This window comes from Leptidea sinapis, chromosome 42 (genome assembly GCF_905404315.1).
Source record: "Leptidea sinapis chromosome 42, ilLepSina1.1, whole genome shotgun sequence".
NCBI classification, from domain to species: Eukaryota; Metazoa; Arthropoda; class Insecta; order Lepidoptera; family Pieridae; genus Leptidea; species Leptidea sinapis.
Genome location: NC_066306.1, coordinates 1,486,455 through 1,630,633, shown reverse-complemented (window position 1 = coordinate 1,630,633; position 144,179 = coordinate 1,486,455). Strand labels below are relative to the sequence as shown.

At 36.1% G+C, this 144,179-nt stretch overlaps 3 protein-coding genes and 3 long non-coding RNA genes across 6 annotated transcripts in view; all 6 read right to left on the bottom strand.

The window, feature by feature from the left end:
• LOC126976672 (insulin-like growth factor-binding protein complex acid labile subunit) overlaps positions 1-967 on the bottom strand; it is a 6,956-nt gene extending 5,989 nt beyond the window's left edge. Inside the window, exon 1 of the mRNA XM_050825150.1 lies at positions 1-967. This exon is cut by the window's left edge and continues 1,643 nt beyond it. Coding sequence (XP_050681107.1) covers positions 1-793 — 793 coding nt within the window. The 5' untranslated portion in view covers positions 794-967.
• A 57,146-nt stretch (positions 968-58,113) lies between these two features.
• LOC126976676 (uncharacterized) lies at positions 58,114-60,496 on the bottom strand. Its single transcript, XR_007731958.1, has 3 exons — positions 60,300-60,496; positions 59,343-59,473; positions 58,114-58,136 (listed from the first exon to the last, which is right to left on the bottom strand). It is a non-coding gene; the product is annotated as an uncharacterized LOC126976676 (long non-coding RNA).
• A 20-nt stretch (positions 60,497-60,516) lies between these two features.
• Positions 60,517-92,288, bottom strand: LOC126976673 (tenascin-like). The gene is made up of 5 exons (XM_050825151.1): positions 92,205-92,288; positions 89,395-89,518; positions 74,085-74,152; positions 72,334-73,303; positions 60,517-61,062 (listed from the first exon to the last, which is right to left on the bottom strand). Exons 1-5 carry the CDS (start codon positions 92,282-92,284, stop codon positions 60,661-60,663), a joined length of 1,644 nt encoding a protein of 547 aa, XP_050681108.1. The 5' UTR covers positions 92,285-92,288; the 3' UTR covers positions 60,517-60,660.
• LOC126976675 (uncharacterized) lies at positions 69,149-71,646 on the bottom strand. The gene is made up of 3 exons (XR_007731957.1): positions 71,450-71,646; positions 70,493-70,623; positions 69,149-69,284 (listed from the first exon to the last, which is right to left on the bottom strand). It is a non-coding gene; the product is annotated as an uncharacterized LOC126976675 (long non-coding RNA).
• Positions 92,289-97,792: 5,504 nt separating the features above from the next.
• On the bottom strand, positions 97,793-107,123 carry LOC126976704 (uncharacterized). The gene is made up of 4 exons (XR_007731960.1): positions 107,019-107,123; positions 104,933-104,997; positions 100,010-100,330; positions 97,793-97,949 (listed from the first exon to the last, which is right to left on the bottom strand). It is a non-coding gene; the product is annotated as an uncharacterized LOC126976704 (long non-coding RNA).
• A 17,597-nt stretch (positions 107,124-124,720) lies between these two features.
• LOC126976682 (multiple epidermal growth factor-like domains protein 10) lies at positions 124,721-138,803 on the bottom strand. Its single transcript, XM_050825161.1, has 6 exons — positions 138,643-138,803; positions 135,301-135,322; positions 132,057-133,795; positions 130,551-130,661; positions 128,417-128,547; positions 124,721-126,650 (listed from the first exon to the last, which is right to left on the bottom strand). Exons 1-6 carry the CDS (start codon positions 138,720-138,722, stop codon positions 126,484-126,486), a joined length of 2,250 nt encoding a protein of 749 aa, XP_050681118.1. The 5' UTR covers positions 138,723-138,803; the 3' UTR covers positions 124,721-126,483.
• Between the last annotated feature and the right edge of the window lie 5,376 nt (positions 138,804-144,179).

Below are 144,179 nucleotides of genomic sequence, written 5' to 3'. Positions count from 1 at the left end.
ATCCGGTCCTCGATGCATCGATCTGCTGTAGTCTGCGGCCCGTGCCTACTAGCAGCTGTGTATCCAGTTGTGTAATCCCCAAATGCGGGTTATCTGTCAGGAGTAAACGAGCGAGGTTCGGCAATAGCTGTAGCGCACCTGGCGCCAATTTCCTCAAATTATTGTGCGAAACATCCAAATGTTGCAAAAGCCAATTATCAAAATAATTTTCGAGGATAAACTCAATATTGTTTCTACTTAAGTTGAGATGTTGAAGGCTTTTCAGTGGTGTGAAAACATCCGTCAATGTTGTTAAATTGTTCTGTGATAAATCTAATGTTTCAAGTTTTGTAAGACCAACAAAACTGTTAACGGATATTCTACTGATGTTGTTCTTGCTCAAAATTAATACTCGAAGATTTATGTAATCTCCAAAAATATCTCTGTTTATACTCTGTAATTTATTCCTCGATAGATTAATTCCGCGAACGCTAACAGGCTTGATTTTAATTCTACAATTAACTATACTATTATTTGTTAGAACAATTGAGAAAGTATTCAATTTTGGAAAATCTATTGTCAAATTATTTACGTTACAATTGTCATTATATTTAATTTTCACTTCCCTGAATGTTTTATTTGGTGCCAACCAACTTTCACTACAGCAAATCCATTTCATTTCACTCACACTATCTTTTATAGTTACATTATACGAGCACTGACTGATAGTACAATTACACTCACAATGACACATTAACTCCAAATCGAAAATCAACAATATTAACAGTAAATATAAGCACTGGGTTCTTGCCATTGTTTATTCGCTTTTGGTCAGTAGTAAAATTGTCTTTTCATGTTCGTAAGTTAGGATCGCGGTTGATTTTATGAAAGTCATGCTCATTTGGCTTTCACCTGTCTCAACTGGCGTAAGATTTGCACGTGTGCAGGTTATAGCATATATTGGGCGCGCGGCCGCTTCCGAGCAAGGCGCCGACCGTTCTGACAGTACTTTCGGAGGAATTCAGAGCGCCGGCGCTCTAGCGTCCATACCCAACCTTCATTTTTATATAGTCTAGTGACTTTACCACTATTTATATATGTCATACTTGGCGCTCCTTAATACGTCGAGAGCGGCAGTATTTGTGAATGCGTATATTTCTTGAGCATAACTGAGATTGCTCCCCGTTGGGTCCTACTGGAGATGATTTAAACGATATTTATTGCCAGGGCGGTAGTTTGATGTGAAATTTATTGCACTTTGATTTTGTAGCGACATCAAAGAAGGAAATTTTCCTGAATTTTGATTATGATGATTGAAACTCGTTGAGTTTATTTTAATTATATTAGAAGTACGTTTATAAATTACTCAGTTCTTTATACGTCGATATATCTAAAATTTCATAGTTTCTGTTGTACGTAATCAAATTCATAATTTAAATGAGAATATTAATAATTCAAGGTCGAAGAATCTTCGGAAGACATGATTTCTTTCGATCAGTTAAATGTTAGTCTAAATTTGTTATAGGTATTATTTTTTGGTGGCACCTTGAGCATCTCTTAATGTACTGAACTGAGTCACCATCACGCCAAAGACATTTAATTTCACAGGTACGTAGCATAAGCGGACAACAAGAAATATTTTTTTTTAAAAGGACTATAGCTCGATATGTCATAAATATAACGATATTTCTATAATCTAAAATTATTTTAAAAAAGTGATTTAATATCATACAAAGGAGGTTGGTAAATGGTAAAGAGTCCTGCTTAAGACACAATTATGCATTTTATTAATAACTAGTAGTTGCCCGTTGCATTCGCAGCTCTCAATACTACCTACCAGCCATTAAGTTTGCATAGCGACATCCCATGACATCCCAAGAAAAGGGACTAATATTAGTAGGATTATTATATTTATTTGCTCAATTAGACCACTTATTTGGGTCAATTTTACTGTAAAGAATGAAGCCTTTATTGCAAGCAAACTAAAAAGGTCAATTTTTAACTTATACTACAACTTAATATACTAAATAATTTTAATTATATTTCACCTAATATATGTTATAACTTATGTTAATCATTGCTCGCTTGTCCGCTGACATGGGCCTGCTCCAGATCTTTCCACATTTTCCTGTCGTAAGTTGTTCTTCTCCATGTTGGTCCAGCAATCTTTTTGAAATCATCTTCCCATCGTATCGTTTGTCTCCCTCTATTTCTTTTTCCATATCTTGGATACCACTCCATAATATCTTTTGTCCATTTATCTTGTTTGCTACTTATCACATGTCTTGTCCAACGCCATTTTAGCTGCTTAATTGTTATTTTCACATTACTGTAAAGCTTTCTTTATAAATAGTTTTATTATATTTTGTTTTTCTGTTGCAGTACCGAACTCTGAGATGCAAAGAAGGCTCTACTTGACCGGTCGAGATCTCGGAGATTGTAGTTTCAACCTAGATGCCACAGTAAGGATAATTACTTTTTACACTTTTATTTCTTTGTGACTAAAAAAGCAGATTAAACAAGACTTCTAACTAATTTGTAAGTCTGAAAGGCCCTTGTTTGTTGTTTAATAATATACATAAAAAGCCATGAGTAGTGGATTGGTTAAAATGTTCAGAGACAAAATACAAAAAATATGATTGATATTATTAATCAAATTAAATAAAATTTATTCAAGTAATTCAAAAATTACACTTTTTAATGTCAACAGTTATATATTTTAACGTTGGTAAAGGTGAGCCTTAATGAGAAGAAGTAGCGAGAAACTCATTGCCACTCTTATAAATCAATATTTACAGTTTAAAATTATTATTTTTTAGATAATTTTAGTTACAATTTATGTGAAGGAATGCAGCAAATATACTAAAACGTAGTGATTTACACGAGTTAGTTTTAAAAGGAGAAAAATATATATACATTTAATTCAAAATAAATATTTTACTGAACGGACAGGGATATTTGATTACTGAGATGCATCAAATAAACATAAAAATTGTATTATGGGATCATTATATGTACTTATAATATAAAAATATAATTTATATTAGTACATTAATCTATATTATATTCATTTTAAAATTGTTTCATCATCATCCATGATCCAGCCACCACCACCAATGCCCGTTCGACCAGCCGTCACCTTCGAAAGAATCAATCCTGGAATTTTAGGTAAGGAAACAACTCGCAAAGATTCCATCTTATATCAGATTGTATATCTCGGAATCGGGTCTACCTCAATTTTTTTTAATCAAATAACTGGCAAAGGTTTCATCTTTGGGAAACACTTTTCTCTCAGTTTTCACATCGGTCAAATTTCTTTACTCTCTGTGGAATAAGATTCCTTGTACGGTGTTTCCAGGACGATACGATATGGGTATCATCAAAAATAGCGCGTACATCTTTCTAAACGGCCGGCTCCTGTGATTCCTCTGATATTGCAAGAATGTGTGGGCGGCGGTGATCACTTAACATCAGGTGATCCGGACGTTCGTTTCCCTCTTCTTCCATAAAAAAATATTTCCCGTTTGCGGCATTGTAACGCATGCCATTGCTATCCAATGGTTAGTGACCCTGCCTACTAAGCTAGAGGTCTCGGGTTTGAATTCCAGTAGTTGCAAACATGTGTGCTTGTTTCCGAGTTTATATGTATTTACGTATTTTTAATATTTATATTGATAATGTTGTTTTTTTTTTTAAATATGTTATAATAATAAATGTAGGAAATAAAATAATGTTGTAATAAAGATTAGTATAATAATAATATCTTAATATATATAAATTACGTGTCACGTTGTTTATCCGCGATGGACTCCTAAGCTAATGAACGGATATTAATGGGGATTACTTCATGAAGTGCAGTTTAGTCAGACTTGAGAAATAGGATAGTTATTATTTCGATTAGGGATCCATAATTACTTTTATTTTCAATATTTGTTTTGTATGGACATTTTCTATGAGTGAATTTAGTGACGCACGGTTTGACAGTTCCGCTGTGAAACAATTGCATTATAACAACAGGGAGCATTTTATACGAAATAATTCTTGATGTTTTGAAATATTATTAGCAAATACTTTAAAACTGTTTTTTTTTTATTATCTTCACAGCAACGTCTGTCGTGTCAGCTAGTAATTATATAAATTTCGTATTGTCATCGGTTATACAAGTGCTTTGTATGAGTAAATGAAATGTTTTGAAGAGGGTAAAGACACGTATAAACATCACGTTATATCCATAGCACATATAATCTTCATATATAAAAATGAATTGGTGGTCGTTAGTCTCGCTAAAACTCGAGAACGGCTGGACCGATTTGGCTAATTTTTGTCTTGAATTATTTGTTGAAGTCCAGAGAAGGTTTAAAAAGTGAATAAATATGAAAATACTCGGAACTAAATAAATACAACGATTTTGATTTTTCTTTGATGTGTCGCCGTCGTTCAGAAATCAAATTAAAATAATAGTTTAAAAAGAATATGAATGAACTTTCTCAGTTGAACAGTTATTAATAATTATAAATCAGATTATTTTTATGTAGATTGATAAATCTTAAGTTTTGTTCAAAAGTAAAATTTCGCAACCTAACCGCACTACCAATACAAAACAAAAAGTTAATCAGAAAGCTTTGAATTGATAAACAGACTGTATCATAACTGTGTGTGTCTATCAATATCAAATTGAAACCTTATAAATAGCTAGAATATCAAATTGAAACCTTGTAAATAGCTAGAATTTCAGGAAAACTCTGTTTTTTAAGTAAGGAATATCTTGTGTATTAATCGAAAATAATAATAAAATTTCATTCGTATCGAGCATTTTTCTTATTTGTATTTATAAAAAAAGGATTCCTTTTGTTTGTTTTAAGTTTATTTTATACAAAAGATTAGGTATTTTATTAAACGATTGAGGCAGTACGAAGTATATCAGGGTCAGATAGTATATACATAAAAGCGCGCATAGATACCACAAAAACAGGCAACATTCTTGAAATTCTTTTGTTGTAAAATATTTAAACTTACCATCAGATGACACTCGTACTCGTTCGTTCAAAGTCAAAGTCAAATAAACTTTATAAGCGCTTTTGAATCGTCACTATAAATATTTCTTTTAAATTAAGAATCTATCATATTGAGTAGAGCTCGTGAGAAGAAAATACAGGAAACTCAACGGCCACTCTTTTGTCTGTGATATATCTTCAAACAAATCAGTTTGTAATGTGCTGCATCTAAAATACGAATTGTGTTTAAATAATATCAAATATTTAATAAAGTGTTATAAATAGTAAACTAATTAATATAAATTATCATATAAGTATCATATACGAAATACCGTATTCTATAAAAAAGCAACAAGAAAAGATCTTGCAATCTTAAATAAAACTTAGGCATTCGGAGTCCATTTCTGTGAATAGGTCCCGAGACCCGGATAGCCAAGAGGTCCTTTATTACTCTCCTTAATTTGGCTTGTTTGGGAATTTCTCGTGACCCTTTCAGAATTCTTCCGCGTAAAACGAAGTTGCCTTATTTATTATTCAAGATATTGATGGGTCACTGCAAAACTCCGGAATTCTTAATAACGATAACTGCTAAACAGAAGAGAATCTTTTATCAGAATATACTTACATAAATAACTTTTTTAAGCATTAATGCTTAAACACAAATTGCAAAAATTTTCATGAAGTGCAGTTTAGTACAACTTGAGAGATAGGATACCTACTATTTATTTCGATTTGGACCCATAATTATATTTATAACCATATTTTGTATGGACATATTTATTGTGAGAGAATTTTTTGACGCAAGGTTTCACAGTTCTGCTGTGAAGTATTCATTAATCAATCAATAACAACAAGGAGCATACGTTACGAAATAATTCTTGATGTTATGAAAAATTATTGACAGATACATAAAAAGCAGTACTTTATTAGCTGTACCAGCAAACATATCTAATATATAACATTCTCATGTCGCGGTGTTTGTAGTTAAACTCCTTCGAAATGGCTTGACCGATTCTCACGAAATTTTGAATGCATATTGGGTTGTTCTGAGAATCTGACAACATCTATTATCAACATTTTTCATCCCCCTAAATGATAAGATGTTCACTTGCACTATTCAAGAAACCTTTGTGGAAAATTTCAAATGACTTAGGCTCTGCATTTCTGATTCAATCAGTCAAGCTATTATATACCGACGGACACATAAACTGCATCAAACTACAAGACGACTTTGAACTAAATATTTCTATCAAGTAACAATCTTTTCATACACATTTAGATTGTAAACCATATATTGGCTCGTTAACTTCAATACAGCGTGGTATCATTTTCTTGAGTTTAAGTTTTTTTACTGGAAACAGCTATTAATTTTTGTTGACAAAAGCTGTCATTGGGATATAAACTAGATTTACGTAATGGGAATGAATTAATGAGAATGTTATAGGTTTTTTTTGTGTCATTTCATTTATTGGTACGATCAATGATATAAACCTTGCTGAACAGTTTGTGGGGATTGCCTGGACTTGATTGGTCGAAGAAGTTGAAAGGACTATGTACCTAAAAATTAAATCGGTAACAATTGATTTTTTCATTTCATATTTTTTCAATTCGGTCACGGGAGACTTCGTAGAACATTCGTCGACCAAACTGGGGACGTCTTGAAAAATCTAAAGGTCCGAAGCACCCGAAATCGGCGAGCGTGTATGAAAAGAATAATGAATGTAGAGGAAGCGATAGTGAGGTTTGTAAGGATAGAAGCAAGTGGCATTCTGTAACCTACCGCGACGGAAAAAGGCGTGTGTGTGTGTACGTGAGTATGATTTTTCATTTGTGTATGATCAACAGCCATCCTTCACTTTTTCACTTATATAAGCGTAAAAAGTTTGCATGCTTATTAAAAATATTAATTTTAAAGTAGTCCTGAACTTTGATGCAGTTTTTGTGTCCGTTAGTATATATGTAAAAATTAATAGTTAAATAAAATAAAACTCGTCACACTTGAGTCTAGCAGAAGCTGCGTTTAATTAATGTGGAAGTAGCAATTACTCGCCCTGAACACTAAGATCTCGCTTCATTAGTTGTAAGACTATCTTTACATTCAATTAGGCTGTGTACACATTTCTATTTATACAAGAAATTCTGTTATTTCTTGTTCTTTCGCACGGAAAAGGCCATAGCGCTCTTTTAATGGTTGTATTTGCATTCACTAGAGCCAAAAGGCTACTCTTTATGTTGATACAACAGAGATTCACCCGACTTTTAAACAAATACTTCTTTTTGCGAGACGTCACATACAGGCTTTTTAGATGATAAGCGACCTGAACTTAAGTTTATCACTACAAAACCACTCAAATTACATCAGTCAAGTCGCGCAACGCCCATTACTAAAAATGATATATCTCACGTGCCCGCCATATAAATATTTAATATTGATAAAGTAGAGATCTGTGGTAGTATTTTAATATTATAAATGCACATAATATATATTTATTTTAAATTCAAGTTTATTTAAATATAATGTAAGATATAATGTTATTATTGATCTGAATCGAACCCCGAGTACAATTAGCGTTGCTGACTCGATTACCTACGTATAACAAAAAATCAACCGACTTCAAAAACACTATTCCAAAACAATACACATAATATGCACTAAAAAGTAAAAAAAATAATTGCGCATTTTTATACAATCAAGTTAATTAATCTTATTCTAGTTACGATTGTGGGTGTGGCTTCATCTACAAGACATACTTTACAGTTGATAACCTGCTCAACCCCAATATTTGCATATCAGAAAATTTACTTGAGATGTCGCTCTTTCAAATCTAAGCAATCGTCATTTCTTTTGATAAAAAAGTCTTTCTTTAATAAAGAAAATGACATATTGTTTAAAATTGTAAATATTATTCAAAATAAAAATACTGTTTACTGACATGCATTTAACTATTAGGTAAGGTATTCTATGACTAGTTCATAACTAGGGTACGTCAGCTTTTTCTACTATTTTCTGAAAATAATTGGCAATTTTATTTTGCAAAATTTCCTATTCCCCGTACGCACTTGTAAAGTCAACGTTATCAAAACAGTTTTGCTATCAATGCTCGGGTTTTGATATATTCTGTGAAATTCTTTCGAAATAGGTCATTGTACATCGTTAGGCCCATATACATTTTACAGATATCTGTCTTATTTACATACATATTTTATCCGTGGTTGAATTGCTTACATTATAAATATTCTAATCACCGTTATTACTTTATACCTACTAATTTATCATTATAAATGTGAATGTAAGTTTGTTTGTTACGCTTTGACGCCGGAGCTAACGAACTGATTTTGATGAAATTTGATACAGAGATAGACTAGAGCTTGAGAAAGGACAAAGGCTCCATTTTATCCCGGAAAAATCCATAGTTCCCGCGGGATTTGTAAAAAACAGAAATTCACATCGATGAGCTATAACTACGCCTAAGTAGGTTAAGTTTGCCATAGCAATCTTTCTATACTTAAGATTCATATAATATGTTGTATGTGTATGTGAAAACGGGAACCGCATCTGGAATGTCCTATTCCGATGAGATAATCTTCCAAACTAGCTTATTATTTTTATTGTGGGAGATGGATCTACAAGTTTTTTACATTTGTGTCATGTAATGGAAGTATTACCAGAGGAATCACAAGAGTGTTGCCGACCGCAACTTAATAAACATACAGAATTCGGAAACCGAACACACATTGGTACGTGTCGGGCCAGGATCGAAACAGGGGCTTTGTGGTTAAAGTCAACGGTTCTACCAAATGCTTCATGAACGACTATGGATGAAACCTTAAGATGAAAACTTAATGGACGAAATTTTTTGTAGTGTTAGGGATTTTTTAAATTTTAAGTATACTTTTTGCATGCTAATTTCAATTAGCCGAAGAGAAGACAGATATTGTAGTCTGTGTTCTAAACAATTTGCTATTTTTAAAGTGTTAACCCTCATTTCTGGGATTAATAAGACAAATTAAATTTGATAGCAAAATTTAAAGTTGTGGCTAGAGTTGAACAAGACATATCAAGATTTGAACAAAGTTATGAAGGTGACGTCACTCAAACGGTTGGTTTAGTGCAAGAGCGCTCCCTTTTTTTTTCCAAATTTAATTTGTGTATACTGTATTTGCACAATAAATAAATTTCATTTATTTTTGTGTTATATATACCTACGTCATTTTATTAAGTCGCTAGTGTGTGTCTAGCCTACGTTGTGGACACATCGCGCGTCAGCTACTCGTTCCCTAATGGTAGCGATTCGAGGAGTAATTTTAGTTCCACTGAATTTACTTTTACTCTTTAGGTACTAATGGCTATAAGGCTTGTGTGTTCCATAGTCAGCCATTTTGTACCTTTTCATAATACATAGATAGACGTTACGGTTTTATGAAAAACAATAATAATACAGATTTTATTTGAAAACAAAACTTATGAACGATGCGATACTCGAACCCTGCGACGTCTCACGTTCCGTGCGAGCGCTCTTCCACTGAGCCAAACGTTCGAGTAACGTGTTGTAGATAAATCTTGATAATATGTCTTGTTCAACTCTAGCCACAACCTCAACGCAATAAATTTCATTAAATTTTTTATTATATATATATATAAACGTCATTTTATTAAATTTCTAGTGTGTGTCCAGCCTACGTTGTGGACAGCAAGCCGCGTCAGCTACTCGTTACCCTAATGATAGCGATTCGAGGAGCAATTTTAGTTCCACTGAATTTACTTTTACTCTTTAGGTACTAATGGCTATAAGGCTTGTGTGTTCCATAGTCAGCCGTTTTGTAACTTTTCGTAATAGATAGATAGACGTTACGGTTTTATCAAGAACATTAATTTTTAGAACATATCATATCTCACTGTCTTAAAATAAATTATGCGATTCTGTTTTTTATCAATTTCTGAAATAAAAAAATATGGATTCCTAATTCACAATTGTTTAATTTGACGGTTTTTCTAGGCTCATAGGGTCCAAAATTATGCTCTTTACTTTCATTTTTGTTTCATATTCAATATTAAAAGTGGAAACCAGATAGGGTAGATTTGAGGAGAATCATCTCAAATGGGAGAAAAGTTGAAAAACTGTCCAGATGTAATGCTATAAATAACAGTTCAAAAACCGTCCGCAATGGCGCTGGTGTAGGAACAAGGTATGAATGTAGCAAATGTAGATGAATTGAAGTATGCCGAGTTAAAATTTTATTATCATTGTAGTAATAAAATTTAACCATATAGAATTATTATAGGGATAGTGCACCTAGTGATTTCATATTTGGCGCTTCTTTCATGATTTACCCTGATGGTAATGTGGTGCCACCTTAATTTAATGCATTTTGACAGACACTTTTGCATATACACAGATAATTCTCCTTACCCTCTACCCTGCTTAACCAAAATATATATACTGCATATTTATTTGTATAGTTTTGCAGATATTGTAAACCTTACAAAGATACTTTTCAAAGGTTGCATTCTGGCAAATTTCATTACTTGTTTAACGAATTGTCGGGCGCGGGAGACACTAACTTCATTCAAATGGGTAACCATTTTAATTTTCACAGGATTGTCCCTTGTTTTATTACACTTGGAAGGTTCACTACGGACAATATGATGAACACTAGTCCAATTATCAATGACCAGAATATTCATCCTTATTGGGGAAATAAATTTTAACTTATTCTAAATAATTTTTTATAGACCTGTATTAGTATATTAAGGTAAAAATTTCTGATGGTAAGTAATAATAAAGTTTTAAATTTACCTATAAATTACTATTTATCTAATGTGTTTATATTTTGGTCTAGGCTGATAACTTATTGGTGGTCTGATTGAGAATACACGACATCATTTAATTCTAACATAAAATTAATTTTGCAGGTTATAAAAATATTTTGAAACAAAAAAATCTGTGCATTTTTCTTAATCAAATGCCTAATAAAATAGCGAATTTCAGAAAATATACAAGAAAATATGAAAATGTACACACTAAATTACTTTAACTGGAGAAAAAGGTTTGATTGGAGTCTACTGTCCAACCTGACGTCTCAAACATAGCTCTTAAACAAAAAGATGATTTTAAAAATACGTTCGTGTCAGCGAGTCATCGAGTAGCATCAAGCTTAAAGATAAACAAAATAGGACTAAAATCAGTCAATAAAAGTGATACAATCAATAAAACACACAAAGAAGTGTAAATCATACTTGTAACACCAAAGGAATAGGATTGCAAGCCTTAAAAAGTATCGTGAACGTACATAGGAATTCTTTCTTTTGTTTTTGCAGAGGAGGAAAATACATTTCTGTATTAAAGACCCCACATGTCAAACGGGTGTGACCTATTGACTAAAAACCTCCTCTATGCTGTCCTGTGTGTAGCCCTGAAGGCTATTTATTACATAGGATGTGGGCCGTAGAGGCCGCAAATACTACGCAACAATAGTCACGGGGCGTCTCTTAAGGAGACTCGAACCTCGGACCGGATGTGTGCTAGTGAGAAGGAGAGATGATGAAAATGAAATGAAATGAAATTCAAAACTGAAATCACATTGGTACGTGACGGGTGAGAATCAAGTTGTAGTGTCAAATGCCATCACTCCACCAACACTACAAATAGTGAAAACATTAAACAGCACTATTACCTTCCTCAAGAATAATTATCCAATAAAATTCCTCAAAAATTGCCCCAATTATTGAACTATCCGAAAATCCTTACAAACTGAACTGTTTCAGTAAACTAAACTAAAAATGAATTCTATAAGTAAGATAAAACAATACATAACCATAAAAGGTAAAGTAACATTGTACCCGAAATCAGTTTAGCATATAACAGACATTATAGGGTTCAAAGAGCTACAATTCACGATTGTAATTCCTCAGCACAGCCAAGAACAATATAGTGAAAATCTGTGAGCAACTAAATCACTTTACGCTTTGTTAATCGTTCTGTCCAGCAGGTCGACTAAATTGCTGAGTATGTAAATGTTAAGGTGACTGTCGATTACATTTTAAGCGAAAAACAGCAATATAATTAACACATTCTTATCAATTTGTTACTTTTTATAGTGATAACCCTCACTTTTGGGATTAGTTACACAAATTAAATTTGAAAACAAAATTTATGAACAATTTTTATGAATGCGGAAATCGAACTCGCGACCTCTCTCGTTCCGGACGAGCGCTCTTCCACTGAGCCAGACGTTCGAGTGACGTCACTCGATGATAAATCTTGTATGTCTTGTTCAACTCTCAGGTTATGGCTTCATCTACAGGATACATACATCTTGTTATACGAGTAAAAATAATCAAAATTTATGAACGATGTGGGAATCGAACCCGCGACCTCTCGCGTTCCGGACGAGCTCTCTTCCACTGAGCCAACCGTTCGAGTGACGTATCGTTGATAAATCTTGTATGTCTTGTTCAACTCTCAGGTTATGGCTTCATCTACAGGATATATACATCTTTTTTTAAACCCACTTTCCACCCTTATATCACAATGTACTATTCAATAGTAACTTATTCCATCACACGATGCTCGAGATTTGAGAAGGGTTTAAATAAAGATTAATCGACTTTGACAAATAATTTTGATTTTTTATTGACTACTACTGACTTTTTAAAAGATTTTTTGTATTAAAATATGATCCGAGCGATACAAAAACAATACATGTATCAAAAGACAGTCTCATCAATCAATCTATTTAAACAACAAGAGCGTGGTGTACGTTCACCCTTAGAGTATCAACGCTAAACTTTATTAGTCGTCCCATCTCGATCCTCGCACAATATAGCGGTCATTCTCATTAACCACTACACTGTATCTACCTTGATTACGCTTTTTATCTCGACGGAAGGGCATGTTGTCTTCATAACCCTTGTTTACAAATGGCCTTTGTACCGTCATTATAAATGTATTTGAACGATAGTAGGGCTTGAGCGGTTCGTAATTTGCGACGTGTATTTCGGTATTACATGTATATACGTAAGTTAAGGTTCGCCACAATTTATTAGTAAATTTTATTCGACGTTGTAACATTTTAGTATTTTAATGAAAATAAGGGACAAGACGAGCAGGTAATTGATACGCCCTGCCCATTACAATGCAGTGCCACTCAGGATTCTTGAAAAACCCCAAAAATTCTGAATGACACTACAACTGTGCTCGTCATCTTGAGACGTAAGATGTTAAGTCTCATTTGCCAAGTAATTTCACTAGCTACGGCGCCCTTCAGACCGAAACACAGTAATGCTTACACATTACTGCTTCGCGGCAGAAATAGGCGTAGTGGTTTATGATGCGGAGAAGTATAAAAAAAAACAACGAAGCAAGAATTTTTATAGATTAATTCTTAACTTAGCTAGATAATATGTTTTAAACATTGCACCAGGATTTTAAAATGTTATAATTACACAAATTAAATTTGGCAACAAACAAACAAAACCATAATGTTGCGGGACTCAAACCCGCAACCTCTCGCGTTCCATGCGAGCGCTCTAACTCTGAGCCAACCATTCGAGTAACGTCACGTTCATAAATCTTGATATGTCTTGTTCAACTCTCAGGTTGTGGCTTCATCTACAGGATCTACTTTACAGTGATTGATAACCTGCTCAACCCCAATATTTGCATATTAGGAAATTGACTTGAGATGTCGCTCTTTCAAATCTAAACTATATGCTTTTTTTAAATCCCAGAAGTGAGGGTTATCTCTTTAATAAAAATGCGTGCGTACAAATTACACATGTTAGAAGTGAAACCTGCATTGTGTATCAACCTCTAAACTGCAAATGAACTCCTGGTACATGTTGCTAGGATGACACATGATTTCAACTGCTATGAAATACATTACAATCACCGCTTACATATTTATGTTCTCCTGGTGTCTATGTTGTAATACATCGTGCGCATGACATCAGAATATATAGAGGTATTCTCGCGTCATACATAAGACAATCTCTTCTTCATCTATGATCGCCTGGTACCAAAACACTGTATCTTATGCTGTCTCGCTTTATCGTTTCATCGACTTTCAAATCACAAAGAAAGAAAGAAGTTTTCACTTCAAAAAACAAAATATATATTTTGTTTGTAAATGTATGTATGTTTATATGTATAATTTCATGGTAAAAACATTACTCTTTTTTTTATGGAATAGGAGGACTAACGAGCATACGGGTCACCTGGTGTTAAGTGATCACCGCCGCCCACACTCTCCTGCAACACCAGAGGAATCACAAGAGCGTTGCCGGCCTTTAAGGAAGGTGTACGCGCTTTTCATGAAGGTACCCATGTCGTATCGTCTCGGAAACACCGCACAAGGAAGCTCATTCCACAGCTTCGTGGTACGAGGAAGAAAGCTCCTTGAAAACCGCACTGTGGAGGACCGCCACACATCCAGATGGTGGGGATGATATCGTAACTTGTGGCGTGTCGTGCGAAGGTGAAATTCGGCGGCAGGAATCAGGTTGAACAGCTCTTCGGAACACTCCCCGTGATAAATGCGGTAGAAGACACACAATGAAGCGACGTCTCTACGCAACGCCAAGTGATCCAGCCATTCACAGAGTACTGGGTCCTCAACGTGAATATGTAACTACCTGCATGAGAAATTAAAATAGAGCACTATCTCCATATTCGATTATTATTTTGGAACAAAATTTACTTCATGTATTCAATTTCTGGACATTGAAGCAGTTTTATTTGAAAACAGAATTCTAATAATGTTAAGGTAGCAAAGACTACAAAATTTATCGTATAACTGCTCGATGGCTCAGTGCCGCATGCTTATCTATATAAAACGAAATTGCATTTTTGTTTAGCCACATAAACCTCTTAAGAAACGTTTTAATTAGAAATTTTTTCAGTTAAAGTGATATTATTTTATAAAGCACTATTTCATGGGAAAAATAATGATTTTTATCTAAATACGGATATATACAAATTTATAAATACGTATCAATTTTATAAAAAAAAAATCAAATGGATTTGCAACATTACGTTCATCTATTTTGATCTATCCATCTCATATCTTACTACAATTTTCACACTATAATAATTATTATCATATTAAAAATACAGTTACTATAATATGCTTAAGGGACAGAGTAGGGATGGATACTTAAGCTTATGGTTACTAAAAAAAACCATAGTTTTTGTTCAATTTTCATATTTTGGCCAAATATCAATATCTATACGGGAAAGATAATATGGATATACATAGAACAGTCATTCAAAAGTTCTAATCATACAATTTGTATATTACATTAGCTGACCAAACTGGCAAACGTGTTTTGCCATATAAATCATTTTTAGAGTTAGACCGTTACTTGGACACTGAAAAATTACTTTATTTTTCTAAAATAAAAGAATTGTTCTAAAATAAACGTAGCCTAAGTTGCTCCTTATTACATCAGCTACCTGCCAGTCCCGTCAAAATCAGTAGAGCCATTTCAGAGATTACTTAGCCGGAACAAACAAACAGACAAAAAATGTAATTTTGGTGTATGTACCGTATATATATTCATATACATGTAGTAAAAAACGGTTATTTCAATATTGAAAACAGACACTCCAATTTAATTTATATGTATAGATGGTAGATATTAGATGGAGATTTTTCACAGACATTGCCCTTCGTACCTAAAAGTACTCCACAAGACAATTTAAATCGAGTTTAAGCTTCAGCGAAGCTAATATAAGATGTTTTAAACTAAACAGGAGCTTAAATAATATCAATGTTAGGAATATACGTCCTAATGTTTGCTCAGAACTTTCCTTTTTGTGAATCGCGCTGCTTCCTCGTTTGTTATCAATATAAGTTATTAAAATAATCTTTCTATTTTTGTATAGCATCACATATAATATCATATCCAATCAAATATATATGACCATAGTAATCTGTGTCGTCAGATAAATTGCTACGAATATAGACTTATGCATTTTGACATGACGCCTCTTGTACAGCGTAGGAAAGTTACACACCTTGCCTTTTTACACAAACTAATTTATGGTCACATAGACAGTCCTCTATTATTAAGTAAAATTAACTTTGCTGTCACAACACGCACAAATTATGGTCAACATTCTACTTTATATCGCATTTGTTCTCTGTATAATAAATAATGTCAGAAGGTAGACGATAAATATTCGATCCGTCAGTCCTTAGGTTCAGAAGACTTTTGCTAGAAAAAGCGGATTATTGGCTTGGGGACTGTGGGGTTGAATTTTGTTCATCTATAGCTTAAGTTATTGTTTTTAGTTTTTATATAAAATCTAGAACACATTTCAAAGCATGCTGTGTTCACTTCCAGAAGGAGGCACTCGCCCCTACATGATAACGTATTTTTCTGTTTTATACAGCTTCCTCACTGGGCGCAGCATATAGGTCGTAGTCGACGGTTATTGCTCGAGTCCCAAGCCCGTGAACGCTGGAGTGCCCCAAGGCTGTGTACTATCTCCCACGCTGTTTCTTCTGCATATCAATGATATGTTGGACACCTCCAACATACATTTCTATGCAGACGACAGCACTTTGTGAACGGCTGGATCACTTGGCGTTGCGTAGAGACGTCGCTTCATTGTGTCTTCTACCGCATTTATCACGGGAAGTGTTCCGAAGAGCTGTTTAATCTGATTCCTGCTGCCAAATTCCACCTTCGCACGACACGCCATAAGTTAGGATAGCATCCCCACCATCTGGATGTGTGCCGCTCTTCCACAGTGCGGTTTTCAAGGAGCTTTCTTCCTCGTACTACAAAGCGGTGGAATGAGCTTCCTTGTGCGGTGTTTCCGGGACGATACGACAAGACGAGAGTAGCACTGACTGGTTTTGAAACATTGTCCTAAAACAACACATTTTCTTAAAAGTAGCCATAACGTGTGTATAAAATTATATAACAGCCTGAGGACTGAAAATACTGCCAAATAAAATGTTTATCCCAAGACTCTTTAAATGGCTGCTTGAAAATATTTTTTTAGTGTTAATGAATATTTAAATAAGTGTAATAAATAAGTTATTGCATGCTTTTTATTTTAGTTGGATAGAGGACAAATTGTAATATTTTGGATCTGGACATACCCTATTCGAAAGCAAAATAAATAATTTCATTTCATTTCACCCTTGGCATCAAGCTCAAAGATCAACAGAAAAGGTCTAAAATCAGACATAAAGTAAACGTGATACAAGCAGTACAACACACAGTGCGTTTTAAGTGGAAATAACTCTTGTAACACCAAAGGAATCTAAAGAGGATTGCAAGCCTTACAAAGCATCAAATATACCTACATAGGAATCCTTTTTTTTTTTGCAGAGGAAATACATTTAATTCCCAGAAACTGGGCCCACATTTAGGACATGGATGTGACCTACCGACTAAAAACCTCCTCCATGCTGTCAGCCCTTAAGGCTTTAACATTGTGGTGGCCGCAAATACTACGCAACAACAGTCGTGGGGCGTCTCTTAAGGAGACACAAAACTCGGACCGGCTGTGTGTTGGGGAAAGGAGAGATGATGAAAAATGAAATTCAAAACTGAACACACATTGGTATGTGGCGGGTGAGAGTCAGTGTTTTTTTGAGACAGAGAGTTGTAGTGCAGTTTTCATGAAAATAAGGGACGCGACGAGCAGGACGTTCAGCTGATGATAATTGATACACCATGCTCTTTACAATGCAATGCCAGTCAGAATTATTGAAAAACCCAAATTATTCTGAGCGGCACTACAACTGTGCTCGTCACGTTGAGACATAAAATGTCAAGTCTCATTTTCCCAGTAATTTCACTAGCTACTTAAGACCGAAACACAGTAATGCTGACACATTACTGCTTCACGGCAGAAATAGGCGCCATTGTGGTACCCATAATCTAGCCGGCATCCGTCTGCTACTACTGCTGTCAAAGGCCATCCAACTCCACCAACGCTACAAATGGTGAAAGTATCAGACAGCACTTTTACCTTCCTCGAAAATAATTATTGAATTCTTCAAAAATTGTCATAATTAGTGATCCATCTGAAAAAAATCTTTATAAACTGACTGAACGTTTCAGTACACTAAACTAAAAATGAGTTCTATAAGTAAGATGAAACAATACATATAAAAGGTAACATTGTACCCGAAATCAGTTTAGCATATAACAGACATTAGAGGGTTCAAAGAGCTACAATTCACGATTGTAATTCCCCAGCACAGCCAAGAACAATATAGTGAAAATCTGTGAGCAACTAAATCACTTTACGCTTTGTTAATCGTTCTGTCCAGCAGGTCGACTAAATTGCTGAGTATGTAAATGTTAAGGTGACTGTCGATTACATTTTAAGCGAAAAACAGCAATATAATTAACACATTCTTATCAATTTGTTACTTTTTATAGTGATAACCCTCACTTTTGGGATTAGTTACACAAATTAAATTTGAAAACAAAATTTATGAACAATTTTTATGAATGCGGAAATCGAACTCGCGACCTCTCTCGTTCCGGACGAGCGCTCTTCCACTGAGCCAGACGTTCGAGTGACGTCACTCGATGATAAATCTTGTATGTCTTGTTCAACTCTCAGGTTATGGCTTCATCTACAGGATACATACATCTTGTTATACGAGTAAAAATAATCAAAATTTATGAATGATGTGGGAATCGAACCCGCGACCCCTCGCGTTCCGGACGAGCTCTCTTCCACTGAGCCAACCGTTCGGGTGACGTATCGTTGATAAACCTTGTATTCTTGTTCAACTCTTAGGTTATGGCTTCATCTACAGGATATATACATCTTTTTATACAAATAAAAATAAATGAGTCTGAATATTTTTTTAAACCCATTTTCCACATTTATATCACAATGTACTATTCAATAGTAACTTATTCCATCACACGATGCTCGAGATTTGAGAAGGGTTTAAATAAAGATTAATCGACTTTGACAAATAATTTTGATTTTTTATTGACTACTACTGACTTTTTAAAAGATTTTTTGTATTAAAATATGATCCGAGCTATACAAAAACAATACATGTATCAAAAGACAGTCTCATCAATCAATCTATTTAAACAACAAGAGCGTGGTGTACGTTCACCCTTAGAGTATCAACGCTAAACTTTATTAGTCGTCCCATCTCGATCCTCGCACAATATAGCGGTCATTCCCATTAACCACTACACTGTATCTACCATGATTACGCTTTTTATCTCGACGGAAGGGCATGTTGTCTTCATAACCCTTGTTTACAAATGGCCTTTGTACCGTCATTATAAATGTATTTGAACGATAGTAGGGCTTGAGCGGTTCGTAATTTGCGACGTGTATTTCGGTATTACATGTATATACGTAAGTTAAGGTTCGCCACAATTTATTAGTAAATTTTATTCGACGTTGTAACATTTTAGTATTTTTTATGAAAATAAGGGACAAGACGAGCAGGTAATTGATACGCCCTGCCCATTACAATGCAGTGCCACTCAGGATTCTTGAAAAACCCCAAAAATTCTGAATGACACTACAACTGTGCTCGTCATCTTGAGACGTAAGATGTTAAGTCTCATTTGCCAAGTAATTTCACTAGCTACGGCGCCCTTCAGACCGAAACACAGTAATGCTTACACATTACTGCTTCGCGGCAGAAATAGGCGTAGTGGTTTATGATGCGGAGAAGTATAAAAAAAACAACGAAGCAAGAATTTTTATAGATTAATTCTTAACTTAGCTAAATAATATGTTTGAAACATTGCACCAGGATTTTAAAATGTTATAGTATTACACAAATTAAATTTGGCAACAAACAAACAAAACCATAATGTTGCGGGACTCAAACCCGCAACCTCTCGCGTTCCATGCGAGCGCTCTAACTCTGAGCCAACCATTTGAGTAACGTCACGTTCATAAATCTTGATATGTCTTGTTCAACTCTCAGGTTGTGGCTTCATCTACAGGATCTACTTTACAGTGATTGATAACCTGCTCAACCCCAATATTTGCATATTAGGAAATTGACTTGAGATGTCGCTCTTTCAAATCTAAACTATATGCTTTTTTTAAATCCCAGAAGTGAGGGTTATCTCTTTAATAAAAATGCGTGCGTACAAATTACACATGTTAGAAGTGACAAGCTAAAACCTCACTAGAACCTCAACCTCTAAACTGCAAATGAACTCCTGGTACATGTTGCTAGGATGACACATGATTTCAACTGCTATGAAAGACATTACAATCACCGCTTACATATTTATGTTCTCCTGGTGTCTATGTAGTAATACATCGTGCGCATGACATCAGAATATATAGAGGTATTCTCGCGTCATACATAAGTCAATCTCTTCTTCATCTATGATCGCCTGGTACCAAAACACTGTATCTTATGCTGTCTCGCTTTATCGTTTCATCGAATTTCAAATCACAAAGAAAGAAAGAAGTTTTCACTTCAAAAAACAAAAGATATATTTTGTTTGTAAATGTATGTATGTTTATATGTATAATTTCATGGTAAAAACATTACTCTTTTTTTTTATGGAATAGGAGGACAAACGAGCGTACGGGTCACCTGGTGTTAAGTGATCACCGCCGCCCACACTCTCCTGCAACACCAGAGGAATCACAAGAGTGTTGCCGGCCTTTAAGGAAGGTGTACGCGCTTTTCTTGAAGGTACCCATGTCGTATCGTCCCGGAAACACCGCACAAGGAAGCTCATTCCACAGGTTCGTGGTACGAGGAAGAAAGCTCCTTGAAAACCGCACTGTGGAGGACCGCCACACATCCAGATGGTGGGGATGATATCGTAACTAGTGGCGTCTCTTCGGAACACTCCCCGTGATAAATGCGGTAGAAGACACACAATGAAGCGACGTCTCTACGCAACGCCAAGTGATCCAGCCGTTCACAGAGTACTGGGTCCTCAACGTGAATATGTAACTACCTGCATGAGAAATTAAAATAGAGCACTATCTCCATATTGGATTATTATTTTGGAACAAAATTTACTTCATGTATTCAATTTCTGGACATTGAAGCAGTTTTATTTGAAAACAGAATTCTAATAATTTTAAGGTAGCAAAGACTACAAAATTTATCGTATAACTGCTCGATGGCTCAGTGCCGCATGCTCATTTATATAAAACGAAATTGCATTTTTGTTTAGCCACATAAACCTCTTAAGAAACGTTTTAATTAGAAATTTTTTCAGTTAAAGTGATATTATTGTATAAAGCACTATTTCATGGGAAAAATAATGATTTTTATCTAAATACGGATATATACAAATTTATAAATACTTATCAATTTTATAAAAAAAAATTCAAATGGATTTGCAACATTACGTTCATCTATTTTGATCTATCCATCTCATATCTTACTACTATTTTCACACTATAATAATTATTATCATATTAAAAATACAGTTACTATAATATGCTTAAGGGACAGAGTAGGGATGGATACTTAAGCTTATGGTTACTAAAAAAAACGATAGTTTTTATTAAATTTTCAAATTTCGGCCAAATATCAATATCTATACGGGAAAGATAATATGGATATACATAGAACAGTCATTCAAAAGTTCTAATCATACAATTTGTATATTACACTAGCTGACCAAACTGGCAAACGTTGTTTTGCCATATAAATCATTTTTAGAGTTAGACCATTTCTTGGACACTGAAAAAATTACTTTATTTTTCTAAAATAAAAGAATTGTTCTAAAATAAACGTAGCCTAAGTTGCTCCTTATTACATCAGCTACCTGCCAGTCCCGTCAAAATCAGTCGAGCCATTTCAGAGATTACTTAGCCGGAACAAACAAACAGACAAAAAATGTAATTTTGGTGTATGTACCATATATATATTCATATACATGTAGTAAAAAACGGTTATTTCAATATTGAAAACAGACACTCCAATTTAATTTATATGTATAGATGGTAGATATTAGATGGAGATTTTTCACAGACATTGCCCGTCGTACCTAAAAGTACTCCACAAGACAATTTAAATCGAGTTTAAGCTTCAGCGAAGCTAATATAAGATGTTTTAAACTAAACAGGAGCTTAAATAATATCAATGTTAGGAATATACGTCTTAATGTTTGCTCAGAACTTTCCTTTTTGTGAATCGCGCTGCTTCCTCGTTTGTTATCAATATAAGTTATTAAAATAATCCTTCTATTTTTGTATAGCATCACATGTAATATCATATCCAATCAAATATATATGACCATAGTAATCTGTGTCGTCAGATAAATTGCTACGAATATAGACTTATGCATTTTGACATGACGCCTCTTGTACAGCGTAGGAAAGTTACACACCTTGCCTTTTTATACAAACTAATTTATGGTCACATAGACAGTCCTCTATTATTAAGTAAAATTAACTTTGCTGTCACAACACGCACAACTTGCTAGAAAAAGCGGATTATTGGCTTGGGGACTGTGGGGTTGAATTTTGTTCATCTATAGCTTAAGTTATTGTTTTTAGTTTTTATATAAAATCTAGAACACATTTCAAAGCATGCTGTGTTCACTTCCAGAAGGAGGCACTCGCCCCTACATGATAACGTATTTTTCTGTTTTATACAGCTTCCTCACTGGGCGCAGCATATAGGTCGTAGTCGACGGTTATTGCTCGAGTCCCAAGCCCGTGAACGCTGGAGTGCCCCAAGGCTGTGTACTATCTCCCACGCTGTTTCTTCTGCATATCAATGATATGTTGGACACCTCCAACATACATTTCTATGCAGACGACAGCACTTTGTGAACGGCTGGATCACTTGGCGTTGCGTAGAGACGTCGCTTCATTGTGTCTTCTACCGCATTTATCACGGGAAGTGTTCCGAAGAGCTGTTTAATCTGATTCCTGCTGCCAAATTCCACCTTCGCACGACACGCCATAAGTTAGGATAGCATCCCCACCATCTGGATGTGTGCCGCTCTTCCACAGTGCGGTTTTCAAGGAGCTTTCTTCCTCGTACTACAAAGCGGTGGAATGAGCTTCCTTGTGCGGTGTTTCCGGGACGATACGACAAGGTGGGTACCTTCAAAAAAAGCGCGTACACCTTCCTTAAAGGCAAAGTCAAAGTTTTTATTTGCATAAACATGTTAGATTGATGTTACATAAATATTATTAAGTACATGTTTGCCACATTTATGACGTGCAAATTTTATAAAAAACATTTCTAAATCATAAGTTACAATAATATAAATTAACAAAAGATTAGTATTATATAATATATAGTCAAGTTTTTAGTTGAAAATATTCGTCTAATGAATATATGCAGTTTTTACTAAGATATATTTTCAATTTAGATGAGAAATTCCTATTTGACGATACTTCTCCTATTATTTTTTGGATGTGATTATAGATTTTTATGCACATACACATACAGTAAAGGGCGGCAACGCTCTTGTGATTCCTCTGGGGTTGCAGTTGGTGTGCAAGAGAATGTGGGCGGCGGTGATCACTTAACACCAGGTGACCCGTACGCTCGTTTGTTCCATTCCATAAAAAAATAAAAAAAGTGTATCCCGTTTAGTGAACCTAATAAAAAAGTATCTCTTTTTTATTGTTTTTTACCATTTGTATTGTTATTTTTTCATTTATTCGTATAATGTTAATTGCTCATATCTATTCTATTTGTAATAATTTGGTGGCAGTTTTCGCAAATAAATATTATTATTAATATTAAATATTGATGCACAATTCATGTATTTGTAAGATTTCGTGATAAAAGTAAATTAAATCAATAAAAATTTACTTAATCATATCTATCGCAGAAGAGCAATCGAGATAACCAAAAAGCAATATATTGAACTTGTATCAACGCCGCATACATTAAGGCCAAGAGTGGCCTGCAAACAGAATTCATAGAGGCCGGGCCTTCGACACTTAATCAATCACAAACTGCTGAAAATTCACAAACAATCCGAACTACAGGGCCGTACTATCAGTGAAAAATATACCTCTCATATAGCCATTAATATTTAAAGAAAAATAGATGGACAGCGGTCGGTTTAGTAAAAGTCATCTCGTTGGTTAAGGCTTATATTCCATAGGGAATAAAAAAGAAACTAAATTTTGGTTGTTTCAAAATTTTTAATAACATATGCAAAATTCAACAGCATATTACAGCGGTTTGAAAACCAGCACTGGTCTTCCATTGGACCATTTGGTGACGTCGCGATAAATGTATTATTGAAAATAAAAACTTATTTATTATAGATTCTAAATTTAAAAATATAGTGAAATTATTAAATACTTAAATGACACAAACTTATATGTAATATTTGTTTTTTATTGCCGCAGTGTATCTCAGTTTGTAACTATGTGTTATAAAACTTAGTAACTACCTACACCTTGTGCACTCAGTGACCGCATGTGAAACTTGTGACCTTTTTTTTAATGTTATGTCAGTTGTCAATTATGATTCATGACAAAAAATTAAGGCTGAGATGAATCATATAAGCTATTACAGATAATTCAGTATTTAAGTAAAATTTTACGTTAACAGCAACGCTAACCAAATGTTTTGAGTATTCTTTAGTGCTAATTCTGCCAATATTTGTCTTGAAACAATTCGATATGTGTTTAGCCTCTACACTTGGCATCCTCAGGACATGTTGACTCGCTAAACTCTCGCTAAATCTGAGCGGCACTGCATTGTAATGGGCAGGGCGTATCAATTACTATCAGCTGAACGTCCTGCTCGTCTCGTCCCTTATTATTATTCAAAAAAAATTGTTTTAAGACAAATATTGGCGGAATTTACACTAAAGAAAAATCAAAACATTTGAATAATTATAGATTACCGCAAAGTAACGCCTAGTTCAATAAAAAGTAACGCTAACCTTAAGATAGACTGTGGAATGTGTTGCAACATCGTATTCCTTGACATAGTTAAAGTTATTTCAAAAGTGAAAATCAAGTTCATATCGTATATTTATTTGAATCTTTTGACTGGTCGCTATTTAGCTATTCAACATTAATAATAGCTTTAACCGGCGAAATATGGATGGGTTTTTTTTTTATTTAAAATAAGGGACGAGACGAGCAGGACATTCAGCTAGTGATAATTGATACGCCTTACCCATTACAATGCAGTGCCGCTCAGGATTCTTTATAAGCCCAAAATTACACTAGCTACGGCGCCCTTCAGACCGATACACAGTAATCTTTAATAATTCACGGTAGAAATAGGTGCCGCTGTGGTGCCCATAATCGAGGCGGCTTCCTGTGCAAAGGAGCCTCCCACTTGTGGTTACGGTTAAGAATTAAAACTATGACGTCAGCTAAAATTGTCAAATGGAGCAACTAATTTTTTTTCTTATCCGGTACTTTAACATGTTTGTAATTGCTAAAGTTAGTTGGTGCAACCCAGCCTAAATGTTTTTCTTCTAAGTACCAAAGTACTAACTGAAAACTGTGTTAATTATAGTTTATAATGTTCAGTTAATTATATATAGTTTAGAATACGTCCCTGTGTGCCGGGACTTGAAATATGAGTGGAGTGAGGCTCTACGTTTTGTATTCAGCCGTTGTATTGACAGAAGTTATTGCTCAATATGTGAAACGTAGACTAGATTCTAGTTTATTTACAATTTTATCAAATTCAATCAATTATTTGTACCGTATTGCTGATGCGCTGGGTTTTATTTCCTATTTTTATTTATTATTAAAAATATGGTAAGGCGAGAGATGGCTGGTCTGGTCTTGCTCATGAATTACACCACCGGATATTACGTCAAAAATAAAAATTCATAATCCCCTGCCCCGCGCTGTCACTTTGTGAAATCAATTACCAAGTACCACCACCATTTACCAGTGGGAGGCTCCTTCCTGTGGTAATATCGTCATCATCATCATAATCTAGTCGGCATCTCACAGGATGCCGACTAGATTATGGGTACCACAACGGCGCCTATTTCTGCCGTGAAGCAGTAATATGGAAGCATTACTGTGTTTCGGTTTGAAGGGCGCCGTAGCTAGTGAAATTACTGGGCAAATGAGACTTAGCATCTTATGTCTCAAGGTGACGTGCGAGTTGTAGTACCGGTCAGAATTTTTGGGGTTTTTCAAAGAATCCTGAGCGGCACTGCATTGTAATGGGCAGGGCGTATCAATTACCATCAGCTGAACGTCCTGCTCGTCTAGTTCCTTATTAAAAAAAAACTGCAATTTTTTTTCCCTAACCAATACGACTTAGGGGCCTTCAAGGTATATACATACTCCCATCTTTAAGGCCGGCAACGCATCTCTTGACCACCACTCACCATTGCGTGAGTCTCTTTTCCGTTTTGTTACTTGAAATGTTTATTGATGATTGCGTATTATTTTTATCTACATCTTTATTGTCACTACTAGCTTCTGCTTGTAACTTGGTCCACATTAAATTCATATCGTTCTTCCTCCGAAACTCTTAAAAATAAATGCACCCTCTAGCTTTTCCTATACCCACTAACATGTGTGCAAAATTTCATGCATGGATAAAGTGTAAAATCGGAACAAATATTCTCAGAAAGACCTCTTCAATATTATAGCAATACTAGCTGTCCCAGCAAACGTTGTATTGCCGATATTAAAATCGCGATACAAAAGTAACTGTTAATCGTAGATGGGTGAAAATTTGAAGTTTTATGTATTTTTTAATGCTGACTCATAATAAAACAAATTTAAAAAAGGTGTCAATAAATAAAAAAAAAAATTGTGTGGACCACCCTTAACATTTAGGGGGACGAAAAATAGATGTTGTCCGATTCTCAGACCTACCCAATATGCACTCAAAATTTCATGAGAATCGGTCAAGCCGTTTCGGAGGAGTTCAAAGTTTAACACCATGACACGAGAATTTTATATATTAGATAGTGTTTCCTTTGATTAATGCGAGTGTTACACATTTAAGTTAAAAAAAATTAAAGGACAAATACGCGTGTATTTGTAACATTGTTTATGCATTAGATTTTGCGTAAAAGTTATATTTTTTTTTATTATTTTAACTAACCCGACGTTGATTTACCTTTCTAGATCACGTTTTCAGGGGGACTGCGGTTGAAATGATTCAAGATAGTATTTGTCATAGTTGTCGTTATCAAGTTAAGCGCCATTTATTGCCCCGAAGGTGGAATTTGTGGGATAACATCTGTCTGCAGCATAGTTTCAAAAGTTTTTCATTTAAACATCAAGATTAAATTATTATTATTATTCTTTATAATATGTAATTATAAAGTTAATAAGGAACTAATTCCAATAACGGATTCATGCAATATGAGTTTAGAAGGACATCTAAAAATATCTATATATATAAAAATGAATTGCTGTTCGTTAGTCTCGCTAAAACTCGAGAACGGCTGGACCGATTTGGCTAATTTTGGTCTGGAATTATTTGTGGAAGTCCAGAGAAGGTTTAAAAGGTGAATAAATATGAAAGTGTTCGGAATTAAATAAAAACAACAATTTTGTTTTTCCTTTGATGTGTCCCCCGTCGTCCGATATTTGTTTTGTATGGACATATTTTCTATGAGAGAATTTATTGACGCACGGTTTGACAGATCTGCTGTAAAACAATTTCATTACAACAACAGGGAGCATATTTTACGAAATAATTCTTGATGTTATGATAATATATTATTGACAAATTCATAACAAACAGTATTTTATTTATTATATACAGAATAACGTCTGTCGGGTCAACTAGTCTACAGATATAAATCTGTACAATGAGTGTATTTTTTTTTGTAACATAATATAAGTTTTATGACAGCCGTACGAAAATTTCTCCATTACATTTATGTGTGACCAATCAGTGCATCAGTTTCGTTGTAATTGTATCACTTTTGAGATGTCCTATCCTTATTGAAGTTCAACATTTCGAAGTTGCGGTAAATCTCATAAAATATAGATAAGACAGACTTTTTGAAACATTAAAAACAAATTCCTCAGACGGTGCTAAAGACATAGAAATATCGTATCCGAATGGACCTATCACAATTCGATACGGATTTCTATTTAATGGATTCCACTGACCCTGTTATACTTTCATTTTCTTCGATAATTTATACGTCTATCTTTATCTTTATTGTTTATAATCCAGCTTAGTAAGTCTACCAAAATACATACTTCTCCAAGACACCCCAAGATATGAAGCTGTGGCCACTGCACTACAAAAATATCGGCTTTAATAAATAATGATAAAGTTCTTACCCTACAAATACTTTCAATAAACACTATTCTGCAATCTAGAATGTAAGAACATCTCATTAAAATACAACAAAACAAATGAATGCATGTCCCATGGCCATTGCAAATTATAACATCTGATCTAAATCTTAACATTGGTGGAGTGCTGAAAATGGATGTCATATATGGCTGATGTACATTTCTAACTCTGGGAATCTTACAGATATATAGACTCTTCATTCTGTTAGACAACCGATGAAAACAGGCAAGGCTTATTGCCTTAGTGTGCGTGACAAGCTACGACTTACATTCGCGAATTGCTTGTCACTTTGTGGTAGTCTCAGTCTAGATTACTAGATTCTAGACGCATACATGATAAGTTATAAGTTGTATAAGTATTTTTGGTTCCCTTTTTTTCCATCTTCCCCTTTTATTATAGAACTAAATCACAGCGGGTTTCAGCTAGTATGTTATAAAAATATCGTTATTCCCAGATTGTTCCCAACATCTGGAAATCAGTATTAATAAAATATAATGGAATGGGACTAGGCTATGGCTCTAACCAATCATGTTAAATCTTAGATGTCACGCACTGTAATTTATAAGTTTATGCAGTATTTTGAATGTGTAAAATACAATGTACGAGCACACGTCTTTTTAAGTATCGAGTTCTGGACTAGTAGAGTAACGTAACTTTTAAATGCAGTTGGGACACCAATGATATACGGAGTCGGTTAATGACAAAAGAAGTTAAGTAGCGTAACTCAGCGGTGTCCTTGATATTTATACCTACGTCTGGGCAGAGCGCTAGGTTTGGTACATACAAAAAGATTGAGACCAGTCTCAGTGGCGTACGGCGTCGCACTCAAAAGGTTTGTCTCCATAAGATTGCTTACCGGTCGTGTAAATCGTGTGTATGTGTGCGTGCGTCGATTGGTTCGCTCTAGTTTGAAGTTAAAGTACTGTTCTATTACTGTATTATGGCGTAGTTTCAACGCTGGACATTAAAATTCGTATCATATTTAGCTTAACTATAGTTAAATCATCATTTTTTAAACACAAGGTTAATAGATAAGATACCAAATAAAACATAAGTCAAAAAAGTAAACTAAAAAATGAAGCAAGAGTAACGAAAATAATGAAATGGAACTGGGCAGGACATTTAACAAGAAGATGTAGGAATAGCTGGAGTAGTCTGGTCACATCATGGTATACGAGGGACACAAAACGAAAAAGAGGCAGACCTACCACCAGGTGGGTCGACGAATTATTTTCCTTTGAAGGAGTACTCTGGACCCGATCAACAGCTGACAAAATATTGTGGAAGAAAAAGGGGAGGCCTTCGCCCAACAGTGGGATGAAGTATAAAGTAGAATTGATATTAGAATAACAGTTTTGTATAGTAAAAATCATTTTTAAGGCTTAAATAAATAAATATTTTCATCATCATCTTCATTAGCCGGAAGACGTCCATTGGTGGACAAATACCTCCCCCAAAGATCTCCACGACGATCGGTCCTACGCTGCCTTCTTCCAATGTACTCCGGCGATATTGACCAGATCGTCGCTCCATCTTGTGGATTACATAGAGAAACAAAACCAGCGACGCCCTTCCAGCCCCATCACTAAATCAGCTAGATTCGTTCGTAGTTCTAGAATCAGGTATTATAATAAAAAATTTTTTGAATATTTTCAGTAACTTGATGTCTACTATGTGCCAATTTTACGTGCTACTTACAGGAAGACGGCGGAACGCGGAGAGGGAGAACGGTCGCTTTTCGACTCAGATCCCGAGTTAGCTTGACAAGCTTATAATATCAATCCAGGTTCGTCAATTCTACTAACAACCAATTTCCAGGTACGTGACTCTATCTAAGTTCTGTCTCTGTTTTTTTACAACACGAATGCCTTTGGCGTAACCTGGAGTTATGTTAATTACAAAAAACGTTTTTTTTTTATGAAAATATGGGACGAGACGAGCAGGACGTTCAGCTGATGGTAATTGATACCCCCTGCCTATTACAATGCAGTGCCGCTTAAGATTCTTGAAAAACCAAAAAATTCTTGACACATATTAAGATGTAAAGTCCCACCATTTGCCCAGTAATTTAACTAGCTATGGTGCCCTTCAGACCAATACACAATAATGTTTACACATTATTATTTCATGGCAGAAATATACGCCGTTGCACCCATAATCTAGCCGGCATCCTGTGCAAAGGAGCCTCCCACTATTTACGTTAATCAAAAGTTTATCAACAACAGGTTGGAACAACATAAAGGCTATATATTATCAAGCCAGCTATTTCGGTTAATTTTTCTATTCAAGAACCTTTCTTATCGACGTCAGTGATCTAAGTGAGAAGAGGTGGGAAGACAACCTAGATATTTTCATATTATACGGTGAGGACACTGTTCGGTATCTCATAAATATGAATAACTACATCGTAGAGAGCGGACTTACACTCAACATGAGATTAAATTTTATAAAAACCTTGATAGAGAACGGCGTAAAGGAGATTAAAATGAAAATAAATTGAGCCTGAGTGTAGGAGTTTAATAAAATATCTCGTTTAGACTTTCTTTCGTGAATATAGCTTTAGAGTTACAAAATTCTAGTACATTCAACTTCTAAATCTAAGAATATTGTAAGCTTTTACATGTTTTGTCTAAAATTTCTAAAAACTTCGCAACCTTACAAATCTAATATTTGAATCAATGAGAAAATATTGAAGAGAAAAACTCTTCTTTATAAAAAAAACAAGTTTAGATTAAGTGCAATATGCCTTAATTTTTAATCATACTTTGATTCAATTAAACGCTATATTGTGTTATTTAAAATTTTTTGATGTTCTTTTAATCTTTTCATTACTATATTTATTTTAAGTAAGCTTACTTAATAAATAAATGCTTATTTAAATATAATTTTGTGTGTAACAAATAAGATTCAGATATTTAAAAACGGCAGTATTTTAATTTAAATATCATTGCTAAAACTTTTTGAGTATATTTTTTTAATTTGATAATAGACTTAGACTTAAATCCTGGTTATAATTTTGAAAAAACTCTTAAACAATTTGTTATTTTTTTTAAATGATAACCCCTTACTTCTGGGATTAATTACACAATTTCATTTATGAACGATGCGGGAATCGAACCCGCGACCAGTGCTCTTCCACTGAGCCAAGCGTTCGAGTTCATAAATTTTGTATATGTCTTGTTCAACTCTTAGGTTGTGGCTTCATTTCCACGTCACTTGAACGAGTCGCTCAGTGAAAGAACATTCGTACGGAACGCGAGAGGTCGCGGGTTCGAGTCCTAAATCGTTCACATATTTTGTTTATAAATTTAATTGTGTAACAAACATTTAAAAAAATTGTTATATAAATTAACAAAACAGCAAAGTTTTACATTATTGTCTACTTTCTCTTTGAAAGCTTTTGTTTTTCCAAAAAGCTTCAAGCTCTCCAACAAGCTGGTATTTTAGTGAAGCCTTTAACTCAGCTAGCCTGCCTTTTCATTAGCGTGAACTAGGTCAATTTTAATTTGTTAAACAAGTATTATTGTTGTTGCTTTGATAAAGAGAATTATAATGGACTTGTTTAAATAGTGATGGTTTTGCCAGTCGTATTATGAATTCATTAAATTGTTAAAAGTCGGGTACAATTTTTATAGGATTGTTAAATAATTTTAAACTATTTAATTTTCATCCATGTTTACAATACTTCAGTGTTTTTTTCACAGTGTATTTTATAATTAAACAATAGATTTGCAAAGTTTGCTGGTATTGTATAACCCTCGTTTAGACAAAGTTTTGTCAATGGTTCCGGTGACCAAAATTAAACGCTTTTTGCTGTTTATAATACAAGCAGTTCCATAAAAAGTACTATTCTGTTTTTAAGGGAAAATATGACCAGACACGCCAGACGAAACACAATAATGCATGAAGATTAGTGATGTGGTATCTTAATACCAAGCCCCAAAATTCTCCCTTTGGGGATTATAATAATTATTTTCTTCCCGTCTGTGTCTATGTACCTATGGATGCATTAAATGTTGGCCATCGGGGAGAGGGGATTCTCCCTTCAAAAGTCCGTTTGTAGAATCTCTGGGAGGAATCCTTAGACAAAATTGTTCAAAAACGATTACTTATCTCAATTGAAATATTTCGGCCCGAACACGTCTCATTCAATTAAAAAGCGTGGGTCTGGGTTATACTTATTCTGGCCATAAATACTGTTACAATTAAAAATAAACAAAATATTACATTTGAATTTGGAATCTGTCATTTTTATATGATTGTTCATTAAGTTTTCTCACTTTGGCGCCAATACATTGTACAATATTTTGCGATATCAAAATAGAGTGGGGTGATAAAGAGAACCGAATCGCTGTGATTGCATTACACAAAGTAGGTATGCCAAATGCAAATTTTAAAACTCACCATACGCTTGGTATTAGTGAAATGTTTGTGTACCACGCTATTCATATGCACAATTCAAGTCCAGACCTTCTCTGTTTGTCACAGAAAAAGATCTGGCCGTCCACGTAGTGTTCGTATGAAAAAGGTGGTCAAAGCAGTAAGGGAAAGAATTCGAAGAAATCCTGTCCGAAAGCAAAAGGTTTTAGCTCGGGAGATGGAGATAGCATCTAGAACCATGTCGCGTATTCTAAACTAGCTGACCCGACAGACGTTGTTCTGTTCATAATAAAAAAAACTCTTGCGGGTGGAATTTCGTAAAATTTGTTCTTAGCTGACCTCTACTTGGCGAATGGAATATTCCTACCAAATTTCAAGTCTCTACGGCTTATGGTTCCAGAATATCGTGATGAGTGATTATATACGTGGAAATCTCTTAACCCGTATTTTAAATGATGACTTAGGACTTATGACAGCCTATCTTTTAGGACGTACTGGTCATTTCTAAACAGATAATTTAAAAAAGAATGGGGTGGGCAAGTCGAAACTAAAGTGGTCACAAATAAAAAAAAAAATGTTTTAATAATTTCATTAATTATTAAACTCAGCAACATTTTAAGAAACAAAATAGCCGTATTAATCTTCAAAATCTATTTTTCCAGTGGAAAGAGTGCGTGTTTCTATTGTTAACTGGCCTCAACGTTTATAGGACTGTATTGCAGCCAATGGAGACCACTTCGAATAAGCTTTTCATATTTTAAATTGTTATATATTTATGTAATAAACTAACACACTGTAAAAGTAATAAATGTTATTTGTAATAGAAACATTTTTTTTCTTTGTTTTAGTATTAATGGCAACACTTGGTATGCTCAAGACAATTTTCCGAGGAACATGGATGCTTCTGGACAACTCGATATTTTCGATCGCTTGCACCTGGGCATTTGTAGAATAGTTCCCAATATGTGCCCATGTAACAGCAGATAGACTTGGTGATGTAGCCGCAGTACTTGGGACTTATGTATGAGTCAATGTACAACCTTTTCTAGAGCCTAACAATATATCACATAATAATGGCAAGAGACATGGCGTTGATTCCTTATATTCCTAGGACGCCACTTGTGTGATAATTATGCAGATACGCTAGCACATTCCCATTTTGAAAGGATTTCAAAAGAGTCATGTGAAGAAGATGCTGAAATCTTTGTCGGAATAGAAGAAGGAAAGAATGCATCCGTTGGTGATGGATACATATTTCTTTATCCAAACATAGTTTCCTTAAGTGTTAATTCCGCCAATATTTGTCTTGTATTATTCTTATAGATATAGACCCATTCTTTTTATGACAATTTCCTAGCTAGTTTTTTATTTAGTTCATAATGTAATATCCATATACTTTTCTATGTGTGCACTCGTAGCTGAAGTTAGTATGTCTGATAGTACCTTTATTAAATAAATAAATTATATAATATAGAAAATATACTTACATTGCCATCAAAATATATCTATCAAAATATTACGTTTACTAGGAAAAATATGCATAAATTTGTTAAAAAGTGTGAATAACATAATACATAAAATTGCTATACCCTTTTTTATAAACACTGAGGAAAATCAGTCATTTTTGAGAAATTCTGTTAGATTCTATAATAAGCTTCCCACGACCATAACAGAATTGCCATAAACATTCAAGACATATATAACAACTGTTTTAATGGGAAAAGGTTACTATAATATTAAGGTATATATTGAGGATAAAGAAGTTTGGAGTACGGTACCATGCATATCGCGAGTCTCTGCGACCCTGTAGCATCCACTGACGCATTTTTATTTACTTTTTGACGCTTTTGCGCACTTTTGAACATTTTATGACTGACAGATGCTTTTTGTAGGTTAACGTAAATTTTACGTTAACTTCATTTTAAATTTTCAAATAAAAAATTAAGCCTGATGAGATCTTTGCGCTCGTTATTCTCAGGTCTGAGGTATTAATTTGATGTCATATCCTATTTTGAATAAAAATATTTGAATTTGAATCAAACCCTACAACATAATGTTTCAAATAGTAGTCCCAGCTGCAAGACAACAAAATAATAACATGCTCTAGTAATTGAAGAGCTAGAACGTATTATAATGTCTCCAACTCGCAGCTGGTTGTAATTGGCAGCCACGTGTACTGACGAACCATATGACATAAACCATAGATATATGAACGATATAGACCGAGCAAGATATTGCTTGTTCTTGAATACAGTAAGAAACTATCAATACTTCTATGTTACAATAACATATTTTGACTCTTACAAACGATGATGATTTTTATATATAATACAATAGTAGAAACACTTTTACGAACCACTTGAATAGAATATATATATTCAATTATTTCACTATAATCACAACTATATACAAGTAACATTAAATGATTTAAACCAATTGGGCAGTCGGGTGACCAGCAGCCAGCACGTCTGATACTTTCGACTGTCCCAACAAGAAGTTCCCAAAAGCTGAGAGCAATTCCTAACAGTCACCCTACTATCAACCTCATTAATACGAAACTACCAACATCATAACAAAGTGACATCACTAAGATTTTGCATGTTATTATATAATATTACAATTACTAAAAATATACTAAATATTATAATCAAATGTAATTATTAAAACAATATAATATTAACAGGTTACAAATGATTCTATTAATATTATCATAACTGAATGTTGGTACTAATTGGAATGTCGAATAACCATTACAATACTTAGGTAATAAGTAAATGATGTTTCCCCATTATCCAGACACTTTTGATAGTTCCAACCCCTTGCCAGACGTGGCTCTGGCAAACGGTACTAAAGGTGTGTAAAATATCGATCTAAATGCATCAAAGAATATAGTGCGAGTTTTCGGTATTACCTTCAGAATATTATTTAAAATCACTTCATTTAATGACTCTTATATCTTGGCAACCCCTTGCCAGAAACCCTTAATAGTGTAGTATTTTTTATAATAATCATTACAGAATAAACTAAACATAAACAACTTATTGTTTATCGATTACAACTCCCTTTACAGAAAACTAATTATTGATAGAAGATGTCCTTACCCTACGCCGTACAAAGTTTGACCTAGCCTTTAAATACCGCTGCCCACGAACGTCAAAGAGACACCGCCGGCACGTGTACTACGAAAAAAGAAAAGCCGCCAGTTTCTTGACACGTATATTAACACATGGTCGGATTGGGTCCGGCCGCACCATCGGACTCGGTCTGGTACCAGTTCATAATTCAAATTCAAATATTTTTATGCAAAATAGGATGTGAAATCACTTATTGAAAGTCAAAAAAAAAACTACCACCCATTCCAAAGTGAATGCCTGAGAAGAATGGGCGCAACAAACTCAGCGGGCTTTTTTTTCATCAAAAATATGTTTTACAATTAAAGTAACATTTACAAAGTAACATTGTACAATTAAACTTATTATTTAATAGCCTGAGGGCGGTCGCTCCATTCCCAATCTGTGGTATCATTAAGAAAGTCATTTATGTTATAGTAACCTATACCACACAAACGTTTTTTAACAATTCTTTTGAATAACGTAACACCTTTGTTTTGAACATTTTCTGGGATCTTGTTGTAAAAGCTTATACATCGCAAAGCATATTAATCAATGGTATGTCGCATTGTCCATCTCACAAAATTATTATTATTACCGTCCGGACCGTACTGAGAACGACTGCGGACCAATTAGCGCGAGGCGTCCACCTGGACCGTCCTATGGTCCGGCAAAATTTTTGAGGAATATTTTTAGCTTGTTTGTCGCACGTTTCAAATGACGTTCCCAATTGCAGCAGTGCCCGTGGAACCCCTTTTGGTTCACGAAAGGGTTGACAGCACACGAGCATGAGGCAGTTAACCCATGAGACGGAATGACGAAATAAAAACAGCTTTGGACGAAACATTGCACGAATGTATATACTAGAAGCGCAGTGGCTGCAGCGCCTATTTCTGCCGTGAAGCAATAATGTTTAAGCATTACTGCGTTTCGGTCTAAAGGGCGCCTTAGATAGTGAAATAACTGGGCAAACGAGATTTGATCTCTCTCATCTTATATCTCAAGGCGACGAGCGCAGTTGTAGTAGTGTCGCTCAGAATTTTTGGGTTTATCAATAAACTTGAGCGTCACTGCATTGTCATGGGCAGGATGTATCAATTACCCTGATGGTACGAACGTCCTGCTCGTCTCATATTTGCATTAAAAAAATGACTAGTAGAGTATAATGCTAAATTGACAAGAGACCGTACGACTACGAAAAAGAATTATATTTCCACAAAGCATAGACGATGACTCATGTACATTTATGTCACAACTGTCTGGTCAAATTAGCCAGTCAAATGGAAGGGCTAGACCGATCATTATTTGCCAGCAGTTAATTAAATGACTGATAAACAAGTAGCAAATTAGAATGCATCACTTAACTAGATAGCGAAATCTTGCTTAGCCACTTATTTGAAGAGGATATCTACTAGTCATCAGAGGTGTCTCTCAAGTGGTATGCACACCCTTATTACTAAGGTGCAGTATGGTACACCGTGTGATTTTAGTCAATTCGATTCTAATTTACCGTACCAGCGGAAACGGTTGGGGGACAGCTCTGAGGGTTGCCACAAGTTAAAGAAAGCATTTTGGAATGGGTGCCTGGAGAGAAGAAAGAAAGCCTAGAGTGCTGAAATTTACTGTAATGTTGAAAACGTATGATATTAAAGGTCAATTTAAGAGTCAACAAAATGGTTTTGTGCTGAATTGAGAACTTTGGCACCAATTCTTGCGAGTTTGAAAAATTTTGTTGGGTCCTCTAATTTTAATGATACAACAGTCAAATGTGGTTTTCTATTTTCAGCCTCAGTCTTGTAATTTGCATTAAAGTAATGTGCATTAGAGGCGTAACCGTTACTAACTAACGTTCAAAAGAAACGGTTGTATTATTAGAATAGATTTGTGAGTTTTCAATCAGGCAGACATTTTGATTTTGGTATGAGACCTGTGCCGTTTTAAAATATGGTCTGAGTAATAAAATTTGTTGGTAACAATAAAATCAAGTGAATTTTGTTAAGTTATTTAAATATTTTCGAATAAAAAAACTAAGTGGCGTATTAATAATGCTCTCTCTTGTATATTACATAAGTCTACGCTTAACGTATGCAAATTATAACGTAGAATCCAATGTACTATGAAATTACAGCGAATAGGGTCGCAAATATGATAATTAAATAATACTCTGTGATCAGCTAATAATTCAATATGTGATGTAATTTGAAAATGTTTAATGAAAAAATTTAAAACAATGTACTCCAAATAACAAGGATTAATTATTCAAATGTCTGAACAATTTGTAAAGAATTAATACATAATAATAAAATAAATAAAAATTTCAAAATTATTTTTTAACATAACATTAATTAAGCCCTTATGCGTTTAACTCCGGGTAGACATTTAACGAATTTAGCGAAAAGGCTACAGAGCAAAAGAAAATGAGAATGTGTGAGCACTCCACAATCTAATTATCTGGTCTTCCTTTACAGTACGGTTTTGAAGAAACTTTCTTCCACGTACAAACAAACTATAGAATGAGCTTCCCTGCGCGGTGTTTTCAGGACACAGAAAAGAGCATACACTTTTCTGAAAGGCCTGCAACGCTTCTGTGATTGCACTGATGTTGCATGAGAATGTGGGTGGCGGTGATCACTTAAAACCAGGAGCGTCGTACGATGGATTGTCCACCTTTTCAATAAAAAAATATTTTGTTTGCCGTTGGTTATTTCACCTTCCGAAATCAGCAAGTGCCCCCACGCCGAGATATGCTTTAGATCGGCGTGATTTTGGCGCGCGCGCAGCGTATTATTTTACGTGTATTAATAGACTGCTTACAATTAGAATGATTTGAGTGAATGTATGAGAAAGCTATAAAAACAAGTTATTAGACCATGCAAAATAAACCACCTTGTAAACAAAATAAGGGTCAGAACTTGGTCCGAGCGTGGTATGCCGTACGGCACTTTCCATTTCGGTGTATGTGAAAAATCTAGTGCCCTGGGGCACTTACCGATTTCGGAAGGTTCATGTGGATAATCCGCAATGCCTAACACTCAACTCACACCTAAAGTATGAATATGCAAACATAACGTTGAATTTTTTTTGTCTTATCATAACGATTGGGTTGGCAGGTATTGTGGGAGAAAGTACGCCCCTCCCCCCTTGGGTAGCATTTCTAAAAGAGAGAAAGACACACCACGACGTAATTATTTAAAAGCTGACTAGTTGTACGCGTGATAATTACAACGGCAATTATTTTTAAATAGAACACGGGGCGGCTATTGCTAATTAACAATTCAACGAAAGTTTGTGCTTCTTCGTTGTTGAAGGTTTCTGGTTTGGTTCTGTATTCTGAGTAAGAGTATTAATTTATATTTCTATTATATTTATCTAATCGATATATTTACCCTTGGTGTCTTTATATTTTCCGCTGTTTCACGTAAAGGTCATTTGTGCCTTGGAAGTCTTTATTCAGCTCTTACCGTATTCGTAGAAATATATTGAATTGTAATAAACTCTGAAATAATAGAACAAAAAAAGCAGAAAGAGGTTAAAAAATAACTACTAAAAAGAGTAGAGTCAGTTAAAATGTATGAAGGAAACTGGTTACAAACTGGTATCTGAGAAACTCAATCAGAAGTAAAGACAGACAATATATGGGAAGATGAAATAAAGAAGACAGCGGGACTCTAATGGCGACGAGTAACAAGAGACAGCACTCATTGGAAGGAATTAGAAGAAGTCTTGCGAAAATGCAAACTGAGACAAGTTTATCTTAAGTTTATTTATTACTTCTCTAGTTCTCAGTTCCAAAATAAATGCTATTTTTATTTTTTTATATTAGGTTTACAAAGATATTTATTAATACGGCTTTACTCACGATTTATCGGTGTGGTACCAACTAATGGACACCAATAGTGACATAGTGTCAGTGATACCGTGCTCGTGATCACCACCGGCGTACCCCGCGCTCCCCGCCCTGTCCAGCCGCGCACTACGAGCACAAGTCCGCAGTATGAGACGGGACGTTATCGCGAACCCACTACACTCACCCTGATGAAGGACCTCCAAATGTTTCGAAACTAGTCGGTACCAAAATCGTGAGTAAAGTCGTATCAATAAATAACTTAACAATGTCTCACGAATGTTTTAATAATTTCAGGTTTACTTAGTGAATCTGTTAAGGAGACATCTATATGTCCTTATTAATGTCACACTATGTCTATTTTGTGTTTAAGGATGTATGTGTACGTGTTTCCAACTAAATAAATATATAGTGAATGCAATAATTTTCATTTTTTACAAAATCAAATTCCAAGCGCATTCTGAATTAATATTGATCTAATTAAAATTACTATGAATGGAAGATTTATGTTATATTTATGAAAGCAAAGAATCTAATATCGGTCACAGGACGAGCAGTGCACATTCCAAGTCCCGGGTCATAATAACTTCCTTCTCTCCTATATCTGCTTCTACCTCATTTTATACTCGGTGAGTTGTCTATTACAAAATCAATCAAGATGAAATCAGATTTATACAATTAAGTGAGGAATGACATAAGTGTCATTCGTTAAAATGTCCTTTTACGATTTACTACTTCTTCGAAAATGGGAAGTCGTAAGAAATTCATTGCCTTTTCTCTTAAATCATTGACAGCATCATCATTTTACAAAACACTTTAATTACAATATATGTAAAGCAATGCAACGAAAATACTCATTCAACATGACGTACACGATTAAGATAAAAATAATAATAAAAAGCATTTAATTAAAAGGTAAAAATGGTTCATTGAGTATAGTCGAAGTATCAATTATCACACACACTGTACATTAATAAAAGTATCGTGGGAGTATAATTATATCCACATAATGAAAATATTATACAGGACGAATTTTTCAATTGAACGTCTATGGCCAATTTCAAAACAATGAGGAATAGATAGATTGATTGAAACTACAAATACAAAAAAATACATATTTTTTATTTTCTTTATCAAGTATGTACGTAAATCAATGTGCATGACTGGAGCCTCCTTTTAAGCACTATAGCACCTGTGTTAGAAGACTCCATTCTTTCATAGCTTATTAATACTTGTAACATTATTTACAGACAATCAAACATTCTAATTACTAAGAAGTATGTATACTAAGAAATTAGATGTATGTGTGAATTGGGTGTGTTGTGAGTGATAAGTAAGGTGTGAGAGGTATAATGAAGTGTGTGTGAGTCAGTGTGTATTTGTGATCAAATGAATGAATCATTTATAAATGTGTCTATACTGAAATGTTTGTGTTAATGTTTAGGTCACATCATTTCGAATGACTTAAGAGATGACTATGACATAGAGCGGGAGCGTAGAGCACTGTCAGTAAGGAGTAATATGCTCGCCCGCAGGTTTGCACGAAGCACAAATAATGTTAAAGCGTTATTATTCAAAGCATTCTGCCAGTCTTTTTACTCGAGCAGCTTGTGGGTGTCATATTCGCGCGGGACTTATAGCGTTCTACGTGTCACATATAATAATGCGTTTAGGAGGCTGTTACGGCTGCCGTGGCGTTGTAGCGCTTCTGGAATGTTTGCTGAGGCATGTGTGGACGGTTTCCATGCCATAATGCGCAAAAAAGCGGTCTCCATGTTGCAGCGTCTACGTGGCAGCTGTAACAGCATCCTAAAGATGATTGCTGCCAGAGCTGACTGTTCGTTCCAGAAACACTGGATACAGTTAGCTCTAGGTTTATAAATATATTTCACTATTAATACTAACGTAGTTCATAATAAATATTGTTACTAATACATTTACTAATATATATGGAGATGTCTCTGAATTAAATAAATAAATAAATAAATGTTAAATTAATAATATGATTGTGTAAAAAGTTCTTCAGTTTCTGTCTAAGTGTGATGTAAAGAACGAAAGAGAACTAAAACTGCATCATTGGATTTTTGGAAAAATCAATTTATTCAAATTCAAATTCAAAAACACTTTATTCATGTAGGTCACGGAAATGACACTTATGAATGTCAAAAAAATATATAAAATATTTTTTCTTATTGAATTTACCGCTACTTCGTAAAGGGTTGAGCTGATGAGAAGAAATAGCAAGAAACTCATTGCCACTGTTCTAAGTCAAGATTTACATTTTAATTGTTTTACAAATCATTTCAATTACAATATATGCAAAGTGACGCAACAAAAATACTCAAATGTCAAAAACTGAAAGGCTTACGCAAGTAAGTCAAAAAAAGAAAAAAAGTAAATTAATACTTATAAACACAAGTGTTATTGAATATAGTAGATGCATCAATCCACACATACCGTGAATAAATAGAGGCATTATGTGAGCATTTCATAAAATAAAATATATGTATAATGACTTTAACTTTATAGGAAATAATAATAATAAAAAACACATCAAGTAGACCTCCCGGTAACAAGATCATCCAGCCACCACGAGTAGCATCCGTTCACGAGCATGTCGCATGGACCAGCCATCGGCTTCCTCGACCATATTTTAGGGAAGGGAACGACCCGCCCCACGTCGCCGCCACAAGCAGAGGCATTTAAGCGAACATTAATGCAAAACAATGTTCATCTACATATTATGCAATACTTACTAAATGCCTCTACTTACAATTTTGTTTAAATTTACATAACTCATAATTATTATTATTATTCTTATGATTTTATATGAAATTCGTTCAGCTGCATTTTGATAGGCGTACGTGTGATATACATACCTACCAAAAATATGTAAAACAAAGAAATAAAATACTCAACATTAATTAGGTGAAAAATGCTCGTTTTAACATACCTAGGACGATATCTTATTAAAATTGATTGAAAAAGAGAAACAATATTAATATTTAAATTTTATAACTATAATGACATTTATCAAACTGAGACAGACACGTTCGCCCAGCAGTTCAGTCCCAAGGGTTCTTTAGATCCAGATATTCAGATATTTTATAGTACCTTTTTGTATACAACATTTTCTTTAGCACTGATTTATATTCAATTAAAAGCAAGTTCTGAATGTCAAAAGGGAACTTTTTATAAAAACGTATTCATAGACCTCTGAATGAATTTGTGACTTTTTGAAGTCGACTTACATGAACAGCAAGCCTATCCCTATTTCTAGTATTGACATTATGAGTGTCCCTAATTTTTTTAAACGAATTTATATTTTTTTTTTTACATAAACAAGGTTTTCATATATGTATTGCGATGTCAAAGTCTAAACTTTGATTTCCTTATTTTTTTTCCTTAGTGACACTCTTGGTCCTAATTTATAAATGGCACGAATAGCTGGCTTCTGCAGTGTGAAAATGGTGTTAACATCGGCAGCATGTCCCCAAAGTAAAATACCGTATGTCATCAGACTATGAAAATAGCTGAAGTAGACCAGCCTCGCGGTATTTTCATCCGTAAGTAGCCGAATTTTTTTAACTGCGTATGCTGCAGAACTAAGCTTTTTCGCCTAATTTATAATATGAGGACCCGACTGAAGTTTGGAATCTAAGGTTTGCCTAAAAGGTTAAAACCTTAGATTCCATTTTGCCTAAAAATATGGTTGTATCTACAGGTTTCAACTCATCGTGTTTTACTACAATATTTGTGTCAACCTGTCTAACATTAGGCAGGGAAAATTTAATACATTTGGTTTTCTTTTCATTAAGAAGGAGATTCTTCGTAGTAAACCATTCCACTACTTTGGAGATAGCATTGTACACGTCTTCAAAAGCAGTATGCTGTCTATGTAGTTTAAAAAGTAACGAAGTATCATCTGCATCTCATGCTTATATTGTACAAAGTATGGTAAATCATTTATATATACAAGGAATAGGAATGGCCCATCGAACCCTGTGGAACGCCCATGGTAACGGGAGATCCAGCTGACCTCTTACTGTTCACCTCAACCATCTGAACTCTGTTGCCCAAATAAGACTTCAGAAGGCTAAGTGCTTCTCCCTTGATACCATAATGATGTAGTTTTCTGATTAAGATTTCATGATGAACACAGTCAAATGCCTTGGATAAATCACAGAAGATACCAACGGCATCCTGACAATTATCCCAGGCTTCAAAAATTTGCTGAATAAGCTCAACACCAGCATCTGTTGTTGAGCGACCCCTTGAAAAACCAAATTGTTTAGTGCTCATTAAATTGTTACCATAAAAATGGTTAAGGAATTGTTGTAAAATAAGCTTTTCAAATATTTTACTTAGCGTCGGTAGAATAGATATTGGTATAAATTTGTGGGGTCAGAAGAACTACCGGCTTTGAATAATGGAATGACTTTACTCTGTTTCATCAAATCTGGAAACACACCATCGTCAACACATAAGTTAAATATGACAAGCAAGTATGGAGCAATACAATCAGCTATGGAGTGAATTATTTTAACGGAAAAGTCATCAAGATCAGCAATTTTTATCAATTCTACTGATTTAAAGGCTTTCAGTACATCATTGTAAGTAACATGAGTGAATTTGAACTCTATTTTATATTCATTTACATTAGACATAATTATAGATTCAACAAGAGTGGCACATGACTTTAGAGGGCCTTGGTGGTGAAAACTGGAATATCAGCAAAAAATCTTTCAAAAGCATCCGCAAAATCTTGGTCTGTATTCAAGATTTTATCATTTATTTTTAACTAAAATTTAAGTTGCGAGGTTTGTTTCTTCCAGTCTCACTGCTTATTACTTGCCATGTTGATTTTATTTTATATGAGCTATTTTTAATTTTATTACTTATATACATTGATTTTGCTCAGGTACATGAGCGTTTAAATATCTTTGAATATTTTTTTACATAGTTAGCAAATCTTTCTGAGTGATTATACAATTTTTCCTCATAAAGTGAGTATAATTTCCTCCGGCTAATATGAATTCCCACCGTTGCCCAATCACTGAATGACAATGAATCATTTTTCTGTATATACTTTGGCTTAAATATAACATTATTTTCACCTTTGATAACATCAATAACAGAATCATATAGTTCATTGGGGTCCTCACAATAATTTAAACTAGGTAACTTCATTAAAGTATTTGATCTAAAATTATTTAGGTGACTAGTGTTTACAGATACATATTTAACACTGTACTTAGGTTTACTATAATTAAAATTAAAAGTGGTTAGTAGGCCACAGTGGTCTGATTCTAATTTGTTTATAACTGACTTTGACTGTGGAACAATATTGGTAAATATATTATCAAGACAGGTGGATGTAGTCACTGTAATTCTAGTTGGCTCTAAAAATAAATTTACTAGATTATAGCATCGAAATAGGGAGTGAAATCGATTAGCTTAGTGCTCAGGCAGGATTCAACTGACATTAAAATCTCCACAAACAAGAATATTTTAATTATTATCATTACTAATTTTAAATAATACTTGGTCCATAATTTTTTCAAAAATGTTATATGATGCAGCTGGTGGTCTGTATACACTTATTACAACAAGCTGCTCAAGCTCTATACACCTACCTCAATAGTTTGTTCAACTGACAGGCTCACAATATCTGAACGTTCTTTATATTTTAAACTGTTATGAATCAGTATTAGAGAGCTTCCGTGAATTGCATTTTGTCTATTAAACGAACTAGCAACCTGGTGCTTGCTAAAATTAAACATAAGCTGATGACATTTTAACCAATGTTCTGTTAAACAAAGTATATCAATATCATTACTATTTAAAAACAACTCAATTTCTAAGTGTTTCCCAGACAAGCCCTGGATATTTTGGAGCACCAGGTTAATAAAAATTTTATTATTAAATTTATCTAATAAGGGTGTGCTATGCTTTATATTCAAGTTATTATTTTTTGTTTTATTAGATTTCGAATTTCTGCCGGAGTTGTTCTTAGTTGTCTTATAAACTAGTTGAAATGGTATTGAAAATATTCCTCAGTTTTAATACCAAAGGTATCTGGATAAGTTAATAAGATAATAATTATCTTCAGTCAAATAAAAATACTTTCCAATAAACTTATTGGTGTCCATAAAATGGAAAAAAGACCATGACGACATGTCAAGGTATGCATATATAAATTTAACTTATATCTATGATTATTTTCTCGTTCTGGCAAGCTCTGACTGAATGAACCCAAACAAAATTATTTTATTTACATTATCTAAGTTGCTCAGCAATTTGAAATAACTAGCAATATCCTTATTAAAATTTATTGACTCAGGCGTTACTTTGCGGAAATCCATAATTATACAAATGATTTAAGTTTTCTTAAGTGCTAATTCCGCCAATATTTGTCTTTAAAACAATTCGACAAGTGTTTCACCTCTACACGACGCATCCGCAGGACGTGTTGTCTCGCCAAAATCTGGCACGAGACATTTGGACGGAATTAACACTAAAGAAAACTTAAATCATTTGTATAATATCCTTATTATTAGTTCTTCCTCTTCTGCCAATTAGAATTATTATTGTTGTATTTAAATTGAATTTAGAAGTAATAATTCTGTCTAAAATATTTGATTAAGTGGCCCCAGGCATACAGATATTTAAGATATATTGACCAAAAACGTTAGACGTTGTGCTAGCCAAGCTGACATTCTGTGCAAGGAGATTCCCACTCATTTTATTTGTTTTAAAAGTTCTTTATTTAAGTAAAATATACACTATGTCAATAAAACCCTGCACGATATTTGACACGGATATGAAGATGAATTCGGAGACACCACTAAAAATAAATCTAAACCTCTTAGATTAAATGCTACGATAAAAAGAACGTTTCATTTTAAATAAAATATCAGGTAGGTCCTTCTGAGCGGCACTACAATTGCGGTCGTCACCTTGAGACTTAAGATGTTAAGTCTCATTTGCCCAGTGATTTCACTAGCTACGACGCCCTTCAGACCGAAACACAATAATGCATACACATTGCTGCTTCATGACAGAAATAGGCGCCGTTGTGGTACTTATAATCTAGCCGGCATCCTGTGCAAAGGAGCCTCCCACTGGTACAGAAATAGGCACCGTTGTGGTACCCATAATCTAGCCGGCATCTTGTGCAAAGGAACCTCCCACTGGTACGTTGGATGAGGGCAGCGCAGGAGCGATCGTCGTGGAGATTTTTGGGGAAGGCCTTTGTCCAACAGTGGAGGTCTTCCGGCTGATGATGATGATATTAAATTCAAAAATTGTGGCTCCTGAATTATTTATTCCACCAGTAAACTTAGGTCATCCCTGACCTCGGTCTAATGGCGTATAGCTTGCATCAGCTGCGCGGCGCGGCGTCTCAAACGAAAAAGACGGGCGATGTTTATTTTTAGTACAAAACTTTCATGTTTATTTTTGCCTGTGACGGTAGTTAGATAGTGTACTACGTAGGTAACACTTGTTTATTAGAATATTCAAAAACAATATAATATTATGATCTATCGTAGAATAATTGCCAGAGTAAATATACATGCTCAGAATTTTAAATTGAATCAGAAACTTCGTTTTGAATCATTCAATATTTCTATTACCGGTGCTCCCCCACAAGAAGACATTTATCAGCTAATTTTCGTACACACGGGGGCAAAGCTTTCATTTCATTATCACATTTTGCAAATACGGATATTGCAAATAGAAGGACAAGAATAATATTTTGTGAAGCATTTATTTTGAGTTTTTTTGCACATTACAACTTTTGAAACATTTGTTTTGTACATTTTCTGGGATCCTGAGTAAAAGCATATACATCGCCCACCAAAAGACTTACTAAATCGACTTAGCCAAGTAGTAGGCATCACAGCTCCTAGCAAATTCGCTAATGTACCTATGTACATACATTATATTATCAATATTAGTTTGAGATGCAACTGTTAAAGTGTTTATCTACACCCATGCTTTAAATCCTCTATTAAAGATTCTAAAACAGTTAGTTTATTGTCAACATTAAAACACCCAATGTCCTAATAACCATTATGCAAAAGAGTGTTGTAATGAAATTTAGTACAACATTATATCATCCGTTTTCATAATAACACTCCTTTGGATGATATTATTGTTACTAGGACTGGCTTTTTTAATGTTAGCTGTTTCAGAATCTTTTATAGTGGATTCATGTAATGGTTGTAGATAAAGTCTTGTATGCAACTGTTGATAATTAGGTATTAAAATACTCTTGTGATACTTTTTTAATACACTTTTACCCTTACCCCTTATTACATAACAGTTGCATAAATAACTATTATTTCTTTAAATATATCTCTTGAAAATGTAGGTATGTAGAGAATCTTCTAAAGTCGCCATAAAGTTGATCACAACGGTGCAATACAGAATGTCTCCCGGTGCGGAGACATGCGGAATTAATCACATATAACAAGGGAGTCGCAATTGCATTGTCAATCGACATTTGCGAGTGACGGTTCGAACGGACGTTAATTAGTTACGTGTCGGCATTACCGGCGGGAATTATTTGAGCCCAATAGAACAAACTGAAACTGCCATTCTTCATTAAGTTTTATATCAGAAGAACGTGGAATCTATATGCACAGCCAGGAGTTGAGGGCTTTATGATAAGATATGTAATTACTGTTTAAACGCCCCTCATGATTCTTCTATACCACCAGGTGATACGTACCCACTTCTTTCGTAGCAATTCCATAGTTTCTAACTAAATAAGTTTGTAACAAACAACAACTTTAACAAGATAAAATATATATAGATAATACTAGCTGTTGTTTCACAACAGAACTGTCAAGCCGTGCATCAATAAATTCTCATAGAAAATATTTATCCGGACAAATATTCGAAATAAAAATAATTGTGGGTCCCAAATCGAAATAAAAACTATCTCTCAAGTTGGACTAAACTGCACTCCATGAAGTAATTCCCATTAAAATCCGTTCATAAGTTTAGGAGTTCACTGGAAACAAACAACAGAACTCTGGACTTATAAATAGATATATACTAGCTGACCAAACAGACGTTGCTCTGTAATTTTTATTACATAATAAATAAAATACTGTTTTTGATGAATTTGTCAATAATTTTTCATAACATCAAGAATTATTTCGTAACATATGCTCTTTGTTGTCATAATGAAATTGATTCACAGCAGAACTGTCAAACCGTGCGTCAATAAATTCTCTCACAGAAAATATGTCCATGCATAACAAATATTGGAAATGAAAATAATTATGGGTCCCAAATCGAAATAAAAACGATCCTATCTCCCAAGTTGGACTAAACTGCACTCCATGAAGTAATAATCCCCATTTAAATCCGTTCATTAGTTTAGGATTTCATCGCGGACAAACAACGTGACACGTAATTTATATATATTAAGATAACGAACGCAACAGGCAGGAAGAGAACCAAAGCAGTTTAGCGAGCAGAAAATACCGCAGAATAATAAAATCCCACTTTCGTAAATCAAAATGAAACGATAAGATAAAAGAAGAGTTAATGCCATCAAAAACATATCTTGTAAAAAAAACAAGTCTCGCAACTAGTTCTCCTACCGTAAAAAGTTTTGAGATCCAGTCAGTCATTTTATTCAGTCCCAACTTAAGGGTCCTTCTGTCTTAAGTTATTACATTATAAGCTAGCCTGACGCAACTGTCTCTTGTTATTTCACGACTTAGCGTGGGCACTAGTTGCTGTGCCCCCAGAAAATAGGATATTGTAGATATTCATACTTTAATAGTTTACTAAAATAATACCAACTTAAAACATATATTTACTAACACGCCTTAAAACGAGGTAACTTAAACAATAAACACGTTTTCTCCACAATATTTCGAAATGGTGATATACTAATATTAATTATTACGACAGTCACTGTAAATTAAAATTCCTCATTATGTCTTTTCGAAATATATTGACCCCAGACAAACTAATTATTTTAAGGAGTTATTATTTACTCACAGAGATCATCATCAAATTTCAATTTTTTTTACAATGAAAGCAAATTCGAATTCAAATTATACACATTTAAAGAAAATTGTTTTTTTTTTTTTTTTTTTTTAAATCGGTCCGATAAAAAACGTACGTGCCTATGATCTTATTACACAAAGAAACGTATAGTTTAACTGTGTGTTTCTTTTCTATATTTCTGGATGACAAAAACCTATACCTTTTAAATAATCTTGTTTTTGAAACTTCTTTAAAACCATTGTGATTTGAAGCTCAATGAAACGAAAAAGCGAGACTATAGAGACAAAAACTGGTAAATGTAGTGAATTCAGCCGGCGAGATAATGAGATAGAATACATTACACGTTCTCGGTCTCTAAAAATGATTTAAAGCGACAGTAAAAAGAGGCTTTTTTTAACTTGGGAAATGAGAAAGCATTATATTGTGTTATCATATACATTCGATGATTGTAATATGATACTAAGCACAAAAAATATATGTGTAATGGCGGAAAATAATCGAAGTCACATAGAAAACGCCTTAACAGTATATTATGGCTAGATTAGTTATAATTAAGATATTTCAAGATTTGTCTTAGAAATACATATCGGTCATACTTATATTAATTATTACAATTACTATGTTATGTTAATTATTTATATATTTTAAGGTATTGTTCGAGCAGAACTGAAGTGGCAATGGGAGGAGAACATAATTCGACGGACAGATATTCGGCGGGGCAAAAAACTCTTCGAATGGCGACCACGTACCGGTAGACAAGTTAGTAGACAGTGTTGATAGGCTCTCCGATGGACCGATAAGCTGGTCAGGGTCACCGAAACACTTCTCACTTCTCTAAACGTTGTAAATGTATGTATGTGTGCAGAATCTTGCAAAATACCTAAATGTATGCTTATCAGCAAATGGGTGATTCTCCCTTCCAATCCTACCCCAAGGAAACAAAATGAATAATGTGTGGGAAATTAATTATTATACAGCCAATGTTCCAATTGAACGCTCCCGACGCGACGCGGCGTCCCGGAAATTTATTCCAAATGTCATCCCAGAGCAAGTCTTCGAGGGCTTTCAGAAAAATGATGATTTCCTTTTAAACTGCTTCCGTTAAATACTCGATTATCGTTTCTGAGCTTTTTAAGTCATTTTTTTAATCCTAAAGAATAAAACAGAATTAATAATAATAATATTGTCACAATTTTACACAAATTATCTTGCCCCAAACTAGACATAGCCTGTAGGTTCTATGGGTACAACACTACGATATACTTACTTAAAGATACAAAAATACATATAAACATTCATCATAATATAAATGATTGCACCTACCGGGATTCAAATACGGGACCTATAGCTTAGTAGTCAGGGTCCCTAACCATTCGGCTATATGGGTCGTCAACGTCGTATTGGGACCATAGTATTTATGTAAAGAGTAATGAATGTAGAGGAATCGTGTGAGGGTTGTACGGATAGATACAAGTGGCATTTACATAATAATTTTTGGGTTGTTAGTGCCACTCAATTCTCAGGTATTCCAAAAAACCAGCGCAGTAATATGTTAGCATATAGCTAATAATGTGTTAGCATATAGCTAATAATTTGTAAGCATATAGCTAATAATGTGTTAGCAAATAGCTAATAATGTGTTAGCATATAGCTAATAATGTGTTAGCATATAGCTTATAATTTGTAAGCATATAGCTAATAATGTGTTAGCATATAGCTAATAATGTGTTAGCATATTATTAAATAATATGTTACGATGCTATAATATATAGTATATTATATATGTTAGCATTAAGCTAAGGATGAACCCTTTTTCAGTTTTTTTATTTTCTTCTTTAATCAAGTTTCATTTTGTAAAACATTATGTAAAACTGAAAATAAAATTCTACTCTATTCAATAAATATCCTAGGTAACAAGAGAACGATAAAAGACAAAATTAACTTGTTAATCCGAATTTGTAGGTATATTTATCTCAGTTTGCAAAACTTGACAACACTTCTGCTTAAATATAACAATATAAGCCCAAGTAACTCCGCAGGAATTTTGATATGAGATTGGGAAATCCTTGAGAAAAAGTGCGTTCACCTTTAAAATACGTAGCGGTGATCACTTAACATCGATGACCCATTCGTTTGACCTCCTCATGCATAAAAAAATTGGAAGGAATAGCCACAAATTAGCCCATATTGCGAGGAACAAGAGCAACATTGGGAAAATAATTGTGCTTTAAAAAATAAGATATAAATTCATTTTTTGTTTGTGTCTCGACGTGAACATAACAAGATTAATTAATTAATTACAACTACTATTATAATTAACCTGGATTTTTTAATCTCGACGCTAGCTATGAATATATTAAAACAGAGAGTAACAACATTATACATCACAATAATTATGATTACCACAGAGCATCTAAGTAAGTATAAGTGACTTTGACAGGCATTAACAGTTTGAATTGTCTAGTGTTAGGCATTCTACCGCCGTTTTCAATACGTATAGTTGACATTGCTGTCACCGTTTTATCAAGTCAAGATCTTATTTATTCATAGTTATGTCCAATATAGTTATAGTCCAATGATTTATGTCGATAGGTTATTGTTATCCGCCGTTTTATGAACCCAACTCATCAACACCACATATTCATACGCAAAACACTTACACCTTAAATTACATTACATTGTTGAGTTTAATCTGATTTTAATTAAATTACAGATTAATTTAAGATATGTCAGAATCACAATTAAAAAGAAAATAATTAGTAATAATTTACTTCAGAAAAAAATCCATAATAATTGTTAATGAAATGTCTTAAATTATGAAACTAGCTAGCTACGGCGACCTTAAGCCAAAACACAATAATGCTTAAACATTACTGCTTCACGGCAGAAAAGGGCGCCGTTCTGGTACCCATAATCTAGCCGGCATCCTGTGCAACAACTTCCACTGTTAAAAGAAGCCCTGGCTCATAATACTATATTTTTAAGCAAGTTTAGTTAGTTACGCTGAAAGCAGTTCGAATATTACTACTATATTGGGTGACACGACGAGACGCGATACGAATCGATGCAATGTGACGCGGTCGTGATAATAACTGCATTTATTTTCTCAAAATTTATCCCTTGCGATTAATTTTTGATGCTATTTCTATAACTACTACGGCTTCGGAAGCAAATGGCGCTCTGAGAGAGAAGTAGCGGTGCAAGAAAGTCATTATTTTATTTGCGGTCTTTTTAATAAAATATATAATAATTAAAGTCCTATGTGACATTGGTGGTTACTTCGATAATCAATGGGCTTGAAAGTTCATAGTTTAACTACTGCCTTTGTAACTAAAACTAGCAATAAACAAAGAATGAAAACAAATATAATATTTTTACAATGAAACATATTTCGTGAGTTCGATTATTTATAAAGAAACAATTCTTAAATGTTTTAGCAAAATTGTTACCGTCTAATTTTGATCACATTAGTTCTGCTATAAACGTATATTAATCTTCACTTAAATTTAGTCGTTTGAATTCAGTCGCTACTGCCTTTTGACAAATATAACCTAGCCCTCGGCAATCTAGCATCCTAAATTCAAAAATAAGTATGTTTTGTGACTGACTGAATCATTAGAAGCCTAATTAGAAACGCATTTAGGAAGGTGTATTCGCATTAAGTTTCTGACTTCTGTCGCTCGTGGCTCTTCATACGTGAAGGACGTATCTAATTTTGTTTTGTGTACCCGAATAATAGTAGCCCAATACGTTTCAGAGATAAACTTTGTGAGCAGGCGTTGGGATATCAAAGACTGAACTGTAAATGTTGATATGAATTTTCAGCGGCAATAAATCTTAGTGTTACGAAAAATCTTTATTTTGCATTCAAACTGTCTCGTAGGACTACTATCTTGATTTAAAATAAACAGTGTCACAAGATTTAGTAATATGTCAAACGATCTCGAATCCATTCGTAGATATTTTCTGAAGTCCGCTGGATCTAAAACACCCATTTATTGTCCATGTTTGCTAAATTTCCGCGCAGTAAAGGCTAGGCAAAGGAGGATTTTTTGGTATCGTGAGCCCTCCTCGTACGTCACCTCGACTTCGTCGCCCTTTGAAAGGTAACTAGATTCAGATAGCTAGATAGATATAACTAAATTTAGGATAGTGTGATCAGAAGATTCTAATTTTTAAGTTGCTTCTGAATTAAGACGACCAAATTTAGTGTTGTATTAAAATAAACTATACAGGGTGTCCCAAAGTTATGGGACATGAAGTGGAAGTACCTTAAATATCGTAGATGTATTTTACTGAAAGAGGACTTTATGTTATTTTTAAAAATTAGTAAGTCTGCATTCAAAGATTTCCTAAAAATGACTTGCCTCGTCTGGGACTCGAACCGACTTAAATGAACAAAAAAAAACATCCCTACTTTTATGATGTCAATCGAAAGAATGGCCAAAAACTAATAACTCTTCTTAAGTAACATAGTATTTTAAAAGAAAGGAGCAACGTAAAATGTTTGAGTTAAATTTCAAGAAAGTTATTTATTGCCGACGACGATGTTCGAAAAGTAGAGATATTATCATTCCATAGATAGCATTGATTATTAGTAAATAAGTATCCACTTCATACCTAATCAAAATACTTTATAGCATAGTTTTTTTTTTAGTTTAAAAGCGATACGAGTATGTGGGCAAGTTACACACAGAATTGTGCCATATCATATCGAGTATTCACCATAAAATTATAAGAAAATTTTGAAATGTCGTATCGTCCCGAACACCGCAAACAAAGCTCATTCCAAAACTTTATCATAATTATGGAGGTATGAGGTTATAAATGAAAACAAGACAAAATAAAATATAACTTACATTCCTGCAATTGGATTTTATTTTCAACTACAGAGACATCTAGTGTTTACCCTAGGTATTAGTTACTTTTGTAAACTTCAGAAATGAACAGCTGGCATATTTTGAAGCTTTTGTTAACTAGTTCAATGTAGTGACAGCAGATGTCTCTGTACACAAAACTCAGCAAGGATTAAGAGATGAAATACAATCACCAAATATTTTTGTATATAACTAGTTAATGAAACTGGAGATATCTTGTTAAGACTGTAAGAGATTGAATTCTTATTTAATGTTGTTTTATATTGTTATAATCATGTTTGATAGAGTACCCACTTGGATGGTGACGGTTGACATTAGTACTCTGTTAACACCGCTGCAATCGGGTTCAGGGATTTTTTTACATTTTGAATTAACAAAATTGAGTAATTAATTTGACGTTTTTGATAATTATGCAAAATAATTACATTTCAATTGCTAAAATAAAATGTACTTGCCTCGTGCTCGCGTCCGAGCTTCTAATGAGCGTATACAATAGACTGTGAACATTACTGCGAGGATATTAGGTGCTAATTTGAATGAATGTTTTAATGTTACAATTATAAGAAAGGATTGTGTGGTTTTATGAAACCACGATAAAAGTGAAACTTTATTTCACATAATAGACATTTCACTAAAAATTTTTGGAATAATATTCCATTAAGGGTATAAAAATCGCTTTATCAATCTTAGTTTTATACTTGGAAAATTGGAATGATAATGGGAAATAATAAAAACAAACAAAATAGCGTGGAGCACTGGCACAAATGAGTAATAGTCTATACACTACATGGTCAGCTGCTGCGAACTATAGGCGCCGCCCGACCGTCACGCGGCATGCAACACGCAGATGAAAAAGTTTGAGACCATGTAATAAAAGTTTCACTTTAATAATAAATAATAATAATTTCAAACTACAACGCCTATAATGTAAATACCTTAGAGTCTTACTAACACACATATTATCTATATATATAAAAGAATGTCGTGTTAGTTACACTATTTATAACTCAAGAACGTGTTTACCGCTTCCCACAAGCACACAGCCGGTCTGAGGTTCGAGTCTCCTTAGGAGACGCCCCGCGACTGTTGTTGCGTAGTCTTTGCGGCCTCCACGGCCCACGTCCTACTTCGCTGTGAAAGCCAGGGCTGCTAACAGCACAGAGGAGGTTTTAGTCGGTATGGGGCGTCCGCTTACGTGGACACTCGAGTCCGACATACTACGCCCCGTCCCGGGGCGTAAATACTACAGTATTTCCTCCTCTCAAAAAAAAAAAGGGTTTACCGATATGGCTGAAAATTGGTGAGGAGGTAGCTTAGAGCCAGGAGACGGACATAGGATATAATAAGTCATAAAATATCAAAAAAAAATACGAAAAAATATTATTATAAAAAAAATTATTTTCTAATAAGTATATTTTGTATGGATTGACATATTGATGACATCTCGAGAATAGAAAGAATTCAATAAAGTTTTTTGTTAGTTTCACGCTACATGAGTTATAAAATACAACTGACAGTGCACGTCATGTTATTCAAGTTGACCGGTTGGTGTGTTTGTTTCGAGTTTCTATTAGCTTATTGTGCCGATATTATCATTAACAATGTCACGACCAAGACGATCAAATTATTCCCGACAAAGACGTAATGCAACTAGGATTCGAAATATTGCGAATGAAAGGACTGAAGAAAAACAAGAAATTGCTGGTGAAAAGAACCGCGTTAGTATGGATCGTCTTCGTGCTATGTCACAAGAGCAAAGCGTAGCAGCCCGTAAAACGGATCGGCTGGCAATACGAAATCGTCCAGTAAAACCTCAGAGATCAACAACTTATAGATAATTTTCGACGCACAAGAAGAAGTTTATGAAGTACTGATTTGAATCGAGCAGCGTTTCGATACGATTGCAGTAATTATACTGTACTGTAGTACTGCTTGCATACTAGCTTTCGCATTGGGCCGTTGGACGTTGTTTGCGAGTATTCTGCGGAGAAACGCAAGAATTGTGCTGCCATGTTCTAGAAAACACTCAAAAATACAATGTTTGTTTCCAAATTACCTCATTTGGGGCAGACATCTAAGAACGAGGATTTAATCCGACATTCAAGGTATTTATTTATTTACATACTTACACACAATACAGTAAAAGAATAACATACGTCCTCTACTTATTCCTATGTATTATGTATGCTAATTCTAAAAAAAGTGTTTATAAATGAGTAATACGGGTTTTGCTTTTGATATTGTAGATATAAGGACAGATTCACCATCGTATTGGATCACTCCAACCTCTCGAAACAGCTTAAATTTTAACAATTAACTTCATGGGCAACATGGACAAATAACTTGATCAATCTGAAGAGATCAATGCAGCAATGATAATAGCAATTCTTCAGATCTGCAGCAACTACTTCATGAACATTTTGCATGACGAGTTAGCCCGCAAATCTTTAATTTCCGATCCGTCTCGCATTCGCCCTGACCATTCAAATCTTAAGGCCAATCCTTGAACGTTTGTGGTATGAATCAAGACAATCCATTTCCGAAGTTCAATCTAAATATATATATAACAGATTTCCACGTATATAGTCACTCATCACGATATCTCTGGAACCACTAGAGCTAACGACTTGAAATTTGGTAGGAATATTCTTTTCACCGAGTCGAGGTCAGCTATGAACGGATTTTCCAAAATTCCATCCGCAAGAGTTTTTTTTTTATTATGAACAGAACAACGTCTGTTGGGTCAGCTAGTTTATAATATAAATTAAATCTACGTCACATTTTGCGATGTGCGGCACGGATCCGGTAATATCGGCCCTTCGGCCACTAGATAATATATTGTGTTCTGTCGGGACGCGAACAACAAAATAGTTAAAACCTACTGCGTGACGCATCATCAACTATTCAACCCAACTGGAACCATGTTTTCTCCACCAAGTGCTGAAGAATGGGGGGCATTGGTGGTGTAGTGAAAGCGAGAGACGTAGGTGCTGAATCTGTCCTATCGGTGCTGTTCCACATTGATTATGACTAGGAAGCCTCGTCCTTATCGGCCTGACCCTCAGAAACAGTCCCACAAACGGGTTCGTTGCGGGTGTGCCCGCTTCTAAATTATAAAAAGTAAATATATAAAAATATAACAATTTCCATTCGTTAGTACTTTTGTTCCATGTTCAAGGTTAAGATTCTGGACTTTGAATAATAAGTAAGTAATTGATACGCCCTGCCCATTACAATGCAGGGCCGCTCAGGTATCTTGAAAAACCCAAAAATTCTGAGCGTTACTTCAATTGCGCTCAAAACCTTGAGACATAAGATGTTAAGTCTCATTTACCCAGTAATTTTACTTGCTACGGCGTCCTTCAGACTGAAACACAATAATGCTTACACATTACTGCTTCACGGCAGAAATAAGCGCCGTTGTGGTACCCATCTAGCCGGCATTCTGTGCAAAGGCGCCTGCCACTGGTTAAGGTAACTATGAAATGTACTGAACAAAAAGTAGGTAAATAAATTAACTAACATTTCATATTATTTTATTACAGTGTATTACTAACAGTTATAAATAAATATTATATATTGATGTTTTAACAGACGAGATCCAGGTCTTTTTGCTGTCTTTTCTTTTTTAAAACCGAATATTTCAATTCAGGGGTTGTCGTTTTATCACAATTATTAGCACGGTCTTCTGAAAATGAAACAAAAAATGTAAATTATTATTTTTTACACTGATTAAAAAATAATATACATTTAAACATTTAATAAAAATATAGTACTTATAACAAATCTATTTTAGGGTTTTCTTGACATCAAAAAGAATTCTAAAGGAATCAATTTTGAGAAAATAAATGCCTTTTATGCCTTTATGCCTTTTATATTTTTAAGTAAAACTTCTTTAGGCGCGACTTGGTTGTAAACACAGATTTTATTTCTGACGGAAGTAACGCTCAGTACAAAAGTCAATTGAAATAATTTATTAAGCCGTTATGATGGTTTAAAAAAATATTTCAAATTACTCAGTAATATTTTTTAAAAATCTCCAAGTGTTTTCATTGTTTATTTATTACTACTATTGCATTATATAATATATAAATTTTCAGAAATTTTCTGACATTCGTTAATTTGTTCTCGGTTTTTGTTATTCGTTTCCATTATAAGGGTAAGCAAAGGGTACTTATACATATTTGTTAATATTCAAAAACAACTTCGTACTGATATTATGTGCTAATAATAATATAACCTTCAATTTCTTATTATCAATATTTTATTAATGAGTGAAAATTTTAAAATGTGCAAATGGTATTATTGTATTATAAATAGAATATACAACAAAAAAACAACCGACTTAAAAACACTATTTCAAAACAAGAGATAGACTAATATGCACTTAAGAGTACAAAAATATTTGCATATTTGTATACAATCTAATTAATTAATCTAATTCAAGTTACGATTATTGTCATTTTTGGAATCGGTGTCCTTCTGCCGCTCTCGCCTCTCGCCTCCTCACAACTCAAGCACATCTGACCTATAACTATGTATGTAGTTACAAACCTATCTTGGATGACACCGATTCCAAAAATTACAATAATCGTAACTAGAATTAGATTAATTAATTAGATGAGAACAGACAGGAAAACGCGGAATAGTAATAAAAGGATGCGTGTAATCACAACGTTCAATATAAAAATTAAAGAGATATTTTATTTTTATTAGAATCAAAAGTTATTTTAATCACGAAGTATTTTTTTGTTATGATCGTAGTAAGCTACAAAACTTCATAGAAATCTGACAACTTAGCTCCAAACTTTTCACAACAATATAATCATGAATAAATACTAAAAATGTTACAATAAAACATTTGAAGGTAGCAAAATATGTATCTATAACTTACCATTGATTTCATAGCTGCCGTTACTGAAAAAACTGTTAAGGTCTTTCCTTTTCAAAATTAATAGTAGTAGTAGCATTGCAAATGTGCTCAATAGTAAAATAGCAACAGTAATATAGATCCAGTTGTTAAACCTGTAACCAATTATTATGGCAGTAAAACATATATCATACGTCCTACTGGCAGGTATGCAATTTTTTTTTATTGAAATAAATTTATAATACACGCACACATACTCACGCCTTGTTCCCGTCGGGGTAGGCAGAGACAATAGAATGCCATTTGCTTCTATCCTTACAAACCTCACGCGCTTCCTCTACATTCATTACTCTTTTCATACATGCTCGCCGGTTGCGGGTGCTTCGGACCTCTTCTTTTCTCAAAACGTCCCCAATTTGATCGACGAATGTTCTACGAGGTCTCCCGCGACCTACTTGCCCACACACACTTGCCTTATATATTTGATGCGTCATTCTTTCTTCACTCATTCGCTCCACGTGTCCAAACCATTTAAGCATTCCTTTTTCAGTCCTTGTCACAACATCCTCTTTCAAACCACAGCGCGCTCGTATTACCGCATTCGGAATTCTATCAGTCAGTCTTACCCCACACATAATACGCAGTGATCGCATCTCAACTGCGTTAATTCTGCTTTTATGCTTCTTTTACCATTACCGCTTCTATTGGCACAGTCTTGCCGTTTATAAAGGCAGGCAGCGCTCCATTCACACAATTTCCCGCAGTCACTCTCCTTTCAATATCACCTTCATATCTTCCGTGTCTTGTTCTACCCTTTCATCTTCAATCGTGATAGTACACTCAGTCAACCTTTCATCCTTCTCAAATATCATCATCAATTTATAATGCAATAACTGGTAAATAGTAAAATAGCCAAAAGTAATAAAAAATTAAATTATTTTTATGAACTACCTTTGAAATGATTGTTTTAAAACTACTCACCATCGTTCGCCTTTCTGTTCTCCAATCACTATATCTACTTCTATATCAGTTGATAAAGTTTCACTTGTACTACCATCGTCTGTATTTGATACCTCAGTAACTATTTCATGTATCTCATCATATGTCGTTTCAGATAGCTCTTGAGTAATTCTTGTTCCCTGGTTATCTGAGCTATAGGCCTCACTTGAAGATGTATAACTCTCACTACAGTCTCCATTACAATGTGCACAGTCGCGAACGCAAATCTGATTTTCTGCTTCAGCGCTGGCTTTAAAACCAGTATTACATTTACATATATCTGGAGCAATACATACACCATTTTCACATGGTCGATTGCAATGGGCAATACAAGTCCCGTTGTCTAACTTATAACCCAAAAAACACTCACATTTATAAGGTTCTGTACATGTTCCATTTTCACAAAAACTAGGACAGTATGGTTGGCATTCACCAAATTCATCCAATTTCCAACCTTCGTCACAACTACATGTATCTGGACTAACACATATACCGTGATGACATGATTGCGTGCAATGGGGAATACAAATCCCACTATACAATTTGTAGCCCGGAAAACATTGGCAGAGATCTGGTGCAATACAATTTCCATTTCTACAAGAATTGGGGCAATACGGCACGCATACATTATAGTCATCAAATATGTATCCTTCGTCACACTTACATATATCAGGTTGGATACATTTACCATGTTCACATGGTTGTATGCAATGAGGGATACAAGTTCCGCTTCCAAACTCATATCCTGAAAAACATTCACATTGGTCAGGTGCTATGCACGTTCCATTTCCACAATCATTATTACATTGCGGAGTACATTCATCATCTTGGTTAGCTTTATCATATCCATCTTCACATATACATACTTCTGGGCTTATACATGAGCCATGAGTACAGCCCGTAGAACAGTATGGTACACAATAGTTCATTTCAGATTTTGTGTATCCAGAATTACACTCACAAGTATCTGGGGCTATACAAGTTCCATTTTCACAATCATTACATTGCGGAGTACATTCTTGGTTGTGGGTAGATTTATTATATCCATCTTCACATATACATACTTCTGGGCTTACACATGAGCCATGAGTACAGCCCGTAGAACAGTATGGTACACAATAGTTCGTTTCAGATTTTCTGTATCCAGAATTACACTCACAAGTATCTGGGGCTATACAAGTTCCATTTTCACAATCATTACATTGCGGAGTACATTCTTGGTTGTGGGTAGATTTATTATATCCATCTTCACATATACATACTTCTGGGCTTACACATGAGCCATGAGTACAGCCCGTAGAACAGTATGGTACACAATAGTTCGTTTCAGATTTTCTGTATCCAGAATTACACTCACAAGTATCTGGGGCTATACAAGTTCCATTTTCACAATCATTACATTGCGGAGTACATTCTTGGTTGTGGGTAGATTTATTATATCCATCTTCACATATACATTCTTCTGGGCTTACACATGAGCCATGAGTACAGCCCGTAGAACAGTATGGTACACAATCGTTCGTTTCCGATTTTCTATATCCCACATCGCACTCACACGTATCTGGGGCAACACATGATGCATTTATGCAGGGATAGTTACATATGGGTAGGCAGGTATTATTTAAGAAGATATATCCTTGATCACAATCGCAAAAATTTGGAGCGGTACATCTTCCGTTAGTACAACCATTACTACACTCTGGTTCACAAATATAGTTGTCCTCCGACGGACTGTAATCATCCGTGAATTTATATCCGTTAAAGCACTCACAAACCCTTGGTTGTTTGCAGAAACCATTTACACAAGCTGGGATGCAGATTGGATCACAACGTAAACTGAAATTTCGAAATAAATTTTAATTATATTTTTTTAAATGATCAAACCCAATGCGATTACGATACTAATTGGGAAAAAAATAAAATTTTCTTATTTTACTACACAGTGAAAGATAATTATAATGAAGTATGGTATGGTATAGTAGTTTGTAAATCTCTTTGTTAGTTAATTATTCACATTTTTACTCTTTCATTTATCATACAAAACTTTACATACCATACCATGCTCATCGTATTTTTTGCCGGAAGACGTACGGACATAAGCCTCCCTTGATCCCAAGATCACCATGGCAATCGGTCCTGCGCTGGGTATAAAATAATTAAACTCGCCTTTATACTTTGGTCGCCAATTGCTGCCTCCCAGACCACCGTGACAAAGCGTTAAAATGTCTTTTTCAATGTGCTATACTTCTGATAATTTTTTTTTGCTTAGCAAAGATATTTGTGTTGTACAACCGCTCACAAATTTTGATCAGTGTCGCTATAAATTTAACTAGGCATTTCTCTGCAAGCCGCTATTTTCTTCAATGCTGCGAGGGAAGCTGAGGTACATAAGTCACTGGCGAGTTTGAAGTGCGCTGCTTTCGTGACCATGCACATGAAAACAAGATATCATTTTGTGGAAAATGGGTAAAAGTAAGTAAGCAAATCTCATAAAATTCCTCTGAATTTGCAACGTATGGTCTCCTGTGGGCAATGGTTACTGAGCATCAAATGAACCTAAACATTGATGGTTGAACATAAAATTAAGCATTAAAAAATAATTTGAAACATTACTTACGAGTCCCATAACAGTTCATTCTGTATATATCCGGAACAGCACCTTTCTTGCGTTTCTACAACATTTCTCTAAAACAAATAAAGGAAATTTGTTCAAGTTGATTTGATATGTGGTTTTGATTGAATTCTAATAGATGGCGCTGAATATAGAAGCAATTATTTTACCTCGCGCTATTAATGTTTATTTAGATAATCCTATTATTTGTCAATCATTTGTAGTAGTTAGTAGAGAGCTCGATTGCCTTCGTGTGCTGAGTCTGCTAGCGACTCGAACCGGTGCTCGGGCACTTATAGTGTTTCAGCATACTGTGCTACTTTGTACTGAAACCTTGTTTTTGCCACGGTTGGTGTTCTGGGTAAACACGACACCCCCTCCGGTCTGGGTCCGGTCTGCCTCCTGAGGCAAACCCCGGGAACCAGCCCGGTGGGGTGCTGGCGTGCCAGCACCTCCGCTTGGGCCGCGCCTAAAGGCAAGGAAAAAAAAACAACATGCCACCACCAATCCTGCCGCTGATGTCACAGCGACGCGCGACTCGACCGCGCCCACTTCGACGTAAGGTTTTAGTGCGGTCGGCAATCTCCGGCCTTGAGGCCGGGCTGGACGCAATGATAGCGTCCGGCCAAGCCACCCTCGCTACTGGCGCAACGAGGCGCCCCGAAGCCGCTCAAGCGGGTCCTTCAACGGGAGCCGGTGAAGCGACCTTCGCAGCGAGTCCGCTGACGCCGTCACCGGCTCCATCCATGGAATCGTTACCGTCCATCGTCCGACCAGCAACGCCCAGGCGACGACTGATGTCCACGACTGCCGCTACGCCTATTCCTGCCGTACGCACGGCGACGCCTGCAACGGCGAGCCATACCGCGCAAGCGCCTCACCCACGTCAGCCACGATATCCCGCCACGCAGCCAGGTATACCCGTGGGGCGTTTCCCCTCGCCTCCTCATAGAGGAGAACACAAAACCTCGGCACGAACACCACCGAGTATGCCGACCCTGTCGCCAGGCTCTCCGATGGAGACCGCGACAAGCCCAACATACGCGGCTACTACCGCGTCCAAAAAGACGCCGACGACGGGCGACGTCACCGCATCCGCCGCCTCCGCCACCGCTACCGCTGCGACCGCCGCCACCACCTCAGCCACTCCGACCACCAAAGCGACCAGTCGCTACCCACCGCTGATTGTGGAGGTGCTTCCCGACTGGCCGACGCATTTCCGGGAGCTCAAAAAGCTACTCGGCCACACACCTAACGGACGCCCGTTTGGCAAAGGCGTCCGCTTCATCCCCAAGTCGGACCAGGAATTCCGCCACATCCAGCGCTACCTCACGCAGCTGGAAAGTGTCGCTGGAATCTCCTGGTTCTGCTACTCGCTCCCCGCGGAGAGGAGCGCTAAGGTAGCAATACGGGGCCTGCCGGCAAACACAGAGCCGGCACAAGTGGACGCGGAGCTGCGTGAGCTCGGATACGTCCCGGAGCACGTGCGCACGATCCCCGCGCGCCCAGGCAGACCGGGATGTCTGATGTTCGTGCAACTCCAGCGTACGCCAAATCTCATCCCGGGTATATATGAGGTGCACGAGCTCCTCTGTATGCCCGGGATCACCATCGAGGCGTGGCGCGGCAGAAAGGGACCAGCGCAGTGCCATCGCTGCCAGCAGTTTCGGCACTCCTCGCACAACTGCCACCGGCCCATTGCCTGTGTGCGGTGTGGGGACAACCATCCTGCACGAGAGTGCCAGCGCCCCAGGGAGGACCCGCCGACTTGCGCCAACTGCGGTGGCGCGCACACGGCGAACAACGCAAACTGCCCGGTGTTCCGCAAAGAGACGCGCAACCGCCGGGCCGGCACCATCGCACGCACCGCCTCAACAGCGCGCGTATCCTCCCACTGCCCACGCATTAGAGGCCGACGCGCCCGGCTCGCTCATGGCTGCCGCCAACCAGCCACGGCAACCGGTTAAACGCCGACGCAAGCGCGGGAAACGCGCTCAAGCGTGCCAAGGCGCCCTACCTGCCGCACCACCTACTGCGACACGCGCTGCTGCCTCCGAGGCCTACCGAGCGCAGTACGAAATCGTCCAAGCCCACCGTGGTCGCCGCCCCCGCAGGGGGGACGAAGGCGAAGCGAGTGACGCCGCTGGACCCGCGACTCACCAAAGTTATCAGCACATTGAATCATGTGCTGATGGCCATCCAGGAGCAGCGAGACCCTATTCCGCTGATCCTGGGTTGCATCACGGAGCTCTGCACCTTTTATGGCTGAGCTCCGCATCGTGTTTTGGAACGCCGACGGGCTTTCATCACAAAAAGCCCGTCTCTTCAAGACTTTGCTTTCTCAGCGTCGAGTGGACATCGGCCTGATTAGCGAGACTCACCTCATCCACTTCATACCTAATCAAAATACTTTATAGCATAGTTTTTTTTTTAGTTTAAAAGCGATACGAGTATGTGGGCAAGTTACACACAGAATTGTGCCATATCATATCGAGTATTCACCATAAAATTATAAGAAAATTTTGAAATGTCGTATCGTCCCGAACACCGCAAACAAAGAAGCTCATTCCAAAACTTTATGATAATTATGGAGGTATGAGGTTATAAATGAAAACAAGACAAAATAAAATATAACTTACATTCCTGCAATTGGATTTTATTTTCAACTACAGAGACATCTAGTGTTTACCCTAGGTATTAGTTACTTTTGTAAACTTCAGAAATGAACAGCTGGCATATTTTGAAGCTTTTGTTAACTAGTTCAATGTAGTGACAGCAGATGTCTCTGTACACAAAACTCAGCAAGGATTAAGAGATGAAATACAATCACCAAATATTTTTGTATATAACTAGTTAATGAAACTGGAGATATCTTGTTAAGACTGTAAGAGATTGAATTCTTTTTTAATGTTGTTTTATATTGTTATAATCATGTTTGATAGAGTACCCACTTGGATGGTGACGGTTGACATTAGTACTCTGTTAACACCGCTGCAATCGGGTTCAGGGATTTTTTTACATTTTGAATTAACAAAATTGTGTAATTAATTTGACGTTTTTGATAATTATGCAAAATAATTACATTTCAATTGCTAAAATAAAATGTACTTGCCTCGTGCTCGCGTCCGAGCTTCTAATGAGCGTATACAATAGACTGTGAACATTACTGCGAGGATATTAGGTGCTAATTTGAATCAATGTTTTAATGTTACAATTATAAGAAAGGATTGTGTGGTTTTATGAAACCACGATAAAAGTGAAACTTTATTTCACATAATAGACATTTCACTAAAAATTTTTGGAATAATATTCCATTAAGGGTATAAAAATCGCTTTATCAATCTTAGTTTTATACTTGGAAAATTGGAATGATAATGGGAAATAATAAAAACAAACAAAATAGCGTGGAGCACTGGCACAAATGAGTAATAGTCTATACACTACATGGTCAGCTGCTGCGAACTATAGGCGCCGCCCGACCGTCACGCGGCATGCAACACGCAGATGAAAAAGTTTGAGACCATGTAATAAAAGTTTCACTTTAATAAAAAATAATAATAATTTCAAACTGCAACGCCTATAATGTAAATACCTTAGAGTCTTACTAACACACATATTATCTATATATATAAAAGAATGTCGTGTTAGTTACACTATTTATAACTCAAGAACGGGTTTACCGCTTCCCACAAGCACACAGCCGGTCTGAGGTTCGAGTCTCCTTAGGAGACGCCCCGCGACTGTTGTTGCGTAGTCTTTGCGGCCTCCACGGCCCACGTCCTACTTCGCTGTGAAAGCCAGGGCTGCTAACAGCACAGAGGAGGTTTTAGTCGGTATGGGGCGTCCGCTTACGTGGACACTCGAGTCCGACATACTACGCCCCGTCCCGGGGCGTAAATACTACAGTATTTCCTCCTCTCAAAAAACAAAAAGGGTTTACCGATATGGCTGAAAATTGGTGAGGAGGTAGCTTAGAGCCAGGAGACGGACATAGGATATAATAAGTCATAAAATATCAAAAAAAAATACGAAAAAATATTATTATAAAAAAAATTATTTTCTAATAAGTATATTTTGTATGGATTGACATATTCAATGACATCTCGAGAATAGAAAGAATTCAATAAAGTTTTTTGTTAGTTTCACGCTACATGAGTTATAAAATACAACTGACAGTGCACGTCATGTTATTCAAGTTGACCGGTTGGTGTGTTTGTTTCGAGTTTCTATTAGCTTATTGTGCCGATATTATCATTAACAATGTCACGACCAAGACGATCAAATTATTCCCGACAAAGACGTAATGCAACTAGGATTCGAAATATTGCGAATGAAAGGACTGAAGAAAAACAAGAAATTGCTGGTGAAAAGAACCGCGTTAGTATGGATCGTCTTCGTGCTATGTCACAAGAGCAAAGCGTAGCAGCCCGTAAAACGGATCGGCTGGCAATACGAAATCGTCCAGTAAAACCTCAGAGATCAACAACTTATAGATAATTTTCGACGCACAAGAAGAAGTTTATGAAGTACTGATTTGAATCGAGCAGCGTTTCGATACGATTGCAGTAATTATACTGTACTGTAGTACTGCTTGCATACTAGCTTTCGCATTGGGCCGTTGGACGTTGTTTGCGAGTATTCTGCGGAGAAACGCAAGAATTGTGCTGCCATGTTCTAGAAAACACTCAAAAATACAATGTTTGTTTCCAAATTACCTCATTTGGGGCAGACATCTAAGAACGAGGATTTAATCCGACATTCAAGGTATTTATTTATTTACATACTTACACACAATACAGTAAAAGAATAACATACGTCCTCTACTTATTCCTATGTATTATGTATGCTAATTCTAAAAAAAGTGTTTATAAATGAGTAATACGGGTTTTGCTTTTGATATTGTAGATATAAGGACAGATTCACCATCGTATTGGATCACTCCAACCTCTCGAAACAGCTTAAATTTTAACAATTAACTTCATGGGCAACATGGACAAATAACTTGATCAATCTGAAGAGATCAATGCAGCAATGATAATAGCAATTCTTCAGATCTGCAGCAACTACTTCATGAACATTTTGCATGACGAGTTAGCCCGCAAATCTTTAATTTCCGATCCGTCTCGCATTCGCCCTGACCATTCAAATCTTAAGGCCAATCCTTGAACGTTTGTGGTATGAATCAAGACAATCCATTTCCGAAGTTCAATCTAAATATATATATAACAGATTTCCACGTATATAGTCACTCATCACGATATCTCTGGAACCACTAGAGCTAACGACTTGAAATTTGGTAGGAATATTCTTTTCACCGAGTCGAGGTCAGCTATGAACGGATTTTCCAAAATTCCATCCGCAAGAGTTTTTTTTTTATTATGAACAGAACAACGTCTGTTGGGTCAGCTAGTTTATAATATAAATTAAATCTACGTCACATTTTGCGATGTGCGGCACGGATCCGGTAATATCGGCCCTTCGGCCACTAGATAATATATTGTGTTCTGTCGGGACGCGAACAACAAAATAGTTAAAACCTACTGCGTGACGCATCATCAACTATTCAACCCAACTGGAACCATGTTTTCTCCACCAAGTGCTGAAGAATGGGGGGCATTGGTGGTGTAGTGAAAGCGAGAGACGTAGGTGCTGAATCTGTCCTATCGGTGCTGTTCCACATTGATTATGACTAGGAAGCCTCGTCCTTATCGGCCTGACCCTCAGAAACAGTCCCACAAACGGGTTCGTTGCGGGTGTGCCCGCTTCTAAATTATAAAAAGTAAATATATAAAAATATAACAATTTCCATTCGTTAGTACTTTTGTTCCATGTTCAAGGTTAAGATTCTGGACTTTGAATAATAAGTAAGTAATTGATACGCCCTGCCCATTACAATGCAGGGCCGCTCAGGTATCTTGAAAAACCCAAAAATTCTGAGCGTTACTTCAATTGCGCTCAAAACCTTGAGACATAAGATGTTAAGTCTCATTTACCCAGTAATTTTACTTGCTACGGCGTCCTTCAGACTGAAACACAATAATGCTTACACATTACTGCTTCACGGCAGAAATAAGCGCCGTTGTGGTACCCATCTAGCCGGCATTCTGTGCAAAGGCGCCTGCCACTGGTTAAGGTAACTATGAAATGTACTGAACAAAAAGTAGGTAAATAAATTAACTAACATTTCATATTATTTTATTACAGTGTATTACTAACAGTTATAAATAAATATTATATATTGATGTTTTAACAGACGAGATCCAGGTCTTTTTGCTGTCTTTTCTTTTTTAAAACCGAATATTTCAATTCAGGGATTGTCTTAGTACATTCTTTATCACAATTATTAGCACGGTCTTCTGAAAATGAAACAAAAAATGTATATTATTATTTATTATATTGAATAAAAAATCATATACATTTAAACATTTAATAAAAATATAGTACTTATAACAAATCTATTTTAGGGTTTTCTTGACATCAAAAAGAATTCTAAAGGAATCAATTTTGAGAAAATAAATGCCTTTTATGCCTTTATGCCTTTTATATTTTTAAGTAAAACTTCTTTAGGCGCGACTTGGGTGTAAACACAGATTTTATTTCTGACGGAAGTAACGCTCAGTACAAAAGTCAATTGAAATAATTTATTAAGCCGTTATGATGGTTTAAAAAAATATTTCAAATTACTCAGTAATATTTTTTAAAAATCTCCAAGTGTTTTCATTGTTTATTTATTACTACTATTGCATTATATAATATATAAATTTTCAGAAATTTTCTGACATTCGTTAATTTGTTCTCGGTTTTTGTTATTCGTTTCCATTATAAGGGTAAGCAAAGGGTACTTATAAACATATTTGTTAATATTCAAAAACAACTTCGTACTGATATTATGTGCTAATAATAATATAACCTTCAATTTCTTATTATCAATATTTTATTAATGAGTGAAAATTTTAAAATGTGCAAATGGTATTATTGTATTATAAATAGAATATACAACAAAAAAACAACCGACTTAAAAACACTATTTCAAAACAAGAGATAGACTAATATGCACTTAAGAGTACAAAAATATTTGCATATTTGTATACAATCTAATTAATTAATCTAATTCAAGTTACGATTATTGTCATTTTTGGAATCGGTGTCCTTCTGCCGCTCTCGCCTCTCGCCTCCTCACAACTCAAGCACATCTGACCTATAACTATGTATGTAGTTACAAACCTATCTTGGATGACACCGATTCCAAAAATTACAATAATCGTAACTAGAATTAGATTAATTAATTAGATGAGAACAGACAGGAAAACGCGGAATAGTAATAAAAGGATGCGTGTAATCACAACGTTCAATATAAAAATTAAAGAGATATTTTATTTTTATTAGAATCAAAAGTTATTTTAATCACGAAGTATTTTTTTGTTATGATCGTAGTAAGCTACAAAACTTCATAGAAATCTGACAACTTAGCTCCAAACTTTTCACAACAATATAATCATGAATAAATACTAAAAATGTTACAATAAAACATTTGAAGGTAGCAAAATATGTATCTATAACTTACCATTGATTTCATAGCTGCCGTTACTGAAAAAACTGTTAAGGTCTTTCCTTTTCAAAATTAATAGTAGTAGTAGCATTGCAAATGTGCTCAATAGTAAAATAGCAACAGTAATATAGATCCAGTTGTTAAACCTGTAACCAATTATTATGGCAGTAAAACATATATCATACGTCCTACTGGCAGGTATGCAATTTTTTTTTATTGAAATAAATTTATAATACACGCACACATACTCACGCCTTGTTCCCGTCGGGGTAGGCAGAGACAATAGAATGCCATTTGCTTCTATCCTTACAAACCTCACGCGCTTCCTCTACATTCATTACTCTTTTCATACATGCTCGCCGGTTGCGGGTGCTTCGGACCTCTTCTTTTCTCAAAACGTCCCCAATTTGATCGACGAATGTTCTACGAGGTCTCCCGCGACCTACTTGCCCACACACACTTGCCTTATATATTTGATGCGTCATTCTTTCTTCACTCATTCGCTCCACGTGTCCAAACCATTTAAGCATTCCTTTTTCAGTCCTTGTCACAACATCCTCTTTCAAACCACAGCGCGCTCGTATTACCGCATTCGGAATTCTATCAGTCAGTCTTACCCCACACATAATACGCAGTGATCGCATCTCAACTGCGTTAATTCTGCTTTTATGCTTCTTTTACCATTACCGCTTCTATTGGCACAGTCTTGCCGTTTATAAAGGCAGGCAGCGCTCCATTCACACAATTTCCCGCAGTCACTCTCCTTTCAATATCACCTTCATATCTTCCGTGTCTTGTTCTACCCTTTCATCTTCAATCGTGATAGTACACTCAGTCAACCTTTCATCCTTCTCAAATATCATCATCAATTTATAATGCAATAACTGGTAAATAGTAAAATAGCCAAAAGTAATAAAAAATTAAATTATTTTTATGAACTACCTTTGAAATGATTGTTTTAAAACTACTCACCATCGTTCGCCTTTCTGTTCTCCAATCACTATATCTACTTCTATATCAGTTGATAAAGTTTCACTTGTACTACCATCGTCTGTATTTGATACCTCAGTAACTATTTCATGTATCTCATCATATGTCGTTTCAGATAGCTCTTGAGTAATTCTTGTTCCCTGGTTATCTGAGCTATAGGCCTCACTTGAAGATGTATAACTCTCACTACAGTCTCCATTACAATGTGCACAGTCGCGAACGCAAATCTGATTTTCTGCTTCAGCGCTGGCTTTAAAACCAGTATTACATTTACATATATCTGGAGCAATACATACACCATTTTCACATGGTCGATTGCAATGGGCAATACAAGTCCCGTTGTCTAACTTATAACCCAAAAAACACTCACATTTATAAGGTTCTGTACATGTTCCATTTTCACAAAAACTAGGACAGTATGGTTGGCATTCACCAAATTCATCCAATTTCCAACCTTCGTCACAACTACATGTATCTGGACTAACACATATACCGTGATGACATGATTGCGTGCAATGGGGAATACAAATCCCACTATACAATTTGTAGCCCGGAAAACATTGGCAGAGATCTGGTGCAATACAATTTCCATTTCTACAAGAATTGGGGCAATACGGCACGCATACATTATAGTCATCAAATATGTATCCTTCGTCACACTTACATATATCAGGTTGGATACATTTACCATGTTCACATGGTTGTATGCAATGAGGGATACAAGTTCCGCTTCCAAACTCATATCCTGAAAAACATTCACATTGGTCAGGTGCTATGCACGTTCCATTTCCACAATCATTATTACATTGCGGAGTACATTCATCATCTTGGTTAGCTTTATCATATCCATCTTCACATATACATACTTCTGGGCTTATACATGAGCCATGAGTACAGCCCGTAGAACAGTATGGTACACAATAGTTCATTTCAGATTTTGTGTATCCAGAATTACACTCACAAGTATCTGGGGCTATACAAGTTCCATTTTCACAATCATTACATTGCGGAGTACATTCTTGGTTGTGGGTAGATTTATTATATCCATCTTCACATATACATACTTCTGGGCTTACACATGAGCCATGAGTACAGCCCGTAGAACAGTATGGTACACAATAGTTCGTTTCAGATTTTCTGTATCCAGAATTACACTCACAAGTATCTGGGGCTATACAAGTTCCATTTTCACAATCATTACATTGCGGAGTACATTCTTGGTTGTGGGTAGATTTATTATATCCATCTTCACATATACATACTTCTGGGCTTACACATGAGCCATGAGTACAGCCCGTAGAACAGTATGGTACACAATAGTTCGTTTCAGATTTTCTGTATCCAGAATTACACTCACAAGTATCTGGGGCTATACAAGTTCCATTTTCACAATCATTACATTGCGGAGTACATTCTTGGTTGTGGGTAGATTTATTATATCCATCTTCACATATACATTCTTCTGGGCTTACACATGAGCCATGAGTACAGCCCGTAGAACAGTATGGTACACAATCGTTCGTTTCCGATTTTCTATATCCCACATCGCACTCACACGTATCTGGGGCAACACATGATGCATTTATGCAGGGATAGTTACATATGGGTAGGCAGGTATTATTTAAGAAGATATATCCTTGATCACAATCGCAAAAATTTGGAGCGGTACATCTTCCGTTAGTACAACCATTACTACACTCTGGTTCACAAATATAGTTGTCCTCCGACGGACTGTAATCATCCGTGAATTTATATCCGTTAAAGCACTCACAAACCCTTGGTTGTTTGCAGAAACCATTTACACAAGCTGGGATGCAGATTGGATCACAACGTAAACTGAAATTTCGAAATAAATTTTAATTATATTTTTTTAAATGATCAAACCCAATGCGATTACGATACTAATTGGGAAAAAAATAAAATTTTCTTATTTTACTACACAGTGAAAGATAATTATAATGAAGTATGGTATGGTATAGTAGTTTGTAAATCTCTTTGTTAGTTAATTATTCACATTTTTACTCTTTCATTTATCATACAAAACTTTACATACCATACCATGCTCATCGTATTTTTTGCCGGAAGACGTACGGACATAAGCCTCCCTTGATCCCAAGATCACCATGGCAATCGGTCCTGCGCTGGGTATAAAATAATTAAACTCGCCTTTATACTTTGGTCGCCAATTGCTGCCTCCCAGACCACCGTGACAAAGCGTTAAAATGTCTTTTTCAATGTGCTATACTTCTGATAATTTTTTTTTGCTTAGCAAAGATATTTGTGTTGTACAACCGCTCACAAATTTTGATCAGTGTCGCTATAAATTTAACTAGGCATTTCTCTGCAAGCCGCTATTTTCTTCAATGCTGCGAGGGAAGCTGAGGTACATAAGTCACTGGCGAGTTTGAAGTGCGCTGCTTTCGTGACCATGCACATGAAAACAAGATATCATTTTGTGGAAAATGGGTAAAAGTAAGTAAGCAAATCTCATAAAATTCCTCTGAATTTGCAACGTATGGTCTCCTGTGGGCAATGGTTACTGAGCATCAAATGAACCTAAACATTGATGGTTGAACATAAAATTAAGCATTAAAAAATAATTTGAAACATTACTTACGAGTCCCATAACAGTTCATTCTGTATATATCCGGAACAGCACCTTTCTTGCGTTTCTACAACATTTCTCTAAAACAAATAAAGGAAATTTGTTCAAGTTGATTTGATATGTGGTTTTGATTGAATTCTAATAGATGGCGCTGAATATAGAAGCAATTATTTTACCTCGCGCTATTAATGTTTATTTAGATAATCCTATTATTTGTCAATCATTTGTAGTAGTTAGTAGAGAGCTCGATTGCCTTCGTGTGCTGAGTCTGCTAGCGACTCGAACCGGTGCTCGGGCACTTATAGTGTTTCAGCATACTGTGCTACTTTGTACTGAAACCTTGTTTTTGCCACGGTTGGTGTTCTGGGTAAACACGACACCCCCTCCGGTCTGGGTCCGGTCTGCCTCCTGAGGCAAACCCCGGGAACCAGCCCGGTGGGGTGCTGGCGTGCCAGCACCTCCGCTTGGGCCGCGCCTAAAGGCAAGGAAAAAAAAAACAACATGCCACCACCAATCCTGCCGCTGATGTCACAGCGACGCGCGACTCGACCGCGCCCACTTCGACGTAAGGTTTTAGTGCGGTCGGCAATCTCCGGCCTTGAGGCCGGGCTGGACGCAATGATAGCGTCCGGCCAAGCCACCCTCGCTACTGGCGCAACGAGGCGCCCCGAAGCCGCTCAAGCGGGTCCTTCAACGGGAGCCGGTGAAGCGACCTTCGCAGCGAGTCCGCTGACGCCGTCACCGGCTCCATCCATGGAATCGTTACCGTCCATCGTCCGACCAGCAACGCCCAGGCGACGACTGATGTCCACGACTGCCGCTACGCCTATTCCTGCCGTACGCACGGCGACGCCTGCAACGGCGAATCATACCGCGCAAGCGCCTCACCCACGTCAGCCACGATATCCCGCCACGCAGCCAGGTATACCCGTGGGGCGTTTCCCCTCGCCTCCTCATAGAGGAGAACACAAAACCTCGGCACGAACACCACCGAGTATGCCGACCCTGTCGCCAGGCTCTCCGATGGAGACCGCGACAAGCCCAACATACGCGGCTACTACCGCGTCCAAAAAGACGCCGACGACGGGCGACGTCACCGCATCCGCCGCCTCCGCCACCGCTACCGCTGCGACCGCCGCCACCACCTCAGCCACTCCGACCACCAAAGCGACCAGTCGCTACCCACCGCTGATTGTGGAGGTGCTTCCCGACTGGCCGACGCATTTCCGGGAGCTCAAAAAGCTACTCGGCCACACACCTAACGGACGCCCGTTTGGCAAAGGCGTCCGCTTCATCCCCAAGTCGGACCAGGAATTCCGCCACATCCAGCGCTACCTCACGCAGCTGGAAAGTGTCGCTGGAATCTCCTGGTTCTGCTACTCGCTCCCCGCGGAGAGGAGCGCTAAGGTAGCAATACGGGGCCTGCCGGCAAACACAGAGCCGGCACAAGTGGACGCGGAGCTGCGTGAGCTCGGATACGTCCCGGAGCACGTGCGCACGATCCCCGCGCGCCCAGGCAGACCGGGATGTCTGATGTTCGTGCAACTCCAGCGTACGCCAAATCTCATCCCGGGTATATATGAGGTGCACGAGCTCCTCTGTATGCCCGGGATCACCATCGAGGCGTGGCGCGGCAGAAAGGGACCAGCGCAGTGCCATCGCTGCCAGCAGTTTCGGCACTCCTCGCACAACTGCCACCGGCCCATTGCCTGTGTGCGGTGTGGGGACAACCATCCTGCACGAGAGTGCCAGCGCCCCAGGGAGGACCCGCCGACTTGCGCCAACTGCGGTGGCGCGCACACGGCGAACAACGCAAACTGCCCGGTGTTCCGCAAAGAGACGCGCAACCGCCGGGCCGGCACCATCGCACGCACCGCCTCAACAGCGCGCGTATCCTCCCACTGCCCACGCATTAGAGGCCGACGCGCCCGGCTCGCTCATGGCTGCCGCCAACCAGCCACGGCAACCGGTTAAACGCCGACGCAAGCGCGGGAAACGCGCTCAAGCGTGCCAAGGCGCCCTACCTGCCGCACCACCTACTGCGACACGCGCTGCTGCCTCCGAGGCCTACCGAGCGCAGTACGAAATCGTCCAAGCCCACCGTGGTCGCCGCCCCCGCAGGGGGGACGAAGGCGAAGCGAGTGACGCCGCTGGACCCGCGACTCACCAAAGTTATCAGCACATTGAATCATGTGCTGATGGCCATCCAGGAGCAGCGAGACCCTATTCCGCTGATCCTGGGTTGCATCACGGAGCTCTGCACCTTTTATGGCTGAGCTCCGCATCGTGTTTTGGAACGCCGACGGGCTTTCATCACAAAAAGCCCGTCTCTTCAAGACTTTGCTTTCTCAGCGTCGAGTGGACATCGGCCTGATTAGCGAGACTCACCTCAGACCGGTAGACAAGTTGAAGGTTTCCGGATACTACGTCTACCGGGAGGACCACGCCTCGCCGATCGGGACTGCTTACAGGGGTTTAGCAGTCTTGGTCCGTCGGAACGTCATTCACCAACTGCTGCCAGTACCTCAACTGCAGACGTCGTACGCTCTAGGCGTGGAGATCTACATCGAACATCAGCCCACCCGTGTGTTCGCTTTCTACAAGCCGCCGCAGAACCGACTCGCAGTGGCTGATGTCCACACCTTGTTGGACTCGCTGCTGCCCACGATTGTCGCGGGCGACTTCAACGCGAAACGCACGGCGTGGAACTCCAATATCGTGAGCCCAGATGGCAGACGCCTCCTGGACGACGCAGATCGCCACGGTTACCAGGTGCTAGGACCAGAGGTCCCGACGCACTACCCGTACTGTGCAGCCCACATGCCAGACGTCCTTGACATAGCCGTCACGTGCGGCCTAGCTGCCGCACCGTCGTTAGACGTTCTGGATGACCATCTCATCTCCGACCACCAAGCAGTCCTCTTGACGCTGAAGACAACCTCGATGACGACATCGCTGCCTTCTCCGAAGCATCGCCAGGACTGGCGAATCTTCGCCGAACACATGGCCGAACATTCGCCATCCTTTAGAGTAGGGAGCCCTGCAGACGTTGATCGACTCGCCACGGACCTCAGCGCAACAGTGTCCAATGCGCTTCAAGAGTCCAGACTCGACGCTGCATCTACTCGTAGACAACCCCAGCTCCCTGCCTACATACACGCGATGATCGAGGAGAAGAGGAAGCTGCGAAGGCAATGGCAAAACCTGCGGTGCCCGACCATGAAGACGCGGCTGAACGCTCTGGCTGCCAAGATCTCAGACGCACTGGAGACAGTTGCAGACGAATCCTGGCACTCCGCCATTGAGCGAGCCGGTGACGACTGGTCTGGCATGCACCGCCTCTGCCGCCAACTCTCCGGGAAGCCGTCCCCAATTAGACCCCTCATGGCCAGTGACGGAACCCCACGTTACCGAGCTGAGGATCGAGCGGAGATATTTGCGGACTACCTGGAGACGCAGTTTACACCCAACCCGACCGCAGATGTGCAGAACGTAGAGACCATCGAGCGACATGTGAAGAACTACTTCGAGTCGCCGATAGTACCGACAGAAGACCCCGTCGTGTTCTCCCCCGGACAAGTCCAAAGGATGATTCGGCGAACTAGACTGCGCAAAGCACCCGGCCCTGATCGAGTCACCAACGAAGCCCTGCGTCACCTACCTCCGCGAGCAATCGCGACGCTGACGCGGCTCTTCAATGGAATCCTCCGTACCGGGCACTTTCCATCATCGTGGAAGCTCGGCTGAGTCATCCTGATTCCCAAGCAAGGCAAGAACATCATGCTGCCTGGGAGTTACCGTCCCATCACTCTTCTATCCACCACCTCGAAAGTCTTTGAGAAGCTACTGTTGCTGCACATCACGCCGCATCTTCAGCCACGCGACGAACAGTTCGGTTTCCGTGCCGAACACTCCACCACTTTACAAGTGACGAGGGTACTGCACCATCTCGCTACCGCCTACAACAAGCGAGAGCAGTCTGTTGCAGTATTCCTCGATATGGAGAAGGTAACGATTCGATCGCGTCTGGCACGCCGGCCTCGTGTACAAGCTGTCCACGTCTACTACTCCACGCCGAGTAGTTAAGACTGTGGCCACCTTTTTGGAAGACAGACGTTTTCAAGTGGCGGTTGAAGACGCTCTGTCCACGGAGCGCCCCATCCGAGCTGGTGTGCCCCAGGGAAGCTGCCTGTCGCCCGTCTGCTACAGCAGATACACGGACGACATTCCAGTCGCCGACGGAGCCATTTTAGCGCTGTATGCTGACGACGCGGCGTTCATTACCACCTCGCTGAATGCCCCGCATGCAGCGCTGAAGATGCAGCGAGCACTGGACGCGATTCCCACCTGGCTGAAGGACTGGAGACTCAAGGTCAATGTGGCGAAGACTCAGGCGATTTCCATCGGGCGGGCGCGCCTATTGCCGCTCCCGGTGTCACTCATGGGCGAGACCGTCGTATGGTCCCCGAAGGCCAAATACCTCGGCGTGACCATCGACAGGACACTCTCGATGCGGCCCCATGTTAAGAACGTGGTTGCCCAGACGCGCGCCGCACGGAACGTTCTCCGACCCGTGCTGGCGTCCCACCTGCCTCTCCGTACGAAGTTGTGCGTATACAGGGCGTACGTTCGCACGCGACTCACCTACGCTGCCCCCGCCTGGTTTGCGCTGACAAGCGAGACGGGTCGCAAGTCGCTGCGAGTGCAGCAGTCGCTGACGCTCCGCACCATCTCCGGAGCACCACGCTTCGTACGAAATCAGGTCATCTCCAGAGACCTGCGCATGGAGAGCCTGGACGACTTCGTTCGCCGCCTGAGCACCTCTATGTTCGCGCGCGCCGTGGAGCGCGATCCCAGCATTTGCGTGGCATCGCGCCATACCATCGACGACCGCCGGACAGAAGAGGACTACCACGTGACCTAGTCTCCTAGGACACGACTGCTTCCTCGCCGCTGGCTGATGGGCGCTCACCGGTACACTACCGGCGGGCTCGACCTCGCTGAGCGGCGGGCGCAAGCTAACCACGGACCTACAAACCGGCTGCAGTCCGCAGATCGCTCGCGACACTACGCGGGCTTGATCGCACTGTAGCAAGATACCACCGGACATGACACCACGGACCAACCGGTCCCACCCAGTGCCCCGTCTGTAGTTGCAGGCAGCGTTTATACTACTGAAAGGGGCCATCGCCCCGAACAGTTACCCCGAGGCCCGTAAGGACCTACGCGGAAGACCCACCAGATAAGAGTAGTTAGTTCAAAAACAAATATACAGTGAATATCAGTTCGGTTTTATTTTAACAGTGTAGTAGTGAAGTGTCTACGTGATTATTAGGGTTCCCTGGTGCTGGGTACAACATTGGTCCTTCGAGCCGGATTTAGGCCGAGACTCTGTTTTTGGAGCACCACGCAGTGTGTTGGTCAGGTGGTGAAAGTCAAGTGAAAGTAGTATAGGGAGTGGTATAGTGAAGTGGCCAATATATTGAATTGCTTTTGGATGGGTATGATGCACGCTTAGTTTTGTGGATTTTGTTAATGGTTGAACTTTGTACTTTTGAGTCAGTTAATATAAAAGACTAATTTTCGTAAATTTTGGAACACTAGTTTATTAGACTGAAAAAATAATTTTTTGGTGAATTGGAACTTTGTTAAATTTTAAGATCTTTTCTTTATGAATTTTGTGCTTTTCAAACTTCAATAAATTTTGAATAATTTGAACACTTTGAAATTTTACGATTTAAAATAAAATCTTTGGACTTAGAAAATTAATGCAAATTAGGGACACAGTGCAACCAGTGTTTCCATTAACTTAGAATATTTTTGATCATATGTGGACCTAGTGATTTTGTAGTATACATTAACATAGAACATTTTCATTAAAATTTAAGTTTCTTTTGGACTTTATATATTTTGGGGTTAAAGTGTTGATATTATAAAGAACAATGGAAACGTTGTGTGTCCTGCAAGGGAACAACTTGTCGACTATTTCAACATTAATCAATTTTAAGAAGACACCAAAAGCAAGAGTAAATGCCAACTATGTGAAAATTAGACTTGAAAGCTTGGAAAAATATTGGGAAACTTTTCGAGAAACACATAATGAAATTCTAAAGGTTGCAACGTTAGAACAACGGAGAAGGCATGAATATTTCGATGATGACTTTTTTTCTAAAGGCGAAGAAGAGTATATTATGGCTAAATGTGAGTTAACTGACGTGTTAGACAAAATGCAACCACAGCATGCTATACAAAAGTCCCAAAATACAAACAGTGGAAAGAGCACTCAAGAGGTGAAGTTGCCCAAAACAAGCAGTCCACAATTTAATGGAAATTATAATGAATGGAATACATTCCAAGTTTTGTATATGTCGCTTATACATTCCAACATATCACTTAGTGACATACAGAAAATGCATTATTTAAAAACGAGCTTATCCGGGGAAGCTGAACAACTTCTAAAGCACATATCCATAACAGATAAAAATTATGAAGTCGCATGGGACACTCTGAAAGAAAGATACAACAATAGAAGAGTTATTGTCAATACCATATTCAATAGATTACTATCACAAAGATAACTTATGAATGCAAGCGCCAAAGGAATTAAAGATTTGTTAGATACCACAACTCAATGTCTCAACAACCTAAAAAACAATGATGTTAATATAGATAATTGGGATCCAATAATGATACATATTATTGTGCATAAATTAGATCCAGAATCACACAAGGAATTGGAAGAAGAGTTGAAAAACCTACCCGTACAAGAACTTCTAACATAGCAAAAGTTTCAAGACTTCCTTGGAGGAAAATTCAGAGTATTAGAGATGATACAACCAACACAGTCTAAGGAAAGGCCTAATATAAGAACAAAAACTTTTCACACCTCTGCACCAGAAACAAGTTCTTCAGAAACTTCTTGCGCTTACTGCAAGGGGAATCATATTATTTACAAATGCGATGAGTTTATACGATTAGACCCAACTACGAGATCGGAGTTTGTGAGGAAAGAGGGATTATTAATATTATTAATTGCTTATGGCGAGGACATAGCGTTAGCTACTGCAGAAGAAATACTACCTGCCATAAGTGTCGAAGGAAACACCACACATTGCTACACACAAAGAAGCCAAAGAATACAGACCAAACCGATACTGAAAAAAGAGAAACAAAAGAAAACACAACTAGTACTCCGAACATTTTATCCCATGTATCTACACAGAGCAATGTAACATTGTTAAGTGACCACAGTTTCTAAAAGGCAATTGTGTGTCTGTCTGTCACTGTCTACAGAAGTCATACCTGAAACAGAAGAAGAAAAACGTATTTCAGCAAAATGTGCAGTGACTAATGTAACTACAAACGAAATGGAATCGAAACTTACCTTGCTTAAGAAATTTTCGTCCTTAGAGAAACTGCTAAATGTAGTCGCATACTGTCGAAGATGGAAGAACTTTAAAGTAAAAGAAAAATTACCTTATCATATTACATGTATTGAAAGGGAAGAAGCACTTTCCATATGTTTAAAGATGGCGCAGGAGATAGAATTCCCTGATGAAATACTTCACCTGAAGAAAGAAAAAGCTATTAATGCGACCAGTAGATTATTACCATTAAACCCTTACCTTGATGATAATGGATTAGTACGAGTAGGAGGTAGATTGAAGCAGGCAAATCTAAAATTTAATAGAAAACATCCCATTATACTTACAAAAGATAATGTACTCTTACCCCTGTTACTGCGCGAAGCTCATTTTAAAACTTTACACGGTGGTCCCCAATTGATGACCACTTACCTACGAAGTAAATATTGGATCATTAAGGGAGGACAAAGTATTAAAAGATACTACAGACAATGTAAATTGTGTGCTAGATGCAATGCTACATCCGGTACACAAATGATGGGAGATTTACCAGATGTCCGAGTGAATCCATCGCGTCCTTTTTCCATTAGTGGTGTCGATTTTGCAGGGCCCATTTCGTCAAGAATAAGTAAAGGTCGAGGAGCGAAAACATACAAATCATACATCTGCCTTTTCATCTGTATGGCAACTAAAGCCATTTATTTGGATCTGGTTAGCGACATGACTACGGACGCCTTTATTGCTTCATTCAAAAGATTTGTTTCGAGACGAGGTCATTGCAAGGAACTGTGGAGCGATCATGGTACAACTTTTGTGGCTTCAGAGAAAGCACTATTGGAAATGTGGAGACAAGGAAGAAATAAACTTCCCACAGAATTTCAAAAAATTTTAGATAGCAGAGGAACGAGATGGAAATATATATTTGAATCGGTGGCAATACTTACAGAGAATGTTACGAGATTTTTGGACCCATTGGCAATCAGAATACTTATCCCGTCTTCAACAACGTCCAAAGTGGTTGAAACCTAAATTTGAGATAGGCCTTGGACAGCTGATGCTGATTAAGATTCAAGAGTGTCGCCTGGAGATTGGCAATTGGGACGTATTGAGAAAATGTATCCAGGGAAAGACGGTCTCACTCGAGTTTACGATGTCCGTACCAGCACTGGAATAAAGCAGCGTGCAATCTCAAAATTGTGTCACTTGCCAGATTAAAACAAGAACAAGACTGTCCTTGGCGGTGGAGGATGTTCAAGTTGATTTGATATGTGGTTTTCATTGAATTCCAATAGATGGCGCTGAATATAGAAGCAATTATTTTACCTCGCGCTATTAATGTTTATTTAGATAATCCTATTATTTGTCATTGACGAAGAAACGAATGATCTGTCAGACTGTCATTGTCAAAGTGGACTTAGCGTTGAGGAACAAGGGTTTCACTAGTATCGATTTTTTAAGAGAGTTCATTTATTGATCGATTTTTTGATCATATAATAATAGCTCAGTTCTGTTTTTTCCTGAGTAAATAATATATTTTATTCATAATAATATGGTCATTCGAACATAAACTATGCACCTAACTAATATTATTGAAATAAAACAAATGGATCTTAATATTATTTTAATCGATTAAATATTCATTCGATTACATTTTAATCGATTTTCTTTATTTTAATGTTTTTTCGGTTTGCAGATTGCAAAATGAGGTAGTTTTTTTGTATTTTACATCATAAAAGTATACCCTTTTTTTAAAGTATATTTCAACTTGTTAACCATCAGGCCCAAAAGTCCCATTCTCCTTTCTTAAGCCATTTTTTTGAACGAATTTAATTTACGTGACTCGCAGTACTTTGAATGAAATATATTGAGGCAATCGTTAATAATTTCTTATTTTTATAGATGCACTTTGTTTTATTTATTTAATTAAATCGGTTAACACCAATTACATCAATTAAAGAAAAATTATTGACATTATTCCCGTCCATCCATCCGCAAATAAGTCACACTCAGGGTTAGCGCTCAGAAGAGCGTTGAGCGCGGTGAATTTGTGAATTTAAATTTTGTTATTTTTATAGTGTTATGAGGTAAGTATACTTATTTTGTATCGCATTTTAAAATAAAATAAATTGGTAGAAACTGTCACATAACAAAAAACCGTTATGGCACTGCTCGATACGTTTAGAGCTAGGTGTTTTTATATTTTGTTACTGTATGTTGGCGCTGTTTGATTTATCCGTTCTTTTGCGTTACTTACATAGAAAAAAATGTGGAAATGAAAAATAAAATGCACATTACAAAGATCGAGATAATTTAATGGTGGAGTGATAAAGAGTTTAAAGTTTGTAGAATATACTAGGCATAATTGGTTTCTATGTGCACATAATTGTCTTTGACAATGCAACATGGCTGCCGATGTTGAATCGAATATTTTTAAACGCAATGAATTAACTAAACAAATAGAACGAAGTAAAAATTGGTTTACCATGCATATTTAGTGACAAAATACTAGCAAAAATGTTATATTTTCGGTGAAACTAAAGATTAATAATAATAATAATAATAATAAAGCCTCTTTTTATTTCATATCCTTAATATATGTACATTTCAAATGTTGTTATTTAGTGTTAGTTTATATTTTTCTTAATATCTATATGTTAGTACGTGTTACTTATTTGTATGGGTTATTTATTTATTTGGATATGAACCCCTCCTCGGGTGAAGGCCTCCTCCAACTTTTTCCACGCGTCTCTGTCTTTACCCGTTAATTGCCAGTCGTTCCCGGCTATTTCCATTACTTCATCAGCCCACCTACTTTTCGGTCTGCCTACTCGTCGTTTTCCTTTAGGTCCCTTCCACTGCGTGATTCTGAGTGTCCACCTGCTGTCTTTATAGCGAGTTACGTGACCAGCCCATTGCCATTTCAATTTAAGGGCTTGCATGAGTGCATCAGTTACCTTAGTTTTTTGTCTAATTTCTTCACTTCTGACTTTGTGTATTTTCCTTATTTTTAATATGCTTCGCTCCATGGCTCTTTGTGTTGTCCTGATCTTCTGTTTAGCTCTTGTCGTGAATACCCATGTTTGACAGTCATATAACAAACAGGGTATTATACAGGTATCAAATACTGTCTTTTTCAAATTCAGCGAATAGTCTCCTTTTAAGATTTCTTTGAGCGACCAGAATTTTTTCCAGGTTATTTTTGTTCTGCGTTCGACTTCGTCTTCGTTATTTGTTTTATTAAATGATACCTGCTTACCCAGGTAGATGTAGCTGTTAACATATTTTATACTGTTTTCTTTGACTCTGATGGGTAATTTGATGCTGTTTGTCATTATTTTGGTTTTGGTAGCATTCATTTGTAATCCAACTTTTGAGCTTTCTTGATCAAGTGTGCATAGCATTTCGCATAGATCTTTGGATGTTTCAGACAGGATAACTTTATCATCAGCAAACCTGAGATGACTTAAATAGCTGTTGTTAACTTTTAGTCCTTTGGCTTTCCAGTCTATGTTTTGGAATATGTTTTCTAACACAGCAATAAATAGCTTAGGTGACAGGGGGTCACCCTGTCTCACTCCTCTTTCAATGCATATTGCTTCACTCCTCGATTCTAGTCGAACATTACTAATACAGTTACTGTAAATATGTTTTATGATATTAATATACTTTGCGTTGATGTTCAAACTGCTTAGTGCCTTCCAAATAGAGCTGTGGCTTATGCTATCGAATGCTTTGGTATACCAAAGCATTCGATAGCATAAGCCTATACTATAGCCATAAGACTATAGTCGATAAAACCTAAGTACAGAGGTTTTTTAAATTCTTGGTACTTTTCGATTATTTGTTCCAATGCATGTATGTGGTCAATCGTACTAAAGCCAGAACGGAAGCCTGCTTGTTCCCTGGGTTGTGCAATGTCAATTTCGTATGTTATGCGTTTGAGAATGACAGATGCAAAAAGCTTATATAAACTTGCCAGTTAACTGATTGGTCTATAATTGGTGATGTCTAATGGGTTTCCTTTTTTGTATAGCAGTACAATTTCCGACTTACACCATTGATTGGGGAAAGATTCAGCTTCAAGAATCATATTAAACAATTTTGTTAGGTGTTTAAGTAATACTGGTGCACCTAATTTAATGATTTCATTGGTTATCCCATCTGGACCTGGGCTTTTATCTGGTTTTAGTTGTTTCAGCTGTGCATAAATTTCTTTTTCATCTTTAGGTCTAATTAATTGGATGCTTTCAGCTTGGTATCTTTGATTGAATTCCACAATTTCATCGTCTTTTCTTTTTATAGAGTTCTCGGTAATAAGTACTAGCTTGATGCATAATATCTTGTCTTGTTTTGGTTTCTTTAGATTGGCTTACTAGTTTTTGTATCCATATTTTCTTATTATTCAGTTCTTTAAATGCTCTTTTCGTGCTTCTAAATTTGTTTATGTTTTTTGTTATTATCCCTTGCCTGTGTTTGCTATAATGTTTTTTTATTGCTTTGTTAGTTTCTTTATATAATCTGCTCAGATCCTTCTTTGTATTTATGTCCTTATTCTTTTTCATTTGTAGTTCAGTTCTTTTTATTAGTTCTATTGTGTTTACACTTAATATTTTGCTTCTTTTTTTGATTTCAAAGTTGTTTTTGTTGGTTGAGCTGTAAATTATCGCTTCTTCAAGCATATCATAATAGGATTGAACATTTGTTAGATCTTTTTGTTTGCCTTCGATATTCTGCTTTAGCATATCTACGTAGTATTTAATTTCATCATCTGTTTTGGGGATACTCGGTAGTTTTTTGTAGTTTATTCTACATTTTTTTGTTTGGTTTAAAAGGAGCGTTGCTCTCAGTAGTCTATGATCTGTTATAAATTTTACATTTTTAAGGACTTCATAGTTTTTGATAATTTTTGGAACATTTGTCATAATGTAATCAATTTCATTATTGACAGTTTTGTCTGGTGATTCCCATGTCCATTTTCTAATAGGTCTTTTTTTAAAGTAGGTATTGATTATTGCTAATCTGTATTCAAATGCATAGTCTATTAATCGTTCTCCTCTTTCATTCCTTTGACCTACGCCGTAATTTCCCATGATGAAACTTTCATCTATTTTCTTGCGTCCTATTTTTGCATTAAAATCTCCTAAGACTAGAACATTCTCATCTGCCATCGTATGTGCTTTTTTAAGATCAGCGTAGAAGTTTTGGATTTCGGCTTCACTGGATCTTTCTGTAGGTGCATATGCCTGAATTATAGAAATGTTTAATTTTTCAAATTTTAATTGTAATCTTTCTGAAATACCAGTGAAATTTGTAATATTACTTTTCCAAGCTTTCTTTATTAGGAATCCTACTCCGTGCAAGCCTTTTGTTTCTCCAATGTAGCAGAAAATATAGTCTGGATATTCCTCTATATGGCATCCCATTCTTCTTATCTCCGAAAGTCCAAGTATATCCCAGTTTATACTTTCCAGAGCATTCGTAAGTTCTAGATATCGATATGCTGATGCCAAGGATCTTACATTATAAGTACAAACTTTAATACAATTCTTATGGTTTTTGCTTAATTTTGTGGTGATTTTTCTATTGGGTGGAGGGTATTGGTCTGATTTCCCACGATGACCAGTCGGCTTGGGAAATTGTTTATTTCTGGTTTGGTATTGTTGTTGCTCACTCGTTTTATTCCGGTGGCTGATGGCGTTGTTCTACGAACTATGCTCTGATGACGGGGTATACGCTGACATTGAGTTACTTCTGGCTCTCATTATATCAAAAGCGTTCGTTCTATTTATTTTTGATTTTGCCTGTTGTTTTCGGGGCTGGATTTTTGTTTCAGGAGACGTGGATATATCTCTTTTGCGTTTCTCTTGAGAAGTGTTTGCCTCTTTGATAATTAGCTTGTCATGTTTAAGGAATGCTATATTGCCTTTGTTTCTCTCTTCTTTAAGTTTTTCCATTAGTTCCTTTCTCTTTTCCATGATTTCTTTTGTGTAATCATCAGAGGCGTACACATCCTTAAATTTCTTCTTGTTTCTCATTATTTCATTTTTTTGCCAGCCATTAACGAAGGTAATTAGTATTGGTCTTGGTTTTTCTTTTATATCATATTTTTTTTTGTCCAATTCTGTATACAAAATCGATATCTCTTTTTTCTAAAGTCATTTTTAAATCACTTCTGATTTTGTTTATTGTATTTTCTAAGAGATCTGATGTGAATTTTTCGTTTTCTTTAAGGCTATAGAGAATGATATTATTTCTTCTTTTGTGTGTATCTAATTGTGTTATTTTATATTTTAAGTCTTGGTTTTCTACCTTTAAATCTTCAATTTCTCTTTTTAGAGGTGCCAGTTTCTCATCTATTTGTGATATAATATCTCTCGTTTGATTCGCCATTTCGATTTTCATTTGATCTAAAAAAAAGTTTGAAGATTCTCCATTGTGATTGAGTGTAACGGAACGTTGCTTCGCGGACGCGTGAATTTAAACTGACTGCTAAATTCTTGACCAATATCGTTTCGTATGAACGAGTCTTAAGAAATTTCGTCTAAGCGATGCTTAAGCGATTTCGAATCGTCAGAACGAGGCTTAAGTAGTATCGTGTCGTTTATGCGAGGCTTAAATGATTTCGCGTTGCTATGTTGGTGCGACTGATGTAGAATTCAATGGAGTCTATTGTTTATGTTTCAAAATGACACTTTGTGACTTGGCATTTATGTTATTATTTTTTTTCCTGCAGTTTGTGGTTTGTATTCGAAACTTTACAAGTAAAAAATTCACTGTTATTATTCACGTTCATGCACCGCAAAATACTCAGTTTTATTGAATGTTTCTAGTAACTTACAGTGTTTTTACGAAGTATATCGCACTTTTTCACTACAAATTCAATTTATGTAACGGAGACACTTTACAAAACAACTTAGTCGTTTGACAGCCGAAACCGGAATCCTAAAGATTAATTGGACGTTATTCCATAAAAACGGCCCAAACCACTATCATGTTGAAATTGACTTAAGAACACAAAACTGGTCACGTGATTCATATTAACGGTCTGACAAAAAATGGCAGCCCTTCTGTCAGTCTTTAAATGACATCATGACTTAGTAGCGCAACCCACATGTATGGAATACACTAATATTTATTAAACTTTAAACACGAACGTTTTTCAGGAACAGGTTGATTGTTTGTTTATATAGAGAGACCTGTAATTGGCTGTTATATATACCTACTAATTATTAAGACTCATTTGTAATATTAATGCTGTTGGTCTTTTCAATAAATAAATAAATATAAATTAACGGAACGTACCTTTTTGTGTTGTAAAAAAGTGTGTTAAACTCATATTTACGTCGACATTAACATATTACTCGTGAATCTCCTGAACAGTGTTCAAAAACTAGTGAAAACTCATAAAACTTGTAAAGCTTATGTAGCACATACAAATAATAGTATTTTACGAGTTTTAATATTAAAGTTAAAGGTGATTAAAATTAAATTTTTAGTTATTTGATACTTTTCAGTTTTAGAAGTCGGTTTTTTTAAACGTATTTTTTTTTTTTACTTTTTAGTGTCAGTTAATAATTATAATATGTAATCAACCTGAATGAATACTCCTAAAAAAGCCGTACACAAAAAACAATTACATCATCGAGGTAAACAAAAATTTTCATTAAAAAAATGTTCATAAAATGAAAACTACTGCCGCAAACTACGTAAAATATTTATGGCACCAAATGGCATATTCTGCATCGAACTATAGAAAGATTACGTAAATCGGATCATAAATCTCAGAGTTATCGCTGTACATACATAAAAAAAATACCGATCGAATTGATAACCTCCTCCTTTTTGAAATCGGTTAAAAATATTAAAGTAATAAACCATTTTCATCGCTTTTCTAGAAGCAAGAGGCTCTACCTATTATTGTAGAAATTAAAAATATAAAAAAAAGAAATCTTACTTACAGGCACCATTCTCATTTCTCGTCTCGTTATAGTTTTGCTCTTTGTACATTTTCCCCACCAACATTTGCCTCGATAGGTTTCTTTGTAGGAACGTAGATAGCTTTCCGAAATCCATTTTGTGACCCTGTTAAGTTTAATAAATGGTTAAGAAATACGTTATTGTTTAATTTTTAACTCATTAACTTTGATTGCACAGTTTCGATGGCTTTAGACTACATTATCTCCGAATTCTTACAAAATATGATGTAATGGGCATTTTTTTCTATTGACAGTAAAGAGTCTGTCGGGTCAGCTAGTTTTGAATAATATGAAGTTATACTTGTTACCGTTGTTCCGGAGTTTCCTGAGAGATCGAATCAGAAATAAGGAGATTCGTAGAAGAACCAATGTCATCGAAATAGCCTTAATTATTGCGAACCTGAAGTGGCAAAAGGCAGGGCACATAGTTGGGAGTTTTTGTTGGTGGGTCAGAAAAGTCCTCGAATGGCGACCACGTCCCGGCAGACGCAGTGTTGGTAGGCCCCCCACAAGATGGACCAATGATCTGGTCAAGATCGCCGGAATATGCTGGATGAGGGCAGCGCAGGACCGATCGTCGTGTAGATCTTTGATCTTATAGCATTTGTCCAGGAGTAGATGATACTTGTTTTGGCTTTGTGAGGGAAAAATTATGAGGGTGAATTTTTACGATGAGAGCGTACACCGTCACGCAAATTGGACACCGTGACGTTAGCTGGTCAACTAGACCATTTGTATCATACTTCAGCTACCAAACCTCTTGTAACTCAAATGTCCACTGAACCACAACCAATGGGAGAGAATTAAACAAATTTCAAAACGTATAAGTTCGGATGAAAAATCATTCCTTTCTAATACTTTAAAAATGTTTTTATGATATTTCAATAAATGTTATATAACTACATTATGCGGCATTATTATATTTTTATTAGTTGTATACCTTCTCTATGTTTTACAAATGGATAGGACGAGTAAATATGTTTTTTCAGGATTTTTGTTTCGTTACGCCGAAGAATAATACTTGTTGCGTATGTACAAACACACTTTTTTTAGTAATGGGTACACGACAATACTGTTACAAGCCGAGAATAACTACAAGAAACATGAGGTGTTATATATTACTGTGGTGTCTGTTATAGTTAATAAATCGTTGTATTTGTTGGATGCGATTAATAATCATGACAGTAATCACGACCATCATGTTTCCAAAGCATCCTTATACAAACAATTAATCCAAGCTCTAAACATTAATTAATGCCTTAGAATAAGGATTGGCCTCCGCTGCGCTCCTACTAGCTATACCGTACAACCTAAGAACAATTGCTTTTTTATAACGGCAACTTTATATTGTAGTGTCTAGTGGCTATTTGAAAAGATACTTGTGTGAGTGGCATCTTGACACTCAATGGCTTCTGAATCTTTCAAATTTTGTTACATAATATGCTTCGTGTTATTTTACATTGAAATTAATTAAATAAATTAATAGAATACAAAATGCTTACTTACCGACGACTTTCCAAGTATCATATCAGTGACTTTCTTATTTCTTGTTATATTATTTTTACAATGTTTAACTACGCAACCCGGCAGTTAGTGTAAGTTATTTGCAAAAAATATACAGTTTATCAAATATATTTATACAATTTATTTTTATTAAATTTTATGAAATAGTTTACATTTTAAAAGCTGTTTAACTTTGAACATGATTCATATTATAATGCATGCAGTACCTTACAAATTTATTTATTTACAGCTTATGTAAAATAATCCTTTTTATTTTAAACAGTGGCCGAGTTTCTTGTATGTTATTCTCAAGAGCTCTACTTATTCCAAACGTAGTATATCAATTCAAATCAAATCAAAATAACTTTATTCAAAGATCAAGGAAATTACACTTATGAATGTCAAAAAAATTTTTTATTCTTATTGAATCTACTGCTACTTCGTAAAGGGGTGAGCTAATGAGAAGTAGTAGCAAGAAACTCATTGCCACTATTTTATATCAAGATTTACATTTCCATCGATTTACAAATCATTTCAATTACAATATAATATGTAAAATGATGCAACAAAAATACTCAAACGTCAAATTGTCAATGCCTTGCACGAGTTAGTCAAAAAAGTAAATGTAAATTAATACAAAAGTTATTGTAGTACATCTATAGCTGCATCATCCACACACACCATAAATAAATAAAGGTATTCTGTGAGCAAGAAACTCTAATATAGTAGATTTATTAATTTAAATTTATATATTAACCTAGCGCTTAGCTTAAACCTATTTGAATAAATTTAATATGACTTTGACAATGTATGTGACATTCATTTCCTTATTCCTGATAAATGAAAGAAATAAATCATCATCAGACGGAAGACGTCCACTGCTGGACAAAGGCCTACCCCAAAGATCTCCACGACGATCGGTCCTGCGCTGCCCTCATCCAACATATACTGGCGATCTTGACCAGATCGTCGGTCCATCTTGTGTCTACCAACACTACATCTTCCGGTACGTGGTCGACTTTTCTGAACGAACTATGTGCCCTGCCCACTGCCACTTCAGTTTCGCAATCATTTGAACTATGCCGGTGACTTTGGTACTCCTACGGATCACCTCATTTCTGATTCTATATCGCAAGGAAACTCCGAGCATAGCCCTTTCCATTCCCTTCTGAGCGACCATGAGCTTTCTCATCAGGCGAATAAAATAAATATTGTATTTAAATTTGAAACTATGGCTAATGTTAACCATTTTTCATCGAGTTCACTATATTCTGATTTCAAAAACTTACACTATACTACTGGTGCATATTTGAGATTCGGCTTGTAGTATGACGGTGGGTAATATTATTAGACACCACACAAAGAACATTGTAATGCAAATTTACACATCAATTTAAAATTATAATAGTTTCATTTAATTTTCGCATGAGTAATGACTGAGAATAGGGTAACCAACATATTCATAAATTTTGCGACTTTGAGTAATATGGTATAACCCTATTGCATAACAGTGATCGGTATAAATAAGTCTCTAAATAGTTTAATATTGCTCAGACTTATATCCCACTAATATTATAAGCGCGACAGAATTATTTATGTTACCTTTTCCACACGTTTTTTAACAATTCTTTTAAATTTCGTTACACATTTGTTTTGTACATTATCTGGGATCATTTTTTAAAAGCATATAGAACCGAGTAGTAGGCATAACAAGTTTATGTTTTTTCCTCGTGTTAACATTATGATTGTCACAGTTTCTAGCAAATTCCTTAATGTGCTTATGAACATATAGAACTTTATGAAGAATATATTGAGAGGCAACAGTCAAAATGTTGTTTCAATTTTTCTATCAATGATTCTTTAGGATCTAGATTATAAATAGAGTAAATAGCCCACTTCTGCAGCACAAATATGGTATTTATATCGGCTGCACTGTCCATAGCTTAGGACATAATACTATGAAAATAACTAAAATTAACGTCGCGCCGTATCTATGTCAGCTAACTGTCAAATTTTTTTAACCGCATATGCTGTAGAACTAAGCGAATTCCCCAATACTTCAATATATAGTGTGAATTATTGAAAATATAACGATAAGTGTCAAGTAAGTAGGAAGAATTATCATTAGACAAACATAAAATAGAATCTCTATCATACCGTCGTGACAAATTCGATATAACCATATTATATAAAATCATAAGTTATGTTATTGACGCCCCTGCGTTATTACAGAAGATTACATTTAGGATACCTCGTATGTGTGAACGTAACAGTAGAGAAAAACTTTTATTCTCAATTCCGATCAGTAGAACTTGTTTTACCCACAAAAGTTTCATAAGACGTGCCTGTCGACTTTATAATAACTCCTTTAATCATATTGATATATTTTGTAACTCCATAAATAAATTAAAAAGATACCTTAAAATCAAAAACAAAAGTGATAAATTTAAATAAGTTACATACTTTCCTATAAGATATTATAGTATCTATACATATTTTATATACTTTATAAAATTCACCTTCTTACACGTAAACTTTATGTATATAAATGCGCCATAACCTGTATATAACACAGGGAACTAAAGGTTTATATTAACTCATAGTTATTGAGATAGTTGTATGAAACTGTTTGTTCCTTATATAAAAAAAAGGAAGAAATTCGACCATCTGCGAGCTATTAGTAGTATATCTATCTTTTATCATGTCTTACAACATTGTCGCCAAAATACTGAACCATAAATACAATAAAACTGATTTATTTATTTTTAACGGACATTTGGTAGTAACAAATTGATCCTTGTATCAAATAAATGCTTTTATCGAATCTGGTATTTAAAGCAGATTTTTTCTTTTAGACTACATCATTTGGAGAAGTATTTGAATAGTTATGAAGACGACAATAATCAACCGTGTGCGCGATATTATGGTGCGGACCAAAAAATAGAGTTATTTGATTTACATTCCATGATATAAAGCCTGCAACAAGGACGCTTTCAAAATTAGTGCTGGTTCAAATAGTTTTTTAAAAAAAAATTAATACGGGGCAGATGGAATCCTGTTCAAAAAGTATATAAGGGTTCGCCCAACAAAAGGCTTACTAACTAGACTAATTCGAGTATTACAACAAGTTTATATTTGTACCAATTGTAAAAATTATTTAAATTTGCTAATTTAAATTTTCTCGTGTCACAATATTAGCTTACTCCTCCGAAACGGCTTTACTGGTTTTTACCAAATTTTATATGCATATTCTGTAGGTGAGAATCGACTAATATTTATTTTTCATCCCCCTAAATGTTAAGGGTAGTCCACCCCAAGTTTTTTTTTTAATTTTTTGACAATTTTTTTTATTGTTATTTTATTATGATTCAGCAATGAAGAATACATACAAATTTAAATTTTCGCCCTTCTACGATCCACAACTATTTTTTTTTTCACGATTTTTATATTATTCTGTTCCATCCACCAAACCGATATAGGGTTGCAAGATGGCAATCGAATACAATAATTGTAGTACTATATATTTGGTAGGTCTGAGAATCGGTCACATCAAAATTTTAATAATTGATTTTTTTTAATATGTTATAGGGCAATACGACGTTTGCTGGGTCAGCTTGTATAATATATATTATGTACTTTGACTGTCAACAGATTAAGTACCAAGAATATATTATTAAAAGGCAACAGTCAATTTGCTTAATTCTTAACTCTTCAATCTATATATTTAAAAAACAAAGCCGTGTTAGTTACACCGTTTATAACTCAAGAATGGCTAGACCAATTTTTCTGTTGTCAGATTTTTTGGATTTCTCTTAGTCCGGAATAGGATAATAAGTTATAAAATATCAAAAAAATTACGAAAAAATATTATTATAAAAAAAAAATATTTTCTGATACATTTTGTATATATTGATATTTTGATGACATCTCGAGAATAGAAAGAATTCGATGAAATTTTTTGTTAGTTTCACGTTTCAGTAATAAAATACAACTGATAGTGCACGTCATGTTATTCAAGTTGAATGGTTGGTGTGTTTGTTTCGAGTTTCGAGAATAAGCTAATAAGCTTATTGTGCCGATATTATCATTAACAATGGCACGACCAAGGCCATCAAATTATTCCCGACAAAGACGTAATGCAACTAGGATTCGAAACATTGCAAATGAAAGGACTGAAGAAGAACAAGAAATTGCAGGTGAAAAGAACCGCGTTAGTATGGATCGACTTAGTGCTATGAATCACAAGAGCAATGCGTGGCAGCCTGTAAAACGGATCGGCTGGCAATAAGAAATCGTCCAGTAAAACCTCAGAGATCAACAACTAGATAATTTTCGACGCACAAGAAGAAATTTATGAAGTACTGATTTGAATCAAGGAGCATTTCGATACGGTTGCAGTACTTATTACTGTTTGAGAGTGGGAAACTACCGAATCACGACATTTTCTAGCTAACACTCCAAAATACAATGATTGTTTCCAAATGACCCCATTTGGGGCAGACATTATCTAAGAACGAGGACATTCAAGGTATTTATTTATTTATATACTTGCACACAATACAGTAGAAGAATAACATACTTACTATACTTATTCCTGTGTATTATGTATGATAATTCTAAAAAAAGTGTTTATAAATGAGTAACACGGACTTTGCTTTTGATATTGTAGATATAAAGACAGATTCACCATCGGATTGGATCATTGCAACCTCTCGAAGATGCACAGCATAAATTTTTACAATTATGCTTCATGGACAACATGGAGGAATAACTTGATCGATGTCAAGAGATCAACGCAGCCATGATAATAGCAATTCTTCAAGATCTGCAGCAACTACTTCATGAACATTTTGCATGTCAAGTTAGCCCGCAACTCTTTCCTTTCCGATCCGTCTCGCATTCGCCCTGGCCATTCAAATCTTAAGCCCAGTCCTTGAAAGTTTGTGGTCTGAATCTAGAATCCATTTCCCATGTTGAATTAATTATAAGTGGCATGTTCACGCGATGGTAGACCATCTGCGTTATTTGCACATGATAATAAAACGGTAAATGTCGTCTATCACAAGGTGCTTCACTAAAGAGTGCAACCCAAGCACCAAAATACACAGCCAATAAAGAATCATTAACGAACTTGATTTTTTTATTTCCTTATATTTATTATCCTATTAAAATATTGAAATTAATTAAATCCAAAATCTGCTCATTTATTGCCTCTAAGGCGGAACAATGTTCGCCGGGTCAGCTAGTCAAAAATAAAAACCAAGGATTAAGGTTATATGTGTAGTGCACCTTGAAACTATTACCCAATACTTCAATGTGAGGGCCCTATTGTAATTTGGAGATTACAGGAGACGACAAAACTGAGAAATATAGCAGTTTCTTTGTGTTTTAGGTTCTTCCGTTGAAATACTACACTCCCGTATAAATTCTTACCATTAGGTGGTTTAAATGTTTTAGTTGTATTTAATTGTTATGCTTTTTAACATAACATTAATGGCACAAAAACATACAGAAGGTCATATTTAACATTATGTACGATCTTCACAGCAATGTATGTATGCAATACATAATAATCTTGTATAATAAATGGTTACCCTATTCATGTTATCATGCGTAGGATGAGGCTGGAAATATCCTGTTTAAAAAACAATGATAAAGTGACATCGAACATTATTTGAATTTAGCACTCTATGTCATCGCCATTGAATTCAAACTGAATAATATTCTAGATACTGGAATATTTAGATGATTCACGTATATACGTCTACCTTGGATAAATAATCCAGTTGGGCAGGTCCAATTACAGGAAAGAGGTCACTCGTCGAATCCAACTTGGATACGCAGCGATCGGGAAGCTCCGTCTTCTCGTCCAAAATAACACAGTGTCTGAAGACGAAGGTTTTAAACCAGTGTGTGTTGCCAGTGATGACATACGGAACGCAGACGTGGTCGACTATGGGCCTTATGAGGAAGCTTATTGTCGCTCAGAGGGCAATAGAGAGGGCTATGCTCGGAGTTTCCCTGTGAGATCGAATCAGAAATGAGGAGATCCGTAGGAGAACGAAAGTCACTGATGTAACCCAGATTGTTGCAAAACTGAAGTGGCAGTGGGCAGGTTTGGCAGGCATTACATTTGAATTTAGAATCTGTCATTTTTATATGATTGTTCATTGAGTTTTCTCATTTTGCCGCCCATACATTGTACAATATTTTGCGATATTAAATGATAATTTGGAGTCCCTAAAACGATCCGCACGATTGGCAGTGAAGAATTTTCCCATGGAAAGAGTGCGTGCTTCTATTGATAAACCTCAACGTTTAAAAGACTGTATTGCAGTCAATGGAGACCAATTTGAATAAGCTTTTTATATTTTAAATTGTTTTATATTTATGTATTAAACTTACACACTGTAAAAATAATAAATGTTATCTGCAATAGAAATTTTATTTTCTTTGTTTCAGTATTTATAGCAAGCCTAGGCATATATTATATGTCTTCTGTATTAGGATTGCCCCATACTGTTCCAGTATGTCAAAAGTCAAAGTCAAATAAACTTTATTCATTTCGGCTGAAAGTAAGCGGTTTTGAATAGTCACACTATAAATATTTCTTTTAAATTACTGAATATGTTCAAAAAAAGTTGAACTCGTGAGAAGAACATAGAAGAAACTCAACGGCCACTCTTTTTAATCAAATAGAGTATTTATGGAAAAAAACACACTGTATACCAAATAATTAAAGTAAACATTTTATTGATATATAGTTCCGTATGACGCTACAATAGCTTTTCTGTGAAGAAAAGAAACTGATAGATTCAATGTTTATCATTGAAAACATGTAGAATATTTAATGAATCAAACTTAAATAAAATAGACATTGACTGTATTAAGACTGTATTAATAATTATTCTACGAGCTAGACTTATATAATTTGCGTACAACAAAGTTAAACGAATCTCGATACAATAATAAAACTAAAAACAACTACGGCCATTAAGGTCTTTCCGCTGGATGCCATGGAAGCTGATGATGTTCTGAAAAACAAAAATATATTTTTTTAATAAAATATTAAACAAAATTACTATTATAAATCTAATTTGTCTAATTAATTCCAGAAGTGAGGGTTATCACTTTAAATAAAATAATAAATTGTTTAGATTTGCAAGAGCGACCTCTCAAGTCAATTTCCTAATATGCAAATATTGGGGTCGAGCAGGTTATCAACTGTAAAAAGTAGATCCTGTAGATGAAACCACAACCTGAGAGTTGAACAAAGCATACAAGATTTTACGACGATACGTCACTCGATCGGTTAGCTCAGTTGAAAGAAAACTCGCACGGAACGCGAGAGGTTTCGAGGGTTCGAGTCCCGCATCATTCATAAAATTTTGTTTTCAAATTTTATTTGTGTATTACTGATTTTCATTTTTATTTTGTACTTATGCCTTATATATAATATATATCGACATGTTTATGTATAAAATTATGTAGCTGATGCTTGCGCCTTTGTCCGCGTAGATAAAGGGTTTTCAAAAATAATAAACAAGTTTGCAATTGATGATTATCTCATGTCCTATTCCAGTCCGGCTTCCTGTTTTTGCTCCCGTTCAACGTATTATACGAATCTTATCTCGAGGAAGATTGTAAAGGCAAACTTAACCAACTATTGGTATAGTTATAGCTCACCGACGTGAATTTCAGTTTTTCACAAATCCCACGGGAACTCTGGATTTTTCCGGGATAAAATGTATCCAATGTTCATTCCCAAGCTCTATTTTATCGCTGTACCGAATGTCATCAAAATCGGTTCAGTAGCTCCAGCGTAAAAGCGCAACAAACAAATCACATTCACATTTATAATAATTGAAGGCATTTAGATACTTATCATGCCATTCGTTCCGAAAACATTGTATTAACTCTTAGGCATGTTATATTAAATGTGCGTTTCAATTTATTAGTGGCAAAACCCGGAGCATTGTTAACATTTTTGTACTCCATCATGACTCCAGCCAATATGAATAATTGTCGAACTCTTTATACAAATTTTCTGTATGGTATCGTGGTGGCTTCCTGCACATGACTTTGAGAAAGGCTCGTTGAGCTCTCTCTAATATTGTTAGATGCTATTTTGCAGCTCCAGCCCAAACTGTTATGCAATACATAATGATTGATTGACATAGCGCAATTTAAATTGATTTATTGGTTGGCAATCAGCTGATTTCCTAGGAAGTTTTTTTGATACTCATGAGTTTTCTAACTCTTGCAGATAATCATAATATTATGTGCGGCAAGTGAGTTTTTTCTACACAAATTAAATTTGAAAACAAAATTTATGGACGATGCGGGACTCGAAACCGCGACTGTTAGAACTCATACTGGGGTGCGACAGACCAGAGATCACAGCAATACTAACTATGTGGCCGGCACTGCGCTGTAGAGCGCTAGAATGTGGTTTGGCTTGAAGTATTGCCGTACTCTATTTATGCCGTGATGCAGTAATGTGTAAGCAATACTGTGTTTCGTTCTGAAAGGCGCCGTAGCTAGTGAAATAATTGGCCAAAGAGACTTGACAACTTAAGTCTCAAGGTGACGAGCGCAGGTGTAGTGCCGCTCAGAATTTTTGGGTTTTTCAATAATCCTGAGCAGCACTGCATTGTAATGGGCAGAGCGTATCAATTACCATCAACTGATCGTCCTGCTTAATGAAGATAAGAAGAGACGTCTCTTATTTTCATTAAAAAAAATGACACCCATCTCCTTCGAAGCCAATTTGGCTTTGCCCTCCAGATGACCGCGGAATTGACAATCACTCGAGATTTCGAGATTGCTAAGCGAAGCATTAATAACGGTATAGTGTGTACTTACTCAAACATTGATCTACAAACAAAGGGTCATACATGTTTTTTTATGACAATAATAGATGAGCAGGACGTACAGCTGATAGTTATTGATCCGCCCTGCCCCTTACAATGAAGTACCACTCAGGATTCTTGAAAAACCCAAAAATTCTCAAAGGCACCACAATCACCTTGAGACATAAGATATTTAGTCTCATTTGCCCATTAATTAATTTATCAATTATAGAATTACATACATTTGTGCTTCACCAGACTCTGAAACTTCTTGGTGAGGCTCTGTAGTCATAGGTGGATTTTCAGATGTCGGTTCCGGGTTTTTCTTTGTACTAGTTTGCACTGGGGTTGTCGGTTTTAATTCAGTTGCAGCTGTTTGCCCTGAGGTTGTCGGGACTGACTGACTAACTATAGGAGTCGATACTGTGGGTCTATTTGTACTAGCATGCTCCGAGACTGTAGTGCTGGCTCCACTTGATGTCGTTGGCTTGATAGAAGTCGCTTTTAATGTAGTTTGTGTATTCGCCGGTTCTGTCGAACTTTGTGATGCTTCCGTTGTCGTCCTATAAATAAAACAAGATTTTTTGTATGTATTAAATTCCTACAAATCCCAATATAGCCCCAGACCCATATAGCCGAATGGTTAGTGATCCTGACTACTAAGCTAGAGGTCCCGGGTTCGAATCCCGGTAGGTGCAGTCATTTATATGATGAATATGGATGTTTCTTTCTGAGTCATGGATGTTTATATGTATTTATGTATGTGTAAGTAAGTATACTGTATTAAGTTTTTTTTTAGTTTGGGGTAAGATAATTTGTTTAAAAGTGTGTCAATATTATAAAAAAATATGCTTGTGGCGGTGACGTGGGAAGGGTCGTTCCATAAAATATGGTCGAGGGAGGCGATCGCTGGCCCATGCGTCATGCTGGTGAACGGGCGTGACTTGTGGTGGCAAAATGATCCTGTTACCAGACACTCTGCTTCATGTTTTTAAAATTTAAGTTTTTACAAACGCTTACAGAATACTCACAGAATACCTTTATTTGTTAAGTGTGTGTGCGGATTGATGCATGTACTGTATAAATAATTAGTTTTTACGTATTAATTTACATTTACTTCTTACTCGTGTAAGACATTACTTTTAAGTATTCGACGTTTGTGTATTTTTGTTGCGTCATTATTATCATACGAGGGCTGCACTAAAAGTATCGGGAATGGAATATTTCCACTGTTCCTGTCATATTAAAAATTTTTTTAATGGAAACTCCTTGGTTTTAAAAATCGAATACCATTTTTTTATTTAAAAAAAGATTCTGAAGAAGAATCATATCAGGTGACGAAACCTGGATATACGCGTACGAACCCGAAACAAAAAACCAGTCACGAGTTTGGGTGTTCGAAAATGAGTTAAAGCCAACAAAAATTGTTCGTTCACGGCGTGTTGCAAGAAAAATGGTGGCCACGTTTGTCTCCAAAACCGGCCATGTTGCGACTATTCCTCATGAGGGACAAAGAACGGTTAATGCAGAATGGTATGCTAGCATTTGTTTGCCACAGGTCGTTTCTGAACTCCGTAAAGAGAACTGCAACCGCCGCATCATCCTCCATCACGACAATGCGAGTTCTCACACCGCGCACAGAACAAAAGAGTTTTTAGAGAAAGAAAACAGAATTATTAGACAATCCGCCGTACAGCCCCGACCTAAGCCCTAATGATTTCTATACTTTCCCTAAAATAAAGAATAAATTGCGTGGTGAGAGATTTTCATCAACTGAAGAAGCTGTGGACGCCTACAAAACGGCCATTTTGGAGACCCCAACTTCCGAATGGAATGGTTGCTTCAATGATTGGTTCCATCGTTTGGAAAAATGTGTAAAATTTCGCGGATAATACTTTGAAAAGCAATAAATACATTTTAAAATAGTAATGTTGTGTCACTTCCTTGATTCCCGATACTTTTAGTGCAGCCCTCGTATTACTAGCTGACCCAGCAAACGTTGTAGTGCCATATAAAGTAATTAAAATTTTTTGGGGTATAAAAAGTAGATGCAACCAATTCTCAGACCTACCAAATCTATCGAACTACAATTATTGTATTCGATTGCCATCTTGCAACCCTATAGCGGATTTGTGGATGGAACAGAATAATATAAAAATCGCGATACAAATAGTTGTAGATTGTTTGTTGTCGTAGAAGGGCGAAGATTTGAAGTTGTATCTATTTTTTAATGCTTAATCATAACAAAATAAAATTTAAAAAAATGTCAAAAAAATAAAAAATAAAATTTAAGGATGGACTACCCTTAACATAAATGTTGAAAAATAGATGTTGTTAGATTCTCTGACCTACCCAATATGCACACAAAATTACATGGGAATCGGTCAAGCCGTTTCGGAGGAGTTTAACTACAAACACCGCGACACGAGAATTTTATATATTAGATATTGTAGGTCAAATGATTTGTAAATCGATGAAGCTGTAAATGTTGATTTGAAAGAGTGGCAATGAGTTTCTTGCCACTTCTTCTCATTAAGCTCAACCTTTTGCGAAGTGGTGGTAAATCAAAAAAAAAAGGAAACTATACATTCTTAAGTGTCATTTCCTTGACCTGCATAAATAAAGTGATTTTGATTTGATTTGATTTATACAGACACCCGCATATAATTTAGAATTTACGGGGATTACAGACCTATTTCATGTTAGCGTGTGTGTTATTAAAGTATATTTGAAAATGGAAACCAGTATCGTACTGACGTTTTTTTAGAATCTTTTAAATCAGTTTTGACAGCTTTAGTGCTTATAAGACATATACATTTTGCAGTCTGCAAAGTGATATTAAAATAGTATTTTATTCAACAGTTGTATAATGAGGGTCAAAAAACGCGAGCGTGGCTAACGCGGAAATATTGAAAATTACAAAATATACCTATCAGAATCTTGGCAAATTTTATTAACAAGTTTTTTTTTTAAGTTGACATTAAAATGTATGGTCAAATGATATAAACATCAAAATATTATGTATTTAATTACAGAGTACCTATGTTGTACTACGTAATACCACAGAGCAGGGGTGGATACTAATATTTCTATGAACCAACCATACTGAACCTAAATTTAGTTGTCTGTGGCACCAAATAACTGTGATTTTGGCGGCATTATAATACGCTAAAAATCCTTTTTAAGGCCATAGAGTACAGACTTTTTCAAAGACTCAATAACCTATGTACTTAAATTAATGATCCTAGCTGTATACTAAGTCTGGCCATAAATACTGTTACAATGATTAAAAATTAACAAAACATTACATTTGAATTTGGAATCTGTCATTTTTATGATTGTTCATTGAGTTTTCTCATTTTGGCGCTAATACATTCTAGATTATTTTGCGATATTAAAATGGAGGCGGGTGATAGGTAGGTAAGTAGGTATGTAGCCAAATGCAATTTTAAAAACTCTCCATACGCTTGGTATTAGTAAAATGATTGTGTACCGAGCTATTAATAGGTACAATGGAGACCTCCTCTGTTAGTGACAGAAAAACTTCTAGCCGTCCAAGTAGTGTTCGTACGGAAAAGGTGGTCAAAGCAGTAAGGAAAGAATTCGAAGAAATCCTAGAACCATGTCGCGTATTTTAAAAGACGACTTAGGACTTGCAGCCTTTAAGAGACGTTTTGGTCATTTCTTACCTGAAAATTTAAAAAAAATAGGGTGGTAATATCGAAAGAACTACTGAAGTGGTACGGTACTACAAAGGGAGGTCAGAGAAAAATATTGTTTACGGATAAGAACAAAATGACCGTATTTATGCCTAGCTCTAAGGAAGCTTCCCAATTAGTCGGCAGAGCGTGGGCACTATCAGGATTCAGTGATGGTTTGGTGGGTATTATTAGCTATGAAGCAGTGACTGAGCCATACTTTTGTGAAAAAGGTATCAAAACATCGACACAAGCGTATCAAGAGACCATTCTTAAGAAGGTAGTTAAGCTCCTTAACAACACCATGTTCAATAACCAAGAATGGTCCTTCCAGCAAGACTCAGCACCGGGTCATAAAGCTCGGTCTACGCAGACTTGGTTGGAAACGAACGTTTCGGACTTCATCAGAGCTGAAGACTGGTCGTCGTCTAGTCCCGATTTTATCCGCTGGATTATGATTTATAGTCAATTTTAGGGAGTACGTCTTGCTCTAAACGCAATGATATTTTTGAGTCCCTAAAACAATCCGTACTATTGGCAGTGAAGAATTTTCCCATGGAAAGAGTGCGTGCTTCTATTGATAACTGGCCTCAAAAGGACTGTTTTGCAGCCAATAGAGACCACTTCGAATAATATTTTTATATTTTAAATTGTTTTATATTTATGTAAACTAACCCACTGTAAAGGGATTAAATGTTATTTGCAATAGATTTTTTTTTGTCTTTGTTTCAGTATTTATGGCAAGACTATACATTCGCAATCGTATGCATAATATAACATAATAATAATAATTCCTTTATTTCAGGGTACATGGCCCATAAAATAAATAAATATATATGGCTCTAATAACGTTTTTAAATTACACACATTATTTTAAAGGAAGTTAAGTTTAATAATCCATATTAGATATTATGCTAAAATGGCAATTTCAAACCAAAACCCCTTTTATTTTGAAAATTTAGGTTCAATAAAATTTATAAATTAAATGACCTGGGGTCGCTCACCCCATTTCCAATTTGTGGTATCAATGAGAAAGTAATTTATACGTTAATAGCCTCTACCACACAAATATCATAACTAATTTTGGTGTACTTAATAAGTCCACAATACTGTTTATATATCTTATATCTTTATACGAGTAATTCTTGTATTTATAAATATAATCTGAAACCTATATGTGTAGATATAGTGTAAATGAGCTAGTCATTTGCACTATATTGAATGTCGAAATTAATTGTAGACTGTGACAGCAAAGGAAAATTAAGGTTGATAGTTAACCTCAATTTTGAGCAATGCACGCACACTAACACCAAGTGACATACAAGTCGCGAGTGTAGACGTAGCTTGACACGCACACTGATGTAATATTCCTGGCCTGTTTTCATCGGTTTTCTATCAGCAAGAGAATCTATCTAGACGTATAAATTATTTAAGCCTAATGTATAAAATGTATGTAGTTCTACTTACGCCGTCGAGGATGTTTGTTGTGGCGGTGCCGCGGTAGTGCCCCCTTCAGCGCAGCTTCCCTGTTTCTGTAAATAATTCAGTTATACAAAAACACTAGCTGACACGAAATGAACTTTTTTTTTCTGAAAATAAGGGACGAGACGAGCAGGACGTTCAGCTGATGGTAATTGATACGCCCTGCCCATTACAATGCAGTGCCGTTCAGGATTCTTGAAAATCCCAAAAATTCTGAGCCGCACTACAATTGCGCTCGTCACCTTGAGACATAAGATGTTAATTCTCATTTGCCCAGTAATTTCACTAGCTACGGCGCCCTTCAGGCCGAAACACAATAATTTTTACACATTACAGCTTCACCGCAGAAATAGGCGCCGTTGTGGTACCCATAATCTAGCTGGCATTCTGTGCAAAGGATCCTCCATCTGGTATTCACTTCAAATGTAAGTATTATATAACAAAATAAATATGTCAAAATAATAAAATGTAAGTATGTATAAATAATTAATTCGTATTTCTTTAAAATATGTACCTAAGTATTCATTTGTTATGTTTTTAAAGTGATAACACTCACTTCTAGTATTAATACACAAAAAATTTTGAAAACAAAATTATATGAACGAAGCGAGACTCGCACCCACGACCTCTGGCGTTCCGTGCAAGTGCTCTGCCAACTGAGCCAACCGTTTGAGTGACGTGTCGTCATAAAATCTTGTATGCTTTGTTCATCTCTCAGGCTGTGGCTTCATCTACAGGATGTACTTTACAGCCTGCTCTTGACTTAACATCTTATGTCTCAAGGTGACGAGCGCAATTGTGGTGCCGCACAGATTTTTTGGCTTTTTCAGGAATCCTTCATTGTAATGTGCAAGGCGGATCAATAACTATCAGCTGTACGTTCTGCTCATCTCTTATTGTCATAAAAAACATGTATGAGCCTTTGTTTGTAGATCAATGTTTGAGTAAGTACATATTATACCGATACTCGAGCGATTGCCAATTCCGCGGTCATCTATAGGGCACAGTCAAATTGGCTTCGAAGGAGCTGGGCGTCATAAATAGAGGATGGCAATTTAGCTCAGGTCCGGCGCTCACCAGTGTCAGTTCAAACAGACGCGGGTTCGAGTCCCACATCGTTCACAAATTTTGTTTTCAAATTTAATTGTAAAAAACTCATCTACTTGCCGCACATTATCTGCAAGAGTTAGAAAACTTATGACTATCATAAACCTACTCAGGAAATGAGCTGATTGCCAACTTCTGAAATCAATTTGAATTGCGCTATGTCAATCAGTTATTATGTATGGTTCAGGTTCAGCAGGAGCTGCAAAATAGCATCTAACAATATTAGAGAGAGCTCAACGAGCCTTTCTCAAAGTCATGTGCAGGAAGCCACGACCATACTCTACAGACAATGTGTATGAGGAATGCGGCGTTCTAAGAGTTCGACAATTATTCGTATTGCCTAGTATCATGAAAACAAAACGAAAATATTCACAATACCCCGGGTTTTGCCTCTAATAAATTGAAACACACAATTAGTGAGCTATAACTATACCAATAGTTGGTTTCGACAAAAGATGAATATTTATAACTATAGTAAAAATTGTTGTCACAAAAGAAATACAAAACTAGTTCTCTCTCAATAACAATACAGCGTTCTAAAGAAAAGTCAACGAAGAGCTGATTTAAGCCACTTAACGAAGCGAAACTGAAAAGAGTAAACGTGAAATTTAAGAATCCGTAATTTTTCATCAGAATTAAAAAATACTAATAATACTTAAGTAATAAAGCCTTCGGTTGAAGAGTTCACATGAAATTAAAAAAAAAACTGTTGAAACAAAACTAATTATTCGAAAAAATAGTCTTATAATGCTACTTCACGTACGCATTGATTCCGATTTTTATCTCACAGAATCTCTCCTTCTCAATAATAATGCAAGAGTTTATAATAGTATGTTACATTCTGCGCATATAGATTATTATTTAGATATTAATTCTAGATAAATTGATGGAATGGTTAGAACTAACACTATTCTATCAAATAATGATGTTATAATATAACCAATGTTAATAAATTAATACTTACAAGGAGAAGCAGTGTTGAGAGCGCCAAGAAAATAATTCTTTTGTCGTTCGACATCTTCCCAAGTCAGCAACACAAATGGAAATGAGGGAGAATATTACAATTTGCTACATATAAAATAATATATTTACAGAGTATTCAATTTATATTTTCCTCGTTTCGTATTGAACTTGATAAATTATTTGGTGATATTTTTGGACGTTGATTTCAATTGTATTTCATCATTTAAACATTGAGGTTGTGTCAACTTCGAAAGGTCGAATGCTCATAACATAGAAGAACCACTAATAGGTCTTAAAATAAAATAATAATAAAATATATAGTCGTGTCAAGAGATCATCTTACAAGGGGCAATGCTGCCGAGATTAATACAATGCAGCAGAACAAGCCCTAATTATAACGTAGGTCTAAGAGAATCATTAAGTGAAAAGTTACCTACCTAATTAATCAACCAGTGGGAGGCTCCTTTGCACAGGATGCCGACTAGATTATGGGTACCACAACGGTGCCTATTTCTGCCGTGGAGCAGTAATGTGTAAGCATTATTGTGTTTCGGTCCGAAGGGCGCCGTAGCTAGTGAAATTACTGGGCAAATGAAACTTGACATCTTATGTTTCAAAGTGACGAGCGCAGTTGTAGTGCCGCTCAGAATTTTTGAGTATTTCAAGAATCAGGCACTGCATTGTAATGGGTAGGGCGTATCAATTACCATCAGGAACATCCTGCTCGCCTCAGCCCTTATTTACATAAAAAAATAAGTCAAATAAACTTTATTCAATTAGGCTTAAGCTAAGCGCTTTTGAATGGTTCCCGTCACTAAAAATATTTCTTTTACATTACTGATTTTACCTAATGTTCGTAAAAAGTTGAGCTCATGAGAAGAACATGCAAGAAACTGAACGGCCACTGTTTTCATTCAAATAGATTTTTCAAGAGGTATAACTGAACTGATGAGTTACAGTCTGGCACCCCAAAAAGTGTGTTCAATGAACTTAGATACACATAAAGAATCGTGTAGTGGGCTTGTTTTGTGAGCATTATTTTTGCCATTTTGAAGTTATCATGTGTATGATACAACACCGTTCATGCTCACTAAAATGGCATTGCTTGCGGTGGCATCGTGTACCGGGTCGTCTCTTTCCCTCAAATATGTGCGAAGGGAACGATGCTGAACAACTCGTGAACGGGTGCTGCTTCTGGTGCCAGGTCGACCAGTTATAGTTAGTAAATCGTTGTATTTGTTGGATGCGATTACTAATTATGACAGTAATTACGACCATCATGTTCACAAAGCATCCTTACACAAACAATGAATTCCAGCTCTAAAGGTTGATGCATCCAATATACGATAATTTATATTATGCAGTTTATTCTTTATTACTTTTTATAAAATTAATAATCATTATAAAATACTCTATCAATTGAAAAGAGTGGCCGTTGAGTTTCTTGTATGTTCGTCTCGCTAGCTTTACTTTTTCCAAACATTCTACCATATGTTCAGTAATATCTATACATATAAATAAAATTGGAGTATCTGTTATTAATATTAAAATAACAGTTTTTACTACATGTATATGAATATATATACGGTAAATACACCAAAATAATATGTTTTTACAATTTTTCTCTGTCTGTTTGTTCCGGCTAATCTCTGAAATGGCTGGACCGATTTTGACGGGACTTTTATTGGCAGGTAGCTGATGTAATAAGGAGTAACTAAGGCTACGTTTATTTTAGAATACTTATTTTATTTTAGAAAAATAAATTAATGTTGCAATGTCCAAAAAACGGTCTAACTCTAAAAATAATTTATATGGCAAAACAACGCTTGCCGGGTCAGCTAGTATATATATTTATATAAATTCAGTAATTAAAAAGAAAATTTCTTTAATGGTGATTCAAAAGCGTTTAGTTTGGGCCTAATTGAATAAAGTTTATTTGACTTTGACTTTGAACAGTGTAAGCGTTTAAAAGTCATGAAAAATTACATCAACATTTGTTCCACACATTCACTCGAGAAGTACTGTTATTTATTTATTTAGAACTTTATCATTTCCTTACATCTTTACATTTAGGTATCTTATAAATTCTATCTATTAGTAATATGATATGATAATGAGTTAATATTTCACTATTTTAAGTAAAAGTATTTTGTTAGTAAAGCCTCCTCCATTAATTTCCACTCGTTCCTGTCTCTTGCAATTCTTGTCCACATCTTTCCTGCTGTTTCTACTCTGTCGACACTCCATCTGTTATTAGGCCTGCCCCGATTTTGTTTCCTATTCATAAGGTACTAGTTTATTACTACTTTGGACTATCTTTCGTCTTTTGTTCTTTGTCCATTGTCCAGCCCATTTCCATTTCAAATGTAGAACACATAAATCTTATGATAGATTTTTAAATAAATATAAACAGATATATTGAAATGAAGAGTGCAGATAGGTATTGGTTTTCACTTAGGGACAACCTCAACTGTCACTTGTAAGTTTTACAGTCATAGTTATAATTCCTGATATTTTACGATCCACTATCTACTACGCCATACTCGCATCAAAAATCTTTCAACAGGACAACTTTCTAACCCCGAAATTTCATTTCTACAAAGATTAAATAAGAACAAGATTAGATAAGATATCAATTCTGCACTCAGATTAAAATACCATCTCATATCCAGAGATAACCAAAATAATTCAAAAATGCATGTTTTTCGTTCTTTACAAAATCGATTGGGTCCTCAATAAATTCTAAAAATAATTAAGGGTCCCAAATCGAAATAAAAACTATCCTTCCTCTCAAATTGGACTAAACTGCACTCCATGAAGTAGTCCCAATTAAAATCCGTTCATTAGTTTAGAAGTTCACTGGAAACAAACATCAGGACACTGGATTTATATATATTAAGATAAGATATGTATATAACAGATACAGTAAGGTAGAAAAGGTAAGCGAAGTTACTGTAACCGATTTTGATGGACAAGTCGTAAACAGACACGCTTGGCATAGTTTTGTCCTTAGTACTTTGAATATTAAATTTATTTATTTATTTATTTGGATCATCAACATTACATATATTACACATTTATATAAACTTATGCTAGGTACAATTATTCTGATATATGTAACAATTAAAGATGAACACATCATTCAATGGTAACAGTGAACAGTGTGATTTATACAGTCAAAAATGTCTAAGTACAAAAATGTATATAAAGTAAGGATATAATTTATATGGTTTTATAATGAAGAGGATATAGGTACATACTACTTGGGAAAAAAAGTTCACAGGTTAGCTTGATGTGCGAGAATTTTTACAAACTTTTTTGAATTATCGTTGAAAATATCGATTTCTGAATTTTTTGAATTTACTTCGTTGTATAATCTACAAAGCCTGACGATGGGGGCGTTGAGTCCAATGTTTGTTCTGCAGTAAGGAATGTGAAAGATCTTGGATATCGTCTGTCTTGGGTATTTAAAGGGTACTGAGAGGGATATGCATTCTTGAAGATCAGAATTATTTATTTTATTATTAACTATTTTGTGCAGAAATAATAAATCTAGGTAGCTGCGACGAGATTTTAGTGAATGAAGTTTAAAGAAGTCGAGGCGTTGGGTATAAGGGCATCTATAAGATATTCGAGGTGTTGAAAAAGCTAGATGTCTCGAAAAAGACCGCTGTATTGATTCAATTCGTTGCGACTGCAAACTGTAGAAAGGATTCCAAACAACACTTGCGTATTCAATATGGGTTCGTACTAGAGCATTAAACAGTAGTATTTTGGTTTTTACACGACGGAATTTATTGGTGTTGCGTCTCATAAAGCCAAGCATCTGCGTAGATTTTTTAACGACTGAGTCTATGTGTGAATTGAACGTGAGTTGATTATCGATAAGAACACCTAAATCACGGATTTCACTTACTTCTTGTATCTCTGTATTTTTTAACGTGTAAACAAAATTCGATGGTTTCTTTTTGCGGGTAAATTTTATAAGGAAGCACTTGCTGATATTTAAATACATATTGTTAGTGTAACACCATGTCCATATTCTATTTAAATCGGCTTGTAGTTGTGCACAGGAGACAGGGGATGCGGTAACATAAAGCTTCAAATCGTCCGCAAATATAGAGAATTTGGAGTGGAGTATTACTGAACTAATATCGTTGATAAATAACAAGAATAAGATTGGTGCAAGGTGGGATCCTTGCGGCACACCAGAGGTTGCATAGTAAGTATGTGACTTATAACCGTTGGACATCACTATTTGGGATCTCATTCCTAAATAAGATATAAGCCAGTTAAGAAGTGAACCACATACACCGGCGGTTTTTAATTTCAGTGTAAGCAAATTGTGGTCAACTTTGTCAAATGCGCTTTTAAAATCTGTATAGATACTGTGTACTTCATGGCCCTTATCTGTGTCACTGCAAATATTGGAAACGTAGGAAACTAAGTTTGTTTGGACAGATCTTCCGTTGAAAAACCCGTGTTGGTTATTTGAAATAGTGGCACTGATATGCCTAGTTATGGTAGGAGTAACAAGAGATTCAAAGAGCTTGGCAAGGCAAGATAGTATTGCAATTGGCCGGTAATTTTCTACTTTCGATAAGTCGCCCTTTTTAAATATAGGCACTATTTTGCTTTCTTTCCATACTTCCGGGAATATGCCATCTTGTAATGATTTGTTAAAAATTAGAAACAGAGGAAAAGAGAGAACAGTACTACATTTATTAATGAAAAATGGGTGGATATCGTCAGGGCCGCTAGCTTTAAAAATATTTATTTTTTTGATTTTTTTAATAATATCTGCTTCTGTTATATAAATACAATTGATGAGTGTGTCCGACAGTATTTGTGATGGGTGATTGTGTGTAGAAGTCTTTATATTAGAGTACACTGAATAAAAGTGGGAGGCAAAAAGGTTAGCTATTTCAGGGCCGGTATTTGCCACGGTAAATCAGTAGTATTAACTCATTATGATACCACAGACTGGGAATTGTGCGAACACCCTCAGGATGTCTTATTATAAATTTTTATTGTACGATATAACATTGTAATCCTTATTTTTATTAAATAGAACCCGCTGAGTTTCTTGCGCCTTCTTCTTGCCCGTTCTTCTCAGGTCTGAGGCAGGCTAGCGAAAATCTCTAAGAGTCTCTCTGCAGTCATTTACAGATGACGGCTATATATAATCTTGTCAAAAAAGGAGGTAGCCAAAATCCACTACGTTTTAAGTAACTGTTCGCTTTCAAACTTAGCCGGATTAAAATCCGTGGCCAATCGCAGTACTGTTATTACTTCCATTTCAAATTCATCTCAAATGACTGCACGTTTCCTATTAAACTAAATTTCAATTTTTACTTGGGCTGTCCTGCCTCTTAATACTTAGTATTTACATCCTTTTTGGTCTGAGACACACTAATTTGAATAGGTTTTGGACGTTCGTACAATGTATGACGTTGACGTGCCTCATGTTCTGTTAAAGTTTGTTAATAATTGAACTAAAATGCCGGGTTGCGTAGTAAAACTTTCTGAAAATAATACTAAAAGAAATTAGAAAGTCACTGGGATCGCATATCGTCGGTAAGTATTTTGTATTCTATTAATTTCACGAGTTCACAGTACACCTGTTTGTTTTCCAAATAATGTTGTTGTAAGCATTTTTCATTGTCATTTGCCGCTATTTATAAACGTGTGCATTTAATTTTCCTAATGAAATAAAGTTAGTTATAATTTATCACTCAATAGGAACGGTTTTATTTATCATAACTCATCGTTCCACTTTATCATTTATCATTTTATAGTAAATGTATGGAGGGTTAAAGCATTAGCCCCTACATTTTTTTGGTCCTTCGAGCCGAATTTGAACCAGCGACCTATGGATTATGAGCACTCTGCCAAGCAAAAATATTTACGTTCACGCGTGGACTGATTCCATGATTGTTTTGGGGTGGGTACATGGTGAGCAATCACGATGGAAGCAATTTGTTGCTAACAGAGTACAGCAAATTAAAGAAATTATACCATCGTCAAACTGGAATTATGTACAATCAGAATCGAACCCAGCAGATTGCGCCACAAGAGGGGTTACGGTTAAGAAATTGTCAGATTTTCGTCTGTGGTGGGAAGGGCCACAATGGCTTACTACTTTCGATTCTCACAAAATTCCCAAACCCTAATATGCAGAGCCTGATTAAGAAATAAAAAATTTCGCTCGCAGTGTGAACCCTGCCTTATGTAGTGATCATACACAATATATAATTGAACTAATTAATAATAACAGTTCTGTAACATTTATTGTTAGACCAATAGCATGGGTTTTGCGCTTCATCGCTCGGAGTCGAAACCAATACGACACATAAAATTTCTTGTTACCACTTGAAATCAAACAGTCTTATAATATGATAATCAAAACAATTCAATCGATAGATTTTTGCAAGGACTTATCATGTATAGGTGCAAAAGGTCATGTTAGTAAAAATAGCAAGCTAGCCAATTTGAATCCTTTTATTGACGAAAAGGGACTATTAAGAGTTGGGGTCGTTTAAAGGATTCCCATATCAGTTGGTCGGCGAAGCACCCTATCATATTAAATAGTCATAACAGATTTACATCTATTATCATATATCAGGCACATATCACAACTTTACACGGTGGAGCACGGCTTACACTTGCTTATATTAGAAACACTTATTGGATAATTAGTGGAATGTCTACAGTAAAGAAAGAATTACGGTGGTGTGTTTGATGTCGTCGATTTAGTCAGCATAAGTATCAACCAATAATGACAGACTCACCATAGCCTAGAGTAGTTCCTTCTAGACATTTCACGCATAGCGGTGTTGACTTCACTGGGCAACCAAAGGATATTTTTTTTCTGTTTATCAATGAAAGCTGTTCACCTGGAGTTAGTATCTGATTTGAGCATGTAATCATTTCGAGCGTTTCGAAGATTTTGGTCACGACGTGGAGTACTGTCTCACGTCTAGATAGTGATAACGGAACCAACTTTATAGGCGCTAGCAAGCTTCTTAAAAAGGAATATCAAGAAATAAAGGCTGTTATCAACCAGATTTTTTTGATAATATGGCAGAAATGAAAATAGAGGGGCACTTTAATGCTCCTTCCCATCCTCATGCTGGAGGCTTGTGGGAAGCTGATGTAAAAAGCTTGAAGTTCCATATCAAACGAGTTATTGGTGAACAGAAACTCACTTTCGAGGAGTTTACTACTCTTTTACACCAAGTTGAGGCCTGCCTGAACTCGAGACCACTCTGCGCATTGACCGAGAACCCAGAAAATCCCGTTTTAACACCCATTCATTTTTTGATTGGCGGTCCAATACTTACCAAACCTCAAACAGAACCTGAATCCATATGTTTATCAAAGAGATGGCAACTTGTCCAGTCTATTAACAAGCAATTTTAGAAGTGTTTGCCTTCAGTTTATTTGCAACAGCTACACATAAGATCCAAATGAAAAACTGCAGGGAAAAATATTAGTATTGATGACGTTGTTTTAATAAAGGATGAAAACTTAGCTCTGGGGAAATGGGCTATCGGCCGGGTGCAAGAGTTACACCCGGGTGGGGACGACCAAGTCAGAGTTGTTTCATTGAAAACTAAAAATAATATCATAAAAAGGCCGGTGGTCAAGTTAGTACCTTTAGTGTCACAAGAAGTAGAAGACCAGTCATCAGCGTCTACCAGCCAACAGAATTCGTCAACTCCGGAGCCACACCGTATGAGATCTCGTCGTTGTATCAATTTAAAGAATTTTCTTATCACTATTATATATTTTTGTCATTATTTTTATCACCGATTTTACAACAAAAACAGGAATTTTTTTTCGAGAGGAGAAAAATACATTAACGTATTTAGGCCCCGAAACGCGGCCCATAGTCGGACTCGAGTGTCCGCGCAAGCGGACACCCCCTACTGGCTAAATACCTCCTCTATGCTGTTAGCCCTGAAGGCTTTTACAGCGACATAGGACGTGGGCCGTGGAGGCCGCAAAGACTACGCTACAACAGTCGCGGGGCGTCTCCTAAGGAGACTCAAACCTTGGACCGGCTGTGTGCTTGTGGGAAGGAGAGAGAATGAAAATGAAGATGAAAAATGAAAAATGAGAAGAACACACTCGCCGGCGAGTGTGGTGATGTTTTGTGTAATGTAAGTAAGTGTGTATATAGGTGTTTGTGAATGTATGTATGTATGTTTGTATGTGTGTAAGTAGTGTAAATGTTTGTGTGCATGTATGTGTGTGTCTGTTTGTGAAGTGTGTTTGTGATTGTGAAATTGGTGTATGTCAGTCCGTCAGTCAGTCCGTGTGAGAGTGTGAGTGGAGTGAAACGATTACAGGACGAGGACTAACGTCCCGTCGGGTATCAAAACAATGTGTGCTGTATCTAATTTACGGGCCCCTGGCCATCGTCAGAGTGACGAGTGCCAGCGGTTTGCTGCGGTTGACCGCGCCTACGCCTGCGAAGGCGGTGTGTGTGTCACATTCGCGATGATGATGTCGTCATCAGGGTCTACCGTGACGTGCCGGGGACGTCTTACTGAGTTGAGACGATGAAGCGGAGCGTATGTTGGGATGGTTAGGCGCCTTGTCAAAGAAGCGTCGAGAGATCTCTTTAAAGTGTTGAGCTATCGTCGGAAGCTCAACAACACTACTTGTAAACGGTGTAAGTAGCTCGGTCGGGTGTGCGCGAATACGACGCTTGCGTATGACATTGGCCGTACGATGGTTTTGTACAATAAGCTATTCTATTTATCGTTTTGTTCGATCTCATAGATTATTCTTCTTATTGTTAATTAAATAATTTAAAAAAAACTTAACGCATTCGTTAAACAAAGGAAACACCCGTTGATAATAACTATTAAGGATAAAACATGTACTAATGAGGTATTCACGCCTAATTAGGCAACAATATTAACAAATTTAGCAATGTTTGATAAAGAACATGACATCATTATATATTAACAAGGCTGTTTATTATAACATAACTGATATTAATTTAACAAAATAATGCAACAATAATGCTGCAGGCAAAGATTTTTTTGATTAAGTCACTAAACATTGAATATATAAAGAAATACCTGACAGTATATACATTCTCGCTGATAGATAAAATTCTGGACTGCTAGAGGAATTTTGCGATGCAACAATTTAGCGATCATACCATACTGCTTATGTAAATAGCCTTAGATCAAGGTTTGCGCTCCAACTAGATACCGTACTACCTAAGAACAATAGCTATTTTATTACGGCAACTATTAAATGCTTGTGTGCGTTGCATCTTGACACTCAATGGCATCTTTCAAATTTTGTAACATACCGTTCGTGTTATTTTACATTGCAGCGGAGAACAATCCCTAATCTAAGTTAGACTATTTAATTGTGTTAATTAGGCTCAGAATACATTTTGCGAACGATGGTGTGGAATACCATGTGAATAAAGAAGAAAAACCATAGATTACAATATACTGTAACACTAACCATAGATTTATTAATGTGCGCGTTATCTAGAATTCAAATTCAAAAAATTATATTCATACCAGGATTTAAAATCACTTATTAAACGTCAAAAACTGATTCAAAATAGTGTGCCTCAGACCAAAGAGAATGTAAATACTACGTAGTAAGAGACGGGACGGCCAAAGTAAAAATTGAAATTTAGTTAAGTATGAAACGTGCAGTTATTAGACACTATTTTGAAATAGTAGTAGTTACAGTATTGCGATTGGCGACGTAATATAATCCGGCTAAGTTTGAAAGCGAACAGTTGCTAAAAACGTAGTGCAATCTCCTTTTCTACAAGATTATAGCCGTCATCTGTCAATCTGTCAATGACTGCACGTTTCATACAATCGAGTGAATCGCTTATATAAATAATTAAAGATTATATTAAGAATATATAAAGAAATACCTATAGTATATACATTCTCGCAGATAGATAAAATGCTGGACTACTAGAAGAATGCAATAATTGAGCGATCATACCTTACTGCTAATTCAAATAACCTTAGATTATGGATTTGTCTCCGCTGCGCTCCAACTAGATACCGTACTACGTAAGAATTAAGCTATTTTATTATGGCGATTTTATATTGCAGTGTGTATTGGCTATTTGTAAAGTTGCTTGTGTGCGTGACGGGCATCTTGACACTCAATGGCATCTTTTGACACAAATTTTGAAAATTTGGAACTAATATACTCTTTGTGTTATCTTATATTGTAATTAATGAAATACAGAATACTTAGTCTTCTACTTACTTAATCTTATCTTATCTTACAGAATTATTTGTGGTGATATGTGATCCCAGTGTCTTTCTTCTTTCTTGTAGATGAGGGCAGCGCAGGATCGTCATGTTTGGAAGAGGCCTTTGTCCAGCAGTGGACGTCTTCCAGCAGATTAAATGATGATAAAAAAATGAATGATGAACTGCAAGTATTCTGTGTGCGCAAAAATAGGGCTCAATTTCAGCAAGAGCAGGCAGTGTCGAAGTAAAGGGAGACTTTCTCTGAAAAATTAATCAGTACGGAGACTTTTCATGGCTTACTCGATCACCTCATGTCACTTTTACTTCAAGGACACAATACATAATAGAAAAGCTACAAAAGGCTCACTCCGCTAATTACCTACCGTTATATTTACATAGAATCTCTCTCTGTCGCGTAACTTTTACCTCTTCTGACGACGTTAGGGTTGTCTTCTTTTAAAGAAAAATTATTCGAATATTTAATTACCAGTTAGATGTGTGCTACTTTACTTCATGACCTAAATATAACGTTTCAAATAAACCTAGGTTAGATCTTAGTAGTACATATGAAGTATACTATTATGTATTGTGTGGTAGTATATAGAGGTAGATCTGAAAACTATTTTATTTGTACAATGTCAGCCTCGGTGAGTATTACTTATAACGAAACAGATTGTCAATCTCAAACATCCAAAATTCCTTTAATTCTTCTAAATTCATGAAAGATTAATACATCATCCTAGTGTACGCAAGTAACTTAAGTAACCAGGTATGAAACCGTCTTAGTATACCGATCAATGAATAGCTCATGAAAGCCTTTCAATAATACCAAGGTAACACTGAAAATGTTTAGAAAATGAAAAACGGCTTAATGCAGAAAGTTGCCAATACTTTTATTATTTTTCGAAGTAATCTCTGTTCCTCTCTACACTTCGTCTTATTCGATAGAACCACTGAGAAAAGCAGTGGTCCCATTCTTCCTTAGGGGTCTATGGCATTTTCGTACGCTTTCACCGCATCTTATTCGCTCTGAATCTGAATAAATGTATGTAATATATACGAAAAAAATGTAAAATAATTATCAAACTTTGTATCACTATGATCATAACTAAAACCTACAATTATCATCTTTCCAAAATTTTACATTCGTCTCCTTATCTTGAAGCCAAATTTTTTAAGGTTTCACTTCTACACATGTTTTTTAAAGATCTACAATAAAGTGGCAATTACGTAAATAGCATTGAAAATGTTTAGAACTGGCCAGTTTGTTTCTAACATTGCTTATGAAATCTTTTTTTGAATTTTAATTTAAGAACTCTTTGGTAACCTAATTTAGTATAATGCATTTAATTGTCATTTGTTTTTGTGAATTGGCGGCAAATCTAAAACTCTTGTTACACGTTAAAATGAAGCTAACGCGAGAAAATTTTCGGTCAATGATTTATTACGACTTTCAATGTGTCTTTCTCAACAACAAAGCTATGATTGGCTGCGATTAGCATTTCTTAATGAAGCCCCATCTTGTGCCACTATTTACAATTACTTTAACGAGTTTAAGCGTGGACGTAGCAAACTCAATGATGATCTGCGTAAGGGACAGGGAAGGGGGTTAACAGCGACTACTGAAGATAACATTAGTGCTGTGCGACGCATGATAGAAAAAGAGATACGCAGCAGATACGGGCAAGCCTAGGCATTGGTATGAGTCAAGTTCAAAAATATGACACGATCATTTATGCGTCTGGAAGCTTTATACGAGATGGATTCCCCATACTTTAACCGACGAACAAAAACACATTCGCATGGACTGGTGTAGCCAAATGTTAGATAAGTTCAACGGCGATGACTCTAATGCTGTATTTGACATCGTCACAGGTGATGTATTGCTACGAACCCGAAACCAAAAGACAATCAGCTCAGTGGGTGTTTCCTTTCGAGGATCGGCCAACTAATGTAAATAAAGATGATTGCCTCATTCTTTGGTCGGAAAGGTCATTTCGCGACAGTTGAGCTAGAAGATAGAAGGACAGTTACTGCAGACTGGTATGTCAATCGCTGTTTGCCTGTTGTCTTAGAAAAAATTCGACAGTAGCGCCCTCGAAGCAGGATTCTCCTTCAGCGCACTCCGCAAAACGGACTGTTGTATATTTGACTATGGCAGGTGTCGACATATTGAGTCATCCGCCATGCAGTCCTGAACTGGCGCCCTGCGACTTTTCTTTAGTCCCAAGAACTAAAGATAAAATTTGAAGTGTTCGCTATACGAGCCTTGAAGATGCGGTGAAAGCGTACGAAAATGCCATAGAAGAGACCCCTAAGGTAGAATGGGCCCACTGCTTTTCTAAGTGGTTCCATCGAATGCGACGATGTTTAGAGAGGAACGGAGATTATTTCGAAAAACAATAAAAGTATTGGCAACTTTCTACGTTAAGCCGTTTTTCATTTTCTAAACATTGTCTGTAAGTACTTACGATTTCAATACCCACACGGGGAGTGAAACAGTCCTGGCTCAAGTCCTTAAGTGGAAAAATCCTCGCTCTATATTGTTATCTCCCTTACAAAAATATATTCGGCGTAAAATTGCTGCAGTAAGCCCCGCGCTTTTTTCGCTCGTATTTGCCAATTATATGCGAATTCGCTTCCAAGAATGTATGGAAATGAATGGACTTCGCTTGTAAGATCCACAGTCACGTGTACAAATAAAGCTTAATATTGTAAAAATACTTGTTTACTTTAGAGTTGATTTTAAATTCGGATTATTTTATTTTCGCTGGTAAACCTTTACAAAAATGGTCATTTTAAAATATTCTTAATAAAAATAATAATAAAGATTTATTATAATTTTGAAATCATAGAATAAACGTGCAAGCTTTACCTCTATATAATTATAGTACCGATAAACTATTTCCGTTTTGAAAAAACCCAACAATTTTCGGATCAGTTGCGTAGCGGAGGGAAAATAATATTAATATTGTAGTCAGGCTTAAATAATCGCTGTGCTATTTTTAAATAGGATTTCACCTATCTCCAGATGCCAATTACCAAACTTGACTTAATTTAAAAAATAATTATTTTTCAAATATATTAAGAATAGTTTTACTATATTTGACTAATATCTACGTCTTCTCATATTGTTTTCTCCCGAAAGTGTTCCATCTTGGATAATGAATTGGTCTAAGCTGTGCTCCAATAAGATACCGCACTACCAAAGAACATTCGCTTTTTTATTGCTGCAACTTTTAGATGCTTGTGTGCGTGGCATCATGACACTCAATGGCATTTTTCAAATTTTGTAACTTAGACTTCGTGTTATTTTACAATGAAATTAATAAAATACTAAGTGATCATATGTGATCCCAGTGTCTTTTTTATTTCTTGTAGTTTCATTTTTATAAAGATTTACTACGGAACCCGGCATTCGTTTTATCGAGCTTCAAATCACGACGATTCTCTCTTATGGATAAGGATTTCCCCATACTGTCCCAGTTAAAAACATTCTTATAACTGATACTGTCAAAAAAACTTTTTACCAACGTAAAACTTCATACTATGGTTTCATACATAAAAATCACTGCTACCAGCGCCATCTATCCGACACTAACGTAACTATGTTCGTCGGTATCTTCATGTCATCCTTTATATATTATACTAGCTGACCCGGCAGACTTCGTACGGCCTCAATGGATAAATAAAAGACCTAAACTTTGGTATATAATAAAGTTAAAACAAACGAAAGGTATCCTTTTTTATTAAAACGAATAAAAAAATGCTCGGTATGAATGTAATTTTATTATTATTTTAAATTAAAAAACACATGATGTTGCTTACTTACAAAACAGAGCTTTGATATTTAGGTTTGACAGTCAATTTGATATTGACAGACACACACAGTTAAGATACAGTCTGTTAATCAATTTAAAGCTTTTTGATAAACTATATTTTTTGTTTTGTTTTGTAGTGCGGTTAGGTTCTGAAATTTTATTTTTTGACAAAACTTAAGATTTATCATTCTACTTATAAATAATCTGATACAATTATGTTAATTTTTTACCTCCTGAGAAAGTTAGAAAGATATAAAAAATCTAATTGGTTATTCATTTCAAACTATTATTTTAATTTGATTTCTGAACGTCGGGGTCACATAAAAATCGTTGTTTTTATTCAATTCCGAGCATTTTCATATTTATTCAAAATTTCTTCTTCTTATTCCTTTGAAACTTTCTCGGGACTTCCACAATTAATTTAAGACCAAAATTAGCCAAATCAGTCCAGCCGTTCTCGAGTTTTAGCGAGACTAACGAGCAGCAATTCATTTTTATATATATAGATAGATAGATATATACAAAATTGATGCAACTGAAAATAAATTTATCTGGTCTACGCTTAACCTTAAGCCTTCAGATACTGTATGTACGGATAGGACAGGACAGACAGTGTGTGTTGTGTGTTGAATTTTGCTCACAATCATAAATAACAAAAAAGTCACATAATTAACTGATTTTTTTATAACAAGTACCATTAATTTACAATGTCATGAGACTATATTTTAAACGGTTTTAACCTATATCACATCTCTTAGCTTAAACTATTCAAACTGTTTAACTATAAATTATAAGACTTAAATTCCCTAATTGTTTTATTTAGATTTTTTTTATGTCTGGAGATGAGACGGACAGGAAGTTCAGCTGATGGTAATTGATACGACCTGCCCTTTACAATGCAGTGACCAAAATATCTGAGTTGTACTACAATTGCTGTCATCTCCTTGAGACATAAGGTGTTAAGTCTCAATTTCCCAGTAATTTCACTAGCTACAGCGCCCTTCACACCGAAACACAATAATGCTTATACATTACTGCTTCACGGCAGAAATAGGCGCCGTGTATCCTGCAATCCGCTGTGGTATCCTGTGCAAAGTAGCCTCCCACTAGTGGGAATCTACACTTGAACTGCATAATAATAAACCTACCTACAATGTAGGTACGTTCTCTAATAAATAAAAACAAAATATTATATTGAAAGGTCAGAAAGTAAAAGGCAAGCTCTATTTTTCTTTGGACATTTAGAAGTCAGGCGGGCTGAGATGTATTTCTCCCATCATGTGCAGTGTTTTAACTTGTCCCGAGTAGACCCCGGTGCTAACGTGTTTATTCCGGCCCCGTTGTTAAAAGGTGTAGTCCCAAATTCTCAAAGTCACAACAAACAGAGGCGACTTCGACACGTACTAGTCGACCCAGACGAATATATTGACATCGCGAACGCGACACCAACACCATCACCGATACCGACACCAAACCAACCACACCGCTCTCGGAGACGTAGGCGCGGCCATGTACAACAAACCGCTGCCACTCGTCACTTCGACGATTTCCAGCGGCCGCAACCTAATATAATACAATTCACACACTTTGTTAGAAGTCCAACGAGATAGTCCTCGTCCTATAATCGTTTAACACTACTCACACTCACATCACAAATCACACATCACTGCAACAACACTACACACAATTAGTCACACACTTATAAAGATACATTAACACATAATAACAAATACACATACATATATAACCGCACTCGCCAGCCAGTGCGAAGTCTCTTCAAACGTAGAGTCCATTGGACTAACAGATATATTAGATCGTTAGTGATCTTCTCTCCAGCCTAGTGAGCAGGCGGCCCGAGGTTCAAGCCTCCTTCCGAGACAACCCGCGCCTGTGAGCTACATTTTCCGCCTCCAAGGCCCCGGTCCGCCTTCGCTTTAAATTCTTTTAGGGCTTCATCAGCACAGAGGAGGAGGTCATTTATAATAATACATGTATAGTTTATAACAAAAAGGATGAATGCATTCAAAATAAAGATATACGTACCACCAATACAAGAAATAAAAATAAAATCGCTATTCCAAAAACGAGACTAAGTAAAATACAAAATTCGTTTGTCTCAATGTGCAGTTCTTCAATAAAATTCCAAAAAATATCACATATCTAACATCTTCTAAATTCTTCCTCTACTGAAGATGCCGTACACCAACCAACATTTAACCCCAAAAGACTCCAGCTTACGCGGAAGCCAAAAACGACTATTTGTCGTATCACCGATCACACTCCACGTAACGCCTTGCCTAGGAAGAAAGTCATCTGGATAGCAAAGTCGAATAAGGTTGAAATACAATGCAAGAAGTCATAAAAAAAGCAATGCGATACTTCATGGAAGGCCACCTTCTAATGCTCAATGTAAAATCAAAGCTTAGATTCGATAGAGTAGGTACTAAAGTACACGCTGCCACATATATCTTTAGCTTGGTGCACTCCAGTATAAGTTTTTTTTATGGAAATAGAGGACCAACGAGCGTACGAGCTGTCTGGTATTAATTGATCACCGCCACACACATTCTCTTGCGACACCAGTGGAATCACATTAGCGTTGCCGGCCTTAAAGGAAGGTGTACGCGCTTTTTTTGAAGGTACCCATTTCGTATCGTCCCGGAAACACCTCATTCCACAGATTTAAAGTACGTGGAAGAAAGCTCCTTGAAAGCCGCACTGTGGAAGACCGCCACACATCCAGATGGTGGGAATGATATCCTAATTTGTGGCGTGTCGTACGAACGTGGAAATGGGCGGAAGGAATCAGGTCAAACAGCTCTTCGGAACACTCCCTGTAATAAATGCGGTAGAAGACAAACAATGAAGCGACGTCTCTACGTAAGCTTGAACCATTTGGTTGCATACAACGCAAAGCCCATTGAAATTCCGTGTGTCTAGTGCTTTGTGAACTAGATCGCTTGGCGGTGCGTAAAGACGTAACTTCATTGTGTATCTTTCCGTATTTATCACGCCTTTGCATTACACTGCTTGGATATCATCCATTCGGATTTGTGGCGTTCCCCCACAGTGAAATTTTTAAGTAACTTTCTGCGACTTACAGCCAAACTGTGAAATGATCTTCTTTGTGTGATGTTTCAGGACGTTACGACATGGGGACCCCAAAAATAGGGCACAGCATATAAAGCTATTCGGGTTTATTCTAGCGGCCGAATTCCACCACCAGAAATAACGTGCAAAGTACCACCCGCATCAAGTTAACGAAGGCATTCCACAACCGAGCGTTTTGCTAGAAATTTCTTGCCTCGCACAGCCACTTTGTGGAATCAATTTCCAGCTGCGGTTTTCTCGAACAGATACGACTGAGGGACCTTCAAGATAAAAGCATACTCCCACTAGATTTTCGGTAATAACTCAAAAACTAATTTAAGGAATTTTGAAAAAAGATTTTTTTTAGTACCAAATTATATTAATTAACTTTACTAAAAAAATGTCTGTCTTTATCGAAGAAAGAAGTTTAAGGCCCTAATCAGCTTCTGAGAGCGTTCTCATACTGTCTCGTCGTAGTACTATTTTGTATAATACCTATGTCAATTACCCTGGTGGCGAAAAAAAAACTCAAATCAAATTTCGTAATTTATTTCGCAGTTCTTGTACTTATAACATTATTTTTAGAATAACTATGTACAAATAATAAATATCACACTATAATTAGCTTTATAAGAGTTTGGAAAGATATTAATTTATTTTTTATAATCTTTTAATTATGACTTATACTTTTAGCCCGTTTTAAACGGTTCCAAATCTTAAATAACTGGAAACCTGCGTGTTGAAATAAGTAGACTTAATGTTTTAATTAGATCAAACTTAGTTTGTCTTATTATCGATCTAAAGTAATACTAACAATTCTAGTTTATTAACTATTTGTACCATAATATAAAATTTGACAAATTAGAAACTAAAAAGGCGCACCACCGCATCCTACACGATGTTTAGATTAATTTGCATTTTGTCCAACAAAAGTAAGGTACACATTACGATGAGTATTTAATTTATCATTGCATTTCGTTAGTCATTCTGTTAATAAAATTCAAAATGAACAGACTGAACTGCATTCCAAGTTGCGTTCTAAATAACGATTCTTATCAAGATCACGTTGTTGATGTACACCATCGAATATCTTTAACTAGTTAAAAAGTATCCCTAGTGATTCGAGATCACTCCTCTAACTGCCCTAGCCTGTATCGGAATACTTGGCGTCGATATATCGAGCGACGTTTATTTCCGTGGCCACTTGGAAAAGAAGGTCAAGCTGGCCTTTAAATAGCTTGGTGTACTCAGTAAGGCAAGACAGTACTTCACTATAAGCCACCGCCTCCAACTACAGAGAGCGCAAATTCGGCCTCACATGGAGTACTGTTCTCACTTCTGGGTGGGTGCTCCCCAGTACTAGCTACTTCCATTTGACTGCATACAACGAAGAGCGGCTTGACTCTTTGGCGTAGCGTAGAGATGTGGGTTATCTCTGCATCTTCTACTGCATTTATCACGGGGAGTCCCCAGAGGAGATGTTCGGGTTGATATTTTTTTTATGAAAATAAAGGACGAGACGAGCAGGAAGTTCAGCTGATGGTAATTGATACGCCCTGTCCATCACAACGCAGTGCCGCTCAGGATTCTTGAAAAACCACAAAAATTCTGAGCGGCACTACAACTGCGCTCGTCACCTTTAGACATAAGATGTTAAGTCTAATTTGCCCAGTAATTTCACTAGCTACGGCGCCCTTCAGACCGAAACACAGTAATGCTTACACATTACTGCTTCACGGCAGAAATAGGCGCCGTTGGGGTTCCCATAATTTAGCCGGCATCCTGTGCAAAGGAGTCTCCCACTGGTAAAGCAGTGTTGAAAAGCTGCTCGGGTTGATTCCAGCGACCGAATTCCACCACTGGACATCAAAATACAAAATGTACCATTTACGTCTGGCATTCTACAACCTCGCGTTGTGCAAGAAATTTCTTGCCTCGCACAGTCACTTTGTGAAATCAATTACCGGCTACTGTTTTCCCGAACGGATACGACTTAGGGACCTTCATAAATGAGAGCATACTCCCACCTTAAATGCCGGCAACGCATCTCTTGACACCTGATGTTGCGGATGGCCATGGGTGGATGCCTCACCATTCAACATCCCGTCTGCCCCCTCTAATATAAAAAATCACGTTTATTATTTACATCATTGTACAACTTCGGTTAAACCAGTTAAACAATAATTTTTATATTTAATTGTAACATCTCGTTCGCACTGTCGACTTTTTAACGTTTCGTATCGTGTAAAATGTATTTATAAAAATGTATAAATTTTATCGTTACATTGATCTATCACTATAACTGTTCTTCATCCACGATAACAGTTGTAGGTAAGAAGGTCTCGGTCAAGTCTTCATTATCATTGTCACTCTGGCCGTAAACATTAGCAATGGAAGCCCCGTCTCGTCGCTGCAGGAGGGTATCTGGCGTGGTGTAGGCCACACTGCCCAACATATGGCCACCTGAAAATATATTACTTCATATTAATTATCTACTAAATAAATTTTAAAGGCAGGTACAGCATGCATTCAATAGGAAGTTTATAAATCATTTTTAAGGTGTAATCAAAAGAAATATATGATAAACAGAAATTACAAACGTATAACTTGTTAGGGGAGTGTTTTGAAGAGCCTTTTAACCTGATTCCTGCCGCCGAATTCCACCTTCGCACGACACGCCACAAGTTAGGATATCATCCCAACCATCTGGATGTGAGGCGGTCCTCCACAGTGCGGTTTTCAGGGAGCTTTCTTCCACGTACTACAAAGCTGTGGAATGAGCTTCCTTGTGAGGTGTTTCCGGGACGATACGACATGGGTACCTTCAAAAAAGCGGTTACTCTTTCCTTAAAGGCCGGCAACGCTCTTGTGATTCCTCTGGTGTTGCAAGAGAATGTTAATCGTACTAAATCTGGATTATCATAGATATTGTTAAGATTGACTTTGGGTCAAGCTATGTGCATTTAAAAAATCCTTATTGCCTTTCTTTGTATGTAAAAAGTTCTTTAGTCTTTGTTCTAGAGAACGCGAGATGGTAGAGAAAACGCCTTTGTATACTCTCAATAGAGAGGAAGAATAATTGAGAATACAACAATACTTAAGAAGTGTGTTCCATAACTTCCTTAAGGAACATGTTCACTTCTTACTAAGCTTATAAAATTATTTTACATTGTGTCCATTTCGGAATACTTTGTTATTCCTCAGGACAAAACCCTACATCTTTGAGGCTTTGATGACTTTATTATTTACTAAGTTTTACCCGCCACTTTATCCTCGTTGAATTTGGGCATTTTTTATTTTTTACGATACTTTTTAAATAATACACATTTTTTTTTTTTATTCAAAATAGGATTTATAATCACTTATTGAACGTCAAAATCTACCACCCATTCAAAAGAGACTGCCTCAGACCTGAGAAGAATGGGCGCAAGAAACTCAAACTGCTCTTCCCGCAGCTGGCAGTGCCCTTTATGATACAGCGCATATTCCTTGCCATTATGGACAGTGTCTTTAATAGTATTTCCCTGTGAACTTTAATCTACCAGGGAGGCTCCTTTGCACAGGATGCCGACTAGATTATGGGTACCACAACGGCGTCTATTTCTGCCGTGAAGCAGTAATGTGTAACCATTACTGTGTTTCGGCCTGAAGTGCGCCGTAGCTAGTGATATTACTGGGCAAATGAGACTTAACATCTTATGTCTCAAGGTACAGTTGTAGCGCCACTCAGAATTTTTGGGATTTTTAAAAATCATGAGCGGTACTGTATTGTAATGGGCAGGGCGTATCAATGACTATCAGCTGAACGTCCTGCTCGTCTCGTCCCTTATTTCATAAAAAAAACTCCTATTTCCTCTCCATGTAGGTCATAGTTTATTAATGTTTATAAATTTTTTCGTATCAAGTGTCTAAATACAAAGCTTCATGGTTTATTCAAACTGCCATCCCCTATTTCAACCCCTCCATTAATTTATTTTGAAAAAGATACCCAATTTCAAGCTGTCTATCTTTGTACTAAAGTTTTTCAAAATCGGCTTGGTGGTTTAGGCGTGAAAAGTTTTTTATGTTGTGATCTCGTTCATGCACAGTACTTTTATTTGCTTTTCACATCCAGGTATGTACTTCAACCTAAAAAAGTAGTTAAGTCTTCCAGTAAAGGCTTATATTAGTTTGTATGGCTGATTCAGTGCTTTAAATAGTTTTAGATTAAAATTCATACTATAACTCACCTGTATCGACTGTTTTGGCTTCATACTGCTGCCTCCTCCGCCAAATTTGACCGATTACTATGACAACCGTTGCGAGTAATACAATGCCAATAACTCCTCCTAAAAGCCATCCTAGTTCAAGTCCAGCTAACCTGAAAGCAAAATAATAATTGATTTTACAAAATACAAATAAAATTGACGTGAATTTGTATACCGTTTGCCTCATCCGAATTTAATCTGATTTTAATGGCAAGCCTCCAAGAGCACATGTCGTATATTATAGGGAATTGCTCAGGGATTATAGGGATTGATTGGATTTGGGCAAGTACTGCATATTGACGAAGAGCACCAAGCTTGATACCTTCTATGATAATATTCGAGATAGTCCTAAAGGGATTTTCATTTCTCGCGATATTAAAAAAAGATACAGTGAGTCATGAAAGGGCAAAGTTAATCCATTTATTTAAAACATTAAATATTTTTCAATATTGATATGTTCACTATAAAAAGTTGCTAGAACTTAAGACAAAAGGACCCTTAATTAAGGACGAAATAAGTTGACGGACTTGGTATTACATGGATCTCACAACTTTTTACGGTAGGTGAACTGATTTGCGAGACTTAGCTTTTTTTCTAATTTATGTTTTTGATAGCATATATTGTAATTAAAATAATTTGTAAAACGATGAAGCTATTTAATTTAAAATTATTCTAAGTAACGCTCAACCTTTCCCGAAGTATTTTTAAATGGTATGAAGCATAATTTTTAACATTCATAAGTGTCATTTATTCGACCTAAATGAATAAAGATATTCATTTGATGTGATATCTGTGTATAGTACGTCGTGATATTTTACTTTCTATCTGAAATATATCATCTAAATGAACTAGGACTTGCATAGTTTAGGTACAAATTCTCCACCGTATTCTATAGTTGCACGTTGATGAGCCAAATTTAAGCATGTAAAACCTTCTAACGAAAATAGTCTTCACGTGGGTCCCCCAACAATGGTATTAACCGAACACGTGGTTAAAATTGTTTTAGCAGGTCATCAAGTCACAGTACGGTTTAGCCAAAAAAAGGAGTAGTCGGCTAGTAGCGTGCATATAATTTTATGCAAACGCTTAAGGATGGAAAAAAAGTACCGTGCACTGTGTTCCCAATATTCTAACCGATGCTCAAGAACAAATGAGACTAAATTTTTCTCCAGCTTCATTGAACTGCTACAACTGATTTAGCTCAAGATATTATTTAGCTCCATCATGGATGAAACGTTACCTCTATGACTTTTAAGAGACGATTGGCACAAACCTCTATCTCTCAAGTAAGAACTCGAGATAAAAATCGTAACTATCGTTGACTTTTCTGTCTCAATAAACTTATCGACAGTAACTCACCTTATCCGTACACGCTGTCTGTTAATGGGACGACGTATAGGTTACCAGCGATAGAAGTTTGTATGGAAATTGCAATTCACACGTCCCAATATGAGGCGATAAGAATGACTTATCGGGTATATTGGGACAGCTTTAGATTATTGATACCTAATTACTGACAGTAGAAGGTAGTAATTTATCTCTATCTGTAGATAGTATATTGGGAACGGCCGTAAGACGTTCAACCAAAAAGATCGAAACGGCAAGGCAAATTTGCAAGTTATTTATTATAAAAACTGTTTTGTTCCATCAATATAATCCTATACATTCAAACGACATAACCCTCGGTTTCCAAGTTTGAAGGAGCCACAACCTGCGAGCTGAGCAACACATTGGAAGATTTATGAACAATGCGTAACTCGAACGGTTGGCTCAGTTGGTACAAGCGCTCGGACGGAATCCGAGACGGAATTTGAGTTCCACATCGTTAATAAATTTTGGTTACAAATTTAACTTGTGTAGGTTTGAAGTATTATTTGAAGGGAAAGCGATTCGAAGATGATGAAGCCGTAGCCGCTGAGGTACAGAAATTTTAGATGTATATGAATGAAGAGATTTTTAAGAAAGGAGTTTTTAAGTTTAGAAAAAGAAAGTAAGTCGTTAGACTTACTTTCTTGCTTAACTTACTTTCTTCTTGTCTACCTAAAAATACGATACAATAAGATTTAATAAAATTACTGATATAATATATATATGAATAAATTTACAATGTACTTACGTAGCATCATTAGAATAACTTGCTGTGTCAGTTCTTTGGATGCAGGGACGGCCATCTTTGCACCAGCACAAGTCATTACTACAGTTTCCTTCACAAGTATTGCATGCGGCTCTGAAATAGATGACACCGGTTTTTATTTATTATGAAGCACACCATTTAACAAAAAAATTGCGAATTATCATCATCGACTCGATCACTTCGCGTTGCGTAGAGACATCTCTATATGTCTGCTATATCATTATATCACTTTATTATATGTCTTTTACAGCATTTATAACGGCGAGTGTTTCGAAGAGCTGTTTGATCTGATTCCTGCCTCCGAGTTCCATCTTCGCACCACACGGCACAAATTAGGATATCCCCACCATCTCGATGTGTGGCGGTCCTCCACAGTGCGGTTTTCAATGAGCTTTCTTCCACGTACTACAAAGCTATGGAATGAACTTCCTTATGCGATGTTACCAGGACCATACAACATCAGAAAAAGCGTGTATACTTTTTAATAAGCTGGCAAAGCTCATGTGATTCCTGTGGTGTTGAATGAGAATGTGGTCGGTAACATCAGTTGATCCGTACGCCCGTTAGTCCTGCTCTTCTATAAAAATATAGTGATTAAAAAAACGACGTGTATTTGAAGGAAGTGTTCGTCGTGGGAAGTACTGACACCACACCTATCTTCGCTGAAAAATACTTTTATCCAGATTTAAAAGATGCGGTTGACAGTATATTAACAGGAAAATGCAACATTATATTAAAATCATAACATAAATACATAAAAGTGTCTATAAATCTTTGATCTAAACGTATAAAATGATTTTGATTTTATTTACAAGCTTATGAATGTTATTAAGTCTCAGGGCGTTGGTCATTCGTGGTTCTGTATTGCGTTTAGACTTCAATCATATTGACTGTGTTACGGATGAACTGAACTGAACGGCTTAACTTCAAGTGAATCATCTCCCTGTTCAGACAGAAACAGTTTTAAAAGCTTTAAAAATCCGGCTAAGCTCAGGTCAAACTCGCATACGAAGTTTCCGTATCTACGATGATATAACACTGTATTTTACAACACATATTTTACCTTTTGATTACTTTTGTTAACAAAATTCCATATTTTTTTTTATTTCGTTAAAGCGGTTATATATAATATATTTATTGCACAGACGTAAGCCGATTATTATTAAAAGCGTTCCCAATGTTTAATCTTCGGATACAGATCTCTTTTATAAACGAAACTTATATATTCCTCATGACAACGTTGAATACTTCGTTTTTTAGTATAACCATAGCCATATGTTAAATTATTGCTAAAATGAGTTCACTGCCCGCGAATCTAAACATACTTTCATCATTTGTTCTTAACACCTTTTTAGCTGAGTTATTATAATATTTACATTTTCGGGTATTGGCTTTATTAAATATTGTTTACAGAATAGGAGAACAAATGGGCACGCGTGTCATATGTAAAATAGAAGATTATAAAAAAGTGAATACTTTGAAACTTACGGTGCTATTTCAATACAAGTGTTGTTAATCAACTCAAATCCAGGATTACAGATGCATTCGTTATTTCTATCGCAAACCCCATTTTCACAAATACATGTCTTAAAGCAACTATTTGGGTCAGTCTCATTGCTTCTATATCCTTCATTGCATTTACATTTATTTGGAGCTACACAACGACCATTCACGCAAGGCCTAAAGCAGATCGGAGTGCAGAATCCGTCTACCATTCGATATCCTTCATCACAAAAGCAAACATTTGCCGATACGCATCTTCCATTCATACAGTTTCCACAATCAGGAACGCATATATTGCTGACTTCAGATTCCTTAAAACCGTCGAAGCATTTGCATCTGTTTGGAGCAATGCACGTTCCGTTTAAACATCCATCATTACAGATTGGTTTGCATGAATACTTATCGTCCGAGATCTCAAATCCTTTGTTACAGGTACAATAATTTGGAGCTGAACACTTTCCATTTAAGCATGACTTATCACATTGTGGCTCACATATTCCATTCCTTGCAACGTAACCTTTATGACACACGCAATTGTTTGGCGCAATACAATCTCCATTATCACATTGATTGCATACTGGAGAACAAACTGAATTGTTAGTTGGCTCAAAGCCTGACAGACACTTGCACAAATTGGGAGCAATACAAGTACTATTGACGCATGGTATTTCACATTTCGGTTGGCAGTTAAACATATCTATCGGGTCGATTTCATAATCATCATTACATGTACACTTATCTGGTTCGGTGCAAATTCCATTCGTACAAGGACGGTCACAAGCTGGTGTACACTTATCGGCAACTTTAGTGTATCCATTGCTACATTTACAATTATCTGGAGCTACACAAATGCCATTGCTGCATTCCTTGCATACTGGCGAGCAAATGTTTTTATTGTCTTTAGAGTACCCTCTGTTGCATTCACATTGGTTCGGTGCAATGCAAATACCATTGCTGCATTGTTCACAGACTGGCGTACAAATGTTCTTATCATTTTTAGCATAGCCTGGATTGCATTCGCATTGATTTGGAGCAAAACAAATTCCATTGTTGCATTGCTCACAGACTGGCAAACAAATATTTTTATCATTTTTAGCGTAGCCTGGGTTGCATTCACACTGGTTTGGCGCAATACAAATTCCATTGCTGCATTGCTCACAGACTGGCGTACAAATGTTGTTATCATTCTTAGCATATCCTGGGCTGCATTCGCACTGGTTCGGAGCAATACAAATTCCATTGTTGCATTGCTCACATACTGGCATACAAATATTCTTATCATTTTTAGCATAGCCTGTATTGCATTCGCATTGATTTGGAGCAACGCAGATTCCATTGCGGCATTGTTTGCATTCTGGTTCGCATAAATTGGTTGTTTTTCGTATATGACCTTCAGAGCATTGGCACTGGTTTGGTGCTATGCAGTAGCCATTTACGCACACTGGGTCGCAATTTGGCATACAAGTGTAAGAGTCCATGTGTGTATATCCATCGAAACAAGTGCAGGTATCGTCTGCGGTGCAAGTTGCATTTGTACATGGGATATTGCAAAGGGGAGGAGGTACACACTCGTAATTATTATGAAGGACTAACGGTGGAGTACATTTACATACATTTGGCGCCACACACGTGCCTCCCCTACATCCGTATATGCATTTTGGTTTGCAACTTTTGGTTGCCCTCACGTATATCCAATCTTTACAGCATTCTTTGAAAAGTTTATTCTGAAAAGATATAAAACATTGTTAAATATATTAAATGCATTCGTTGACAATTACGATAATGTATGTTATTGACTCACGTTATGTTTTACAACAAGCGATTGAATTGTTTAAAGAATACTAACAACACCCAGAGGCCCGACATGATTTTAAAACAAGCTCAACAGAGTTTTAAATGGTGTGTATTTTAAAAACTTCCTTGTTATTTAGTATGTAAATACCTATCTATAAAATCGATCTAGTTAGTAAACAAGTAATAAATTGGAGTTAAATTTAAGCGGATGAGTGGAGAGAGAATGACTAATCAAATTTATTAGGCATGTGTGTGTGGGCAAGTCGGTCGCGGGAGACCTCGTAGAACATCCGTCTACCAAATTGGGGACGTTTTGAAAAAAGGGAAGGTCTAAAGCAAAAGGAACCAACGAGCGTGAATGAATATAGTAATGTAGAGGAAGCGTGTGAGGTTTGTAAGGATAAAAGCAAATGTCATTCTGTCGTCTTTGCCTATCGCGACGGAAAAAAAGCGTAAGTGTGTGTGTGTGTGTGTGTAAATTGGAGACAAACTTAATGTGGATGTCACCGTGGATAGAACAAAGTATCTCACGTTCTTCATGTTCGTCAGTATCATTGATATTTAGACAAGAGTCAGCAATTTTCCTTATTAACGCTAGCCAAACTTAAATTAATAATGTCTTCTATCCTATTAACCTAAGAAAATGTGTTGTAAGGATTCTGCTATGTATGTTATGACACCAGCTGTCAATCTATTTAGTAATAGCAGTGAGGTCAATTATAATTTTGTTTGAATTGATCTCTAAATTGCTGTGTAGTTCTTTGTTGGTATTGAGCAGACTTGAATTTGAATTTGACCTGAATCGTTATCCCATAACAAAGAGACTATATGATCCGAGTGGTAACCATCTCAAAATGACATAAGGCGTAAATTACGATTTAGGTAACGTTTAAAAAAAAGTAATTACTATAGCGTTTTCAAAACCGTATCCACATACCTAACTGCTAATGTATTATTTTTAGATTATAATTTTCGCTTACCGGTGAACAAGTAAGTGAGGAGTGAACTGCTGCATTTTCCGAACTAATATAAGTTTTAGTATAATACTAGTTGACCAGATAGACGTTGTTCTGTACATATTAAATAAAATACCGTTTTTGATGAATTTGTCAATAATTTTTCATTGTAACATAATAATATGCTCCTTGTTGTTATAATGAAATTATTTCACAGCAGAACTGTCAAACCGCGCGTCAAAAATACTCTCACAGAAAATATGTCCAAACAAAACAAATATTGGAAATAAAAATAATTATGGGTCCCAAATCGAAATAAAAACTATCCTATCTCTTAAGTTGGACTAAACTGCACTCCATGAAGTAATCCCCATTGAAATCCGTTCATTAGTTTAGGGAGTCCATTGAGGACAAACATTGTGACACGAGATTTATATATATTAAGATGACACGTAGAGAAAAAAAAACAAAACACTCACCCCACGACGTACGGTTTGAAGTCTGAAAAAAAAGAATACCAATGAGCAAACAAAAATATGAACTTATAACTGTATAATATCTCTGATACTTGGTCTCAGACTGCAGATAAAAATAGCAAATGAAATAAATAATTTACAGAATGGAATAGATAAGGTAAGAATAAGAATAAATTTTAGGCTCTGAATAACATGTAGGAAAAAACATGAATTTTAAAAAAAAAAGTACTTGAAGAAGAGGAAAATTTCCGTGAAATGTTCCGATTTCAGAAACTTATATATCTATTATTTACAATTCTAATTAAAGCTACACACCAACAAATTATTATGAATAAATATATATATATAACTAATTAATATTTAACCATTTTGTTAATGTGGTGTCAAAAAAGTGTCATAAATCAAAATAGATTAAATAAATAATTTGATTGAAAAAATAAATTCGAAATTCCTTCAATTTTAATGGCGGCTGTACCCACTCGGCGAGATACCCACAGACAGGCCGAGAGCGAACGTGTACATGGAGTTCTCCTCTCGTCTCGCACTCCCTCGCCTCGCTTCGTTCGGTCTCGGTCGCTTGTCGGTTTTTGCGCCCGAGTCAAAGGGTCTCGTTGGCTCTCGCGAGCAAAACGAGAGCGAACGTGTACACACTTGTAATAGTTTTTAAAATGTTTATAAAATACTTTCGATATATTTTTCTATTCGAAATCCAAATCGAATAAGCTATTACTTATATTTTAGGAGCTTTATCAAGAATTGATACGTTTTTGAACTTGCTCTCTAGCGTAAAATGTATGTTTTGTATAGATAGTAAATAAGCCGATTGTTATGCGATATTTAAGCCGATATTTTCGCGAAATGCTAATTTTTATATTGATGTATCCATTTGGTCAATAAATATATTTTTGATTATTTCAATATCAAAAAGTTAAATCAAATCAAAATCACTTTATTTACGTAGGTCACGGAAATGACACTTATGAGTGTCAAAAAAGATATTTTTTCTTATTGAATCTACCGCTACTTTGTAAAGGGTTGAGCTAATGAGAAAAAGTAGCAAGAAACTCATTGCCACTCTCTTAAATCAAGATCGTTTTACAAATCATTTCAATTACAATATAATATGTAAAGTGATGCAACAAACATACTCAAACGTAAAATAGTAATAATAATAATGCCTTACACGAGTAAGTAAGTAGGTATATAAAAAAAAAAGTTGATCCATTGATGACTACTTAAACCCAGAAGGCCAGTTAATCTAAGAATAATTTCCTGATCGATCGATATTGTTTACGAGCATTAGAGCGTTAAAGTGATCTTCAGTCTGTGGACACTTATTTTGTCCATATAGGTCTTTTAACAATACTGCGTTCTTTTGTAGTACTATAAAGTAGGGTTAAAACCATGACTAATGAGGTAAAGTTCCCGCGCATAAATCCCGGTATGTATAAACTATCATCAATATTTAAAATGTTTGTTTGTGGGTGTGTGTTAACTGTGTTATTACAAAAAAGTTAAACATGTGTTGAACACTAGTTTAAAAAAAGCTATTACAAATCTGTTTGTTGATTTTTTTTTTATTGAATTAAAATTTAGAACGCGTGTATTGTGTGAGAAACTACAATAATTTCCCGCCAATCTACATATATTTTCGAGGTTATTAAATAACAATTATGGAGTGAAGGGTTCCCCGGCGCATAAAATGCATAGGGAAGTCCCAGGCCCAATGGTTTCGTAAGAGGTGACCAGTGGGAGGCTCCTTTGCACAGGATATCGGTTAGAGTATGGGTAAGACAACGGCTTCTTTTTATTAGGCGCATTATTGTATTTCGGTCTGAAGGGCGCCGTAGCAAGTGAAATTACTGGACAAATGAGACTTAACATCTTATGTCTAAAGCTGACGAGCGCAATTATAGTGCCGTTCAGAATTTTTCAAGAATCCTGATCGGCACTGCTTTGTAAAAGGCAGGGCGTATCAATTACAATCAGCTGGATGTCCTCCTCGTCTCGTCCCTTACAGTCATAAAAAACAGAATTGTAGTAATTACACAAAGTGAGTACGACGCCGTCAGTAATTCTCAAGCAACTACAAACAACTGCAACAACAACACTCCGACAAAACAAGTCGCGTTGGAAATTTCTAGAACATGCAGAAACTAAAGCTCCCATGGGAACAATACGAAACTCCATAGATTCGTGGCCAGATAGATTAAAGACCTGCATTACACACACTTGTTGTTACACATTTAAATTATTATTATTTATTATTTACCATGCTTTTAAATTACATTTTTCGTAAAGTTACATTTTACGGGGACTGTCCCGCTAAAAACGTGCTCTAAAAATGTCACAAAAAATCAGGTTAGCTATAAATAATAATAAAAATGTAACTTTTACGCAATAACTAATGTAATAACACAGTTATAATGACACGCACTTTAATCCTTTAAAAAAAATTATTAGAATGGAATGTAATAATTTTTTATTTATAGTAACTACTTCAATAAAAAAATATAAGTGTGAATAAGATTACAATACGTTCTAAAAACGTATTTTTATTTGTAGCAGGTTTTATAGGTATATCAAAATATAAGCCTGTAGAAAATATAGACCGTTGATTGCTGATAAAAAAAATGCTTCAGATTACTCCAGTATCTCTTATTGCATTAACCAATACATTATTTTCTTTTGACTTTTTCTTATCACTCCCAAAGGGAATGGAAATTTATTTATTTTATATTTATACAGTTTATTCTTTATTACTTTTTATGAAATATTTGATATTATATAAACACGATTCATATATTGGATGCAGCATCTTACAAACTTATTTCTTTTGTATATTACAACCATTGTAAAATACGAAAAGAGTGGTCGTTTAGTTACTTGCTTGCTCACATATTATAGTACATTTAGTAATTTTTAGTATAGTTCAAGCCTGATTCAATAAAGTTAATTTGACTTTGAAATATTATTTTTGTATCGTAACGCAGGCGTCCAAAAAGTCTGTCAAACACAAAACACAAATTATATCTTAAAGTTTGATATTAAAAAAAAAATGTTTAAATAATTAATTTTATTAATGATTTCTCTTTCTGTATATAAATATTATTGAACAATACTAATAAAGGCTTGCTGTTTGACAACCAAGTTTCAATATTTATCTACATAGGTCCTCATTCATACGTTTTTTTTTTAATTTTATCGTAAGTAAAATGGTAAATAATCAATTGTTTCAGTAGATTGGTAACTGTAAGATATAAGAGTTGGCTATCGACGTATGTAAATAGCTTATAATCATTTTATTTATTATTAAGAAATACTATATAACCATATATAACTCACTTTGAACAATCAATTTCATAGCCACACACAAAAGTCGAAATATTGATGAGCAAAATCACACAAACAGTTCTTAATTGCATTTTGAAACGTTAAGTTTGAATGTCGATAAGTTATCACTTCCGTCCAATTAACATCGCACTGAATGCGTTCGGTTTCCACCGACAAGTAAACACGACTAAACCTAAACGTATACTATACAGGATGTTGTGTGTTTTGAATAATTAAAATGTAATAAAATCTATTCCTTGGGACACAAGAGCTTTTGTACGATGACTTTCATATGTAGCTCAATGTACTAATGGCTCGTTAGATAATTAATTATCTGAGTTTATTTTAACTGACAATTCAATTGATTGTTTAGGCTTTAAAAGAGTTCTATTGTTATATAGTACCTTTAGTGTTCATTCCGGAAAGTACTTTCTCTCGACTCTCGTTTCAGCATTTGACGGGTGAACAACTCCTGAGGAAGCCTCGTGTAGAGGCAAAACACATGTCTATTAATTACGGTCCCGGTCGTTCCATCGAGAGTTGAGTAGAAGCTGATTCTTCGATTCAGCCCTTAACTGTATACCGTACGGGGAGGCTAAAACATCTCGCACGTAGACTAATGACACTAACTAAGGATCATACATGTAAAACATTTATTAACTACAACATTTCCGTGACTTCTTTCGCGTAAAATTTGATGTGACTCCTTGAGTCACTTCGAAAATTTCAACATATTATTTAGCCTAAGCTCTACCACCTAACTTCAGAATATATCCACACAAAACTTCATTATACTAAAAGTGAGAGAATATTTTTTTATAATTAACATCAACACATTACCATCATGTCTCAGGCAAATCTGTTAAGGTGAAGTTTTTATTATTTGTACCAATTATTCAATGAACAATTAAGGCTTAACAAGAATTCATTAATAATTATCGTCATTATTTCTACCTTATGGCAAATGTAAGAACTTTTTGAATTAATTAATTAAGTAAATAATAATTCAAATTTATAAAAATATTGACTAACTCTTACACAAATTATCTGGACCCAAACTAGGCATAAGCTGTACTTACTACCTATGGGTGCGCAATACAACGATATATTTAATACAATATACTTACATAAATACTTATAAACATCTATTACTCGGAAACAACATATTGATTAAAAAATAATACATGATATCTAGTTACTGTTTTGTTTAAATTGCAATTTAGAAAATAATTAAATCGGCTTAATTCTGGAGAAAACTTTTGAATATTAATCTAGGATCTGGTCAATATTTTGTAGTTATAATAGTTCAGAGCGGTAGTTGTGACTATCGTACCCTACGGGGGGGAGATCAAAGGTTGGGCTAAGATGCAATGACGATAGTTTCTTCCAATACTTCTTATTTCTCAATTCCATCCAAGACGGGCTGCACCCTGATAGTCTTATTCTTTTGTTTGCTGATAATTGCTATATAATGTCTTTTTTATGGAAGTAGAGGACACACGAACGTACCTTCGTTGATGTTAAGAGTTCACAGCCACCCACGTTATATGTCTTAGTATAAACCTACACAATATGTCTCGTAGGTTATAATTATAAAATCTTACTATGTTCATAAACATAGTAAGATTTTATAATTATAACCTAACCTAACCTAACCTAACCTAACCTAACCTAACCTAACCTAACCTAACCTAACCTAACCTAATATATATATAGATAGTACTCTGAGAGCTGTGCCAACCTTTGACCAAGGTGTGCGTGCGTTTTCTATAGTTACCCATGTGGTATTGTTTTGGAAACACAGCACTAGGAGCTCATTCCACAGTTTGGTGAAAAGTGGCAAAAATTCCTGGAACACCGCACTGTGAAGGAACGCCATGCATCCTCGGTGAAGAGGATATCCAAGTTTGTGTCATGTGGACATGGGATTCAGGATGGCAGGAACAATTAAAACAGCTCTTTGGAACTCTCCCAAATGCCATAGAAGAGACACAATGAAGCGACGTCTCTACACATCGCCACATGATTGAGTCATCCACAAACTCCTTAACAATTCGAGCATCTTTGTTTTGTACGGGGTCAAATGATTTGAACTGGAACTGGAGTGCACCAGATCAAAGATGATACAAGTATCATTGTGAAAAAAATAAAAAGAACTATTGTTGTTAAATATTAATGAACAGTATTCATTGAAAGAACCTAGAACCACCAACAAAACCAATGAAACATGACTGCTGTAAAGTTATTATCATAATTCAGTGACTCATTGGGAAGTAAACTTAGAGGATTCATAGATACAAAATGAATATAGGAAGACTAAGAGCCTAGTCCTTTAAGAGACTTTACCAGTGGGAGGCTCCTTTGCACAGGAAGCCGGCTAGATTATGGCTACCACAACGGCGCCTATTTCTGCCGTGAAGCAGTAATGTGTAAACATTACTGTGTTTCGGTCTGAAGGGCGCCGTAGCTAGTGAAATTACTGGGCAAATGAGACATAACATCTTATGTCTCAAGGTGACGAGCGCAATTGTAGTGCCGCTCAGAATTTTTGGGCTTTTCAAGAATCCTGAACGGTACTGCATTGTTATGGGTAGGGCGTATCAATTACCATCAGCTGAACGTCCTGCTCGTCTCGTCCCTTATTTTCATACAAAAAAAATCTAGAAGCTGTCTTAGAACTCACTCAACCTATGGTGTTTAGTGGATGCAACTGGCACTGAATAGAAGATTGACAACCGATGCTATAACCCTCATATCAAAATCTTAAGGCCGATAAAGTACACATTGTGCTGTGTTTATTTACTTTGGAATATGTTAAAATATGTTTATTTTACTTGGAAAATTATCGTACAATATATTTCAGCAGTTATTATGTTAATTTATATAGGATACACAAGCGTTCTCGTACTTCAAAGTCAAGGGTTTCTGTAGGCGCAAGTAGTTTTCAACATTTTTTTTATATTGTTCTTAAGAGCATACAGCAGATATGTAAAAGTTCATTTAGACGAGCTTAATATTACGAAATACCTTTATCTGTTTTTGTTTCTATATTCATAACGTTTCTGTATTTACAATATGTACTTCTACTGTATAAATTACTTTGATTATATTTGCTCTGACTTCCCTACCTTACTCGACGGTGTTTACCCAAATGATTGTTACATAGCCGAGCTTGAGATCAGTGTTATCCATCACCCACAAAATAAAGAACGTGGCTGAAGAATTTTCATTTGTGCTTGTGCGAATAAACAGTCATCAACATAGAACATTAGATTTAGATCCTTGATATCTTGGTCAATGGAGCCCTATTTGTCAAATCATATCCCATACCCAGAATAAGATAAAAACCGCCTTTTTATGATAATAAGGGGCTCCGAGCAATACGTTCCGCTGATGGTAATTGATAAAAACTGTCGATTACGTATACGTACGTCGTCGAATACATACTGTCCATTACAATGCAGTGCCAATCAGGATTCTTGGAAAACCCGAAAATTCTGAGCAGCGGGCTCGTCACCTTGAGACATAAGAGGTTAAGTCTCATTTGCTCAGTAATTCCACTAGCTACGGCGCCCTTCAGACCGAAACACAGTAATGCTTACACATTACTGCTTCACGGCAACAATAGGCGCCGTTGTGGTACCCATAATCTAGCCAGAATCCTGTGCAAAGGAGCCTCCCACTGGTAAAACTTACTTGAATTACAATCATATCGCGAACATATAGCAATTTCCAAATTTTCTACCAAAATTTTTGTTGTGGTAAATAAAAATCTTAATTTTCACGACAGCACTATTGTTATCCTTTATAAGATCAAAACAACAGCTCTGAATCATTCAATAAATCAAACAGATTGACGCAGTCATAAATAATTTCGCGGCAAACGCTCTGTCAGTAAGAACAATGACATTTCGCATCACACGACCATTTTGTAGACATCCGGCGCCGTATAGATAACGAACGAGATGTGAATAACTCGCGAGTTATTATACAAATTATATTGCGAATATAAAATATTGCACGTGCAGTGTGAAAGCCGAAGATTAAATAAAATATCTGTGTCAACATTTGATTTTCGTGCAGCCTGTATAATTGGTTCCGTAGGGATAAAATATCTTTATGGTGTCGAATTAGCCATTTGGTAATCTTTTTATGGAATATTTAATCTGTGCAGTCTTAACACAATAGTGTCATATTAATGTCAACGTTGCTTTCTATTAAACTACGCTATTGTTAACCGTGTTTAAGTTAGTTACCTAAGTAGTAACGAACAGACACTTCCGAACGACTATATTAAAAAAATATCTGCAGGTTTCATACAGGTGGCTTACGTTAAATAAACATAAAAAAAAATAACTTCCAATTAAAATAATAATATCATTGGTATATATATGTCTAATTTGACGATTTTTTTACTAAACTTCATCCGTCATTTTCTAACCTTAGCGGGAGTATTTTGATATTTTAAGGGCCGATTTTTCAATCCTCAGTTAAACAACTAGATAAGAAAAATTCGACGGATAGCACAATTTCGAATTTTTCAACAGGCAGATAGAAGTTATCGAACGAATTAAGACTATATCGGGTGATTATATTTATCGGCCCCATTGGGAGCCGGTTAAGAGCTATCGGTGAGATAAATTGGACGTGTTTTTAAGTTTTTTAGGCTATATTTGTAGATAAGTCATTCCCTAGTTATAAGTGTATTATCTATGCTCATGTCAAAATATCTAATAACTATCATCTTTTGACGATTACACACGTAATTTATGTTATAACTATCTAATATAGTAGAAATTATAATATAATGGATATTTTTGAGACAACTTCGCGATTGAAGAAGAAATCCATTTCCTCGACAACAACAAAAACAATTTTAAATTGAAATAAACTGAACAAACAAACGAGTGAATTAGAGGTTTGTTGTTATTAATTGTTGTGATAAATGTCTAATGTCAAACAAGCATCCTTTGACCTTTCTCTGCCTTATGCGTTAAATAATATATACATCTATCTCGCTTGCACGTATGAAGTGTAAAGTTGCTTCGACAATACCACAGACAACTATTCTTTGGATAAAAAGCGATTGAAAAATTCAAAACTTTTAATCGTTAGATAAACAGCAAGTTAATTTTATTCTCTCGATAGTTATCTGGTGATTTATCTGAGGATTGAAAAATCGGTCCTAAAAGGACTATATTCGCCATTGTGTATATTGTATGCATACAAGTTAATTATATAAATATTGTACATACACAAGTTAATTATACAATCAAATTTACGTTAAATAAGCGGTCTGTAAGTATAATTCATTTTATTCAAAATTATTTTCGTAATTTTAAAATGAAGGTACCATAACATTTTGGTTTTATGCCACCAAATGCAAACATCATGCAATGGGGCATTTATATTGTGTCAACGGAACCCTAAAATATAGTATTCGCGAAAATCTGACAGACAATGAATTGTTATTAGCTGATGAGTGATGATTTAAATTCAGGTCCCGTACATACTTAATTGGTGAGCTTCGAGGTTTATGACTTCGATAC

What these genes read in the sequence shown, in the direction of transcription:
- LOC126976673 (XM_050825151.1), bottom strand. Translation starts at nt 92,284, where the DNA reads ATGTTCTTTGTGTGGTGTCTAATAATATTACCCACCGTCATACTACAA. An exon ending in AATGAACTGTTATGGGACTC is followed by an intron (nt 73,304 to 74,084) that starts GTAAGTAATGTT and finishes TCGAAATTTCAG; the next exon opens with TTTACGTTGTGATCCAATCT. An exon ending in GCTCATGTATAAGCCCAGAA is followed by an intron (nt 61,063 to 72,333) that starts GTATGTATATGT and finishes AATGTTTTTCAG; the next exon opens with GATATGAGTTTGGAAGCGGA.
- LOC126976682 (XM_050825161.1), bottom strand. Translation starts at nt 138,722, where the DNA reads ATGCAATTAAGAACTGTTTGTGTGATTTTGCTCATCAATATTTCGACT. An exon ending in ACTTGTATTGAAATAGCACC is followed by an intron (nt 130,662 to 132,056) that starts GTAAGTTTCAAA and finishes CATCTATTTCAG; the next exon opens with AGCCGCATGCAATACTTGTG. An exon ending in AGCCAAAACAGTCGATACAG is followed by an intron (nt 126,651 to 128,416) that starts GTGAGTTATAGT and finishes ATATATTTTCAG; the next exon opens with GTGGCCATATGTTGGGCAGT.